The sequence below is a fragment of the Ambystoma mexicanum genome, chromosome 5q (assembly GCF_040938575.1).
Source record: "Ambystoma mexicanum isolate Mex_15411 chromosome 5q, UKY_AmexF1_1, whole genome shotgun sequence".
NCBI classification, from domain to species: domain Eukaryota; kingdom Metazoa; phylum Chordata; class Amphibia; order Caudata; family Ambystomatidae; genus Ambystoma; species Ambystoma mexicanum.
The window spans coordinates 1,101,956,242-1,102,100,420 of record NC_090933.1 but is presented as its reverse complement, the minus strand read 5'-3'; positions in this window follow the sequence as shown (position 1 = coordinate 1,102,100,420).

Here is a 144,179-nt window from a genome sequence, read left to right as displayed (position 1 = left end):
ACATTTTGCAAAAAGTTGTTCCTACACAACTACTCACCCGAATCAAACTAATCCACCTCCTAAATGACTGTCAGTCAGGGTTCCACCCAAAGTGTAGCATCAAGACAGCCACCATCCACGTGGTGGATGATGCTCTCCAAATCTTGGATAAGGGCATCTCAAGCCTCCTTGTCCTCCTTGACCTCTCGGCTGCATTCAACACCATCGACCACTGCATCCTTCTCTCCCCCCATGGGATTCTCTGGCACTGTCCTGAATTGGTTTACCTCCTATCTCTCAGGCAGACACCAGGCTGCCCAGATGAACTTGTTGCATTTTAACCATCTCTTGCTGAGTCCTCCAAGACTCCATCCTCACACCAATCCTTTTTAACCTTTACATGGAGCCTCTGGGCACTCTCCTCAAAGATCCCAATATAGCCATCCACCAATACGCAGACGATACGCAGTTGTACATGAGAGTAAATAGCACACAGGACATCATTTGTCATTACCTAGACATTATCCAGTCATGGATGCCAACTGCCTACCTCAAACTAAACCCATCCAAGACTGAATTTGTTCTCATCGGTCTGCCTGCTAAAAAACAACTTGTCCAACAATGGTTCAGTGATGTGCACCCAGAAGAATTTGATCCACAACTCTCAGACTCAGCAAAATCCTTAGGCTTCATCATTGATCACAACCTGTCCTTCCAGAAACCCGTAGCCAAGAGGGCCCAAATAGCCTGGCTCAGAATCTCTACCCATCAAACCCTTCATCCTGCCACAGGACTTCCGGACCGTAGTGCAGGCCCTTGTGTTCTCGCACCTTGATGGGGGGAATGCTCTCCTGACAGGGCTCTGAGCTTCTAACTTGGCTACCCTAAAAGCAGTCCACCACCCTGCAGCACACCTTATTACAGGAGCATGAAAATGTGGCCAAATTACCCCATCCTAAGCGAACTGCTTTGGCTTCCACTCCACGTCATCGACAAAGCAGTCATGAGTAGCACACCAGCGTACCTGACAGCTAAGCTCCACATATCTAGTGGCACACTCTCCTTGCGCAGCAAATTGACCAACCGGCTTGAATCAGGACTTGTCCGCAAAAAGAGAGGTCCTGCAAACAATCCTTCTCTTGACCTGCATCCACTCGATCCTGGCATCAGCTCAGAATACCCTCACAAGTCTCCAATTTTGCAAATCTCTCAAAACATGCTTCTTTCAACAACACCTGAACAAGGACTAATTCCAAGGATGCACATACAGATACACTGACCACACAGTACTGTGCTACTGTTAGAAGAAGCCAGCCCAAATGCCAGCAAACCCACATTGTGGACAGAGCTCTGCTGCTCTCAAGCTAGGTGTGCACTTATAAAATATTGCTACTAGCCAGCTAGGGTGGAATACCGAAGTGCTAACCATGTTCATGTTTTTTCTCAAAAAAATCATACACCCGGTGGGCATGCAGGTCCCAAGGGAAACAGTCCAAAGTGGAGCCCATCTTCGGTTTCGAAGATGTAGTAGCTGGGAGAGACATGGAATCAGAAATGGAGGCTGACAAGCATATAAGTGAGAGGATGAGATAGTAATTAAATAGTGGACCTAAATATGATATGATATGATATATGATATGATATGATATGGCATTTGTAACGCGCATATACACAAGTGTTTCAAGGAGCGACGAGGCAAGGGGGGAACAAAGGGAGGACAGACAGCGATCCTACTAGGCCAGGTGTCATTCAAATTGTGCAAATGCATGGGAAGGGGGGATAGAGGGAGGAAAGGAAAAGTGCGCAGGGGGAAGGGAGAGGGGAAAGGGCAGTACATGGGAAAGTGGAATAAATAAGATAAATAAGACAAATAAAACAGCCAGCTAGTGGCAAGTGCAAGGAAGTGCAGACATAAGTGCTGGTAGGGGGACAGAAGGGATACAGAGAAAACAGTCCCCAAGTGCAGGAGTTGCCAGGGAGGCAGTGCAGGTGGGCAATTGGCGGGGCCTGGGCCAGAGATCAGAAAGGGTGGCCAGGTAACCAGTGCAATTTCAGTCAGGAATTCAGCAAGGGAGGGGAGTATGTCCATTATGTGTTTAAAATGAAATCTTATGCATTCATGTACATTGGGGAAATTGCAAACATGCAATGTAACCCAATATTCCAAACTTTCTCATTTCAATGTCGTTATAGCTATGGAAACTCATTATCTCCACACTTCAAAGCTGTTGGGCACAATGAGAGGCTCCCCTAAAGTACCTAATCACACTATTCAATAATATTATTAAATATCAATGATTAGATCGCTGTTTCCACAATTTCTGGAAGTCAATAACTGCAAAAATCCATTTCAATCTGGCCTTAGACCATTAATGGGCACAGAATCCATCATGATATGACTCCTGGATAATTTAACACTTCTCCTGGACTGCAGAGAGGTTGGAGTGTTAATCCTCTTGGACCTCTATGCAGCATTTGATACTGCGCATCATGGCATTTTGTTGGCCCGTCTAGAGCAAGTGGTAATTACGGGGCCTTACTGGTGTGGTTTGAGTCATTTCTTGCGGAACAGAGACAGACTGTCTCCTTCTAGGCTTGCCAGTCCCCACCCTCCAGATTGATCTGCGTGTTCCCACAAGGATCAACACTGTCCCTCCTTCTGTTTAACTTGGATTTGCGTCTATTGGCAGACCTTATCTCGGAGTCTGGAGTCCTATTTTACACCTATGCCGATGAAGCTCAATTAGTGTTTCAGCTGGATTCCCTGGTAACTGAGCCTTTTACCAAACTCGGAAACTGCTTGGCCAGTATAGGTAAGTGGATGTCTGCCAATTCTTTAAAGCTAAATGGAGATAAAACAAAGTTCCTGGTGCTCGGTCCCCACTTAGGTAGCATCTCTGGAATTCCCAATATTGGCACGACTCACTTAGGGTGAGGCTTCTGGCTAGTGGTTTGAGTGAAGCATAGATTTCGGCTATCTGTAATGCAGGCTTTGACAAACTCAACATTTTGAGGAAGACTGACTTTTCTACCATCGGATATTCAAACTATGATGGTCTCGGCAACCATAATGGGATCTCTGGACGCCTGCAACAGGATTTCTCTGGGGCAACCTAAGTACCAGATACAAAGGCTTCAGGTACTCCAAAACTCGGCAGCCATATTAGCATTAAGTCTGCCTCCTCTGCAGCTCTGCTAGATCAGCTCCATTGATGGTATGGATTGAGGTTAAGAGTCTCTGGCCCTCATTACGACCCTGGCGGATTTATTCCGCCATCGACGGACTTTTCGGCCATGGCGTAAAGTCCGTTTACGCCATGGCGGATGGCGGACTTACCGCCCCATTCCGAGGTTGGCGGGGCGGTAAGTCCCCATTGACCCATTTACCCTTCCCCATTCCCATTTCGGCCCCATAGGGCTCAATGGGAGTGGGGAAGGCGTTAATTACGCCACCGTACATTACGGTGGCGTAATTAACACCAAGGTCCCATAGCGCCATGGATTTTTACGCCCGCAAAAAGCGGGCAGAAAAGTGACCATGGCGCTTTGGGAACTCGTAGTTGGCGGTAAGGGGTCGGCGCAGCTAACGCTGGCGTAAACCCCTTACCGCCAGGGTCGTAATGAGGCCCTCTGTGTCACTTTCCAGGCTCTTCGCAATGTAGGTGCAGGCTATTTGAAAAATAAGATGGAGCGTTATTTTCGAACTAGCCATTTGCGTTCTTCTTCTCAGGCACTCCTCAAAATACTGAGGTATCAGAGTGCCCGCCTGGGAGGACGCTCCTTCTCAGTATTGTCACCCACATTATGGAACATGCTTCCACTACCGTTGAGTCATTGAGGAGTATCTGCCCTTCTACAGGGTGCTTAAAACCCTTTGTTTTAACTGGTTAGTGTTTGAAATTGCAAGGGGAACATGTGACCATGAGGTCAAACACAGGCCACTGTATTGGGTGCATTAGTTCACTGAGCCACAGACCCAGCTCCATGTTGGTCATTGAAACTTATTCTAATTCCATATTCTTTGTACTACTACTACTGAATAATTCTAGTCAAATACAACTGCCTCTATTTCACTTTTATTGTTACTATCATACAATATTCTAGATACATGTAGAAATATGTCCAATGTTGATCATCCCAAAATAAAACCACAATAATCTTTTGTAATAGCAGTGCCACATAAAATGTGGTAACCCCACATAAAATGATAGCATCAGCTTTGTTTTCTTGCTTTGTTCACTAAAATGCGCTTGAATTTGTCATACCACATTGTGGTGATCAATTACAAGCGGCTGTGGCCAGACTGTGTGTACATCATTCAAAAAGGCAATGAAGAGGGCCAGTGGAAGAGGTATGGTCTAGATTTAGAAGGAATTATAATAGAAGCATGCAAGGCAATGCACAACTTTGACAATGTCGATCTATTTGAGATCAAATAGATTCCAAACACAATGGAGGTCATTACAACCCTGGCGGTAGGAGGTTAACAGGGCCGGTAGAGCTGCCGGCTCCGTTAACCCCCTACGGCCTCATTACGAGGTCCGCTCGCGGGACCCACTAAGGACGCCTGGTAGAACCAGGCGTCCTTAGCCGGTCCCACAAATGGTCCAGCATGCTAACAATGGGCCCGTCATTAACAGACCCGTTGTTAGCATGCTCCCCATTCCCATTGAGCCCTATGGGGGCTCAAATGGGAATGGGGATGCACAGGGTCTGGGTTCCCTGAACGGGGAAATACCGGGCCCTCCCAGGTTGGAATGGCCTGGTATTTCCCCATTCAGGGAACCCGGACACGGTACTCGGTATGGGGGTAGCCATGCCGCTAAAAGCGGCATGGCAACCTCCATACTCGGAATGATCCCCAATATGTTCTTTCTCCCACGGATAATGTGGGAATGTGTTACTTCAAATGGTATGCAAAAAGCCCTCCTGTCCCCCACTAGAGCACTAGGCGTCCCAATTATTATTTGTATTTTGTTTTGTATTTTGTCTATTGAGCTTTAGTATCACTTGATGCGTAAGCGCTTTACAGAGTTGTCATAACAGTACAATAAATTCACATCAAAAGCAGTACACGTTTATTGGATAGAAGGTAGAGTTCAAACGAGATTTGAAAAGAGGAAAAGAGGATATTGAGCGTAAAGACAGTGGGAGAAGATTCCAATGCTTGGGAGCTGAATTTAAGAAGGAGCGAAAACGAGAAGAAACACAACGGGGGCGAAGAGTCGACAAAAGAAAAAGGGACTGGAAGCAGAGTGCCTGAGGTGGAGAGTAAAAAGAAACCAGAGAGGATATATAGGGAGGAGCTAAACCATACAGAATTTTGAATACAAGACCAAGGAAATGAAAATGCAGACGATATTCAAAGGGTAGCCAATGCAGATAGAATAAAGCAGTACAGATGAAATCATGAGTGGTACATACAGTGCAAGCCGAAAAGTGGCAGGCGAAAGGAAGAGGGGAAAGTTGATAAGCAGGCAGAGCAAGAAGGAGGGACAAGCAAAAAAATAGCAGGAAAAGACTAAAGAAGAACTAAAGAGTTGTGAAGCCTTGAAGGTAAGAAATGGACTGGACTTACGAATATTAAAAAGATGAACACGTCAGGAACGAGCGATTGTCAAAATGTGTGTAGAAAAATGAAGAATCGAAAATGATGCCTAGATTAAAAGCGGAAGAAGAGATGGGAATAATAGTGAGGGAAAAGGATAACATTAAGGGAGGAAGGGGTATGGGAATAGTGGAAGCAGGCGAGACAAGAATCTCAGTCTTAGAGAAATTGAGGTGTTAATAGTGGTTTGACATCCAGGTGTAAATAGCAGGCAAACAAGCAGTGGGGGATGAGTACAAAAAGCCAGAGAGTGATGACAAGGAGAAAAAGATTTGAGTCGCCTGCACATAGGTGATAAGAAAAAACAAAAGAAGAGATAATGTTCATGAGAGGAGTCATGTAAAGAGAAAAAAGAAGAGGACATAAGGCACATACTTGGGGAACACCATAGGAAAGAGGATGAGTAAAAGAAGCATGACCAGCCCAAGAGACAGAGGAAGAGCAATTACAAATAGGACAGTGGAACCATTCGAGAACAGAATCGTGAAAGCTGAGTTAATGCAGAGTTGACAGAAGAATAGAATGGGTATCTGCATGTCAAGGAGAACAAGAAGAGGGGAAAGTTTAGAGTAACAAGCAGACAGAAGAGAAGCAGAGACAGCTAGGAGGGAAATCTCAGTAGAGTGTCGAGACGAAAGCCAAATTGAAAAGAAGGAAGGAGTGAGTATTAGCAGAAGTGGAATAAACAATACTTTCCAATAGTTTAGATAAGAAAGGAAGAAGAGAGATAGGGTGAAAGTTAGATGCGAAGCACGGATCAAGAGACAGCTTTTTTAGTATATGGACAATAGATGTGTAATTGAAGGAAGAAGGGGAAGTAAGAGATGACAATGAGGAAGGAAAGGTAAAAGGACAGGATAGACCCTGGGGATAGGGAGGAGGGGAAGGGGGGGCAAAAGGAGTGGCAGTAGGGCGAGCCTTAGCAATAGAAAAGGAGACATCAGTCTCAGAGAGAGCTTGAAAAGTAGTCATTACCGAGGGGTGAGAGGAAGAAAGAATAGAGGGAGATGATGAAACAGAGGGAGAAATTGAAGAGCGAAAAAGCAAGATTTTTGAAGATAAATAGTTGGCAAAGTCAGAGGCCGAGAGGGTAGAAAGTGATGCAAGTTCGGGGTGTAGAGGAAGGAATGCTGTTCAGATACTGGAATAACAGACATGGGTGAGAAGAGTTTGCCTTTACTTGCCTTTCCTATCAAGGTTACTTGCCTTTCCTATCAAGGTTACTGTGACCCGCACAGATAGTGCTTGACCCAAAATAGATTATACACGTGTGGTCTCCACTGCTCCCTTTTGACCTTTCTCTTTTATGAGTACTGGTTTTTGGTAGGCCTGTTTAGCAAAGAACTCAGATTGGAATAATGTATTGTATCATTGGGAAAATGTGTTTTTGTAAGTGTAGGCAAATAAATACAGTGCACAACCGTTATAGATTAAAAGAGAGAATGAATACAGGAAATAGGAAATGACTAAAGGCATGAGGGGAAGAGGAACACATCTGTTAATAACAACCACTGAGTCTACACATATACAAGCCGTGTGTAGCCTGTGCTTCTCCAGGTGTTTTGGACTGTGGCTTCCATGATCACTCATAGTTGACTATGCTAGCTAGGTCTGTTTTTAGTACACAAATCGAGAGAGGCAAAGGTTGCAGACCCCTGACATAGACAAATCAAGTGGAACAGATCGGTGCAGGTACAAAATGAAGGATGGAAACAACATCACTCTTCTAATATAAAAGAGAGTGGTGGATTGGGGGTCCGACCGCAGACTAGTTGTTTTGGTAGATGTCTTTGGTGATATTCTTTTGAGTAGCTGGCATGCAAGGGAATCAGACACCACTTATTTGGGAATTCTGTGAGGTCAGGATTCGACAAATATGACTTTTCCCCCACAGAGGCTTTGTCAGTTTATCATGATAGGAGGAGTTTAATGGGCGAACCTTCAAATACACGATATTACACGAATAGCCAAAGCGTCAAATAAGCGGTCCCAAGTCCTACTAGCCCTCCATGACAACACAAACCCAAACAAATATGCAAACGTGAGAAGAACATGGAACAGCAGATGCCTGTGTCTGGTTTATTGAACAGGTACTTGTTTTTTCCATTAACAGTTCCGATGTGAGTGTAATTTTTGGAACAATACACTATATGCAGGCTTTTGATAGATATAGGTTAATACGTTTTGCAAAGTTAATGGATTCTCCAATTCTCAAGTTCTTTTTAATAGATTCTACGAATATTCTGGAAATGGAAACACCAGTCTCTTTCATTCTTTACAATATTTCACTTTCATGTTCTACAGAACGTGCTTTAAGTGTAGGAATATGTGCAGGCTTATATGATTACCTATGTGGAACAGAATAAAACCAAAAGCGGAATGCAACAGCGTGCCAGTTGTTCTCGAAAGCGGATTTCAGACATCTTAGTTATTTATAATGTAGGCTTCTGTTCTTGCGTCAGCTACAAACACAGCGATTGCTAACAGCATACCAGGAGCACATGCATTTACTGATCCGAACTTAACACATGGCAAAGCTCGAAGCTGCTACTGGGAGACTAAAACTAAATAATAATCCATCGGCGGGTCTTTGCCAGTAATATAAACCTAAGAAAATGTAATCTTAGCAACAGCAGGATTTGGGATTTCTACCCAGGAGATTTTTGCAAAAAACTTTTGCTGGAATTAAATGGACGAAAGCAGCCTGTCAAAGACTCCTTTGTAGAATAGATCAACGAAGCAACTTGCTGTTGTGAGGCAGAGAAATTCACTCCCATGGCAATTCAACATAAATAATATTTTACTGAAAGCAGACGGATGAATCGTGCCAAAAAAGAAGTACACTAGTTACTAAGACAGGGCAGGGCTGCACGAGGTGTCATACTTCATAAACGCCTGTGTTCCTTATCTGAAAAATACCTTATCCAGTAACGTGTTTGCCCCATGGGTCTGTGCCAATGTAGCAGGACTAAGGTCATAATTCTGGAATGGCCGACTCAGCCCTAAGTCCTTCCACGGTCAATAAACCATTTAATTGGTTAATTAAAACATTAATACAGCAATTAGGACTCCAGTATGAATCAGTATGTAACAACCTCATACTATTAAATCAAATATGAAATTACATGGCCTGCAGCGGCAGTCGTGTAGTTATGGTTTAGTTGTTCAACTCATAGGAAGAGCATTTATTGGGTGGCTTATAACTTTGCTCCCCTGAACGAATCCTGACCCAAATTTGCTGAAAAAAGTATATGGCCTGCTCTGAATTTTTTTGGTAAGTTTGGTAAGGTTTCGTCAAGGTGGGGCAAAGTTATAGGAGGGGTCCCAAATGTGTTTTTTTCCCCATAGACTGAATGGATAAAAACTTTGCTCATGCCTACATCTCAAACCGCTGGGCGGATTTTCACCAAATTTGCAGCAGGAGCGGCGGCTTGGTCCCGAAAGCATGCTTTTGTAAATTTGGTGAAAATCCGTCCAGTTGTTTTTTTAAAACAGGCAAAATATAGGTAAACAAAAAATTAGTGAAATCTTGCTCCGTCTCTGCAGCTCCTCTTACCTATACGCTCCGCGGACCCGACTCTGATTAGCCCTGCGGTATGTGTCAAGTCTGCGGACAACCAACACACCCGCTGATTGGCTGGAGTGAAGCGTGATGTGCGTCACATTTTTCTGAAATGCCTGCCATATTTTCTCCACGGATATTTGAGGATAGTGGTACAGCGAAAACGCCTGGAAAACATGTTTTGGGGCATCTGGTGTTGGGTAGAGGGGCTGCAAAGGGTGGGGGAGTGAAAGATGGTTCATATGATGTATTTCTTTAGGTGGAAGATGACTGTGTTGTGTTTGCGGTGTCTGCGGACACAGCGGCAGTTCGAGGGTAGGTCCTCAGGCGAGCAGGTTATGTGGTGACTTCACGCAAGCTTCATTAGGGTAGGGGAGTGGAATGTAGATATGAGGATGTTTGTGTAGGTTGTATTATGTTGTGGTCATTGTGGCCAGCTACTGGAGTCTTGGGTGCATTTGTCCATTGGCTGCAAGTAGTGTAATATTATGTGTACTGAAGTGGACAGGGTGTGTGGCAGGTGCCTTGTTGGACTTCCCCAAGATTCTTGGGTGTGTGATAGTCTATGCAGTGGGAGGTAATTGTGGCCAACTACTACAGTCTTGGGTGCATGGCCGGAGGCCATACCCCCAAAGTCCCAGAGTATGTGTACAGAAGTGGACAGGGGTTGAAGTACTGTAATAATATGTGTAGAGAAGTGAACAAGGCTTCAGGCGGCTGGCTTACTGCACACAACAGTGTGCTGACTTTTTGCATGTACTGTAATAATATGTGTGCAGAAGTAGACAGGGTCTCAGGCGGTTGGCTTATGTGTGTGGGTTGTGGCCAGTGTACAGATTGTTGAATGCATGGCTGTATTATGCTGTGGTGATTGTGACCAGCTACTAGACTCTTGGGTGCATGGCAAGCCATGCACCCAAGAGTCTGCCCACTGGCTGCAAGTAGTGTAATAGTATATGTAGAAAAGTGGAGAGAGTGTGTGCAGGTGGCTTGTTGTACTGTCCTGAGATTCTTAAGTGTATAGGAGTCTATGCAGTAGGAGGTAATTGTTGCTACGTACTACAGTCTTGGGTGAAGGCCATGCACCCAAGAGTCCAAGAGTCTGCCCACTGGTTGAAGTACTCTAATAGTATATCTAGAAAAGTGCACAGGGCCTCAGGTGGCTGGCTTATTGGACCCAAGAGTATGCTGACTGGTTCTATGTACTGGAATACTATGTGTACAGAAGTGAATAGGGCCTCAGACAGCTGGCTTAGGTGTGTGGGCTGTGGCCAGTGTACAGATTTTTGGGTTCATGGCTGTATTATGCTGTGGTGATTGTGACCAGCTATTAGAGCCTTGGGTGCATGCACTCAAGAGTCTGCCCACTGGTTGCAAGTAGTGTAACGGTATGTGTACAGAAGTCGACAGGGTGTTTGTCAAGTGGCTTGTTAGACTGCCCTGAGAACCCTGGGTGTATGATACTCTATGCAGTGGGAGCTTATTGTGGCTAGTTACTACAGTCTTGGGTTCATTGCCACCCAAGAGACCAAGAGTGTGCCCACTTGTTGAAGTACTCTAATAGTATGTCTAGAAAAGTGCACAGGGCCTCAGGTGGCTGGTTTATTGGACCCGAGTGGGTGCTGACTGGTTCTATGTACTGGAATACTATGTGTACAGAAGTGAACAGGGCCTTAGGCAGCTGGCTTGGGTTGTGGCCAGTGTACAGATTGTTGGGTTCATGACTGTATTATGCTGTGGTGATTGTGACCAGCATGCACCCAACAGTCTGCCCACTGGCTGCAAGTAGTGTAATGGTATGTGTGCAGAAGTGGATAGGGTGTGTGGCAGGTGGCTTATTGGAGTGCCCCGAGGGTTGTGGCCACTGGGCAGATTATTGGGTGCATGGGTGGCTGGTTTATGGCACACAACAGCGTGCTGACTACAGGTATAACAGTAAACCCACTTGGTAGCAGTCTGTACCACCCAGATTTACCTGGTAGCTGTGGCTGAGCAGTCAGACTTCCCTCAAGAAGAGTTAGGCAGTATGCAAAGTATACACAATATGTACTCAGGCACAATAGCACAAGCAAACACTGACCAGAGCTTGGTTTCAAAAGTATATAGTTATTTATTTTTAAGAACACACAAATTGAAAACACTCTAGCAAAATATAATAAAACACTCCAAACACAGTTATATGGAAAGCAGTCCCAATCCTTATTCCTATCTAGACAACTCTAGGTTAACACCACATAATTAAAACAGAGGTGAGCGCTTAACGTTAGATGACACTCTAGTAGGTTAAAGAAGGGAGGGAAAAAGAGCAGAATTAGGATAAACACACCACTCTAAGGTCAAGAACACTTTTGGTAAGCTCAAAGAAGCACAAAGTCACAGGTGAGCAAAAGTCACTAAGCAGGGCCCACTCTTAGAGCAGACAGAGCGAAAACGTGCCCAAGATCACACAGTTGGTAGGGATTCAGAGTCTTGCAAAAGAGTTCGGAAAAGAGTTAGAGAGGCTCAGAAAGTTTAGCCAAAGTGTCCCAGGCAATCCCAGGATCGAAAGCCGAGGGCTAAAACTACCTCGTACAGTCGGTGGCAAGGGAAGCCAGGCGGAACACGGTACCTTAACGGAAAGGATCCTCCAGCGGGGGCAGTTGTTCCAGGCAGTGGCAGCAAGGCTCGACGTCGGTCAGGGGAGAAGAAGATCTCGCTGAAGAGCAGAAGAAGAAGGTCGTTGCACTGCCCGGGAAGAAACCAGCCACGGAGTCCTCCGGTTAAAGGGTTGTACCGACTTTCGCGGTTGGGGTAAAAGTGGTGGGGTTCCGGTTGCCGGGGTGCTTGGCACTGGCAAGGCGGCCACGGGATACCTCGAAGAATGGAAAGAAGATGAAAACTGGTTGTCCCCACCAGTCAAGGGAAGGAGCCACTCCGTTAAGTGTTCTCCTCGGTCGTCGGGAAAAGTGGTGAGATGGTTCAGCAGGGCTCCACCGGCGGTGTCGTCGTAGCAGATCAGCTCAGCTCGTCCCTCGTTGGGTTCTTAGGTCCTGTGGCGACTTCTGAAGTTCCAGTCCCCAAAGCCCTGCTTTTATGCAGCAAACCCCCATTCACCCAGCCTAGCTGTCACTCAACCATGCTAAGTGGTGAGCCGGCCGGCTCACCACTTGGGCCAATCAGGACGGAGTGCGACTTGAGTTACCTAGGTAACTCAGTCCAGGGTGCCTAAATCCCCCTCCACCCCTCCTAAGTACCCCAGACAGAGTGGCACCACTTTGGAGGGCTTCTGTGGAGGAGCCCGCCAAAAGTGGGACAAATGGCTCAACTTTGGGTCAGAGTTACAGAGGCGAACGCCAACGCCATTTTAGTATCAAGTTTTGGCAAAAAATCCCAACCGGAGTTATAATAATAAATATATAAACCAGAGGTATGTTTAAGGCTACCGTAAATAAATAATTAAATGTGTTAGCCTAAAACAATGGGAAATCCCATAGGAAAATATTTGCGGTCGAATATAAAAAGTAGTTTCCACTGCCACCAGCCAAAACTCGATCAGGGGGGACGGAGACGTGCCCCCTCGACTAACAGACCCTGGGGCAATCGAATTGCCCCAGCCAGTACGTCCACAATATGATGGTTTGTACTGGTTCTGTTCAGGATTTAAGACTAGTAAAGTCTTTGGTGACTTTACATGCCCTGGGAGACAGTAGTCAGTCCCAGGGTATGGAGTCTATGTTGGGGAGTCCCTAGGACACCCCTGGGGTACGGCACAGAGGGTGCTGTGTAACCCACATCCAAAAAATACATGAGGCCCTATGGAGTAAAAGACCCCATAGCCCATTCAACACAAGGTTTAACCAAGAAAACACACTTCAACATGCCCAAGAATGAGGGTAAAAGAGTCTAACTCTTGGCAGGAGAAAAAAATAAACCCCAGAAATCCAGCAAAGCTGCTGGGGGACTCACTAGGTAGGGAAATTCAGCCTAAACAGAGAATTCTCCCTAACACTCGCCCCCCCCAGACTAAGGGACAGGAGGATTTAATCCACTCCTGGATGAACCTCATACCTCTAGTCGATGATATACATCCTAGAGAGTCCATCAGCATTTTGATGGTGACACCCTGACCTATGTTTAAGGGAGAACTCAAAGGTTTTCTTTTGCAAGCTAAAGGACCTACAAACCCTTTGAGGAACATTAGTCTTTTTGGTATTATAGGGGATCTGGTTGACCAGTCCCTCAGGAGTTGGTACAACTTCTGAACCTATGTTAGGCTTTTTCAAGGGGTCCTTATAAAGGTCTAGAGGGGCCTCCAAGGTTCCTCACCACCTCTCTTGTGGGAGCAGGTTGGGTCTTAGGCCTCTTGGTTGGAGGGGTTGGGGTTAGGCAATGTACCTGCTTCCCCTTCCTCTTAGATCTACCCTTACCTATTTTAGGAGTTGAGTTGGGGTCTTCAGTAGAAGATCCAACAGTCTGAAGGTTTCTGGCCTTAGACTTTTCTTTTCTGGTTTTCCACCAGCACTGAGAATTACCAGTTCTCTCAGGTTCAGATAGGGGCCTAGGTGGTCTATCCACCTCTTCCTCAGAAGCAGGGGGAGTCAGAGACTCTGAAACTAGGGGAACAAGGGTGGAGCTTGGTTGGGGCTCCCATGTTCCTAGCATACTATCCTGAAATGTGCCTGGGTTAGAGGTCAACTTACTAAAACCAGGGCTTGTAGTGGGGTTCTCAGTAGAGGGTCCCACAGGCTTAGAAGGGTCCTTCAAGGTAGCCTTTCTAGCCAATTTGGTTAAGTTCTGCTTCTCCATACTGGGGGGCCTGGGGGTATGTGACACTACTCCTAGAGTTCTTAGGTCATTCCCCAACAGGACCTTCCCAGGTACCTCAGTCTGAACACTGACAGGGATCCTCACTGTCATGTTGTTACACTGAATGAGGGCTGGTAGAATAGGAACCAGTTGGACAGGGCCTCCAGACATCTTAGTGGGACCTTTGGGTGCTTTAGCCACATCATCAGGTCGAAAGAAGCTTTCATCCACTACGGTTCTGCTGGCCCCAGTGTCTCTCCTGGCAGGAGTATCCTGGCCATTGACAAGAACACTGTCCACATTATACACCTTAGAGTTAACAGGTAGGGAGTTATACACACCCCTATTCTGGGGACTAACCAGACCCCTAGGCTCTAAGTTTACAGTTGCTTGAAGACCCAAGGGTTCTTCAGCAAAGAGTTCAAAGTGGGCACTAGCCATCTGTACTTCATCTTCTGGAGCGAAGGCTAAGGAGGCAAGCTGGACCCCTGAAGGTTTACCCTTACATCTGGGATCTCCTTTCACATGGTCAGTAGCCTTACAAACAAAGCATGAGCCAAAGGCTCGCTGGAATGGAGGCTTGTTCTGACCTCCTTCTGGTCTGGGACCAGAAGGTACACTAGCCTGATTCGGTTTCCCTGGTGGCTTACCCTTATAGTTTTGTTTGGGGCCCTCTTTGGAATTTGTAGTATTAGAATTCTCTTTGGAGTCCTTTTTAGGCTGTTTCTCCCCATCCCTCTTCTGAGTTACCCCAGAGTCCTTGTGAGTGGCCCTGTTGGCAACCCACAAGTCAGCAGCCTTAGCTAGCCTCCGGGAATCTAATTCCTTGGAATCAGCCAAGTGTTGTCTGAGCTCAGGAGAGCAGGCATCATAAATATTCTCCAACATAAACAAATTCTTCATACCTTCATAAGTGTTCACCTTGTAACCCTTAATCCATCCCTCTAAGTCTTTCAACCCTTCACTCACCCAGGTAGCCCAAGGGGTACCATCATGCTTTTTGAGGCTCCTAAACCTCTTAAGATACTGGGAAGGGGTCTTCCCAAATCTAGCTATCAAAGCTAGCTTCACACATTCATAGTCCTTCTTATCCTCCTCCCCCATCTCCATTACCACATCAGTTGCAACAGGGGGAAGCCTAGAGAACAACCAGGTGAGTAAGTCATTTCCTGTGATGTTCTGGAGCCCATGATTATATTCAAACAGAGACAACCAATCCAACACATCCAACTTAGGCTCATACATACCAACCAATTCTTTAGGCATCCGGGGTCTTTTAGGACTGGAACTTCTAGATGAGCCAGAGAGAGAAGCATTTTCAACAGATAATTTCTTCATTTCTAAGTCATACTTGAGCTCCATTTCCCTTAGCCTTAGTTCTTTGTCAGTTTGAGCATTAAGTTTCTTATACTCCAATTCTAGTTTCATTTTCTCCAGTTCAAAGTACTGAGGACTAAATGTGGGACCTGGTAAAGGTCCAGTAGGTACAGCAGGTAGAGCAGGCAGAGGCCTAGGGGGGACAGTCACAACAGCCTCACCCTCCTCTTCTGACTCTTCCTCAGAATCATCAACATTTTGCTCCATGTTAATTTCAATACTGTCATCTACAGTTGCTGGAGTGGTAGGTTCCTCTGAACCATCACCCAGACTTTGGTTAGCTAACAATCTTTCAATCAGCTCCATTTTCTTGCCCTTAGTCAGGAGATCCTTATGTTTACAGAGCACTCTTAAACAATCAGCAGTTTTGGCTGCAAGGGACCCTTGACCATAGCTTTCTATAACTGACATGTTAGAGGATTACTTTTACAGTGCTAAGCTTTGTGGTTAGTTGCACTAAGGTATCTAGAGCACAAAAAAATGTATACTCAATACAAATCCCACCGCTGTACACCAGTGTTAGGCAGAAACCTGTGCAGTTCCCTTGGGGAACACTGCAAAAGATTTAAGACTACAGGTATAGCAGTAAACCCACTTGGTAGCAGTCTGTACCACCCAGATTTACCTGGTAGCTGTGGCTGAGCAGTCAGACTTCCCTCAAGAAGAGTTAGGCAGTATGCAAAGTATACACAATATGTACTCAGGCACAATAGCACAAGCAAACACTGACCAGAGCTTGGTTTCAAAAGTATATAGTTATTTATTTTTAAGAACACACAAATTGAAAACACTCTAGCAAAATATAATAAAACACTCCAAACACAGTTATATGGAAAGCAGTCCCAATCCTTATTCCTATCTAGACAACTCTAGGTTAACACCACATAATTAAAACAGAGGTGAGCGCTTAACGTTAGATGACACTCTAGTAGGTTAAAGAAGGGAGGGAAAAAGAGCAGAATTAGGATAAACACACCACTCTAAGGTCAAGAACACTTTTGGTAAGCTCAAAGAAGCACAAAGTCACAGGTGAGCAAAAGTCACTAAGCAGGGCCCACTCTTAGAGCAGACAGAGCGAAAACGTGCCCAAGATCACACAGTTGGTAGGGATTCAGAGTCTTGCAAAAGAGTTCGGAAAAGAGTTAGAGAGGCTCAGAAAGTTTAGCCAAAGTGTCCCAGGCAATCCCTGCAATTGTGGGGTGTATCATAGTCTGTGCAGTGTAAGAGTATGTGAAGTGAAGTGGACAGGGGTTTAGATGGATGCCTTATGTGTCTGGGTTGTGGCCACTGGGCAGATTCTTGGGTACTTCACTGTATTATGTTGCATTGGTTGTGGGCAGTCAGTAGAGTCTTGGGTGCGGAGGCCATGCACCCAAGAGTTTGTCCATTGGCTGGAAGTACTGTAACAGTATGTCAACTGAAGTGGATAGGGCTTCAGGTGGCTGTGTTATGTGTGTGGGTTGAGGTCAGTAGGCAGATGTATGCATGCATGGCTGTAATATGCTGTGGTGGTTGTGGTGAGGGCCTAGAGTCTTGGGTGCATGGCCAGAGGCCCTAGGCTGTAGACCATACACCCAGGAGGCTAGGCCCTGGCCACAACCACTGAAGCATAATACAGCCATGCACTCAACATTTTGACACTGGCATATGGATTGCATAAATATGCGTATAGAATGCAATTTGCAGATTACAAAGAAGTATGACACCAATAATTGTATACTCGCTGTATGTATTGTTGAGGCCCAGTGTACCTTTCTTGTATGCACAGCAGAATACTGTTCAAGCGGCAATAGTAGATTTGAGTATTGTGCTATGGGGAAATTCAGGAGAAATCGTTGTTTCATTGTGATAAAAGAAATCATAACATGTTAGGGTAGGTACTTCGTAATGTCTTATTGCATTGAATTGCAGACATTTGTGCACTTTGTGGACCCCAATAATTAGTACTTCACAAGTACCATGCTTTTAACAAGTGCACTGTGCAATGTGCTCAGTTCCTGTGTTTGTTCGCATAATCATTGGGTCTGTGGGAAAATAAAATCCATGCAGGATAAAAAAATAAATGCTCTACGTTCACTTGTTGTTATGTAGCACACTCTGTTTCAGTGATGTGTGCACTGCTTACAGCAATTTTTAAGGTGCATATCTATGTGGTATTCTCGTTATAACCAGTGTTGTAGGAGTGGGGAATTGAAATGGTGTATGATTTTCTTTCTGGAAGTGGTGGTACTATGGTTGCAGTTAGATACCAGTTGGCGTATTCTAACTGTTTATCTGTTTCCTTTTTAGCAGTATATGTGTATGCATTTGCTTGCTGTTGATGTTTTCTAAGTACTGTGGTATTGCACAGTAATATTGCAGGATTGTGGGGGCAGTTAGATACCTGTTGGCATATTCTAACGGTCGGTAGTTTGAAATTTGTCGAGGGTATGTTTGTAGACTGTGATTGCTGAGTGTTTATTTTGGCAGTTTGACCGATGGAAGTAATATTGTACTGGAGGTGCAGGAAGATACCAGTTGGTGTATGCTGGTTGTTTATACTTAATAAGTGTTGATGGGTTTCCTCAAAAGAACTTTCATTTTTGCTGGTGGATTTCAAATTGTGTAGTAATGGGAAGTAATATTGTAGTATTATGATTGTAGTTAGATACCAGCTGGCATGTTCTAACTCTTTACAGTTTCGAGGTTTTGGAGGGTAGGTCTTCAAGCACGTTCATTCTTGTTGGATTTACATTGCTCACTATTGTGAAGTGCCTTTGAGCACTAAGGGTCTAGTTACATGTAGTTGCATATTTCTTGCATTGGTGTGGGCATTGTTAGAAATCTGTTGCCTTATTCTACCAGTTGGTGGTTTCAGAGGTTATTAAGGACAGTTTGTAGACCCTCATACTCAGTAATTTTCTTTTTAAGTACTATATGGGAAACAATATTAATGTTTCCTTTCTACAGTTGTTTCTGTGACTATAATCATTGGGTTATTGGGGAAAAAACTGTATAGCAGCGCAACTGATGTCTTCATGGGCAGTTGCTGTATGCTAAGTTGTTCCAGTTTCACAGGGTAGAAGGTTTTTTTCCTTTTGCAATTACATATGTGATGATAGGAATTGTGCAGTAGGTTATTCTACTTTTGTAGATCAGTGAGTACATTTTGGTTTTAAGAATATTAAGTAGGCATTTGCAAGATTTGCTGGTAATCTCTGCTTCAGAGTAATGGAAGTCTCATTGCATTCAAACCATCCACATTTCTTTTTAATGTATGCAGTATAGTGACCTGCACTGGTTGTGGCGTCCATGTGGTAGACTATGCCCACTGTTGTGAAGGTTTTCTTGCCAAGTGATACTTGCCCGTGTGTGAAACTACTATGCTTGCAGTTGTTTTTGGTACCATCTCTATTGTATCGTACACCAATGGGAATGCTTTTCAAAATGTTGGCAAATTTGAGGTCTGCAGACTGGCGCATGTTTTCAGTCAGTTCTCTGTATTGGAAATGTTGCCAGAGATTTACATTTCCTATGCTGCCAAGTATCTTATGGCACAGTTTGTCCTAAGGTTTCAAAAATAGGTTCACCTTTCACTAGTGTTAATTGAAGAAAATCTCTGAAAACAATAACGTGTTTTCCTCTGAAGAGTTCTTCGTAATCTGTTTTAAGGATCTCTTGCAATCTGAGGTGAATTAAAGCCAACATTAGGTTGTAGACCATGCTCAACTCATCTATTAGGAGCATTTTCATTTGTTTCAAAACTCTGTGTAGCTCTGTAGCAGCTTCTGCTAAAAGTTTGAAGTAGTCTAATTTGTTTTGTTGTTCTACTGGAAGGAGTAGCAATCAGTGTAAAGTAACACCACCTATGTTGTATGCAGCTAAACCTGTGGGGGCAGTTACAACAGCTGAAAGCTTGTTGTTTCTCAATTGTTGGAGGAACTTGCTGATGATTTTGATAAAGAATGTTTTGCCTGAACCAGCTTGACCACTTACATAGAGGAGTACCGGTTTATAGTTTTGACAAGTACACGTTTTAGTTTCGTGCTGCACACCATGTTCAATTTCTTTAGTTAATCCTAGGTAAATGCTAAGCTGCATTGTTTAGTTGTGATTTCAGTAGAGCAAAGGTTTCTGCCAACTGCTCATACTGACACATGGTGTTTTCTACTTCAGTCCTGGCTAATTCTGCCTCATTTGCTATGAGTGGCTGTCCAAGTGGTTCTTGGCTTCTTGTAAGAGAAGGTTGACTTCTCTCAGGATTGTCTACATTTAGCTGTGCTTGAAGTTCTTTTTATTGTTGGCGTTTATTGTCCAACATGTTTTTGTACTGTGTAAAGTTTTTATCTGTTATAGTGCTATAGTGCTTTCAGTTGCATTGAAAGCATCTTCATAGGAGGCATGTGTGTTCAATAAATCTTCTTGTTTTCTCTATGGTTTAAAAAGTTGCAGTAGGGACACGTAATGCAGTTCTCCATGTTGAGGAGTTTTTAAAGATAGCTTCATATGATTAATCAGGCTGCATTTGGTAAGTTTAACCAGGCTGCCCTCACAACCTTCAACTATGTATTTACATTTTTTCTCATCTGATTTAATATTTTTTTGTATGAGAAATTTTGGGCTATGTTGTGTAGGCACATGGTTTCCAAATCAGTAGTCCTGTTTGGGTAGTATGTGTCCAATCAGTCCTGGCTTTTTGGGATTTTTTTGGCTATTGTTTCTATATCTTGATACGATTTGAGAACTCTTTTTCTGGATGCAGCAGGACCAAGGCATAGCCAGACTATGTTTTCAGATTTCCTATACAAGGCAGTGCCGGTTATACGGTCTGTGGCTTCGTAACTGCCACATACTCTATGGGAGAGCATTTTTATGCCAAAGCTGTACCATTTTTATGAAAAAATGGTATTGTCAGATGATATGTCATCCCAGAGGTCTTTCAGCTCTGTTTTCTCTGCTTTGGTTAAGTAGGCTGTGAAATATTGTGCAACTGCAGTGGAATTGTCTGCAATGTACTGCACATCTATGTTTGCATTCCATAGGAATTGGCTGTGAGATGTTTGTGCTGGTTTCCCGGGCAATCAGCAACAACAAACTGGTGCCAGGGAACATGCCCACGAAAATCACTGCCACAGGCCCTGCCACTGATAGGCTCCCTCTGGCTGCCAGCTCCTCCCTTCCTGCCTTAAATAGAGAGGGAGGAGGCCGGCAGGCAAAGCTGCTGGGAGAAGGCAGAGGGAAAAGGCCTTTCTCCCTCTCGGCAGCTCTCCGCTGCTCGACGGCGCTGGCCGGTGGTTCCTGCCGTGTCAGCCAAGGTAAGTCTCAGGATATCAGCCTTAGTAATATACCTATGAAGAGTCACTCTGCTGCGCTTATACCCTGTCTCACAACTCATGTGCCATGTCTCGTAAGGAATGTGCAGCTCCAGTCACATACCTTTCTGACCCTCCCCTCTCTTTTATTCAACGCACCTAGTCAGTCACAATCTGTGGCTAGGAGCCAGAGGCACACACCCCAAGGGTCCGGCTTACACCAAGATGGTTGTCCAGAAACCCGCTGCTAAGGCAACATTCACCATGTCACTGGCACCACTCCCTCCACCCCACACCCAAAGCACATGAAACCTGCCCCCACGTCTCTGCATTCGACTTGCCTGACTCTGTGCCTTCGATCTCAGCAACCGCTGCGCTGCAGCAACCGGTTGCAATCTAACATGCCCAGAAATGTTCCAGATGCACTGTCACTACAGCCGTCCACTTCTCACTCTCCGATGCTTGCCGAACAACTCTCTGCTCTGACAATGCCCTACTGTGAGTTCATGGCCTCTATTAAGCCCATGCCTGTTTACCATGTGAGTTACCTGCATAACTCTGACATCACAGGCTCCGTTAATCAGACCAATGCCAATCTCCATTTGCACTTAACGAATGTTTCATTTCTGCCAATGCCTGTGTCCCATGACTTTCACATGCCTCCCCCTGCCTCTGCTGCTGGACACTCTACCAGTGCCTGTGGTTCTTGCTGCGCATATGCCTCCCCATACCTCTATTGTTGATACTATGGCAATGCCTGCTGTTTATGCTGTGCCTATGTCTCCCCATGCCTCTAATGCTGATGTTTTGCCAATGCCTGTTGCCCATGATGCGCCTATGTCTCCCCATGCCTCAAATGATGATATTTTGCCAGTGCCTGTTGCCCACGATGCACCTATGTCTCCCCATGCCTCAAATGCTGATATTTTAACAGCACCTGTTGCCCACGACGCACCTATGTCTCCATATGCCTCAAATGCTAATATTTTGCAATTTCCTGTTGATCATGTTGCGCTTATGCCTTCCCATGCCTCAAATGCAGATATTTTGCCAGTGCCTGTTGCCCACGATGCACCTATGTCTCCCCATGCCTCAAATGCTGATATTTTTCCTGTGCCTGTTGCTCATGTTTCGCCTATGCCCCCATGCCTCAAATGCTGATATCTTGCCATTGACAGTCTCTCATGATTCACGTCTGCCGCCCCGTGCCTCTCTTGCTACACCCATTCTTGCTTGCCATGCCTTGCCTGCTGAGCCACGCATGCCCCTGTCCACTTTCCATGCTCTGGACATGCCCTCCATGGCTATCATGAAGGGATCCCGCATGGCAAGGTCTGCCGGCCATGCCTCACAGCGGCATAAAAAAGGTACTAATATCTCACAGTCATTCACCCCTCCAGTGACCTCCACTCAAATAAAGGTGCATACCACTGCTCTTAAGTGTTCCCTGTTCAACACCTGTTCAGTGCCAGCACAGGCTCTAGACGTCCATGAACTCATCCACAAGGCTAACATTGACCTCCTCGTCATTTCTGAAAGCTGGTTGATTGAAACAATCCCAGAAGGGTACACTATCTGCAGGCAAGATAGTCCCCTCCAGAGAGGCAGAGGAGTAGCTCTCATTGCCAAAGTAACCATCACTATTAGGAGGATTGAAGGAGAACTTTGCCACAATTGTGACTACCTTCTACTCAAAATTAATCTCTCCCCTAACTTCACCTCCACATCGTCAATCGACCTACGGGTCCTATCACATAATTCCATGAGGCCTTGATTCACTCTCTCTCAGACAATCTGAAAAAGACCTCTAAAGTCATGTTCTTGGATGATCTTAATCTAGGCCTCAACGACCCAAATGATACCCATGATGCCGCCTTGAACAAAGCCTTATCTACTGTAGGGGAGGGTAGGTCAATAGGACCCCCCCTCCCACTGCATGTCCCACCCTGGTGAAGACTCATGACTCGACGGCAGCCCACCGGCCCCCGGGCCCAGGCGGCAGGGCGGCTGCAGACCGACACGTGAGGCTGCACCACCACGTTATGTGGCAGAGCACAGACGCCATCTTGTATTAAGCCATCCCCATCTTGCTAGAAATGTGCAGATCTAACCTAGGCAGAGCAAACATGCACACTGAAAGCTGCAGAGTGACCCCCACTCGACCGCGCACACAGAGGCCCGCACTTCCCCCACCTCCCACTGCATGGCAGATCCGCTGAGGACTCGTTCTCACGAGCCACCAGACACGAGCAAACAACAAAATAAAACACTGTAGCTGTTGACCTTCCGCAGTACATCATTAGCCCAGCCATGAACGGGAACATTAGGAAGTAACTGAGACCAGCCCAAACCCTGCAGGCCCTGACCCTGCACCAAGCCCCAATGTTAGACGGCACGGCGCCTCACACCCATACCTACCCTGAAAACTCTTACAATGTGTAGAAACCATTTATGTAATGTATGTCCTGTTGACTAACGTCCGCTGCTAATGTAAAGGAGAATGAGTAAAGAGTAAATATGCAACCGATATTGTTTATAATGTAGAGATGTACAAAGACTGGCTAGCTGATAACAATATGTGATAGCATGTGTTGTCCTCTTTATACACACACCTGCCTAACACTACCTCATGTTCGTATGTCAACTATAGATGTGAATTGTTGTGCTAAAGGGTATGGTCCCTAGTTAGTATTCCTTCTAATGCAAATGCATATGAGTCCTTTCAGAAACCCCATGTGTTGTTATTCGCCCCTCACCCACGGAACAGTATACCGCCTTGTGCAAGAGGCCGCGCACAGAGCTACAAGGCCATCTCCCCCTCATCCTGCCCAGGCCCTCTAGGGATGACCCTAAGAAGGGGGGTGCCCACACGTGTACCAACAGATCGTAATACCATCCCTCACCTAAACCTCCAAGATAGGGTGGTCAAGTGACCCCTCCCATGCCCCTGACTATGCACATGAGACCAGATTTTTAAACCTAAGGTATCCTCCAAACTGATGTATTGAGACACTCCAGATCACATATCAATGTTCCTGTCCACATACTGATCTAAGGTCAGCGCTTACAAGAGTTGTAAACCAATGGAAAGCATAAAGTGTGACGAATGGGTGGGAATGTGTGGCCAAAAGGGCAAATGTTAGTTTAGTTATCAATCATCGTTACAAGGCATGTCCGGCCCGACACTCCACCCCGATGAGCCCAGCTGACCTTCCACCCCACGTGGCGCAGCACCAACATCCGCCAATCCTGGAGAAGCAACTGTATACAATGTATACCACCTAGCCATCACCACCCAATCCCTAAGACTATGTGCCCCCTATAGCTTGTGTCATGCGTGACGTAGTTCTGTAATAAGTAGGACTGTCTTTGCGATTGTCAGACAGAGCGCTCTCAGAGTTTGCAGAGTCCTTTGCATGCCCTATATTGATCTATATAAAGCTCTTTTGATCTCACTCGCACTTGGTCCTGGCCTCATTCCCCTTCTGGGGTGTGTCCTTTCTTGCCTCTCACTGAGGGGGGTGCGTTTCTGGGGACGCTAACATTCACTACTTTAGGGTTTTCTCAAGCTAGCTCCGATCCTACCCACATTAAAGGTTGTTTGTTGGACTGGGTCACCTACCATAATTGTTCGGTTCTAATTACGAAAAAAAAAACACCCCCATTCCATGGTCCGACCACCATTACATTCAATTTGACCTCAATACCCATAAAGAGCCCCCTAAGCCTGCGGTCCCACTTCCTGCGCCACTCACGAGAAGCTCACGTCAACTCACCTCGGAAAAAGATCACGCCCTTCCTTAAGGTGCCTGCTCTCCAGCCCCCTTTTTCCCAGGACCCTGACACTCTCACTAGTGCCTTTAAACTGGAAATCACCCTTGCAGTTGATGCTATTGTTCCTCTCACTCTCAGGAAAGCTAAAAAAGCTAAGCACTCTAATGCCTGGTTCTCTCAGGAGATGCTTGAATTTCATTCCAGGAAAAGAGTGACCCTCTCAACCTGGAAAACGAACCCTAACAACGCCTTTAAGATCTCCAAAGACTATAAATCAGGTATAATCAAGGCCAAAGCTGCCTCGTTTAATACAAGGATAGCTAATGCAAAATCTGTGACTAAAGACATTTTCACCATCTTTAGAGAGTTGGAAAATCCTTCCACCTCGCCTCCTACTCTCTTGAAAGATGAAAACTGGTGCAACAACATTCAATCGGCCATGCTCGATAAACTGAATACCTTGCAAACTAAAATCTTAGCTCACCAAAAGGCTCTGACTCTCCTAATAGCCAACCAGCACAGCAAACCTCTCAAGGCTACCAAAGCCCATGCATCCCAGCTCTTCGACTTCAAGGATATGAGTGAATCTGAAGTCATCACCTTCCTCAAATCCGTTAAACCGTCGAACTGCAAAGGGGATGTATGTCCGGCTCAGCTCATTAAAGATGTTGCCCCTACCATGGCACCCTTCTTGACTGCATTCATTAATGCATCCTTCCATCTGTCCATGTCCCAACTGGCCTTAAGGAAGCTTGGGTATGCCTGCTCCTAAAGAAATCCTCCCAACAGTGCCAGGGAATTATATGCCCATTACCAATGTCCCTTTTTTACTAAAAATTCTGGACAAAGCAGCCTACCTGCAAGTCCAAAAATTCCTTGAAGACAACCGTCTTCTGGGCCTTTGGCAGTCTGGCTTCCGACCATGACATGGCACCGAAATGGCTCTCCTAGACTTGAAAAATCAAATGGACGACATCAAAGACGCAGGCAAACCAGCGTTCCTTCTGCTCCTTGATTTATCTGCTGCCTTCAGCCTGGTGAATCATAACTGACTTTGCCACCATCTCTCCATAGCTGCCAACTTCTCCCCTAAGGCGTGAATCACCTCATTTCTACAGGAAAGGGCAATGTAAGTCTTAACTGACTCGGCATGTGCATCTCCAAGTCACATCAAATGTGGAGCATTGTACCTAACCTTTATAACCTGTTCATCAGGCCTCTATTCAACATTCTGGATGCACTGGGCATCTCGTACACCAACTATGCTGATGACACCCACGTGCTTATCCCCCTCACAGGTGATTATGAGGCCGACATGAACACCCTTAACTCTATCTACTCTACGATCCAAGCCTGAATGGCAGAAAACTGGTTATGCCTTAACAGGGAGAAAATCGAACTTCTGTTAATTGGGTCACCGACCATTCTGGGTAACCTGGACAAACAATACAGCTCCTTTACCATTGATAATATACCTATCTCAGTGTCCCAAACAGTCAAGACCCTGGGTGTCTATCTGGACTCCAATCTGACTATGAATGCCATTGCCTCCTCCTCGGCATACTACTCTAAATTGCTTAATGGAGCAAGACCCTTCTTATCTTATCTAGGGCAATGATCGGATCAAGATTGGACTACTGTAATGCCCTCCTTGGTGGGACCTCTGGTAAAAACACTGCCAAACTCCAATTGGTTCAAAACAATGCCCTGAGGGCCACCACAGGAATCTCCAAAAAGGACCACAACTCTGATGTAAGAAGGCAGGTCCATTGGCTTCCCGTTAAAGAGAGAATTGTCTTTAAAATCCTCTCTCTCACGCATAAATGCCTCCATGACTTAGTACCCCCTTACTTGTTTCAGAGAATAATTAAGCCAACTCCATCCAGGCCTACGAGAATGGCCTACACTAACATGATCTACACCGTTCAGACACGGATGTGAAAACAGAAAAAGAATATCGAGGCTGAGTACCCCAAAAGGAAATACACCGAACACAGGTTACAAAGGAACATACAAAGTACTTTATTGTATACTGAATTCAGTTACAAAAACAGAGCAAAATCAGATAGCTATCGGCCCTCAGTACAACACAACGAACTCCAGCGTGGTTCAGTGTGTTCAGTGAGAGACCCTGTACATTAGAATGCATTCGCTTTTTATACATTTAGTGGGCGCTTTGTCCAGCCCCACTTTGGGTTAATATTCCTTTTAATACATCACCGATCTAGGGTTCCTGCCAAGTCTCAAATAACCGCATATAACTGGTTTGCCTTTAATACATGTATCAACAAGCGTATGCAATAACTGTGTATTCTAAAGTTTTCCATGCAGGCCTTCTTAAACATTAATACAATGTAGGTAAACAGATGTTCTTCATTCAGTATTTGAATACATTGTCTCAACATACGCTCGTGGATTAGTTTTCATTATACGAATAATCCTTCTACACATAGGTCAATGAAGGACAAGGTCTCAGTTCATGACCTCAACAAGTGGCCTGCAGGCAAATTACATATTAGCTATGTACAGAGGTCAAGACGGCCATGTTGTATTCTAGAATGACATCGTCCACCATTTTAGCTCACAGGGTGACTTTTACACAACGAATCATAAAATGGCGGTTTGACCTAAAATGGCGGCTTACATGGATTTAAGGTCAGGACCTTGCAACACAGATTTCTTTCGCAAGCGACTTTTGAGCAGCTTGGCGTAGTCCAATATTAATATAGTTATTACAATAGGAGGCACGATATACTTTCTATTTGACAAACCCTCCTTTTGGCCTATGCCAAGTGCTAAAACTACTTTGGATCTCCTTGCAAATAACTCCATGCATCATTGTCCATGCACCCTGAATCACTATCAGAAATATCTATTGCCATTAGGTCTTTTGCTAAATATCCTTCAATACGTATTCTTTGGAAGTCTTATCTGGGGCATACACTTTATGTCCTATCAAACCTATCGCTTGTGTGCAACATCCCCCTAGTATCGAACACATACCAGTCATACACTGAATACAGCAACAAAGAAACAACAGTATTCCCAAAACAATCAATAAGACCGAAAGCACCTTCCAACCCCAAGATCGCAAGAAGTCCCAGAACCAAGCGCTCAGATCCCAGTTTCCCTCGGGAACATGCACTTCGGAAATAACAACGTGCAGATTCTGTATTGCCTTGAAGATAGTTGGGGAGGAATCTGGTACGAAAACACAGCAAGCGGACCCCACTAATTTGCATACTCCACCACACTCAGCTAGAATGACATCTAATCTAAGTTCTACTAATCTTGTCGCCTTTTGTTCTAACCTCATATTATAAATATGTGACTATTAAAAAACCAAATATCATTATAAGAATACAGCAATACGTTTTCGGGGCCCAGGCATTTTGTGCATTATCCCAGTTGGTCACCCCCTTATTTACAAGTCCCATACGAGCGGTAGCGGTGGCGGGCATCGTAGTCTTCAGATGGAAACCCCAATGTTTGTTGCTGGCGACCCCCCGGTCACGCGGCTTCTTAGTCCTTCCACACCCTTAGCCAACAGAATCCCCTTTCTTAAATTTGGGTAAAAAGCAAGCAAAAAGCAAGCCCTTGATGACTCTTTTCCTTCTCCGAATGTACAGCCGAACCGTGCCATAAGTCAATCTTCGTGGTCGCAGGTTATCTCATACTTTTCCTGGTACTGATTGATCCAGAAACAATATGTCGTCACTTCCTTCTGGCAGCAACGTGTCGGCGGAAAGTGAAGGGGCTGAATTTAAAACAGCGGTTTCCGGGTGCAAAATTTGTGGAGAGTGTGGAGACAAAATGGCAGCTTCCCCAAGCCTCCCGGGCTCAGGGATATTCTCCGACACACTCTCAGTGCTGTTTACTGCTTTGGGATCATTGGTTGCAGTATCAGCGAGGGGTTCAGTTTCTTCTGTAGCATGTGGCACAGAACGAGGAAGTTTCTTGATGTGCGACGCGTGGATCCAGTTCTTTCGTCCAGCTATCCACACCGCTGTCTGGGTGACCAACAGGACTTGGAATGGCCCATGCCAGTGAGGCACGAGGCAGGAGGTACGCTCAAATGATTTGATGAGCACCCACCTCCCAGGCCGTATGCCGTGGCCCGGGCCCTCGTATCACACAGGTAAAGCCTCTCGTACCTGGTGATAAATCAAATACAGGTTTTTAGTCAATTGGCTACAATAATCTGAAAGTAGTACATTTCAACATTCTTTAAAGTTCGACATTTTGGAAGGTTCCAGATATTGGCAGGTCTCTCCATTAGCACCTCAAATGGAGAGAGTCCAGTCTTAGTTTGAGGGGTTGTACGCATGGCTAGTAACACGATCGGTAAGGCGTCCGGCCATTTTAGTTTGGTGCCGGCACACGTCTTAGCGAGCTTGTTCTTGATGATACCGTTGTGTCTTTCTACTAGTCCGGCGCTCCGAGGATGTCTGGCCGAATGGAACCGTTAGTCAATTCGTAACGCTGTAGATATCTGTAGAATCACAGCAGCGACAAAATGTGGACCATTGTCCGACCAGATAACTCTTGGCAAACCGAACCCGGGGAAGTATTCCTTTAACATGGTTTTCGCAGTGGTCATGGCTGTAGCATCTTTAACAGGGAAAGCCTCAACCCATTTACTAAAGACACAAATGACCACAAGAACATACTTTAGATTGTTGCATCTTTCCATTTCAATGAAATCAAAGTGAATAACTTCGAAGGGGACAGAAGGTGGGCCAAAACTTCCCCTTGGAGTCCCCTTTCCCACATTGTGTTTTAGGCAAATCATGCAGTTGTGGACATAGCGCTGGGCAATTTTTGAAATCTTGTCATTTGCCCAAACTTTTTCTAACATTTTCGTAACCTGCTGGGCACAAACATGTGTAGGGCTGTGTGCCATGACAACCATCATCATGACATAGGCGTCAGGTAACAGCCATTTTCCTTCGACCATGTCCACCCAACACCCATCATCATCAAGTTTCCCCAAGCCTTTAGCCCACCTCTTAGACTCTTCCATTGTGGCATCAGCTTGGATATCCCGTACAGACCCAACACCCTCATACATTACATAGGCATCTACAGTCTCCCTTGAAACATACATCTCCGTGAAGAGATCTGTGGCAGTTTGTCTAGCTAACTGATCAGCGAAAGCATTCCCTTTTCCAATATCATCTACAATCTTTCGATGTGCTGCACATTTCATAACTGCTAACTGAGTAGGGAGCGCAAGCGCTGAGAGTAGTTGCACTATTAGGGAGCCATGTTGAATCTTGGTGCCATGCGAATTAGGAACCCTCTTTCTGACCAAAGTCTGACCAAAGTCTCCCAAAGTTGTGAACCACCCCAAAGGCATACTGACTATTAGTATATATATTTACTGCAAGCCCATCGGAAAGTTAACAAGCTCAGGTCAATGCTAAAATCTCTGTGGCCTGCGCAGAATTATGCGTAATTATCTTAGTTTCCACAACCGTGCTCAATGTAGTGATTGCATAAGCGGCTGTGGATGTACCATCCGGAAGTTTAAAGCAGGAGCCATCACAAAACAGCTCTCCTTGCAGATTATCCAAAGGAGTATGTTTCAAATCAATTCTACCCTTTGTTTCTTGTTCAGTCGTATACAAACAATCATGTGACTCTTCATCGCCGCAAGTCGTATCTTACAGAAAAGGTAGGAGTTCAGCCGGATTAAGGACACAACACCTCTTAATTTGAATGTGAGGAGCAAACAAGATCAATTCATATCAATTCATATCTTGTCAACCATGCAAAAGTGATGCAAAAGTGATGTGTTGCGTTTGAGTTCGGTTCAATAGGACGTCTACAGAGTGAGGCACCATCAGGGTTAGATCATGGCCTAGGACCATTCCCTCACTCTGTTTTACAGACGCAGCAACAGCAGCGACAGCGCGCAAACATCTTGGCAAAGCACATACTACAGGATCAAGGGCGGAAGAATAGTAACCGCACGGCCTATTCTTCCCTCCATGTTCCTGCGTTAATACAACCAAAGCACATCCATCACATTCATGCACAAACAACACAAAGGCCTTTTCATAGTTTGGTGTGCCCAAAACTGGTGCAGAGCATAATGCAGTCTTAAGCAAGTCAAACGACTGCTGGTGTACCGCGTTCCATGGCAATGGCAAAGAAATTCCCTTCTTTGTCAAAGCCACCATCGATTTGATCACTAGTGAGAAATTCGGGGTCCACAACCTACAGTAAGAAGCCATACCTATCAAGGCCCTAACTTCCTTCTGTGTATTTGGGACAGACATGCGAGAAATGTGTTTTATTCTTTCAGGTGTCAATCTTCTTCCCTCCTTTGACAGGAGATAGCCTAAATAGGCGACCTCCTGACAACAATATTGACATTTTTTAAGCGAAGCTTTGTGACCATACTTAGCTAGATTAATACGTAATAACACAGTGCCCACCTTACAGGCACTCTCAGAGTCAGCAGCTAGAAGCAAATCGTCAACGTACTGAAGCAAAGTACAGGTAGAGGGCAATTCAAGGGTATCAAGTTGTTCTTTCAAAGCCCTACTATAAATACTAGGACTCTCTGTGTACCCTTGAGGTGCACGAGTAAATGTAAACGAGCGTCCCCCTAAGGTGAACGCGAACAAATATCTACTATCCTTGTGTATAGGAATATTAAAGACCGCATTCTTTAAGTCCACGTCACTAAAGTAAGTAGCTTTAGCTAGAATCATGGTTAGGATTGTCGTTACATCAGGCACAATTGGAAATTGTGGTGCCACAACTTTATTAATGGCACGTAAATCAATTATAAAACGGAATGGAATTATATTATCGCCTTTCTTGTACATGGGTAAAATCGGACTATTACACAAACTTCCTGAAATTTCTTCAATCACACCGTGATGCACAAAATCGGAAACAATACATTTCAAAGCTTGCTCGCCCTCAACCGAAGTCTTATACTGGGGAATTCGTGGCACCTCAATTCCATGTTTCAAAACTATCCTAACAGGCTCAATCTGTAAAACACCGACATTATTGTCATCGACAGCCCGCAAGCTCTCTGGTACATCAATGAATTCTGGAGGCAAAGGTCTAGTCAAAAATTGCGAGGCAGAAAATTGCTGTGGTGAAATCGTCAAGCGCACTCCATCAGAAGAACAATAAATCACTGCATTTAATTCTTTTAACAAATTCAACCCCAGCAAGTTCTCTCCGCAATCCGAAGTCAACAGAAATGGACACTGGTCCGTAAAGGGACCCAAAGAAATAGGTACCGGCATAGAAACCAGACAAACAACTGGTGCACCTGAAAACCCTACAGAAACATTGGTTTGCCCTGACAGTGGAATGTTTGGAACTCGCGAATGATCAATGGAACACTCCAGTGTCTATCAAAAACTGATGTTTCCTATTTCCCACCACCATTTCAACGTCGGGACCTTTCTGATTGACGGGAATAGGTGTAGGTTCCAAACCCTGCTTCGGGCAATCCTAACGTAACAGAATATCATCAAAAGGAAGCTCTTCAGATAAATATGCAGCGGAAGGATGATCAAATATATTCCTGGTGTCCGCACTCGGAGTCTGATTGTCCTGCGAAAAAGGTTGCTGAGGGTCCTGTGTAAACGGACCTCTACCAGGACCCCCTACGCCCAGGCGACCTCTGGATTGCCTACCCATATTACCAAATGTATTATTCGACCTTTGTTGAAGGACGGGGCATTGTGATTGCCAATGACCCTCTCGACAACAATAAGTACACTGGTTAATATTCACAGGACCCAAGGGCACATTCCCCTGAGGGACATACTGACCTCTAACCTGAGAACTACCCCCTTTGGGGCCCCTTAAAATTTGCTGCAATAGCACTTTAGTTTTTAAATCGCCTTTCCATTTTCAATCCTATATTTTTCATTATTGACACGGTTCTCATAGTACTGAGCCATGTGCAGTACTTCTGATTGTGATTTCGCCTGCCAAGCGCTCTCAGAAGACATAATTTGTGACTGGATGTCAAGCAGCAATCCATGTACAAATGTGTCCACAAATAATCTTTTCCCAGACTATGTGCCCAAATCTTGTCCACTGAAATCCGAGAATACCTGTTCGAACTGATTAACGAACTTGGTAGCACCTTCAGACTTTCCTTGGACACAGGCAGTAAGCTCGTCCCAAATAATTCTCTTTTCGGGAATTATGGTTTGTAATTTAGCAATGATTCTATCAGGCAGAGTTAATATCACCCGTTGCGGTCTCTCGATAGCTGGCCTTTCACCATCGAGTCTGGTTATATTCGCCCATGTATCTCCCAACATCGTACATCGTCAATAGTTCTAACTTGTTTTCATAAATCTACGGGCAGGAGTACAGGAAACAACAAATCAATGTCACCTAAGGTGAACACTGAGGACTGCAAAACGGATTCTATCTCTTTATAGAACCCTGTCGGATTTTTCCTAATATCGAGGATAGATTGCCTAATAGTATTCACTTCCTGTCTTGAGAACGGGACGTGAACAAACTTTGATACATAATGTGCAGGAATGTTCACAGCGACTATATTATTTACAGCATCGGCCGCAACCTCAACCTTCGGGAAAAATGTGGAGGAACCTCTCTCATAGGCAACTGAGAAATAGGTGACTCCGAACGCTTACTAAGCAACAGAGCCAAGTCGAGCGCTAAGGCAATCTAAGAAGTGTCAAGTGGAAAAGCTCTCTTATAAATGCTCAATAACTCTGTGGGACAATTAATCTTCCTTTTAACACATTCATCCTGCAGGTATTCTACCATTACCTGTATCACTTTCCTCTGCATTTCTAACGTATATTGACTATATGTGTCATAAACCTCAACTGGAGTTATCGTTATGTCTGAAATCCATCTAATAGTGTCTTTCTGACAAATTCACATTTCCTCCGATATTGGTTTACGACACAGAAGGAACCGTTTCTGTACATACATATTCTCCTCTTCATCATCCTCATTCTGTAACTTTTCTAACTCCTTTCTATACCCAAATAACCTCTTGACATGCTCATTTACCTTCTCCAAAGTGTCTCTAGAAAGCGCTAGAGTATTTAGGTCCCTTAACCCTTGCGGAACATCCGCATTATTTAATCTTCCCCACATTATACATAACTGAATCCCTAAACCTTCAATAAAAACATTTTTCTCAGGAAAATTATCCGTATTACAAAGTGTGGAAAAAAGGCTAGCTTGATCATCCATCTCCATACAATGCTTAGCAATATGCAATTAACTCAGGTTTCTTCTCCGGTGGTACAGTATTGCGAGTGACAACTTTTGTTCCTGTACCTCGATCGATTACAAGTGGCTCAGGACCACTTGGAAGAGAGGGAGTAGGCAAATTCGATGGAGGTACTATAACTGGTGTGATAAAAAGAGGCAGAGGAGCAGGTGGAGGGACAAAAACTGGAGGAATATGAACAACAGGTTGAGCAGGAAGAGCAGGAATAACATCAGGAAGAGGTAAAGCAGTGGGAAGAGGAACATACAGAGATGGCAGGCCTTCGTTCATTTTATATTTTGGCAATAACCTCATCAGAAATATGAAGATCTTTAGAAGGATAGATTTTCTAAATTCCAAGTGAGAAAGCCCTATCCATATTTTTAGTCGCCTCAGACTGTTTGTTTTGGTCATATAACAATGCTTTTTCAGCGTTCGTTTTATGATGACGTGCATGTTTCTCTCTACCTTTAAGTTGTTGAAACGCTTCTTTTTTCCAATTCTGCAAAACATCAAATGCTGCAGGTCTAGCCTTTTTCTTTAACAAGACCGACTCCAAATATTCAATACAAGAGATCTCAAAACTACCATTGATTGGCCACTGAAGTTCGGAGGCATGTCTGGTTTGTCTGTGCCAAATATCATTAAATACTATACCTCCAATGCCATACTTACAGTACATAGTACATGCCGGCGACCCCTCCTGTGGTGCGGGACGGCTAAATTCCAAAGATTGTCTATCACTGCGGAATAATGCCCTAAAGCAGGTAGACAATTTCCCAGGCATATCTCAAATTCTTGGTGTTACCTGGTCAATAATTGTGTCTGCAGATACAATGCGCCAAAATTCAAACTGTCGGGGCTAAATTAAGAATCGGGTCACGACTCACCTGACCAAACCTAAGGAGGACCGATCGGTACTTCTAAGAATCTTACCTAACTAATATTACCTTGTGTATGGTGATTTCTGCAAATCTGCCCACCTCGATAAGTGGACCCTCGTCAAGATGCTGTCTCGGACCACACGCTTATCATCCAAGGATTGGGTCGTGCAGCGCTGCTGAGGTGTCGCGTCTCGTTTCAGGGGGCCCCTTATGTCACACCGTCCGATCCTGGTCCGATAGCGTGCGTCAACCTTCAACAATCCGGCATCAATCTTGAGGGTCCCTATTCGGGCGCCAACTGTGAAAACAGAAAAAAGAATATCGAGGCTGAGTACCCCAAAAGGAAATACACCGAACACGGGTTACAAAGGAACATACAAGTACTTTATGTTATACTGAATCCAGTTACAAAAACAGAGCAAAATCAGATAGCTATCGGCCCTCAGTACAACACAACGAACTCCAGCGTGGTTCAGTGTGTTCAGTGAGAGACCCTGTACATTAGAATGCATTCACCTTTTATACATTTAGTGGGCGCGTTGTCCAGCCCCACTTCGGGTTAATATTCCTTTTAATACATCACCAATCTAGGGTTTGTGCCAAGTCTCAAATAACCGCATATAACTGGTTTGCCTTTAATACATGTATCAACAAGCGTATGCAATAACTGTGTATTCTAAAGTTTTCCATGAAGGCCTTCTTAAACATTAATACAATGTAGTTAAACAGATGTTCTTCGTTCAGTATTTGAATACATTGTCTCAACATATGCTTGTGGATTAGTTTTCATTGTACGAGTAATCCTTCTACACATAGGTCAATGAAGGACAAGGTCTCAGTTCATGACCTCAAAAAGTGGCCTGCAGGCAAATTACATATTAGCTATGTACAGAGGTCAAGACGTCCATGTTGTTTTCTAGAATGACATCGTCCACCATTTTAGCTCACAGGGTGACTTTTACACAATGAATCATAAAATGGCGGTTTGACCTAAAATGGCGGCTTGGATTTAAGGTCAGGACCTTGCAACACAGATTTCTTTCGCAAGCGACTTTCGAGCAGCTTGGCGTAGGCCAATATTAATATAGTTATTACAATAGGAGGCACGATATACTTTCTATTTCGACACAGAGAGTGCGTGCAGGTGGCACCAGCTTCCCAGTTATGGCGGCATCACACTGGAATGCTTTACCTACGCACCTTAGGATGGTGACTCCCACTTAGCCTGCCGCAAAGCTATTAAAACAAGGCTATTTTGTGTGACGTGTATGAATCAGCACCTGCTCCCATTCCCCACATCTCGCCGTATTGTGGCCGAATGTTCAGCACCTTGACATTGAAACCCTCCTAAAATGTATTATTTGCTAATGAAGTAAGCTTTTCACTGTTTTCGCTACTGTTGTAACTTCATCTGTGCTATCAACTGTATTTGTAACCAAGAAACCCCACGTGTTGCCACCACCAATGTAACCATGAATCATGCCTACGTACAATTTCATGTAACAGCACCTCGATGCCTTTGGGCTGTAGTGCGCTCTACAAATATAAAAAATAAAAATAACATTTAAATAAAATTAAAATAGGAGGGCAATGATTGCATTGTAATCATTGATGTACTTTGGTGCTTCGGTTCTTTTCATGCAGTATGTGTTCTTAGGCAATTTGCCTTTCACACTGTGTCTAACAGAAGACATGACGCTGTTTACTTGTCCTTTTTCTGAAACAGGTCTAGGAAGACCAAAGCGGCATTTGGTGTAGTATTTGCCTTGGTTTTTATATTTGCATCGACAATACTTGCCACACTTGTGTGCATGTAGGTCACTATGTGTACTTTCTGAAGGGATTTCGCAAGTGACATATTTATGAATGAACTGCAAAACAGAGGCATCATTGTCCTGACCAAATTTAGGAGCATCTTTACTCCACAGAAGCATGTGGATGTGTGGTGCTCCTCTGGCTTGATATTCTTTTCTCCACTTCTATGAGAGGAGGAATTGTTTTATTACAAATCAAGTACAGCATGGAAATAAAGTGAAGATGAAAGTACCCTGTAACATTTACAGGGTCAAGAGAGCAGAGTTCTCCTGGTGTTTTTGTGTCTATCCCTGCTTTGTTTCATTTGCTATGCGTAGGATATCATGTAAGTCACAACTTAAAGTGAAAAACCATGAAGGTGGGCCAAGGTTGCATAGCATACACCGTACATCTGCATGACGTTGGAACCAGTATTCTTTCGTATCACGCATGCTTGCCAAGAGATTTGTAATACTTGACTGTAAAACTTCATCTTTCTCTTGCACCTTTTGAAATAGCTCCGTAACATAGAGTTGCCAGTTCACTTTCAAAGAGGAGGTGGAATATGTATTCCACGTTTTGTCTGAGTATGTGGTCTTCAGAATACATTTGTAAAGAGTGGAATTATGATGCTGTTATTTGTGTGTATCTTTTGTAATACCTTCGACCTTTTCCAGTAGGAAACAGTATAGGAAAGGTGCATGCTTCTGCACTTTTTTCCCACACGCTGATTGGAGATCCTTTGGCTTGCTGAATTTGATATGTGTCTATTGTGTCTTTTGAGTGCAATGGTTGAATTTTATACTGGTCTAAAATATTGGAGACTTTAGTAGGATCTAGAAGTTCAAACTAGCCAGTTGAGGAATCCTGAATTTTATTTTGGTAGTTTCTCTCAGGTTTTCTTCAATGTTTATTTCTCTGTAGTATTCATTGTTGTCTTTGAGATATTGCAGGGCTTCTCTAACTTTGTTTAAGTCGACTAGTTGCTGCCAAATTTGCTTGTCTTTTGTAGGTACACCATTCACTAGGATAATCAAAGATTGATCTATTGGCCATTGCACTCCTAGAGTGTCTACATTTTCTTTGAAATCTAATGGCAAACTAATACCTTGCGCCTTTCAGCAATGCAGAGGGAGGCAATTTCGCTGTTTTCAGTTGAAGGCTTCATATCGCTTGAAATGGGTGCACTGTTTGGATTATAATGCTCTCATACAAATAAAGCTGTTGGAGTGGTTTTGGCAGTGGGAATATGTCCAATTTATTAGTGATAGCCTGTGAAGGCATTTGGTTATTGTCAAGTTGTGCAGTGCAGTATGTGCAAACTATAGAGGGGTTAGTAATTTTGTATTTGTTTTCTGCTATAAGATAGAGAGCTAATTGAAACCATTGGGATTGCTCGTGTTGAGGGGTGCTGTGAGGGTGAGTGGAGGACAAGTTTGGAATAAAAATAGAATCACTGTGGTGAGAAGATTGTGTGGGTAATAAGAGAGGGATATATGTTAGGAAGTTGTCTCACTGTATGTACATAGTTATGGTCATGCTTGCTATTCATAGAGAGCAGGGTGTTCATTGCATATGATGTAGTATAGTTATATTTGGAATGTCACAGTGTAATATAGTTCTGAGCAGGGTGTAATAGCCTGCCTGCGGCCAGAGAAGGTTTACTCTTAATATTGCTTCTATTACTGTTTACACTAGCCAGCCTGGTGTAAGTTTGAGCTGGGGGTCTGTACTTCATGACCTGTGATATAGGTTATTTTATATCACTGGAAACTGTGTGGGACTATTCAGAAATAGTTTTTTTGTTCTTGTTTATAAGCCTCATCATTGAAATATGGTTCTGTGCTGCTTGTGTGAATCAATTCACCTTCACAGAAGTTTGGAAAGTTATCAATATTGACATTGTGCATGTTTAGAAGTACTTTTTGTAATATACTTATTAATTTAGTTAGTGGTTTCATTCTAATTAAAATTAATGTAATCAACTTTCTTTTCAGTAGAAATGCCCTGTCAATTAGATCTTCAAGGATTAGTCTTCTGCAGTAGTTTTAAAGGGTAGATTGTGATTTTTCAGCTGTCTTCATAAGATTGCGAAGCACTGTATGGTGGAATTTCTTTTGGAAAATACATGTTTTGGAATGCTTCACTGTGGCTACGTGAACATTGGTAGATCTAGTGTTAGGTTCATTAGCAGGTTTCCTTTTGTTTATCCATTTTATTTTAGTTTTAGTGTTTATAAGAAGGCCCTTACATTTTTAAGTACTCAGTGGTTCAGGTTTGTTGAGTATCATTAGTAGCAGTTTTGTTTTAATGTTTTCTATAAATTGGTTTAGAGGTGGATGACGATATGGCTTGCTTTTATTCTCATCTGCTAAGTTTTATATTTGTTTTCTATTGAGTTGCTTTTTGGTAGACATTCTGTTGTGTCTGTTGGAAATAATGAAAGTTTGGGTGTGAAAGTTGTGGAAAGTATATGGCTGTATTGTGAATGTGATGGTAGAGAGTACTGTGTGATTTTACAGTGGGATGATTGTTATGGGTGGGAAGGTTGTAGGATCAAGAGTGTGTAGAGGAATGAAGGGTTTGGGTTACTGAGTAAGAGAGTGGTGGTGTGAATGAAAAAGTAGGGACATTATGATGTTTTGAGGAGAACAGTGGGTGCTGTAATGATGGTGTTTAGATGAGAATAGAAAGAGTGTGCAAGTTGGAATATAGTGAGTAAGAGTGAAATTAATGTTGCTTTGAAAGGAATACTGTACACTAATATACAGCAAAACTATACTGTTACAATAACAGACAGATTAATACTATAGTAATGTACTTTGCAGGATGTGAAGTGTAGTCTTTTTCTGGCTGGTGGCTTTGGAAATGCTCTTCTTTCCTGTAATTGTAAAAGAAAGTTAGTGAGTATATATGATAATGGTGAAGTAATTTTAGCAAAAGAGGGCGTTATTCATGAATGCAAGAGGCATTTTTCGAAAAAAGAATTAATAAAGTTGTGTTATGGATATTCTACTAAAGTATGTTAACTATGTTGCTAGAACAATTGGAATATGAGTAGTGCTATTTGGGAGATTGAAAGGAACAGGGCAGGTGTGTAAGAAAAAGGTGCATTTGTAGATTACTTTAGTGCTGCTGATTGTATTGTAGGAAGTGATGTGTTTCTGATGCAATATATTTGTAATGTGCTGCACTGTTTTTTAAACAATAGGGAAACTGTGGCCTAGTAGTAATGCAATGGAGGATTGTTGTTGCAGCAGTGTGCGGTGTCTTACTTTAGAGGTTTGTAAAGAAGAGTACTTTATATATAAGGGGAAGTGTTGAATAAAGATACTTTGGTGGTATACATGTATATGTGAGCAGGTGGAGAATGGCGGCAGTGCAAGGGATGTAATGAGTGAGGTTGGAAAGTATGATATTTATAAGGAATGAAAAATGGAAAATGCAGAGCATTTAAAAAGGTTTCTTGTTAGGAGCATTTTCATGAAACTTAAAAAATGGATATGTGAATTTGTAGCAGCACTGTGTATAACATTTTTTAAAGAAAAGCAGAGGAAACAATGTATAGAACATTTTTAAGTGGCACTTGTGTGGAAGTTTAATATGTTGGCAGTACGTGTAAACTTGCCAATATGATGCATTCTAACATGTAAGTGCTAATAAAGTGTTAGTTTGTGTTCTTGTTCTTGTATTGTGGGAATTGTAGTTGCACTTTTTCTATTAGAAAAGTAGGACTTCAAGTCGCAGAATGCAGAGAAATAAGTAGGACTGCATAAGCACCTGCAGATTGTTATGAGTTATGTAAGAAAGTATGCATGTGTTCCCAAGTTATTACACTTGCACCCACCAAGTGGCAGTAACACAATTCTGTACACATTGTTTGTATTTTGTGTTGAAAAAAGATACACACAGTGCTGTTGTAAATGTATAAATGCATTTATTAGCTTTAATGAATAAGCTGCTAAAAAGCCATATTTTTTAAATGCACAGCATTTTCTATTTTTCATTCAATGTACATGTCATACGCATATTCTGTAAGCTTCCATGCAGTCCTGGATTTGACTTTGCATTCTGGGAGTTGTAGTCTGAGTTTTATAATGGAAGAAGTGGTATTAGAAGTGACAGCATGCAAAGAAAAAAGAAGAGTGGTTGAAAGAGAAAATATGCTTATTGAGAAGTGTATTCCAGGGTGAATAGAAGGAACCCTCTATATATATATTTGTGAAAGAGTTGCAGAAAATACTTTAAAAAATCTAAGCATACCTGTACTATGTATTGTTAGATGCAGTTGAATCTGGAAATAGAAATGTTGGAGAGTTTCACAGTAGTTTCTGATGCAGATGGGTTTGCTTAACATCGGATATGTACTCTGAGTTCAAGCCTACATCTGAAGTGTTGAACTGAGGTGACAGGGTTAGGTGTAGAGATTTGGATGTGATTGGTGGATGGATGCATGACTCTTTGAAAGCAGCCAGTGAGGGTGTGTTAAGAACATGAAATTGGAAAGGTGTAAAGACTGGAGTGGGGTTTCTGTACTCCTGCTCTCTATATGGCAGAGGAGAAGCACAGAGGACCCCAGCCAAGATTCTCTGTTTGGTAAAACGTGGACGAGCAATCAAGTCCTAAACTCTCAGTAGGTGATGCGGGCTGGTTCCTAAGTACAGTGTAGTCCCCAAGCACCCACAAAGGAATGCCCACAAACTATGTTAGTGAAAACACAGTTCTTTATAAAAATGAGGTTCACATTATGTACACAATCACAATAACACACTTTGTATTCTGGCAATACTATAATGGCACATATATACAGGTCTACGTGGTACCACTCTTAACTATCGATTCCTTTGAAATGCATCAACTGCTAACAGTTCAAATGTCATACAAATCAGATTGTAGGATGAATCAACTATAGACCACAGAAAGAAAGCAAGATAAATTAGCAATGGCAGAATATTGACTCCCAATACCTAGAGGCAGATCTGTGTGAGAATCCCCCAACCTGGGCAACCTGTAAATAAAGAGTATTGACAAGCCCAGTCCAGTTATGCTTAATAGAATCTCGATTCCTTCTAAAGGTTTCTATGACCCCAATGTACCTGGCTTCGTAGAGTTCTTCGCTGAGTTATCGACGGGCACTTCTTGAGTGAACTCCCTTTAAGGCAGGAGTTCCTCGGTGAAGAAAAGGTGAACGCTGTTGTCGAGGGAGCAGCTTTGATCCTCGCGGTGCTCGTTGATGAATGCTCATGAACGTCCCTTAAAGATGAGGCGTGCGGTGCACCTCGATGACGATAATTAATTGGCGCAAAGAGTCAATGAAGAACTTTGGCCCAGCAAGGGCATCGGGTCATCTGCGTCTTGCGTCAGCGATTGGGACGTGACCACAGCTGGCTTTCGGATCTTTGTCTGTGTCTTTGAGGACTTCGGGTGGCGGGAAACCCACAAGCGGATTCTCCTCAGTCGTCGACGACCTTGACTTTCTCAAGCCAGACAAAGTGGTCGACGATGATGAGCAAGGGGAGTCCTTGGATCAAATGTCTTAGGCAGTGGCTCTGGTCGTTGAACAGCACAACGTCAAGTTGTCCCCGCTTCTGGGCAACACACTTCGATGGGCTTTCAGCTGTAACAGCAAACCTGCAAACCCTGGTCAATGACGATGGACTTGGATGTCCAGGTTATTCACTCCAGATTCCATGGCAGTCCCCTTTTCTGGTCGGCAGCCTTTCGAGGGTCTGACTTCCAGGGAGCTTTGGCAAAGTTCAGCTGGTGCATGATGGTCCCTCGTAGCTCGGGAAGAGGTCTCCTACCCAGGTCCTCTCTTGGATCAGTTCCTTGACGGTCACGCAGCTTTCAGATTAGCGAAGGACGGCAGCAGCAATTCTTCTTCTTCTAGTGGGCCTCAAGGTTAAGCATCAAGTTTCGACTTCAGCTTCTGAACAATTTCCATCAGTGAGACGTCCACAAATATACTGTTGGTCTCCCATTCGCTCTGTTGGGTCACACTCAGGCAACCAATAATTTTGAAGGGCATTCAGGCAGGCAGGCAGCCAAACAGGCTCACAGTGAATTCAGGCCTTTCTTCTCCATCCAGACTCTCACAACACAGAATGTGGATTCGGACAAGCACCCAGCCATTCAGCACTACACACTGCCTTCATACCAGTTTCGGGCAGGGCTGTCTCAGCCTTTGTATCAGGAACCAGAAACCAGGTATCCATAACATGAAATGCATATTCGTCAAACACTCCATTCACCCAGGTCCCACCCCACGGCCGTATCCACAACATACAGTCATTGGGAAGGCTCCAGCCAGTCTGGCCTGGACTTCCCCACAATAGCATATATGGAACTTCCACCCAACATCCAGTCAGGGGAAGGGACAGAATCAGTGCATCTTGGGACTTTGGGAAAACAAGGTAACAGGTGATGGAAAGCAAGAGGCCAAGGGGGCTATCTTGTCTCCATCAGGAATCCACTGATTCCAATGACAGGGCCTGGGCATCCCAAAATGGATGATACTCAGGACACCTGTCAATTCAGCACAGAGCTGCCACCAGCCCATACCCTGCTCTGTGGGCCACACACATGTGCCCAAAAACATACACTAGGATTACCGGGTCATACTCCCACCCATGGGTGCCATAAGGGTATCCCAAGGGTCTGTTCAACAAACCAGAAAGAGGAAGAGCCGCACTGCCAGGACTCCCACACAAACTCCTGCATGGAAAACAAGACAGAACATACATGATGAAGCAATAAATGACAAGGATACAGAGGTCCTGTCCCTCTGATGCATTTCCAGCATCACAAAAGGGTAGAAGGGCTGTCTCTGTGTTACGGGGTACACAGACGGCCCATCCAAGTCTTTCAAGGTTGCCTGGCATGGAAAGGGGACTGTGGGGAATAGCCAATGAGGTGTTCTGGTTGTGGTTTAACTGAAGAGAGGGTAGTAGCTGTTTTGATTGTTATGTGCAATGAATATGGCTATGGCTATGGCTTTGAGGAATTAGAGTAGGTGGATTTTGGGAAATTCTTGAATTTAGTCATTGTAGGTGTATGCTAAAAATCATGGCATCTTTGGAAGTATTGGATTGGCAGAAGTGGAAGAAGTGGAAGATGTGTGGCATAAACTGGGCAAGCTTGTTCTCATTCTGTGAGAGTATGGCTCACTTTTAATGTAAAGACATTGTTATTGTGCATTGTGCTTTGTGGAGGGGATGGTTTGGGGTATGTGACTCACACAGCCTAATGGAACTGTGTCCTGCTGCAAAGATTATTTTTCCTGAAATGAATCAGAGGCAAACACGGAGATGTCCAAACTTTTTCAGTCCACATATGGAAGAATTGAGGCAGCTTGTCAATAAGGGTGTATCTGCTTTTTTATATGCTGCAGGAATGTCATCTTTTGAGAATTACAGTATAAGGTCTGATGGTGTGATTATTTTTTGAGAAGATGGAGTTCATTTTACAGATGTCGAAAATTTGATTTTTCTTTACAATATTAGGGATGCATTAATGAAGTTCCATTAAGAAAATTGTATGGGAAGATGTTCAGGGTACAGCACTAGTGTACCTAAAAGCATAAAAAAGCAAAAAAAAAAGGTGTTTGTTAACAAACACCAAAAACTGCAAAAACGTTTTTTTTTATAGAGCTACCACTAAGAATAAATAACTAAAATTTTGTTTAATTCCCCCCCACCCGTTTGAGTGGCCAAGACATCCACGTACATCACAGTTGATCGCGATCGGCACGTGCTACATCTCGGTCTTTGAGGGTGCCTGGAATGGAAATGGGACTGCGGCGACCACAGACAGTCGTGCTGTCCGTGTACATTGGGGGATCAGCAAATCAGGTTTCCTGGGTGTGGTGTACAGGAATAGAGGGTAGCAGAGTTTTTTTTTGCAGGAGTTTTGAGAGCAGTGAATATGTCTATGGCTATGTCTTGAGGAGGAAGAGTGTATGGATGTTGGGGGACCCTTGGATCCATTGTCTGAAGGCGTATGCTAAGCACTGTGGAGTGGCAGAAAATCTTGGATTTCATGAATTTGAAGTGTCATGGTATGGAGTGCGAGGCATGAAGTGGCCTGATTTACTCCAGTTTTGTAACAATATGGGGTTCACTTAAAACATCCAGACATTATTGTTGTTCATTGTGGAGGGAACAGTTTGGGGTACGTTACCAGGATATCATTGCAATTTGCAATGAAGGATACATTTAGAAAGTTGACATAAATGTTTCCAAATTCGAAAGTTTTCACATATTGTCCAGAGGCCAATGTGGATGCGCTCAAATTTATTTTGTCCGCACATGGAAAAACAAGGTGCAATGTCAATAAAGCTGTTGGTGCTTTTTTAAGAGATGGTGGCATGACATATTTTCATAATCAGGCCATCAAATTTGACATTGCCAACATTCTTCGGAGAGATGGCGTCCATCTAAGTGATGTGAGTAATCAGATTTTTCTGGAAAATGTTCAAATACCTTGAAGCAGTTTTTTTAACATATAAAGTATGGATTTAAGTATGTTTTAATGTAAACAAATAATATAATTTATGTAGACCTCACTGAAATAATATTTTTTTATTTTCTTACAGTACATAATTTTCATTAAGGAACCACGCCCCAGTTTAATTATGCAAAACTAAGTAATGATTTTAAATAAATTTTAGAGTATGTGTAAAATCATGTAATTAAAAATGTTCCCTACCACTGTCCTTCTTGCAACTGTCCCCCTTGTCCCCAATAGTCATCCCCATCAAATTCTGAACATTGTAATCAAAGACGATTTGATGAAACCTCACTCCCTTCCTCCCCTCATGATTATTGTACAAAAATTCCTAACTCTCCCATTTATGTTTCACACTCTGATACCAAATCCCTTTATTGAATAAATACATTTTATATTATACATTTTTTGTATGTTGTTGTGTGATCATTTAGTTTTTTAAACTCCAATTATGAGTCCGCTGACACTACGACTGTCTGGGGTGTCTGCACTCAAAATGGAGATGCCCCCGGGCAGGCGCCATGTCCTGACATGTCCAGTTTCACATTGTTAATTAGTCTGCGGACACCACGGCTGTTCTACAAACACCCAGCACATGCGCCCTGTGATTCCTGCCCGATCGGTGTACACGGACGTCATCAAGTGACTGCACCCTTTTGGCGTGACAGGGGTGTCCAGGAACAGTGTTTGTGAGCATGGACAATTTAAACATGTTTTTCCAGCCAATATAGGGTGTTTCAAGCAAGAATATTACACTTCCACAGCTCCCAGACCCATTCTTGGTTGATCTGACAACTGTTTACAACTTTTCAATGTGTTTTTGCGACTCAGTAGTCCACGGATAGCACATCTGTCCATGGATTGTTCCTCTAAAGGGGCCTTACACATTACTTTCCCTCATTCTGAATCTGGATATCTAGGAGAGAGCACCTGTTTGCTGCATTGCTGCTTTGCAAATCTGTGGAGACATGATGGCATCTGCTATGGCAACTACTGCTCCCCAACCACCCCCACCACCACCATTTCAACAACCTGGAGGGCCTGGATAGGGGAACAGGCATGGAGATACAGATGAGGAAGAAGAGGTTGAGGTGTACTAAGTCCCTATCTCCAGTACTACTGGGTGTTGCAATATTTTTCTACTGTTGGTACCGCCCCAAAGGCTTGTGCAAGCAAGGTTCAATGCACTGAGTGCAAAATTGTACTCAGTCACAGGAAACCTGGCTTGTGTTTCTATAGTACAACTTCCATGAGACACCACACCAAATCTAAACACACAATACCTTTCTCAGGTAAGAGCAGGTTGAGTTCCTCCACACCATCATCTTCATCTGCTCCTGTCACCACAAAGGATACTCCTTTGGGGCAGAGGACAGTGACAGCTTCACAGGCCATGCAGAATGCTGTTGACCCTTACCTTTCGAGGGTCACAGTGCAATGTTTGTACTGTGAAGCACCAATTTGTAGGGCAGAGCCGTTTCGGAGTGCTTTTGAGGATGCGGTCACAGAACACGAGAAACACTGAACCCCACGTTAAATTTTAGGTCAGCCAAACCTCTTCCTCTGTCCACCTGCCCCTTGGTCCCTGTGGTTGGTGCCCTTTCTCTCCCTCTCCTCCCCTCCCCTCCCCTACCTTGTCTCTCCTGAAAGAAAAAGCCCAATTACAAAACCAAAAAAACAGACAAAAATTGTTCCTTTAGGAGGCATTTGTCACTGTTAAAAAACAGAAGTGAGAAAAAAAGTCACAGGCACCTGTGGAGCCTGCAAAGTCTGCGGACAGCGCAGTAGTCCGCGGACATCTAAATATTCCAGGCGTTGGAGAATTGAAATTATTTTAATTGTTTCACGTTCAAAAATGGTGGCTCTTAAAAGAACTTTTTATGTGTTTTTGGCTTTTATATTTTTGTTTATTTTTGGTCTTACAAACTGAACTACGAAAACATTTTAATGAATTCAATTATTTCTTCTCACTTTTACAAAAACTGCTTCAAAGTATTTTGAATGTTTTCCACAATAATATGGTTACCCACATCAGTTAGATGGAGTCCATCTCTTGAAAAAAGTTGGCAATATCAAATGTAATGTTCTCATTATGAAGCAATGTCATGCCAACAACACAGCTTTATTGACGTTGTGCCTCGCTTTTTCCATTTGCAGACCAAATAAACTGGAGCGCATCCACATCTGTCTCTGGGCAATGAGTGAACATTTTTTTTTCTAATTAGGGACCATTTCCTTCAACTTTCCCAATGTCTCCTTCATTGCAAAGTGCAATTAAGTTCCAGTCACATACCCCAAACTATTCCCTCCACAATGAACAATAATGTCTGGATTTTTCAATTCAACAATATTTGCACAAAATGGGAGGAAGTCTACCCACTTAATGGTTCGCACTCCATACCAGAGCACTTCCAATTCAGGGAATTCAAGATTTTAGGCTATTCCATAGTTCTCAGCATACACCTTCAACCAATGGACACAAGAGGCTCCCAAAATCCACACACTCTGACTTCTGAAAGACATTGCCATGGCCCTTTTCAGTCTTCTCCTAAGTCCTACAATCAAAAGTCCTGCTACCCTCTCTTCCTGTACACTACACCCATGAAACCTGACTGGTTGATCCTCTGATGTCCCTTTCCATGGCAGGTGTAGTATCCACTATTCTGATAGAAGCCGCCTGACCTAGGTGGGACATGCCTGACCACATTATGGCATGCAGAATCAGAATACCTGGAGCTCAAGTGTTTACAGAGTTCTAGAAGGGAAGACTGGAATTGAATCATAACCGTCCAGATCCCTTTGCTACTAGTTGTCTCCCTCCTCCTTTTACATGTACTTTTAGATACTTATATTATTATATGTATTATACAATAAATATACTTACGGTTATAATCGCCTCCTGCCATTTGTACTTTATCGATTGCGGCTACTTCAAGTGGCGACGAGGATGGCTCCAGTTGAAATGCTGCTGCATCAAGTTGTACGGAGCTGCTCCGCTCATGCCCGAGTGTAGAAGCGGCCCCGTCTTTCTGTTCCTAAAGATAACGCTCGGCTTTCGTTTTAATTGTATCAAGCCAGCGTTGTGTTGTATTCACTTCAGTGCGGCGCATGAGGAATTTGACGAAATTTGAGGGTCTGCGCTACATACCACTGCACTGCTGTATTTACTTTACCCATTGGATTTTGCGCATGCGTTGAATGAGCTGAAGAAGGAAGACAATTTTAAAGGCGCAGTACACTGTTTTGTCCAAACGCAAGCCTGCTACTCTCATACGCTTTGTCAGAATTGAATAAACATAACAAGCCGTCATGGCATTTAGCAGTGTGCCTTCACCTGCCTTCTTTATGCCCAGCACTGACGAACCTGCTTTACCTTGGAAGAGGTGGATCAAATCTTTCGAACATTATGCGGGGGTGATTTCTGGTCCCAATTGCAGTGTAGAGAAAAGGAAGTCATTACTCTTGCACTGTTTAGGTCCTGTTGGTCAAGAAAAATATGAAACACTTCCAGAATTACCAGAAGAGGAGAGTGTGGACCTAAATGAATATCAGCTAGCTGTAAAGAAAATTGATAAACATTTTGAAAAGAAAGTGAGCATAATTCTAGAACGTTACAAGTTTGGCAAACGTACACAGGAGGAGGGAGAGAGTGTGGAGAAGTTTGTCACTGCATTAAGGAAATTAGCAAAGTCATGCAATTTCAATGAGCAACTGGATGAGAGACTCAGAGACCAATTTATGTTAGAGTGTCGCAGCAGCAAAGTGAGGGAAAGATTGTGGTCAGAAAATGATCCTTCGCTTGACACTGTTCTCCGAGTAGCAAAAGAAGTAGAACACACCGAGGAGTGTGTTAAAGAATTGGAGATTAAAATGAAACAAGTAAAAATAGGAAGCAGTAATAGTAAAATGCATGATACACCTGATGAGGAGTCAATTTCCATGATCAATAATGACACCATTAAGAGGAGATCTGTCACAAAACAAAATAATGTATGGAGAACGGACAAAAGATCAAGCAAATATGGTCAAAAGGGTTCATTATATGAAGCTTATAAGAAAAGCAGTCCAGAGAATCAATTAAGGAAAGTGAAAAATAAACGCCAAGGAAGGTGTTACAGATGCGGCAATGTGAATCATTGGGCTGATGACCCAGATTGTCCAGCATTAAAAATCATTTGCAACAAGTGCAAAGGAAAAGGTCACTTCTCTAAGTGTTGCAGATCTCGCGATAATGCCATGAACTGGATAGGGGACAAATCCGATAGTGATTGTAGTGAAAAGGATACTCAAGACGAATGTGTATGCACTATAATGGATGACGATGATGAAGAAGTGTTGGAAAGTCCCAGGGCGATGGTGTCCATTGATGGCAATGAAGTATGTATGATGATTGATACGGGTGCAAAATATACACTCCTGCCGAGACAATTTTGGAACAAGAATAAACATGAATATTTACATGAGGCGGATATCAATCCAAGAGCCCATGGAGGTGTGAAAATCAATGTCATTGGTTGGCATTGGGGAAAGTTGAAATTTAGAAACAGAGTTGCCAATGGCAAAATATATATTACAAGTGAAGGGAAAACTGCTCTACTCAGCTGGACTCACCAGAGTAAATTACGAGTAAAAGTGGACTCCACCAGTATGGAATCAGTTTTGTCTATAAGTAGCGGAGGCGCTGAATCGATTAATGGTGGTGATGTTATAAGTAAAGCTGGTTTGCTAAAGGTTTTCCGAGAAAAGATAGGATGTCTTCAAGGTTATACCCATCAGATATTACTCAAGCCAGATAAAAAACCGATAGCTCAAAAGTTAAGAAGCATTCCTTTAGCTGTACGAGAAGAAGTCAGCAAGGAAATAAAGAAGATGGAAGAAGATGGAATCATAGAAAGCATTGATGCCAGCGAATGGGTTTCTCCACTTGTGGTGATAAGAAAAAAATCAGGAAAACTTAGAATTTGTGTTGATTTACGCGAGTTGAACAAATGTGTCATACCTGATCGCCATCCTTTACCAAATATACAAGAAATTGTTTCTACCATTGGACCTTCCAAAATATTTTCGACGCTAGACTTATCATCTGCTTACCATCAGATTAAATTGCATAAAAGTTCAAGGAAACTTACTGCGTTCATAACTCCTGATGGGTTGTATCAATTTAAAAGAATGCCGTTTGGATTAGTGTCGGCAGCATCAGTCTTCCAGAAGGTAATGCATGGTATGTTCAAGAATACCAATGGAGTGATTTGTTTTCAAGACGATATATTAATTCATGCTGCCAATCAAGAATTGCACGACAAAAGATTATTACATGTATGTAAAAAATTGTATGATGCTGGCATGACTTTAAGCAAGGACAAATGTAAGATAAATTGCAAGGAAATCGAATATTTGGGACATAAAATTACAGCAGAAGGAATTTTTCCAAAACCACAATTGGTCAATACCATTGTGGGAATGCCGAGCCCGAGTAACAAAGATGAGATTCGCACATTTATTGGCATGGCTGAATATTACTCAAAATTTATCAAGGATTTTGCCATACACACCGTTCCATTACGAGAGGCACTCAAGAGGAAATTGTTTGAGTGGGACGTGGAGTGTGAAAATGAATTCAATTTTATAAAAAATGCGATAAATTCTGCTCCTGCATTAAAGAATTTTTGTACCAATGACAATATTATCATCACTACGGATGCCAGCAACATAGGCTTGGGAGCAGTGTTGTCCCAAGAGAAAGATGGTCAGGAAGCAATAATTGCTTTTGCATCAAGATTGCTTAAGGGAGCAGAGATTTCATATGCCACTATAGAGAAGGAAGCCCTAGCTATTAAGTGGGCAGCTGACAAGTTTAGAAGCTTTATATGGGGAAATCAAGTTGAGTTTCGAACTCATCACAAGCCTTTAACTCAAGTGTTCATGTCAAAGGGTCTTAATAAGGTATCCAACAGAATGAGAAGATGGGTCATGATGCTGCAAGAGTTCAACTACACTGTGATATATGCCCCAGGAATAAAGAATGTGTCTGCTGATTGTTTATCTCGTTTAACTAACATTTCTGAGATTGTCGATGAAGATGAAGACATGCAAGTTGTCTTTTGTGTGGAAACTTCTTCCATATCCAAAGATGTGTGGGATCAGGCTGAATCTAAAGATAATAACATCCAGAAATTGAAAGAATTAATTCAAAGTCATCATTGTATGAAGAAATCTAAATTTGAGGAGGCCGACTTAAGTACTTTTTGGACGGTTGCAGATGAACTGCATGTTCACGATAATTTTGTAATGAGAGGAGATAAAGTCATTCCTCCGATGGATCTGCGTTTGAAGATTATAGAACTGGGTCATGAAGGTCATCAAGGAGTGATAAAGACTAAACAAAGAATTAGAAATGACTATTGGTGGCCTGGTTGTGACCTGCAGATTGAGCGATATATTAGGGAATGTATCCTTTGTTGTGATGATGAAAAAAAATGTGTGGGTTCCAGGCAACCCATGGTTATTACTGACATTCCCAATAGTGTATGGAGGGATATAAGCATGGATATTTTAGGTCCCATATCTTGTAAAGGTGTACAGAAGTATTGCTTAGTGGTCATAGATCTTCTCACCAGATGGGCAGAGATTTTAATTACTTCTAGCGTCACGGGTAAAACTGTGGTTGAATTTTTATCAAATATATGTGAGAGGGAAGGATATCCGGGAAGTATTCTTTCCGATAATGGTACTCAATTTAAGTCTAAAGAAGTGGCAGACTTCTGTAAAAAATTTGCCATTGAGCACAAGACTAGCTCAATTTATCATCCCCAAACTAACGGTACAGTAGAACGTTTTAACAAAATCTTGAAAGAGACCATCAGAATGGCGTGGGCCAATGGGTTAAATTGGGAGGATGCTCTCAAGGAGAAAATTATTGCTCATCGCTTTACTCCACACACCAGTACAGGTTTTCTCCTTTTGAGCATAGCAGAGGAAGAAAGGCAAACACCAAACTAGCTCCCATTTGGCTTATTAAAGGGGGTAAAGAAATAGAAAAAAATCTGGGTAACGCAAAGGACAGAATTAGGGAAACACAAAAGAGAAACAAGGTGAATTATGATAAGAAGGTTCGCAGCAACAAGTATGATATGCATACAGCTGTTGGTAAGTTGGTTAAAGTGTTACTTCCTCCTGCTTTAAGAAATGGACCATGCAAATGGTCTAATCCTATTAGGGTTATAGAGGCGTTTCATAATGCTGTCAGGACAGAGGACAAAAGGATATGGAATGTAGAAAGAATTTGGGTGTGTGAAGGCAATGATTGTGACAAGAAAGAAAGGAAAAATGTAGATCAGAATATAATTAGTAATGTTAAGACATCTAGAAATTTAGGCAGTGGTGTGAAAGGTAAAAGTAACAATACTGTTGAGAAGAGATATGATGGTAATTCTGAGCGGTTTCAATTTTCCTTGCCAACCACCTCCAGACATGGAGGATGTATGTCCAGATCCGGCAGACATTATCGTTTACCGAAGAGGATGGAGGACTATGTGGAGTTCAAGTGAACCAGCTGGAACTGTTGTTACATCAGCTGCTGTATATAGTTTATGAACAATATAAGGGAATATAGTTTGTTTGGAACAATATAAAGGGAAGGAGATGTGTAGTATCCACTATTCTGATAGAAGCCGCCTGACCTAGGTGGGACATGCCTGACCACATTATGGCATGCAGAATCAGAATACCTGAAGCTCAAGTGTTTACAGAGTTCTAGAAGGGAAGACTGGAATTGAATCATAACCGTCCAGATCCCTTTGCTACTAGTTGTCTCCCTCCTTCTTTTACATGTACTTTTAGATACTTATATTATTATATGTATTATACAATAAATATACTTACGGTTATAATCGCCTCCTGCCATTTGTACTATATCGATTGCGGCTACTTCAGCAGGCCACCTTAAAAGACCTGGATGTGGCACGCAGTGTCCGCGAATGTCACAGCCACTCAAAAGGGTGGGGAAGGGGGAAATTAAACACAATTTAAGTTTTTTAATCTTTAGTGGTGGCTCTGGAAATAACCTTTTTTGGGGTTTGTTAACAAACACCTTAATCTGCTTTTTTTTTGCTTTTATTTACAGTAGTACTGTACACTCTACATCTTCCCTTGCAATTTTCTTACAGGAACTTTTTTAATGCCTAACATTCTAAAGGAAAATTGAATTTCCGACATCTTTGAAATGAACTCCATCTTGACAAAAGAAATTCACACCATCAGACCTTATATTGTCATTCTCAAACCATGATATTCCCGCAGCATATAGAAAAGCAGATGCCACTTTATTGACAAGCTGCCTTGATTCTTCCATTTGTGGACTGAAAAGGTTTGTTGGACATATCCATGTTTGCCTCCGATTTATTTCAGAACAAATAATCTTTACAGCAGGAAACAGTTCCATTAGGCTTTTAAAGAAATCCTTCAGGGCAACCTGAGAAATACACTGGAGTCACAAACCCCAAACTGTCTCCTCCACAATGCACAATTACAATGTCAGGACATTTGAAGTGAGTAAAACTCTCACAGAATAAAAACAAGCTTGCCAAGTTTAAGCAACAAACTACATGCCACAAGCCTTCCACTTCTGTCAATCCAATCCTTCTAAAGATGCCATTGTTTTCAGCATACACCTTCAATGACTGAATTGAAGAGACCCCCAAATTCCACACAGTCTATCTTCTCAAACACATATCCATAGAGTTGTTCAGTGCTCTCATAACTCCTGCAAACAAAACTACTGCTACCCTCTCTTCCTGTACATCACATCCAGCAAACCTGAATTGCTAATCCCCACAGTCCCCTTTACATGCTAGTCATCCTCAAAAGACCTGGATGTGGGACATGACATCCATGGACTACCACAGTGTCCACAGACACCGTAACACAGGGGCAACCCTCCTACCCTTTCCACTTTCATGTTCTCAACACTCACTCATTGGCTGTTTTCAAAGAGTCACACATCCATCCACCAATCACATCCAAAACCTCTACACCCAACCCTGTCATCTCAGTTCAACACTGCGGATGGATTGAACACTCAGAGTACATATCTCCTGTTAATGAAAGGCATCTGCATCACAAACTACTCTGTAACTGTCCAAGATTTCTATTTCTAGATTCAACAAGATCTGCATCTAACAAAACATAGTACAGGTATGCTTATATATTTTTTTAATGTCTTCAACTCTTTGACGTATATATATAGTGGTTTCTTGCTACTTAAGCTGTAATAAACTTCTCAATATGCATATTCTCTTTTTTATCCACTCTAGCAAATGCCATGCATTGCAGCATTCATCACCTTCTCACATGAAGCAGCAAACAATTAGAATGCTCTGCATTTCCCAAAAAATAGTTTTACAAGCATATTGATGATAGTTAAAAAATGCATACGTGCATGTACAGCAGCACTGTGTCACTTTTTCATAAAAGAAAGGAAAAGCAGATAAAATAGATCTGTAGACCATTTTTAAGTGGCACTTAGTGTCTGCCAGTTTAATATGTTGGCAGCACATGCATGCATCCCAACATCCCCCATTCCAATCAATGGGTGCTTATTAAATCTTTATGTTTTCTATTTAATTTTGTCACTTCCAATTCTACTTCTCCCGTTATAAAACTCAAACCACATGTCCCAGACTGCAAAGAAAAAACACAACTTAACTTCAAGATGTGAAATTGTCACACGTATATCAAATAAACATATAAAACATTGTGCTTTTCAAACTATATTTTGGGAATCATTTTGCTGAACGTTAAAAAATGCATTTCTACATTTATAGCAATGCTGCGTCACTTTTGCAGAAAAGAAAGTTAAAGCAGATGAAATACACTTGTACACCATTTCTAAGTGGTACTCAGTGTGTGCCAGTTTAATATAGTGACAGAACGTGTATACTTCCTAACATAAACCAATCAAATATTTAGCTGTTTATGCAGTCTTCATTTTTTCTCTACAAACTGGGACTTGTACTCCAACTTTTATGATGGGAAAAGTGGTACTACAAGTCCCAGATAGCAAACAAAAATTCTAGAACTACATAAACACCTACAGATTAGAATGTATCATGTTGACAACTATGCATCTACTCCTAACATATTAAACGTCCAACGTCCACACACCAACAGCCATTTACAAGTGTACTACAAATCTTTTCCATCGACCTTTCTTCTCTTTTACAAAACGTTACAGAACTTTGTACATATTTTTTTACTTTTAGTTTTTGCAAAAGGGGTCTTTCCTTTTTTAGTTGTGGCTGGTTTCATTTTGGTGACTGAGGTTAATAGCTCTTTTGTTTTAATGTTTTCTATAAATAGCTTTAGAGGTAGATGACTATATGGTGTTGTTTATTCTTATCTGCTCTATTTTCTCTTTCTTTTCTACAAATGCACATACGCATTTCTTAACTTTCATGAAAATGCTCCTAAAACATTTTGTATTTCACCATTTCCACATATCCCCACTAACTTTCTTTTACAATTACAGGAAAGTAGCACATTACCGAAGACAAGAACCGCAAAATGAATACCCTTCACATCCAGTAAAGTAAGTACATTAATCTACCATGTATATGTATGTAATTACAGCAGCACAGTTTCACTATATATTACCCCATACTACTCTTTTCAAACCAACATTTCTTTCACTCTAAGCCTTTATATTCCACCATTCACACTCTTCCTATTCCCATCTAAATACCACCATTGCAACACACACTATGTTCCTCAAAACAGCAAAATCTCCCTATAGATTCCATCAGACCACCACTCCCTTAGTCACTAGCCCACCACCATTGCACCTTTGCAGACTTTTACTCTCACAACATTCCCAACCACACCTAATATACCACCTCACAATCAAATGGTCTCTACTCATCTGTATGATCACACCCACAAACCCATGCACCAGACATGCATATACATTGCACAACTTCCCAACGCAAACTTTCTCTTTTCCCAGCAGACACAACAAAATACCTACTAAAAACTGACTTTGTAGAAAAGAAAGAGAAAATAGAGCAGATAAGAATAAAATGACACCATATAGTCATCTACCTCTAAAGCCAAATTACCTCCATCTGAGTTACTAAAGGGCATATGGCAAAAGTAGTATATTTGTCATTATACATGAAAGAAAATGTAGAAACTCTAGGGGTACAACGGATCAAACTTTGATTCTACTAGTTAATGGTGTGCCAACAAAAGACACACACATTTAGCATCAACTAGTTGACTTAAACAAAGTTAGACAAGCCCTACAATATCTAAAAGAAAACAATCAATACTACAAAGATATAAACTCAGAGGAAATCTTAAGAGAAACCACCCAAATAATTCAAGTCTCACCAGCAACTGGCGAAATTGAACATGTAGATCCTATTAGTGAAGCCAACATTCTAGACCAATATATAACTCACCCACTACAATACAAAGACACCATTGACGATGCCTTAGAAATATATCAAATGAATCAAGCCAAAGGATCCCCAATGAGCATATGAGAAAACAGTATAGAAGCATGTTCTTTTCCTCTACTCTCTCCTACAGGAAAAGGAGGAAGATACGATGAAAGGTCCTCACAGATTAGTGCATCAGAAAATCGCTTTTTAAGAATGTATTCTGAAAACCCCAGATTCAGACAAAATGTCAAATGCATTTTCTGCCTCCTTTTCGAAAGTGAACTAGCAACTCTATGTTATGGAGTTGCACAAACATTAAAAAAGGCTCTAACTTTTTAAACATTTCCGCTACCCAACTACTTCAAAACATAATAGACAAAGATTAAGTTTTGCTGTGAAATATCGCAAATCTCTTGGCAAACATGCATGGTACAAAATAATACTGGTTCTGACATCACGCAGATGTACGCTGTATGGTAAGGAACCTAGGCCCACCCACATAGTGTGTTACTTTAAATTGTGCAGAGTAAGCATGGGATGACTTGCACAACTTCTTGCGCACTGTAAACCAAAATAAAGACGGAATAGATATGAAAACACCAGGAGAATTCTGTTCTCTTGACCCTGTCAATTTATCAAGGTACTTTCACCATCGCTTTGTTGCTATGCTGCACTTTATCTTCAATAAAACACTTTCCACTCGGAGAAGTGCGACACTTCTTTTGAAGAAAAGAATAACAATCCAGAAGAGCAGCACACATCCATATGCTTTTGTGGATAAAAGATGCTCCTAAATGTGGCCATGATAGTGATGCCACTGTTTTACAGTTTATTGAAAAATATATTACCTGCGACATCCCTTCAGAAACCACAGATAGTGGCCTACATACCCAAATCCTACGCTTCTAAAAACATAAGTGTGGCAAATACTGCCAACATAGATGTAAAAACAAAGGCAAAGACTACACCAAATGTAGCTTTGACTTCCCTGGACCAGTTTGCAAAAAAGAGCAAGTAAATAACCTGGTGTATTCTGTTAAACACAGCGTACAAGGCAAATCACCTAAAAATACATACAACATTAAAAGGGATGAAACATCCAAGTACATCAATACTTACAATGCAATCATTGCCCTCTTGTGGAATGCAAACTTAGACATATAGTACATTGCAGACAATTCCACTGCAGTTGCAAGATATGTCACAGCATATCTCACCAAAGCTGAGAAATCAGAACTAAAAGACCTCTGGGACATATCATCTGACAAAACACTATCACAAAAATTGCACAGTTTTGGTATAAAAAATGTTCTTCCATAGAGAATGCGGGTGCTACAAAGCTGCAGACCGTTTAACAGGTGCAGTCTTATATGGAAAATCTGAACGCATTGTCTGCCTGAACCTTTGTTCATCTTTATCCTGAAAAAGAGTGCTTAAATCCTACCAATTGATATAAACCATAGCCACAAATGATCCCAGCAGCCAGGACATTTTTAAAAAACAATTTAATTGACAAATACTACCCAAACAGAAGTACTGCTTTAAAAAACATGTGTCTGTACAATATTGTCCAAACCCATGTAAAACCATATAGACAATTGGGAAATATTCAGTCTTAACTTGTGAGGGAAGCCTAGTTAAGCTCACCAAACCCAGTCTAATTAATCAAATAAAGTTATCATTTAAATCTCCACAACGTAGAGAACTGTACTGCATGGCCCTACAGCGACCTTTTAAACCTTGGCAAAAATAAAAAGAATTGTTAGGTAACTATGACTCATTTGAAGCTGCATTGATAGCAAATCAAAGCAGTATAACAAATGTCAATTTCAAACAATACAAAGAAATGTTGGACAATGAACGCCAACAAGAGGAAGAAATTGAAGATCAACTAGACAAAGAAACTCCTGAGGGCAGTCTACCTTCCCTTACAGGAAGCCAATAACCACTTGGAGAACCACTCATTCTAAATGAAGCAGAAATAGCCATGACTGAGGTAGAAAATAACATGTATCAATATAATAAATCTGAGGACTTGCCAGTGCTTGCATCACAGTCAAATGAACAACTCACCATTTATCTAAAAGTCACTCAAGAAATTGTATGTAAGTGGAGAAGCTGGTTCAGGTAAAACATTCTTAATTAAAATAAAAAGCACATTTCTATAAAACGTAACAAACAACAACCTTTCAGCTGTAGTAGCTGCCCCAGGGGTTTAGCTGCCTACAACATAAGAGGTGTAACTGCTCCTCCCAGTACAACTCCAAAACAAATTAGAATATGACAAATGATCAGCAGAAGCTGCAACTGAAGCACGCAGAATTCTGAAATAAATGAAAGTGCTCCTGATAGATGAAATAAGCATGGTTTCCACACTCATGTTGGCTTTAATTAATCTGAGAACAAGAGGTCCTAAAAACCAATTAAGAAGAACTATTTGGAGGAAAACATGTTATTGTTTTCAGAGACCTCCTACAGTTAACACCAGTGAAATGTCAACCTATTTTCAAAACATTAAGACCAAAAAAAGGCTGCAGTACCTGCAGCAGTATTTGAAATGTAAATACATGGCAACATGTTCACTAGAAAGAACTAACTCAAAACATGCATCAGTCCACAGACCTCATCGATGCTAACATTTTGTAAAGCATTAGAAATGGTCTGCTTACTAAAAATGCAAAATCTTAAATAGTAGACTAATCCATGAGCTATATGGATGAAACACATCTGCCCCTGATACCATGGAACAATTAACTCAACAAAATCTAAACTGCATGTACTTAATGCCAACCCTTGCCAGCTGTAGTCAAATCAACAAAACAATATTGAAAAAAGAAATGCAAACCATACTGCATATCATCTCCACAGACAAACTAGAAGTAAATGGCATGACACTTCCTATGTGTCAACTAAATAGCTTATAAAAATGTATCTCCAACACAGCTGGATTGGAGAAAATATTGATTTTGTGTCTAAAGTGTTATTCTAAAACGTAACCTTGACGTAGAACAAGGTTTAGTCAATGGAGCAATTGGTACAGTTGTTGGCTTCCAAACAAATACAAACAAATCCACATGACACCAACATTCAGTTTGTCAACATCCACTTTGACAAACTTGTAGAAGTTAAAGAAATTGGACGGACAATAGCAGGTTTCCTTCTTTTAAAAGACATGTACGGACGCAGAGAGTAATTTTCTCTATCTCTTGCATATGCTGTCACTATTCACAAGGTCTGGCCCTAGATCAAACACTGATTCACATTGGCAGCACAGTCTTTAAAGAAGGTATCAGTTACGTAGCACTTTCATGTCTACCTACACTCAATGGTCTCTTCCTAGTTAACTTTGATGCAAAAAAGTCAACGCTGACAATCCTTGCATCATGCAATATAACAGGCTGTGTGCACTATACACTCCATCTATAAAACCTTTAAAAGATAAGTAATAGGAACAGAATCTATAACAGATCTCCCAACAATACTGCTACAGAAACAACAACCAACTCCTTCTGCAGCAAACAATACAACCACACAACTGTCTAGTACAAAGTCAACTGTACGTCCATCAGAAAACAAAACACAAATGTCTATTCTCAAGAAACATCTGTAGGCCCATCAAACGATCCAGAAACAGAACTCTTTGGTCCATTTAAATTCAGCAACACAACTGGAGAACATTGTTATGCTAATGTAACAATGAATCTTCTCTTTCAATTGCCACCATTTGCACACAACATGCAACTTTTACTTAAATGTCTCGGACCAGCTGCGTTTGCAAATGCTCATCCTTCATAGAAATGCCACAAATAATCCTGACAAAACGTACAGTGTCTCAGGTATACGGCAATAATTGGTCAACTGTGCATGAATGGTAAAATTTACCATAAATACACAGGAAGATCCACAAGAATTCCTAATGTACTTACTACAAGTACTGGAAACCAAAAACATCCCTTTAAATGAAATATTCCAAATTGCATGCACGTGGAAACATACATGCACTCTCTGCAACCATGTTTCACCAGACCACATCCATAATGAACGATTTGTATATGTAACCATACCAAATTCTGAATCCATTGCATTTCACCAGCTTCTGCAGAATGCAAATGATGGCATATTTTGCCCTTCTTGCAGACAATCGTTCCACCATAGAAATAAATTCACATAGCCAATAGGTCATACTAATGCTTTGAAGGTACAATGCAGATGGTACCAGAAATAGCTGCAAGCTTGCAGGCTTCACACACTACCAAGTATCTCTTTTAAAGAAAACCTTCACAACAGTAGGTATAGTTTACCACACTGGTCCCACAACCACTTCAGCGCACTACACTGCATATGTCAAAAAACAAGTGGTTGGTTTTAATGTAATGATATCTGCGTTAGTCCAAAACTTAGGTTACCAGCAAATTGAGCAAATGCCTACTCAATATTTCTTCAACCCAAATTAAGTCACTAAACTGTAGTACAATTAACAGTTTGAATACACCAACAGGTATCTAAATACACCCATAATACTACAATAGTATTTTTCAAAGTCAATCTAGTTAGAATATGCCAACAGGTATCTAACTACTTGAAAAATACCCTTTATTCCAAAACACTTTAAATACGCCATCTCATTTCTTATATGACAAAATGTCTTGTAACCTCTAATATGGTTAGAATACACCAACAGGTATCTAACTATTTCAACCATTCCCTTAATCACAGCATACTTTAAACAAACATACTAACACACTTATACTCACAGAATTGTAATCAGTTTTTTTGTAATCCAGTGTGTATTTCTTGTACAATGACCCAATGATTATTTAATGTCAATACAACAGCAGTGTGTCATACACTAATGTTGTACCGAACATAGTACTTATAATGTACTATTTATGAGGGTCTAAAAAGAAAATGTATATGTAAAATTGTATACAACTAAAGCATTTAAACTATCCTGCTTAACAAATTGCACTGTTTTTTTTCCACAGAAAATGAACCAGAGATTTCAGCTTCATAACGTAACCATCCCAAATATAGTGGTGGTTGTGGCCAGTGGACATATTCTTGGGGCCATGGCCTAAGGCCATGCCCCCCAGAAACTGCCCACTGGTCACAACCACCAGAATACAATGAACCATTTAAAAAGTACATACAATAGACCGTCAAATAATAAAACTCACCCTAAACCCCCACAATCATAAAAGATGTCCACGGACACCGAAATAGGCCTCAGACTCAGCAGCATTTCCAAACTCTTTTTTCACCTTTACAAACAGCTCCATATTACCTTCATTCCACTTCCCTAACATTTCTACAACATTTTTCAGCCATCAAACAAACCCAAATGTCTTTTCCAAGCTGTCCATTCACAGCGCTGCCTGTGAACTGCTGCAGTGTCCGCGGACCACTCCAAACTTTTTTCACCTACAAAAATAGCCCCATATCATAATTTTTTTCACTCACCCCCCTTCCCAGACTGTCTGTCCTCTACCAAATAACCTTAAAATGTGTTTTCCAGACTTTTCCCCCATCACGCTGTCCGCGAACACCAGTGGCTGTCCACGGACGCAACATGGTGGGAGTTTCCAAAAATATGATGTGCCCCATCATATTTTTGGAAACGCCCAAACTTTTCACCAACTTTTCTGTGGATTGAACATGGAAATGAGTCCTCTGACCGAATCCAAATATCACTATTTCTTTTTACCTACTTTTTGGTCGTTTTAAAAAGAAACTACTGAATAAATTTACACCAAATTTACAAAAGCACGCTTTTGGGAACAAAAAGCTGCTCCTGCCACAAATTTGGTGAAAATTGCACCTGCGGTTTGGGCTGTAGGCGTGAGCATATTTTTTTCCCATTGCGTCTATGGGAAAAACCACAACTTGTGGGACCGCCCTATACTTTCCCACCCCTGCACACAACTGAACTAAACTTTGCAGAATCAGTCTGACAGGGCCATATACTTTTTTGCAAAGTTTAATGAGGATTCGCCCTGGGGGGGGGGCAAAGTTATAAGCCGCCCAAAAAGTTGTCTTTCCATGGGTTGAGCAATTTAACCATAACTACAAGGCTGCTACCGCAGGCCGTGTAATATAATAGTGTGGTGGTCGCTGCACTATAGTTAAGGTGAGTATCAAGTTCCACAGGAATCTCAAAAATGTAATTGTTAATAACCTTTACATTGCATGACAGACTTTGCTGATATTTTGCAAACAAAACTGTTGCCTCTATCCCCCACAAACCACCACAGACACTTGTGAGGAAAATATCATACTTTGCACTTTTAAATGCACATCACACTACCAGAGGTTATCCTTTGCCTTGGGAACCTCTAATCAGGAGCTCTTGTCAATCATCCAGCTTTGCAAGGATTAGCATTTTGGAGGGGTCGAGTTCTACAGCCATTCTAGGAATATCAAAACACTCCTGGTATTACATGCCCAAAGCAGGGCAGGAATACTGGACAAATCAGAGCTGTGATGCACCAGAGCAGGACCTACACCTTGGAATTTGCCCTCCCCGCACCTGCCACTTTACGGGTGACAAGTGGTCCAGATATGAAATGGTTGGGAAATGATTGCGACACATGCCACCACAGTTCCAAACCTTTCAATAAAACATGGTGCCAAATTATTAAAGTGCACAGAAGTGTACCACAACATTAGTTCTGTCAATCTCTACTCTATCAGTAGGCTTACTGTTATACTGCAAGGGTGTTAACATAGGTGGTATAAAAACCACAGTGCTCTTAGCAAGCCACACATACAACCCCTCATCATGTATTGAGTAAAGAGCTTCCCTTTATTTAAAAACAAAGGCATTGTTCCTTTTCATCATGGCTGACATGATGGACTGAGGCCGTGACTGCACCAACAGAAGAACATATCTCCTTCTCAGTCATTGTTGCACAACTACATGGTGTGCTGCTTGATAAAACCGTTTTTCTGACATCCCAACGAAGTTCCTTCAAGAACCACACTGCTAAAATCATCAGTAGGTTGTTCAGTAGTACATGTCAAGTATTCAGACAGGCCTTATGATCAGTGGTCAATGTGAGTGGGAGCGGTTGGGAGCAGTGCTCCTCTCCTTTTTTAAATGTTCACCGTTTCAATACTTTTATTATAATAAGAAACTATTCCGGAATGGTTTAATTATTTTTTATCTTTCAGCCATTACGCAGTGGTGGGTGTGGAATGAAGGAAAGGCGTGACCAATCTATGGGATTTGTATTGTTCGCCGGAGGGAGTGTGGTGATAGGGTGAGTGGGGGTGGGCCACCAGGGAACACAGTCCCACTACATATTTTCAAAAGCCTCGACCACTGCGAATAATGAAGCACTCAGGATGTCTTTTTGTTTCTCCTTATGAGGGTGCTGTGGCACCTTTGCACATGAGCATGCATTGTGATCGCTGATGCTGAGTTCGCCACCTCCCCAGTGTTTACCCCAAATACCTAAGGAACTCCAAATGAGAAACCTCACAATTCGCACGGGAAGCATTATGAGCTCAAATCTAGCTTTAAAACCTTCTTTGGCTGTAGCTATCACTGAGATAAACACACCTCAACGTTGCGTATGGCATCCTTTATTCTGTAACGTCATCTCTTGATTCTGCTGAGGCTTTTAAAGATTGGCCAACCCAATATCCGTCCTTGCTGATAAAAAAATACAGAGAGAAAGATCTCAGCTGCATTTCTCTGACTTGGGTGTGACGTGTGTATTGGGGGAGCAGATAATGTGACAACGTGTGTGACACAAATTAAACAAAGTTGTTACCTGTCAAACACGACCAAAGTACCTACACGTATCATTTGTAGTCCCATTTTCTCCACAACAAAGAGTGGGTTTTCATCAAAGTATTTATTGTTCTGCCCAGTCATCTGTCGCTCTGGCTCTGTCGCACTCTGTGACGCAGGTCCTTGCTGGGGACCCCGTGAGCCATGATAGAAGTTTGCATTGAAAATAGGGGGAAGGGCATTCATTGCCCAGACTACTGCGCGGATGGCACAATTTACATGCATGCTTTTCCAATTATTCATCGAAGACATAACAATAAACGTCACATTCTGTTCTTTACTCCCAGCGTGCTCATTGTATCCGTGCTTCGCTTGATGCATACGCAGAAGGGAATTACTTCAGTGAATGTGCCATGAATGGGAAGGGTTGAGCCGCCATCTCTCTTTCTCTTCATTATTACCCCGTGACAGCTCCTGCAAGAGAATAGCAGGCATGGCTTGGGGCTTTCCCAGCAGCTGGTCGTGTTTATGTGGCAGGGCACCGTCTGAAAGCCTACGAGGGAAGTCCCATAAATCAGCCATACTGTCGCTTTGTCTCAACTCTCTCTGTCTCGCCTGCATTCCATGTCCCAACTCCCCGATGTGGCTTCGACAACACGCGTATGACAGTCTAGGGAAAACAATGAGGAGATGGCAGAACACACTGTTGTAAAATTGGTAGTTTGGTCTTTTTATGATTATTGTGCTGCGATGTGCAGTGCATTAGTTTGAGGAGTATGGAGAGGTAAGATTAAGTACCTGATGTCAGCTGAAGGATGCCTACATGCTGCAAATGGCATGCTTTGCCATCAATGCACACAGTGGCAAACGATACCTTGAAACCTACCATACTAACAACTGTCACGTTAATGCAGGCACAATATCTGGTCTCATTTTCCTCTCATTTACATGTTCCTGTATTTGTATGTCTGAGGCAGGGCCATCTTAGGCACTTTTGGGAACAGAGGCATGGGCCCCCCTTCCACCAGATCAAAATAATTAATGGATATAGAATATCTAGTGCGACCCCCTCACGCCTGTTTCAGGATCACAACCCATTGCTTGATATGCTGCCTTGCAGAGATCAAAATAAGCATGGCAATCTCCATTTTAGTCTCCTTACCCTCTTCATTCTTGTTGTAATCAGAGTGATAAACACGCAGCATTTCAATGGGGACATTAGCAGTCTGCGAGGATGGTACTTGTGTTTTAGCATAGGTACAGGAAAAACTTCATCAATAGCTACCACTATATTGGAAATAGTACAACTGCAGGACACAGATTTTATGACAAAGGTACGCATAATTCAGAATAGTGAAACAACCCAGATTAGCTGCCTCACAGACAGCAAAAGTGCTCAAGCATGGATACAGGGGACCAATGGGAAGCGAGGAGAAAGCTACACAGACCATAGCATAGAGAGGGGATGACAATTTGAAGATACCAGGAATGTGTATCCAAACAGACTGAGATTAGAAGTGGGACCTGGTTTTCAAGCATTGTTGCCATTAGGGAGCACATAAAGAAGTGGCTGTGGCGTGCAGTATGTCAATGCTCACTACTATTATAGAGGAAGCAACACTATATATAGCCAGCAAAGCCATGAGTGTGTCTTTTTTAAAGATCATACCCTGAGAACGAAGGGCTGACAATTTTGAAAGGTTTAGGGACTTGCAATTGTGATAGGTGATGATATACAAGATTAAATGAGATACCCAGGATCACACATTGGTTAAAAGGTGGAGCTGGGATTTGTTTGGCAAATATGCAAATTACATAACCCAGTATACACATGTTTCAAAACAAACCATTATAGAAGCATGTTATACAAAATGGGAATGGTTCTAGCTTCATTGTAACCATCATCAAGGTAGTATACATGTACCAGCATACTAATTGATGTGATCTTAATGATTTCATATAGGTTTCTCTTTTGTATTGTAAAGCTTTAAATACACACCAAACACAGGACTGTGCAATGGTTGTTAAAACATGCAGAAAACCTTGTGCAATGGGATTTCAAAACGTGCAAAAAATGTAGAATTGTACAAAAAAGCAAACCATTTTGTTGTCACAAGCAGACCTTAAAATATGCATGCCAGGATCGGCCACCAGGGGGCTCAGAGATGCACTAGCACATCTGTGTCGCTCCCCTTCAGCTGGGTGCATGTTGGTGTGGAGTAGCCCCCAAAACGTTGCGCCTGTGACCCCCCCACCGGCGAGCCCACGCTCCAAGCTACCTGAGCATGAAAGAGCAGACCCAGAGGCCCTCGCCTTCGCGCTACAACATGGTGGGAGGCCTTCAGCATTGCCAGCGTCACTCCCATCCTGCACCAATGCTCCAAACGAATACTAACTGAGGTTGCTGTCCTGGAGTGGGCCCACCCCACCCCTACCACAGAGAGCAGCAGGGTGCTTGCCCACCCAGAGGAGCGGTCCTAGCAGTGAGCACCTCCACAGTGAGGGACCTGTGAAGGTGTGGACTGCCTCTTCGTCCTTGGCCACAATCTGCTTTTCGACCCAGCAAGGCAGCAGTCCAGCAGCATCTACACACGACTGCCCGCGCCAGAGTGTGGCAGGGTGCTCGGCCCCCTAAAGAAGGTGACGTGGGCAGCATCAACAAGATGATCAGTCTGAGGTGGGGGGGGCTCACCATCCCAACCAGTGCCACGGCCTGCAATAATCCGGCCTTCCCACTTTCAGCTTGCAGAGCCTGCTGGCCCAACACGGGCCTTCCCAGATGCAGGAGACAAAGGCCATGAGGGCAATTGGCCGCCCGGAATAAATAGCACACGGGGGAGCCCGGGAGCAGGCAGTGACCACCTCAGGAGAGAGGGCACATGAGTGTAAGTGCTCCAAAGCTAGCAAGAGGAGACCTGCAGGGGTGCCAGCCCCACCCCTCATACCCCACTGCAGGGATACCCAGCAGTGCAGAACTGAATGTGGGAAAACTAGTAAAACAGAAGAAGATGACACTGCACCACAACCACCAGGTGAGGCCAAAAGGGTTCAGTGGAGATGGAGGTGCCCACCACCTAATGGGTTCTGTCTTGGAAAGATGGACAACCTACGGCATCTACAAGAGAGGGACCGAACCCTCCCAGCTCCGTAGTGGAGGGTCAGCCAAACCAGGACACCGGGCAGCGTTCTAGGCCACCACTAGATACTTTGGTCAGGACAAACAGGGAGGATCCCTGGAAGGACACCCGCAGCATAAATGCCGACCCCACACTACCGCGAGAATCAAAACCCAGAGACAAAACTGGGACAAGGTGCAAGACTCCACACCCCACAACAAATTGCCACCATCAAGATACCCCTCCGCCGGGTTCCCCCAGAAAAAGTCCAGCAGGGGGTAGGGAGTACCAAGTGCCCAGCAAGCGAGAGGTCGGTGATATAATCCAAGGGAGCCCTTTAACGCCCTCATCCATGAACTGCTCCACTGCTCTCCAAAAATACAAATTTGCAGTGGACCCCAGCCCAGCATTAGAGGGGATGGCCACACCTGACCCAACCATGGTGGAAGATGTGCTTCCAATGCGGCGAGACATGGCGGCAGTATTTGAGGAACTCACGGGTTTCAGGTCTGATATCAGTCGCAGACTGGATGGCCTGGATAACATAGTGGACGGCTTGGACAATAGAATCCAGGGACTAGAGGCCACCAGTCCTCGGTGGATGTCCTAGAGACCCAACTCGATATGAAGATCTTGGAACTGGAGAGAAGAGAAGAAGAATGTACCCTAAAAATGGATGATTTTGAGAATCGCGAGGCCCGCAATAACCTCAGATTCTTTGGATTTCCATAAAATAGGGGAAGACCCAGAGAGACATTGTAGCAGCGGTCAACAAAGTCATTAGACATCTTTTCGAGGAAGGCATGACCACGGAACCAACGATAGACAGGGCACATAGAGCCAGTGCTGGAGGTAAGGGCCCACGCTCCATTCTGGCAAGGTTCCATTACTATGCGAAGAAAGCCAAGAACTTGGACAAGGCTAGGTCACTGGGTCCGTTGCAGTGGGGGTCTTCCCGCATCACCATCTACCAGGACCACTCATCATTCACTTTGTCAAGGCGACGACTCTGCACCCCACTGACAAAATGGTTGACTGTCAAGGGCACCAGACAGTGATGGGGGTTCATTCCCCTTCTCTCTAAACTTTGAATACGAAGGTTACAAACACAACTTAGTGATGGAGGAGGACATTAACAGCGTCTCCTGAGAACTGATGGGAGAAGCACCTCTATACTCAGCAGCCCGACCTGCAGAAGGGGTGCAAGGACGAACCACGAAGAATGAAAAGTCAAAGCCCAAAAGATCTACCAACAGAAGACACATTAGGGGGATCCGCAAACATAAGAAGCTTAACCCGCCCTCCCCCACTCAAACAGAAGGATTGGTCCGGAGTGCTACAGTGACAGGAAGAGAGAACCCTGCCCAGGTATCCAGCAACATCAAAGGCAGGAGAGACCGGCTGTTATTGCTCAACGCCTCAGCAGCAGGGATGATGACTGGGGTTGAACTCCCTGCGTATGAAGCTGGGCGGTAGCCCATTAAAAAGTGGTAATGGGTTGGGGGGTGCAGGTTTGAACAGGAGGGAAGGGATAATCATTAGATTGGGGGGTGGTTCTAGGGAGGATTCTTGAGGTGAATCAAGACCTGCAGAAGAAGGGTAGGTTGGTGGTCCGGCCTGATGGTGAATTACGCATTAGCAAAGGTCCAGGCGCGATCAGGGTTGAGGCAGGCAGTTCTAAAATTCATGACAGTTTGGTCTGTTTCCATGGGGAAGGTTTTCAAAAATGTTTTCATTGTTAAAAGCTACATGGGGGTTTCACAGGGCCTTCACACGCATTGTAAGGGTATACACAGGTCCCATGGCAGGACCACGAAGAGCAAGGACAGTTCTATTGTTAGCAAACAAAGGTCCAGATGGCTGACTTAAACATTGCCTTAGTCCTAGGTTGTCTCAACATCAGGAGTCTAAAATCCCTGCTCAAGAGATCCTTGTTGCTGCATGAATTCAACCGGCTGGAAGCAGACCTACTGTTTGTACAAGAGACTCATTGGCAGAGAGGCAGGGATTCATCCTGTAAGTCGAAGTTGGTGGCAATGATACCCCATGCCGCTATTAGATCCAAGAAAAAGGGAGTGGCCATTGTTATGACAAACAAGCTGGGTTTCATGACAGAGTCGACCCTGAAAGACTCAGAAGGGGACATTTTATTAGTCAAAGGGTGCATTAAGGGTCAAAAGGTAACCCTGGCTTCAGTGTATTTCCCCAATGAGGGACAAGAACAGCACTAGGATATTGCAAAGGGGAAAATCCAGACTTTTGCGGAGGGGCATCTGATTATTGGGGGTGACTTTAATATGGAAATGGAACCAGTAATGGACAGAAAAAGAGCTAAACCAGCTGAGGACTCCTGTGCCCAGCTTAGCAGATTTAGGTGCTTCTGCCAAATCAGTAAGGAGCTTGGTATGGCAGACTCACTCATATGTGAAGGAGGGGTGCCTCCCTATACATTCTATTCCTCAGTCCATGATGCACACTCTTCCATAGACTACGTCATCCTGGACACCTCCCTGATAAATAAGGTATCCAAAACCATCACCGAGCCCATTCCATGGTTGGACCATGACTTAGCTAGAGTCGAGTTGGGAAATTGGGCTGGGGGGTCCAAGAGGGGTAGATGGACATTCAATGATCTACTGTTCAAAGACAAAACAACAGCCCAGGGACAACGATAATGGGGAGGTGGGACTACCAACAGTATAGTAGGCATTCAAGGCCTCAATACAGGGAGAGCTGATGAGGCTGGCGGCGAGGAAAAAAGAGGAGAGGGAAAAGGTGGCGTCTGATCTATCAAAAATACTATGAACTCCTCTATACGAGCAAATTCAAGTGAGACAGAATGCAGATAGATAACTTCCTAAGCAATCTATCCATACAGAGCAAATCCAAGGACAGCACAGCCGCTCTTGACGCCCCAATCTCAGCAGAACATATAATTTTGATAATCGGGAATATGAATGGGGGAAAAGCATCGGGTGACGATGGATTCACAGAGCGCTTTTTCAAAGTGTTTTATTCGACCCTGGCCCCGTTCAGGGCTAAAATGTTTAATCACACCCTAGATACAGGAATTCTCTGCCCTAATAGTATTAATCCCAAAGGATGGAAGAGATCTGACTCAATGCCAAACATATCAACCTATCTCCCTGTTAAATACCGATGTGAAGATCTTTGCCAAAGAGTGGGGTTTATCTCAAGGCGCCAGGGAGCTGATAACGTCAGAAAAACAATTGATCTAATACATATGGCGCAAGAGCATAACCTGGAAGGGTACCTTATTTCCATTGACTCAGAACAAGCATTTGATCGAGTGGACTGGGCATAGATGGGGAAAGTTCTAGAGAGAATGGGACTCGGCCCCAACTTTCGGAGTTTGATCTCAGCCCTTTACAGAGACCCAACCACCAAAGTATTAGTCGACGGTCCATCTCCACCCCATTCCACCTAACCAGAGGCACCAGGCAGGGCTGCTCCATCTCTCCTCTCCTGTATGCAATTTCAATGGAAGCCCTGGCAATAGTGATCAGAACCAACCCTGACGTCCTGGGAATAAAAGACAGTCAAGTCGAATTTAAACTGTCCCTTTTTGCAGAAAACATCTTATGTTACCTAACAAATATATCCTGCTCCCTCCCTAGACTCCTAACCCTCATAGCCTCCTTTACGTGGATCGCTCCCCCACAATAGACACAGGCCCTCTAAGAGGACTGAGACTTGAAACCAGTGAGATGACCTACCTAGGGATCCGGGTGCCCAGGTACCTGGACCAGTTGACTGACATCAATTGTGGGCCTGAATTGCACAAGCTCCGCGCGTATCTTGCTCGGTGGACAACCCTGACCCTCTCATAGTATTGCAGATTGACGTCAATCAAAATGACGGTCTGCCTGCATTTTCTATACCTGTTCACAGCCATCCCCTCTCCCCTCCCAGATACCTTCTTTGGACAACTCAACTCCATGTTGTCGCGATTCATGTGGCAGGGAAAACGTCCCATAATAAAAAGGACTGCCCTAACCCTCTCCAAATACCCACTGAGCTCACTATGGGGAACACACTTAGACATGGGGAAAAAGGAATTCAAACACACTCAAACATGGTCAGATAGGGGGCTGGAAAGGGCGGGACAACTCTTCCAGGAAGGTCAGTTCAAAGATTACGAAATGCTGAGAGAATGCTGGGAGGAGATGTCTTTAGTATATTCATCCATCTGCGTCTGAAAGGTATCTATGCAAATCCCAAACTCCTCCCCAATCTGTCTCGTCCACTTATAACCTTCGAGAAAGTCATTAAAGAGGCCTCTACCAGGAAGGGGATTATACAGATGTACAGGGCAATGGTGACAGATGACCTCTCAGGAAGACACAACTTCAAACAAAATTGGACCTCACAAATAGGCAGGGACATACCCGAGGACACCAGGGGGAAAGTATATGAGATAATGTTCCTTGGCAATCTTATTACAGCCACAATAGAGCACAACTTTAAAATCCTACATGAGTGGCATCTATCCCTGCAGAGTCTGTTGAAGATGTTTTCTGGTGTGTCGCCATTCTTCTCCAGGAAGTGCGGGCATCAGGCTTCTTCGTAGCATCTTTGGTGGTCATGTCCCAAGATCCAGATGTATTAGGTGGAGGTCCTTAGTTGGATAAAGGAGGTCACTGAAGTAGCCTTAGACCTAAACTCCCTGCAAATGTGATTAAGTATCCCAGGGAAGGAAAGGGAAGAACCCTGATTACTCAGAATGTGCGAGGCCATGTTAAGAGACGGGATGGTGACAATAGCCCAAAGATGGAATAGCAACTCCGCCCCCACTAAATCGATCTGGATGAATACACTTTGGGAAATTTTTATAATAGAGAAGTTCACAGCAATAGTAAATGATGGCTTGGAGGCCTTCCACGCAGACTGGGTTATGTTCATTCTGAAGTGCGGTAGTACCAGACCAAGCCCCCAAGCTGGCGTCATTGCTAGGCAAGAGCATGAGCAAAGTAGTTCAGTAATATGTATGTTACCTAGGAGGGGTTTGAGTGGAAAGACCTTAGCACCTTATGTTGAACACCCTCGCATTTGAAATGTTGTTACTCACCTTGCATGTTTTGATTACTTGTGGGCCCTGTGATATATGCCCTATAATCCTGTGTAGTACATGTTTATTTTAGAGGGGGGTGGAGGGAGGATGGGAGGGGAGGTTGTGCATGGAACTCAAGTGAGCGTAAATGCTTTTGTATTTTGATCTGTGTTCATGCTATTTACAATATCTTTAATAAAAAAACGAATAAAAAAAAAATATATATATGCTTGCTAGAAGCCTGCAATATCTGGTCTGCTCTCTTCGGACTAGAACTCTTCCCACTCAAATGGCCTATGTAATTGGAAAGATCTGGTAAATGGCAAAAAAATTCCAACAGTATGTGAGAAGGCAAACCTTTTCATAGAAGGCAGCACAGTACTGTCAATGATATAAGAGGTGTCCAGGATCACTGTATCGTGTGCTGGCAAAGCCAGGATCCAAGCATGAATGCTTTGGTTCCAACGTCTGGAATTTGGAAACATAAACACCTCTCTGAACTGACACTTTATTGTCGTCATTTGAGGTGCCTGCCTAGGTTTTACAACTACCCATCTAAACAAACCAATTCCTAGACCTTCACCATACTGATGCTATATTAGTTTCTATAGAAACCACTATCTGGTCCAGGTACATTGGGGATGATAACACCTGGAGTGCTCAAAAACAAAGCACATATACATGCAGGCTTAACAACTTCGCTCCCCCACAATAGACACAGGCCCTCTAAGAGGACTGAGACTTGAAACCAGTGAGATGACCTACCTAGGGATCCGGGTGCCCAGGTACCTGGACCAGTTGACTGACATCAATTGTGGGCCTGAATTGCACAAGCTCCGCGCGTATCTTGCTCGGTGGACAACCCTGACCCTCTCATAGTATTGCAGATTGTCTGCCTGCATTTTCTATACCTGTTCACAGCCATCCCCTCTCCCCTCCCAGATACCTTCTTTGGACAACTTAACTCCATGTTGTCGCGATTCATGTGGCAGGGAAAACGTCCCATAATAAAAAGGACTGCCCTAACCCTCTCCAAATACCCACTGAGCTCACTATGGGGAACACACTTAGACATGGGGAAAAAGGAATTCAAACACACTCAAACATGGTCAGATAGGGGGCTGGAAAGGGCGGGACAACTCTTCCAGGAAGGTCAGTTCAAAGATTACGAAATGCTGAGAGAATGCTGGGAGGAGATGTCTTTAGTATATTCATCCATCTGCGTCTGAAAGGTATCTATGCAAATCCCAAACTCCTCCCCAATCTGTCTCGTCCACTTATAACCTTCGAGAAAGTCATTAAAGAGGCCTCTACCAGGAAGGGGATTATACAGATGTACAGGGCAATGGTGACAGATGACCTCTCAGGGAGACACAACTTCAAACAAAATTGGACCTCACAAATAGGCAGGGACATACCCGAGGACACCAGGGGGAAAGTATATGAGATAATGTTCCTTGGCAATCTTATTACAGCCACAATAGAGCACAACTTTAAAATCCTACATGAGTGGCATCTATCCCTGCAGAGACTGTTGAAGATGTTTTCTGGTGTGTCGCCATTCTTCTCCAGGAAGTGCGGGCATCAGGCTTCTTCGTAGCATCTTTGGTGGTCATGTCCCAAGATCCAGATGTATTAGGTGGAGGTCCTTAGTTGGATAAAGGAGGTCACGGAAGTAGCCTTAGACCTAAACTCCCTGCAAATGTGATTAAGTATCCCAGGGGAGGAAAGGGAAGAACCCTGATTACTCAGAATGTGCGAGGCCATGTTAAGAGACGGGATGGTGACAATAGCCCAAAGATGGAATAGCAACTCCGCCCCCACTAAATCGATCTGGATGAATACACTTTGGGAAATTTTTATAATAGAGAAGTTCACAGCAATAGTAAATGATGGCTTGGAGGCCTTCCACGCAGACTGGGTTATGTTCATTCTGAAGTGCGGTAGTACCAGACCAAGCCCCCAAGCTGGCGTCATTGCTAGGCAAGAGCATGAGCAAAGTAGTTCAGTAATATGTATGTTACCTAGGAGGGGTTTGAGTGGAAAGACCTTAGCACCTTATGTTGAACACCCTCGCATTTGAAATGTTGTTACTCACCTTGCATGTTTTGATTACTTGTGGGCCCTGTGATATATGCCCTATAATCCTGTGTAGTACATGTTTATTTTAGAGGGGGGTGGAGGGAGGATGGGAGGGGAGGTTGTGCATGGAACTCAAGTGAGCGTAAATGCTTTTGTATTTTGATCTGTGTTCATGCTATTTACAATATCTTTAATAAAAAAACGAATAAAAAAAATATATATATGCTTGCTAGAAGCCTGCAATATCTGGTCTGCTCTCTTCGGACTAGAACTCTTCCCACTCAAATGGCCTATGTAATTGGAAAGATCTGGTAAATGGCAAAAAAATTCCAACAGTATGTGAGAAGGCAAACCTTTTCATAGAAGGCAGCACAGTACTGTCAATGATATAAGAGGTGTCCAGGATCACTGTATCGTGTGCTGGCAAAGCCAGGATCCAAGCATGAATGCTTTGGTTCCAACGTCTGGAATTTGGAAACATAAACACCTCTCTGAACTGACACTTTATTGTCGTCATTTGAGGTGCCTGCCTAGGTTTTACAACTACCCATCTAAACAAACCAATTCCTAGACCTTCACCATACTGATGCTATATTAGTTTCTATAGAAACCACTATCTGGTCCAGGTACATTGGGGATGATAACACCTGGAGTGCTCAAAAACAAAGCACATATACATGCAGGCTTAACAACTTCGCACATTGGAACTCTGAGTTGGCCTTGCTGGAATTTGGTATTGTAATCTTGCATATGAACGCATATCTTTGCAATGAGTGCTTAACACACTGAGCTATACTCTGAATCATCAAGGCACTCAAATGTATCAATATCCATTTCAACTTTGGCTATTGCACATGATCAATATAATCCCGACAGAAAGGTGGGAATGCTACAAGTTTTGTGCCACACAAACTATGTATACCACAGTGACCATGGAAAGCATAACAGGATGAACTTGTGAACAGCAGACAATAGGTTTAGAGCCTCAGCAGCACACCATCAATTATCCTGTCGTGTCATATTTAATTTTGATGACTAATGGGAACTGACTTTATTTATAATAAGACTGACTGCTAGGGGCCCCTTCCAAGATGCGGGACCGGGGCAAGTGCCCCTTTTGCCCTCCCAAAAAGACATCTCTGGTCTGAGAGGAGGCCCTGGGGAGGCACAGTACTGAACATATGTTTCCGCCTCCCCCATCCTCTCTGCCATAAAAATGCAAGATGTTCATGCTGAAGTAAATTCTGTGGACTCCTGTGGAATCCACCGTCTTTTTACACCACCAAAAAGCAGGCGGATTCCATTACAAAGACTGCTTGGCATGCGTAAATGGCAGGCAGAGTTGACTTTATATGCACTGCAAAGCTCACTAACAAAGGCGTAGAGGCGATTACGCCTGCATTTACACCTTTTTGTTTCCATTTCACAGTGCAAATGACACAAAGTGAATGACAGGGCAGGGTCCTGCCTGCGCGTAAGTGCAAATGTAGGTGATCCCTTCCATGTAATTTACGGGGATCAAAAAAAATAAGCCCCATTCTATACAAGCACTCAGGCTCAGAAATTGCCATCATATGTACAAGTTAGGTACTCACACTATAACCCTGGTTGTGCTCATATGGCAGGTACGTATTTTATTTTTATTTTATTTAGATCATATATGCAGCACCACACACAGCATGGAGTCCATATCAGAGTGTTTTATACTATCGCAGCATCTTAAGGTAATCGAATCATATTTACAGATAATACCACCAAATGATTCACTTTCTCAGCCCATGTATCCACTATTCACACCATAAAGCAGGTACTCCTGCAATATGGGAGGCATTGGTATCCTATTCCGAAGCACGAACACACTCTATTCCATGTAATGGTCTCACATGTTCAGTTACTGCAACATAATGCCAGGAATGAGCAGGCACTGTAATATTGGGGCTAATTCATGGAATAAATGTGCGCCAAAATCAGAGACGCCACCTGGCTGAAAAAGCCAGTGCACGCGTGCAAATCGCACGCGTGCGATTCATGGAAGGCCCTGCGTGTGTATTTTCCGGGATGTGCGCCAAATCCGCACCTGGCGCACACCGGCGCACACGTCACTTCCACATCCCGAACGCCATGCGTGACGCATGCAGCGTCAATGCACACATCAAAAAGGGGGTGGAACATGCGGATTGGGGAACAACGTGTGAAAATAAGGGCGTAACTGGGGAAGTACCGCTGGGAAGTACACGGAACGCCCACACACACGCGAACTACACATATTCACGGAATCAAATAGGGAAAACCCGTGCACGTCAAAACACACGCACACACACAATTACGTCCACCACATGAAAGCAGGCGGAAGCGCCCCCGCGCAGCATAAAAGTGCACGCAAACAACAAACAAGCATATACAGAAACAATGAATGTCCCATTCCTCTCAGCAGTGATCATGGGACACCGCAGGAGGAGGAGAATAGCCAGGCCCCACATTGTCTTGCCCAGGACCAGCCTTTTTGGGATGCCTGATGACCAGGTCTATGGCAGGTATAGGTTTCCACCTCGTATCATTCTAGAGCTGGTCAGGGAGTGGGAGGATGAACTCACATCACCCACCTTGTGCTCCCAAGCACTGAGCCCCTTGGAGAAGGAGCTCAATGTACTGCATTTTTTGGCCACTGGGTCATTTCAGCAGACAACTGCCATAGTGGGGGGTGTCTTACAGGCCATGCAGTCACGTTGCCTACACCAGGTGTTGGCAATCATCACTGCGCGCCCCTCAGTCCGCAGGCACATATACATGCCCAGAACACCTGCAGAAAGACAGGCTGTGGTCCTGGACTTCTACAGGGTGGCACGCTTCCCCAAAGTGCTAGGTGCCATTGATTGCACCCATGTGGCTCTACGTCCTCCCAGGGCCACTGAGCACATCTATCGAAACCGCAAGCACTGGCATTCCATCAACGTGCAGGTGGTATGTGATGCCAAGGGAATCATCACCTCTGTCTATAAAACTATCCCGGGTCCACCCATGATAGTTTCATATTCAGAATGTCCACCTTGAGCCAGGCCCTGGAAGCTGGGAAGCATGGCGACATATGGCTCCTAGGTGAGTACAAATGCCTGTGCACATGCATACATGACACACACAGACAAATACACCAGCCCAACTAATGACAACCATTATCACCTTACCAGGGGACAGTGCCTACCCTCTGAGCACCTACATGGTGACGCCCATACGGAACCCCACCACTCCACCCCAGGTAAGATACAACGCAGCCGATATTGTAACCAGGGGCAAAGTGGAGCGCACATTCGGAGTGCTCAAGTCATGCTTCCGCTCCCTTGACCGCTTTGGTGGACAGCTACTATATGGACCCCCAGTAGTGTGCAGGATCATTGTGGCAGCATGTGTCCTGCACAACGTTGCAACACGGCATGGCGTACCGGCGGACATGGTGGTGCCCCCACATCCCCAACCACACACACGGCCTCTGTGCACGAGAGGGGAAAGGGCATGTGGCGAGGCAGCCCATACCCATCTTGTGGCCACATTTTTCACCTAAACTCCAACCCCTGCGGAGTGCACACAGGCCTGGCACATACAAGATCACAATCGATGATGAGAAAGGGACAGTTAACTGTCACTACCTTACCAGCCTGAGAATGTGTCCATGGAAGTGACACATTGTGTGCATCCATAGCTAATTAACACAACCAATCCCATGTGACGAAAGGGAACACATGCAAGGCATTCCCCCCCCTTGCTAAACAGGGCATGAAAGGACTGGTATGCCACCCAAACCCTCCCAACACTCCTGAACCCGACTGCCACACCATACCATGGTATGCTATGGCAAAACATCCAACCATATGCACAACACATGACATAATAGTCATGAAGTGCCATATGAGAAATGTAAATAGGCACCAGACAATTATACCTGACATGGAATCGGAAGAAAAATGCATGCCACCAGTGGTGCAACCAACAAAAGTCAGAATACCTGTTGCCATGCATATTAGACAATTGCAAATTGCCATATCAAACACCGCACACTGCACACCACAGTAAACCCTTCTGCATCATTTTAAAAAATGGCATTCAACCAAATAGTACCCTGTCATGCATGTACACGATCAATGACTTGGAATTGAACATGGATTGTCGTGACACAGCATGCTTGAGAAGGCAATCTGGGTGCACGTGTTTGCTTGGTGTCAATGTCATTGTGGGGGTGTTGCCTAAGTGTATTTGTCCGTATGGACATGCCTAGAATACATGCATGCAAAATGAAGTGAGTGCCAGTGTCCCGTACACACCACATGTGAACATAGCACCAAGGAACCTCCTGTGTGTCAAACCACACCCATCCCCTGACACCTCAAAATAAAGCACTACATTGCATCAGCCATTGACCAGTAGAACATATCATGTACAGAGTACCCCACATCGGCAATGGCAGACAGTGACCCATTACTGAATCATAGAAATCCATAATACAACCTACACACAAAGTTCATCAAAGCGCATCAATGAGGGAGGGAACAAGGGAGAAGAACAGTACATTCCTACACGTCCTTCAAACAGTCCACAGTGTGATAATGAAATGTAAAAGCAAAGTACATATTACAAGTGCCTGGAACAATAAGGGAGAGTCTAGGGAGGGAATGCTGGATGGCATAACTAGCATCAACATTCCTATGCCTGATGGCAATAGTCACAGTGCAGGAGTCACGTAAGGAGGTGGTTGAGGGGAGAGGAGGGAAGAGGTGAGGAGAGTAACAAAACAAGTGACAAACTGTGGTAGGTCTACAAAGATTCAAGATAGTGCTGGGGAGGGGGAGAAGAAAGACAGAAGGGAAAGGGGGAAGAGATGACCTGTAATCAGTGGTGGAGGGACTAATGATAAAAGTAACTGGCAAAATCATACTCAAAATGTCGATGGCGGGTGTGGAAGGACGGAAGCAGAAGGGCAAATGTCTGTAAAGAACAAGCACCTACGTATCACCATGCCTGATGGCAATTGGGGTAGTGGTTGAAAATGACAGCCAGAGTACAAGGAGGAGGGTAAAGGGTGGTGGAGAGGGAGAGGGAGGAGAGAAGGTGGGAGTGGGCCAAGGTCAAAATGACTAATGGGGAAATGGTGAAAGAAAGCACACACAGGGGACAGAGGGAAACCTGACGGTGCAGGAGAGTAGGGGATGTGATGATGAAGGGGGGGAGACAGAGGGACACTGACAGAGGGAGAGGAGACAGGGGGGCATTCAAGTGACTCAGAAGGCACGTGGACAGGTCTAGACAGGGCCACCTTCGTGGGCTTATGGTAGTGGGGGCAGGCTCAATCATCCTGGTTGGCCGGATTGTCAAAAGGGCCAAGTGCAAACAGTGGGAGGGGGAGCAGGTCCAGGACACAAACAGTAAATTCAAATCACGAACAATGCAGTCATAACTCAGATGGCAGATCCAAACACCAGCCAGGGCTGGAAAATGGCCAAAGTGGTGCTAGCAAGGAATGGATGGTTCTTGAAATGTGTGGCGACAGGGGTAACTCAGTGTGCAGCCTTCATGTGGCATATCAAAATCACTGGTGGGAAACTGTCCCAATTCAATATTCTCAGCAAATGGACCCCTCCCACCATCAGTGTGTTGTACGCAGCCAAAGGGTGCATGGTACCAGCTACAGCAGGAAGTGCATCAACATAGACAGTCAATACATGACAAACATCTCAAGCAACATGATGAAATGCACAGTCAGCATAATACTCACCAAAGTGAAGTCCAGACTTGCATTGGAGAAACCATCTGAAATACCCACTAGGGGTGTACACACAAGTAGAACTGCAGGCTGGCCACAGATATGACGGAAGCCCAATGCTCATGTGTGATATGCTGTTACACCGAGCCATCCTTGCGAGCCCATGGAAAAGGGAAGCAGGAGTAGCATATGTGTTAGGACCCCAAGCAAAACACGTACACAAGACAAGCCTGAATGGACCCAGCTGGAACACACAGTGGATGCCACAAAGCACCACACTGTCACATGTATGCACAATAGACAAAATAAAATTGGAAAAAAAAGGATTCCAAAGAAAATACAAATTAAATCAAATAAATAATTGAAATAAAAAAATGAAAGGAGTAATGAAAGAAAGAAAAACAAAATCAATAAAATTTAAGAAAACCAGAAAAATCACATAACAAATAAAAAGCAAAGTGAAATCATTGTAAAAAAACAACAAAATAAAGGAAAAAAATAAACATTAAAATAAAAAGATAACATACTTACCAACATACTTACCAAAAACCATACAATTTTGATGAAAAATCAAAAATATATTTTATTTGTAAAAAAAACTGCTGGAAAAACAAAAATTGCAGGAAAAAACAAAAATCGAAAATGGCCATATATGAACCGGTGGGTAGGAGGGCACCCATGAGGGGGGAGGTACAGGGTGCACCTCAACAACCACATGTGTAGATGTTGAGGTAAAAAACAAACTCACTGGGCTCAGCGCTTGCATGGCCAGACCTATGTGGGAGATAAGTTATCATCATCATCCTCTGGATCTAAATCAGAAAGTGGACGTGGTGCAGTTAACTCACCACGCCTAGCCGCTCCTTGCCCCTCAATGGCAGCAAGCATGCGGGTCTGGTAAGCCAGGTCCTGGCGGACAATGAGACTGAGGTCAGCATGCAATACCTCACGTGTCACATGTACTTCCACCTGCAGGTACTGACGTGTGAGACAGAGTTCTGCTTGCATGGCCTCACATGACAAACGGAGTGACTCCCGGCTTGCATGGAGTTCAGTCGAGATGGTTCTTTCAAGCCTCACCATCCTGTCTTCTGTCTACCTACTCTCATCCATCATGAGGTCAGCTAGAGTAGATCGGAGGGCTTGTTGTTCCACCCTCAGGGCCTCACGGTGTGCCTCTGCTTGAGCATTAAGTGTTTTATGCAGAGCCACCATTTCAGCCTGGCATGCCCTGTCAGACGCCGCCATGCCCAGCCTGAGTGAGCGGCACGTGGACTGCATAACCCGCTGATGGAGAACCATTTGCCTTACAGGGGGGAGGATGGAATGGGCCACACTTTCCATACCTTGAGCAATCATCTCAACTGATCCCCCCCTGTTGCTGTGCTATGGCAATCATGGAACTCTCCCACTCAGGTAACCCCGGTGGCACACGGCCACCGCATTGCCAGACACCATACCTGCTGGGCCCAAGGAACCGTGGTCCTTGCTGGGTTGGTGCCGCCCGCAGCTGCAGGACTGCATCCCTTCGTCAACCTGATGCCCCAGGAACATGGCCAACTGGTGTCGAGTGTGACTGTGCACCCGTAACCACCACAGGCGGACATTCCAACTCTGCCTGGCCCCCTACTGCAGGTGTTGCAGACAGAAGACCATCCAACACAGGATCACTTACCGGCTCTGACACGTCATGATGCAGATCCGGCACAACATAGTAGTTAGAGGATACATCAGAGCCTGACTTAGAGTCAGCTCTGGACACGATGGCCTGCAGCACCTGTGGGTTCTCGTGGGCTGCCACCCCAAGACCACCACTGTTGCCTGGTTGGTCATGTGAACTGACCAGCGTGTCTGGGATGACATCTTCATCCTCTGCCGCCATTGTGTCATCGCCTGCAACATAAAGAAAAGAAACAAGGACACGCATGTCAGTAGCACATAAAACACACATACAGTTCACAACATTGACAGCCAAATAATGAAACAGCCATGTCACAGGCAACTCAAACCCCAGCATACATCCAGTGGCATTGCAATGCAAGGACATACCAAAAGCAGAAAAGGATGCATGCAAAATGTGAATGCAACACATGTATTGCATGTTGCACATCACCTGCATCACACACAACCTCTAGAAGGCATATATCCAATGCCAAAATGAGAGATGGGAACAAATAGTCAGCACTTAGCATGAGCATGTGTGAACACACAAATAGACACAGCTAGAAATGTAACCGAACCCACCATGATACATGTAACATGCATGTTCATGTGCAGCACTCAACTACAATCAACTATGCACAGTACATGAGTCATAGGAGGCACCTACACTAGTGCATTTCCTTACTGTGAGAGGAGGGACATGGGTACATACATGTCAGGTCAACATCACACAGCACCATCATGACTGCACGTTGAAGGGCTTAACTTGGCATAGGAGTGGGTGTGTGCATTGCAGTGCATGTGTAACTTACAACATCAAGACGTACGTAGTGATGACAATATGCAAACATCATGGCAGTGTAACGGCAATTGCAGCCATCATGTGCAAAAGGCATGCACCAGGTAGCATGGTTTCCGTGAAACACCCACCCTCTGGCCAATAGCAGGGAGGCACTGCATGGCAATGACATGTTCCACACAGAACTGTGCATTGCCAGACAGTGTAGGTGTGCATCTATTGCATTTCGTCATTCAAATGTCACTACATCCGATGAGAAATGGACATGATGGAGGAGAGGTGAGGAACCATCCATAGTACATCCATGAATGTAGAAGACAACACCAGTTGAAAAGAGGCTGTGGGCCTGTAACAGGGGGAGCCATGGCCATGATACATATGTGCACAGCCTAAAGTCGTGCATGATGACACACAGACCTACAATGAGCATGACATGGCTGTCCAAATGAGATGACACTTGGATAATCCTGGACAAATACAAGAATGAGCAGGTGGTCAAGGACACCTAGGGGCGTACATGGAATGCACATGTAACATGATCCTGCACATAGGTGCATGGGGAGACACTACCATCAGCACACTCAGAGTGAGCCACACTGCACCAAGGACAAAGGATGTGTATGACATGATGTGACATCTCATGAAGCCTGCACTCGTACACAAGTGGCTCAGAGCGCAAACAAGCAAAGCTATCATACTGGGCACAGTGACATTCAGAACATGCAAGTGCATGGAGAAGGGATAACAAGTTGAAGACCCAGGAAAGGGGAGAAGGGGAACATGCCAAACAGAGGAGACCAAAGAAGGAAAATGAAGTCCAATGATAGAATGTCCATTCAAAAAGTGGTAGTGCAGCCGGCAAGTGGCAAGTGCAAGATGATTTGGACAGGGCAAATCTGATGAGTGCAGACAAAGAGTGCTGGACTGTATGGGGACACGCACTGGACCCATTCATATGGGAGGCCCGTAGGCAGTGTAGCAGGGAGGCAGGGTGAGCAGGTACCTGATCCGATGGACAGAGTGTGTGCAAGGGCACAGTGCCAACAGAGGAAACTGTTCAGCTGGGTAGAAGAGGGGCTAATGCATGAGCAAGTAGGAAGGTGTTGAGGTGCTTCCAGATGCATATATATTTCTCCTCAAGCGTCAACGTGGCCAGTTGGCTGTTCAAAAGTGAGCTCCCAGCTGTACACACAGATCTGCTCCTACCTTTTTTAGTCAATTAACGACTGAACTTGAGGGAGTGTGGGGTAGAGGAGCAAAGGACTCAAGAGGGGAGGAATTGGTAGAGGGATTGTTGAAGGTATTTTCTACCCAGTCCCAAAAAAACTTTGTGCACAATGCAGAGGTTCTAAAGTCACATCCTTGCATCCACTGCTAGCCAATGGAGGGGTCACAGAGCTGGAAAGATAAGATCCCAGGGCTTGAGGCAAAGGACAAGTCTTGCAGTCCTGTACTGGATTAGTGGTGGAGGGTGGAGTGTGGTGGCAGGTCAATTATTGAAAGAGACTGTCACAGTACCCCAACCTTGAGTAAACCAGAGCTTGGCAGACTGTGAGCATGTAGGAGAATGTTAGGAAAGGCACAGCACCCTTGAGGAGGAGGAGCAAGAAGTTAATCCATCTCAAGATACGTCACAAATGTGTGTGTAAAAGGAATGTGTTGAGTCAAAGGTGACCCTGAGGTTCTTGGCCTTGCAGGTGGAGGCAGGAGGAGGGCCAAGTGGGGCTAGCCAGAGATTGATGGCAAAGGATGGCAAAGGTGTATCGATGAGGAGGATGTCAGTCTTGCTGACATTCAGGCAGAGACCGTTGGTAGTACACCGAAAGCAAATGGCAATGAGGCTATCAGAAATAAGGGAGGGACAAGAGGCGGCCAAGGGCAGCCAGGAAATGAGTTGGTTGCCATCAGCATAGCACCGGAACTCGTACAAAAAAATGATAATGCAGTAGTCAAGAGCTGCCAGGTGCACTCCATGAATTGAGGTCAAACCCCTGGTGAACAACACAGGTGGAGAGGGAGATTGAAGATATAAAGAGCCAACTTCTAGCTGGGAGGTTCACACATGCCAAACACACATGTCATTGAGTTACACGCATCAATACTCACCAGATGATGCATCATAATCCATCCTCTTTCCCACTCCACAAATTTGTTCTTCCGGGATGAACTCTGAAGTGATCTCCTCATGTTGAGTGAGTTCATCCTCCTCTGGTGGTGGCCCACCACCAGTCACCAGAGACATGGTGTAATTGGAGGCAATCTTTTGCTTAGCACTGCGTCTGAGGTCATTCCAGCGCTTATAGCAGTCCTGAGCTGTGTGCACCTGGAATCCCATGGATGTCACACCATCCGCAACATGTTGCCAGTGGACCCAATGCTGGTGATACGTTGTATGGCACTCTGGGCACACAAGCATATCGTGTTGGTGTTCCGACACGTAGTCCACAAGGAAGTCCAGTTCCTGATTGCAGAAAGGCTTCTTCCTTGACATGCTGGAGGCCAGGGCCGTGTCTGGGGTCCCAGCCTCTTGTGCAGGAGCATGCTTCCTACTTTTGGCCGGTGGTACTGACCCTGAGGGGGCAATGTGGCCCTGATCAGTGGGAGCAGTGGCACTGGTGGACTGGACCAAGCTAGTGGGTGTTGGTATGAGGACAGAAGGTAGGCTTGGGTCTGAGTCACTGCCGGGGTAGTGTTGGCTGCATCTGCACATGCAGTTACCATCAGCCGGCTGCTTGGGGCAGCAGATGTCATAACTACCCCAGATATGTGTGCCACAGTCACAGCCACAGTGGAAGCACATGAGCCCAACCTCCGGAAAAGATGGAAATCATCCTGGGAGTACTCGTCACACAACGCAACATGCGCTGCCTGACCCAGAGCCCGGGTGGAGGTGTCCACAGCTGCACCTGCAGCTACCACCACCGGTGGGCCCATGACAGCAGATGTAAATTGCTGTTGGGTGATATGGGCGCCAGGTTGTGATGCAACAGTTGCATCACCAGGAGCCACAGCGGGTGGTGGCATGTCTGCACCAGCACGTGGCTGGGCATCCCATCCCAGAGAGGCACCCCTGCCTCTTCCCCCCATGTAGCCACCCGGGCCACCCTGGACTCCCCGTCCTCCCCAGTCTCCACGCCCACATGCCCGACCACATCCGACCCTGGGAGGACGCCCAGCTTTGCCACCCGTAGCCTTTGGTGGCCTCCCAACCATGGCACCAATGGAAAATGGGCTATAGGAGGTTCACTCAACAATTGTCCTGGGCAATTGGCTAGAAGGGGGCAGAGTACTTTATGGAATAGGTACCCCAGTGCCCCTGCAAGGCTGTCTGTGACCCCTGGGGAAAAATGACGGGTCACGCAATTCTCAGTCAGCCCCCCAAAAAAAAACATTCAAAAAATCTAAAAATCAAAAAAACAAAAAATATAAGAACAGGAAATTGGAAAAAAAAAAAATGTTGTGCACGCGACCCCGGTAGCCCACATGCGTGAATTTTACCTCCAGCAGTATGGTGTGGCACCCAGGAACACAAAAAACACATACACGTGGAACACGCAGGCTACTATGACCTCAAAACGGTATGCATGCACAGGGGGAACCACAGTGGGAAAAAAGTGTACGCGACTCACCGCCAGCCTTGCGTGAAAAAAAAAACCACACGCGCTTGTGCGCATAAGCAACACCCCACCAAAAGAAGAGGTACAGACTTCAGACGCTGTGAAGTAATCGCATGTGATTCCAGCAGAGTAAACAAATGCGTCGGTCTCCACGAACAGCATGTACAGTGTTTTGCTGACCCGCGCTCACCTTTAACCTGTGCTGAAGGCAACACCCGCGCATGTAACTTCACTTACGCGCTAAGGGCCTTTCCTCGAATTACACGCATCCACACACGGACGTGATTTTTTTGCACGTGCAGAATCACCATGCACCCGTGACAAGGGAAACGCCCATGCGTATCACGTCACATATGCGCTTAAGCGCTAAGGGCCTTTCCTCGAATTACACGCTGACGTGCTGTTTTTTCACGTGCCAAATCACTCCGTATCAAGCTGGCCACGCGACAACACACGGAAGACCACGCTCCTCACCAGAAGGCCATTTTCCTGCCCCCCATATCCCCGAGCAGACTCCCACCTGCCATCCACTGCTGCCTGCCTGTCTGCTGGCCACGTGCCCTGCCATTTGGTGCCTGCACATCAGCCATATGCAGGGGTTCAGTCGCTGTGACCACCCCTGCTGGAACAGAAGACTCCCGACTGAAGTTCCATTGTTCCACAGCCCAGCCCCAGGACCCAGTTGCCCACCCACACCTGCCTCGGGGGTTGCCATGTCGGGGGAAACACCATCAGACACCACTGGCAACCCCCAGTCAGAAAGGCAGAGGGCTACCAGCTTCAGTACCGCAGAGGTTGGTATCCTGGTGGAGCAAGTCCTGGGGCATTATGATGCCCTCTATGGAAGAAGATGCACCGACAAGGATGGACGTGAGGGGATCAGGAAGGACATCGTGGCTGCCATCAACGTGGAGGGGGTGGCAGTTCGCGACATGCAACACGTCCGGAACGCTGGGAGGACTTCGGGTCCAGGACCCTCAGGAAGGCCCGGAGCCTCTTGGCAGCAGCAGGTGTAGTGAGGCGCCAGGTCCACCTTACCACCGACAACATGAGGTTCCTGGTACGCATTAACCCTGAGCTTCACCACCAGATCCTCGAGAGGCAGAGCAGTCCAGAGTCGAGCGGTAAGTGTACATGCATACTTTTTGGACGCAGTGCATGTTGAGGTGTGTCAGGAGTGTGCAGCTTGGACATATGTCTGAAAAGGCCCATGTATGGATGTGTATGTGCAGGGACATGACCGTGCTGCATGTGAGTCCTGTCATGTGTGATGCACATCAATGGTGTATGTGTTTGAAAGTATAATGCACAACTGCATGTGGAGCTGCACACATGTTTGCATTTCTGTGTATGTACTATGGCATGGTTGGGTTTGAAATATGGATGCTGGTTCCACCTTCATGTACGTGCCCGGCATACATGTGCGTTTGTGTGTTTGACATGTGTGTAACTGTGAAACGGCATGGATGCATGTGACACAGACATGTAGAAACACAATTGGCAGATGTGACATAGTTGGCGATGATTGGACTGTGACAGGTGGTGGATATGTACAGATGCATGTCTGTCTGTTGGCGCATGTGCATGTGTTCGGCACTCCCCATGTTGCTTGTGATGTCATGCCAACGTTCGGATGTTCATGCTGTTGTGTGCTTATGGATGCTGCTGCCTGCTGCACGATTCCTGTCAAATTCTGCATGTGTGTGGGCTAAAATAATATGAGTGTTGGGGAGTGTGATGGCATCTGTGGAGTTTGACACTGCCACTCATGTGCAACTTTGACATGTGTATCCGATACAGTGCCCTGATGCCTGTGTTCTGTCTCTCCCTGTCTGCAGGGTCGACTGATGAAGAGGGCAGAGACAGTGCTGTGGAGCACAGAGACGGGGATCCCACTGCCAGCTGGAGATGAAAGGCCCAGCTCTCCTCCCACGTTGTCATCTCTTCTGGGAGTGAGGAGTCTGGTGCCGTGTCCCTGGCCGCAGCTGCCGAGGGAAGGTCCAAGAGGCGGAGGTTGGAGGTGGACTCCTCGGCAGCAGCAGGGACAGCTGAGCCCCCACAGGGGCCTATGGAGGAAGATGGCACGGAGTCATCCAGGTTGGTGGGGAGTTTGGTTGAGGAGGAGGCAGTGGAAGGCCCACGCACGGGGCCTGGAGGGAGGCATTCCACTGGTGCTAGTGGTGCAGTCCAGGGGCAGGGACAGGAGGCAGCACAGGCTGCTGCAGAGGTGCTTGTGTGTATTCCTGTCCCCGATCCTGTGACTGCATCATCCTGCACCAGCAGGGATGCCTTAGTCCAGACCCGTCTTCAGGGAGGGGATGCGCGTATAACAACTGGCCTTCCTCTCCCTGCAGACGTGGCAATCCGGGACCGGGTTGAGCCTGTGCTAGCTGGAGTGGCTTTGAGTCACCATGGTACTTGGGATGACTTGCAGGGTTCTCGTGAGAACAATGCACGTCATTTTGAATACCTTATTGACCGTGTCGGCCTACTAGGACAGGTCACCCAGGCTTGGTTCCTCCGTGTGCTGGATCTTCTAGCGACCCCCTCCTCAACTGAACCCCCTATCTGCCAGTCGTCCTCCGTGTCATCTTCCTGCCCAAGTATCACCTGGGCACCGTGTGGAGCTGCCCCTGAACCAGCAGCCATATTGGTGGAGGACACATCCCTGCCACAATCCGGAGTCGGAGGTCCAGCAGGGGTGGCCACTCCACCAACTGGACCCCAGCAAGAGAAGGACATGCAGGCATCGACCAGCAGGGCACATGCATGGCAGCAGCAGGCTCAGGGTGGGAGCCATGATGGCTCGGGCCTTCAACATCACAGTGGCAGGCATCGGCCGGAGGACCCTGGATTAGGAGTGTCTTCCGTGTAGCAGCGGTTGGCCCAGCGGATAGATGCGACGTGGCGGCGGGCAGAGGAGGCACGGCTCACTATGGTCAGGGTGGAGAACTCCATGCGCAGGGCATTGAGGTGGGCTGAGGGAGTTGGAACAGGCCATGACTGCATCCCTGTGAGACCTCGAGGTCAGGGAAGAGGCCCGCATTCGGGACATCGACATGGAGTTCAATGATGCCCTGGCCCGGAACATCAACAAGTGAGCCGTTGCCCTTGCCCACGGCCTTTGTACATAGTTCATTAGTGTTAGGCTTCCTTTGTTTTATCTTTTATTTTGGAGTTCAGCGACATTGCTCCACTTTGTGTGTATAGTTTTTTAATCATAGGACTTTTTTGTAGGTTTCCTTTTGTTTGTGGATCATGGACCATTTGGACTTCCATTGTATATGGTTGCAGATTTGTACATACTTTCTGTTTCAAGTTTTCCCATGGATCAATGGTTTTCTTTTATTTGGATTATTTTGTTCTTATTGACATTGGCAATGGACCACTTTTTTATTCAACATGACATTCATTTTTGTTTCCTTGCATTACCATTTTTTTTGGTTATATCTGTCATTATATATTTTCAAGTTTGATTTCCACTATGTTACTTCATTATGTTTTTAATAACATTTTGATAACTTCATGATTGGTGTTATATTCTATCATTTGTTTTGTGCATGTCTCAATAACATTGCCTCAGTCATGTGTTGCCACTGTGTGGCTCTGTTGTGTTTTCATGCATGCACATGGTGGTTCTTTTAAGACTGTCATGGCATGGGTAATTTGGGAGTGGTACTGTGGATGGTTGCATGCTTGTACTGGGGGTAAGGGGGATTCGGGTTGGCATTAGGGACAAGGGTCTGTTTTGTTAGGACATGTTGTTTGGTGGGACATGTGTCGGATCCTGCTGTCAGGTGCCCGTCAATGGGGGTGGGTGGGGGTGCAGGGGGCAATGTGTCGGGGCCTGCTGGCAGGTGCTCATCGATGGGGGTGGGTGGGGGAGAAGGGGGACATGTGACGGGGCCTGCTGGCAGGTGCCCGTCGATAGGGGTGGGTGGGGGTGCAGGGGGACATGAGTCGGGGACTGCAGGCAGGTGCCCGTCAATGGGGGTGGGTGAGGGTGCAGAGGGACATGAGTCGGGCCTGCTGGCAGGTGCCCATCAATGGGGGTGGGTGGGGTGCAGGGGGACATTTGTCGGGGCCTACTGGCAGGTGCCCGTCAATTGGGGTGGGCGGGGATGCAGGGGGACATGAGTTGGGGCCTGATGACAGGTGGCCATCACTGCTGGGTGGGTGGGGGACATGTGTCGTTGCTCCTGAGTGCATGGTGCCATGTGGGCTGCCCGCGGGGCATGCCCAGGGGTGTAGACTAGTCCCGTGTGGTGTGGGCTTCCTGTGGGGCATGCCCAGGGGTGTAGGCTAGTCCCCTGTGGTGTGGGCTGCCTGCAGGGCATGGGGAGGGGGGGAAGGGCACACCCGGGAGGGCCCACACTGCCAAATTGTGTGTAAAAATCCACGCGCACCCCCAGAATACACGTACCCTGCTCACATTAGGTAAAATGCATGGGAAAAGTCCCCCCTGTGGTGTGGGCTGCCTGTGGGGCATGGGGGGATGGATGGACTGCCTGCGTGTATTCCGTGGATGCGCGTGGGCTTTTACACACGTTTGCACTAGCGCGAGTGGTGTACGCGAATTCCGAGGGGTGCGCGTGGACTTTTACACGTGTTTTCGCTAGCGCGAGCGGGGTACATGTATTCCGAGGGGTGTGCATGGACTTTTACACACGTTTTCGCTAGCGCGGGTGGGGTACGTGTATTCCGAGGGGTGCACTGGGAGTTTTCCACGTATTTCATTGTGTTTGGGGGGTTGTATGCTGGTCCACTGGCCTTTGCGCCATGTAGGGAATTTGTGCAATGTTTTTGGCACACGGGGCGGGGTTGGGGGGCGTTACTGGCGCTGCTGCAGGGTCTCTGCGCCACGGGCGGTTATGGATGTTGAAATCCATGAATACACTGTGCGCTGAAATGGGATTTTGGTGCACGTGGCTGGCGCAGACTGCTGCACACACACTCTGTGCGCCAGCCGCGTGCACCACATGTGCGCCGAATTCTATGAATTACTCCCTATGTGTCTGAATACTTATCTATGGTCAGAACAGCAATTTTGATTTTATATTGTATAGAGCACTCCATCGACCCAAAGCAGGTATCGTGGCACTGGTGAATGTACAAGAATTATGGTAGGATACAAAGCAGACAAGAATAGGCAAATATGTACATGGTCATAGAAGAATAAGTTCAACTAGTCCTGAGAAGTGAGCCAATAGAAGAGTGACAGTGATCGTATTTGCTGTCCAAATCCTCGGATCATGTCGACTTCCTGGGTTGAGGACGAAAAAGCAGCTAGATCTGGTGGGGATCTCACCCCCCTGGTGCTAAGAAGCAACTGAGAGTCACAAGATTTTCTGCGTGGTAGTAACACTGGACTTTGCTGCTGGAATGAGGTGTTGATTTGAACCAGTAAATGTACTCCAACATGCCACAGTAAATGTGTCCCAGGCTTGGTAGTTCCCATTTTATCAGCTGAGGAGTATGTGAAGGAAACAAAGGAGAACACCGACAGGAGAGGCAATGGAAAGCAAGGTTGAGGATGACCCTCAAAATGCGGAAATATCTGTTAGAAGTTGCACGTTACAAAAACTGGAATGACACCCACCTAACACTGACAGTGGCAGGAACAATACCCTCTGTACTCCGTCACCCCACCCTCCACACAGTCAGTTGCCTTGCCAACAGGAACAGAAGAAGCAAACAAATCAGCACAAGTCTGCGTACAAGGCCTCTTCCGCATATGTGGATAGGGCCACAGCATCCATCCACTATCAATGCTGCCCTTTTGCAGATTTCTCCAGAATACTCCCCATCGCAGCACTGGGCTCCTGCCTGCCTTGCTCGGCATAACTCACATCTACATTGCCCCTCTTCATTCTGCTGCATGATCAATCTATGTAACGTTGCATGGCCAGCTGTTTCTCTTTGATGGAAGTATAAGGGGAAAAACAAAGACACACGGAGACTGGTGTGTTGCTTCATTTATCCAGCAAGATGCAAGTATGTACTTGCTTCCAAAAGAGTGGCACCCGATAAATGGCGTAGAGTTTGCTAAACACATATTAAATCGCAAACCAGAAGTGCTGAACATTGCAGTAAAGTAAAAATGGGTTGCAGTCATTCACAAGTGTGTCTTGTCGCACTTGAACAATGCACAGAAAGCTAAAGAAAAACAACACCAATTTCAAACCAGAAAAACATAAATGTTGAAGACAACACCACTCTATGTATTCATGAGTACTGTTATAAATCAAAATAGTGCTATGTGTTCACAATGACACCAAAATGAAGCATCACAGTGTACCATCTTCTAATGTTATTTGTAGAATTTAAATTGAAATGGATTCTTGTTTGCTACATGTTGAATATAGGAATAAAGTAATTTAAATGTTATTTAATAAGCATGGCTAACAGTTTATCATTACAATAAAAAAATCAACAAGCCCATCATGTATACAAAATCATATGAAGTTTTGAGTTGGATTAGGCAATGCTGGTTAGCTCGCCAGTGAAAAGTATTATAAACTTTCTTCACTGCATAAATGGGGAGGGGTATGTCTCCAAAGAGAGTCCTGGCTGGGCAATATTGAATGGAAAGATGCATTGTCTGTTACCACCATCGTGAGCTCCTGCTAAGGACATTTTGTTTTAAACACAGCTTCAACATTCCATGAAGGATAAAATATATAGAGTGCTAGCTGATAAGAATCAGATTTACCCTGATCACAACCAACCCTGTTCCCCTATGGCTGGGCTGCAAAGAAACCTTGTTTCATTCACTATGTCACCTTTGGCATTACTTAGAGCAATAAAACCATCCAGATGGTCAGCCTAATGGAATTTAGAGCCCCCTGTCAGCAGATCTAGAGTAATCATTAAAACAAAGGCCTGCTAGCATCACCGTTTAGCAATCCCAAGAAATAAAAATCAAAACTGAAACCTAAAGAGAAACTTAATATAATGGGCGATTGAATTAACATTACTCATGCATTCAAAATTAATTTTGCCTACACATATACAACCAAATCACTTAGAAACATGGCAAAATGTGATACAATCCTCATGACCTCCTCTATCAAACAAACGCAAACACAATATTTATAGGATTACTAAAATTATAAAATATATAAATTTATTGATACCTTTATGAAAAATGATGGCACACATTTGAGGAGCATATCCAGATGTCCCTCTAAGCCAGGATCCCAAAAATCCATATTTCATCAATGGGCCATGTTTTCACATGTATAGAAATGATAATCAACCTATGAAGATTGGGGAATGTATTATGTGGGAGATTCTGACTATCTATGAAGCATACCAACTGAAAGATTTGTCCAATTCAAAAGTGTGACATAAGCGTGGGAATGAGACCCATAATTAAAGCTGAAACACAGAGGGAACAGGCATAAGACTCTGGAATTAAACGTTGCATTGGAGGGATACCACTATTTCCAAATAGATGAGTGCTGAACCTCGACGTTACCTGGAGAACTGGGCCCTATCAATGAGGAGATTATTATCTGGAGTAGACTTGGTTGCCAAAGGAGAGGAAAGGCTGACTGGGAGTTCTTTGGAAACTCACCAGGGCTAATTCTGGCGCAGTGTTTTAAAGAATATGTTACAGTGAGTATAAAGATTCACCAAATGCAATTAAATATGCATTGCCATGCTAGGTCCGTAGGCTGTGCGGGCTTGGGGAGGTCATTTACAAATGAAATATCTTAGTAATTTTGTTTGAAATGCAACAATGCTCTCTCACTATTTTTAAAGCCAAGTGAGAATGGATTTCTTGTAGGAAACATAGCATTTTTCTGCGCACAGTTCCAAAGAACTGATAAATAATTATTACTAGAATTAAAATGTAGTATTGTAGTTTGATAGTTTGGGATATATCCTACTTATATCCTACTTTCACTGTATGAAAGCCGATGGAAATTGGATTTAAACATGAACACAAATGTTGGTGCAGTAATTTGAAAATTATAGCTGAAATAAAATGAATCCTATGGTATTCAAAGGTATAGTGTCACACTTTTGAGTGTGAATCCAGTCACCACGCTTTGTAGCCTATGCTTGATCATTTTCAAAATGTGAAAGCCATCGATGTGTGAAAAGTGAATGTGGGAATACAAGGGAGTTTACTATCGTAATTCCATTCACAAAGAAAATCAGACAAATATCTATTACATCCTCTTATCTCTCTTGACATTGCAGAGTAGGGGAAGGGCTCTGCACCTATGGGATCAGAATTTCGAAGTGAAGAGGGATGGGTGATCATCCTTGTATGAGGAAACCATAAAATAATGTTCCTATATTGGGTGGTTGAACCAAGAGTCTGTGCATTCTAAATGAATAGCACTGTTTGTCTAACCCAAACCTGCAGATTTGGATTTAACTCTTTATAGTCTACATTTAAATTCATTGCACCTGTTAGAAATTCACAACCACACATTTAGGATGTAAATAAGTATACACAAACATAATTTTTCTATGCAACTTTTCTATAATAACAACACTTGTTTTTGATATTGGAAAAAATAAAAATGTTTATCTGCTATTACTGTATTCAGCAAACATACGATCCATGCTCTTATATTCCATTGAGATATGGGGTCACAAATACATCTCTCGTTTAGTAAAATTTGAGGCGGTGTTACTCCGGAAACTCATGTGTCTCACTATGACCATATGTAGAAATCAAGACCCAGACCAGGTTTGGGTTGCTGAAATTATACTTTATTCATGTGATTTTAAACTAATGAAAATATAGTCCATGAACTCCTTGAGAGTTATTCCACTCTTAGGCAGTCTTCCAGGTACAGGATTTAAGCCCTCCTAAGTCTCCTTGTTGTCCGGATAGGCCCACCAGTTGTTCCTTCTCTCCTCGTCCTCTTCGTATGACTAGGAAAATCAACAACAAACGCTGGATTAGTTCCCGGGCTTTTATATGATGTGAGTGACTTGCTTCCCCCCCAATGGAAAGCTTCCCTGTCAATCAGACTTCTCATTGGCTGGTATTGCCATGTCCCGCCTCCTTTAAAGGCTGCCGTGGTTTCCCAGAGTGGCTGATTCTGCTGCCTGCCAGAAGAGTCCCGCTCCCAGGCAACTCCATCCCGTGAGTCCCTCCCCCCTTTTGAAGTCTCTCCCTCTCGCCATGTGTGTTTGTTTCTGTGGCCGTTCCAGAGCGGACCGCCCCGCCGAGCAAACCGTCTCTCCCTTCTCTCCCTTCCTGGTGGGGAGAGACGCTCGGCGGGCAGTGTGGGCCGGCTCTCCGTGACTGGCCATGTTTCCCGCGGGTTCGCCGTCACCAACCCGTCTCCCGGGCTGCAAGCCGCGGCGTTACCCTTGGCGGGTTCAGGTAAGGCTGGGCGGGAGGGGGCCGCTCCTTTCATGTCGCGGCCCGTTGCCGCGATCCTGTAGAGTCCCGGGGAGAACGGGTGGGACGGGGCTGCGTTTTCTGTCTCGCGGCCCATTGCCGCGATCCTGCGGAGTCCTCCACTCCGGGCTCCTTCTCACATCTCCCCATCACAAACCCTGGCCGATCGGGCAAGGGAGGATTCCGGGACAGATAGTCGGCCACCAGCTGGAAACCCGCAGGTCTGTGTAAGGTAAGGAAATCGAACGGTTGAAGAGACAGGAACCATCTGAGTACCCGCTGGTTGGTATCTTTATGTCTTGCGAGCCACTGTAAGAGGGCATGGTCGGTATGCAACGTAAAGCAGCGACCCAAGAGATAATGCCTGAGGGTCTCTACCACCCATTTGATGGCCAAACACTCCTTCTCAATAGTGGAATAGGCCTCCTCGTGAGGTACGAGCTTTCTGCTCACGAAACAGACGGGTTGAAGTTCACCCCCTTTTTCCTGTGAAAGAACTGCTCCCAGCCCCTGATTCGACGCGTCCGTCTGAAGAAAAAATTGTCTATGGAAGTCGGGGCACCGAAGTATTGGATTTGAGGTGATCCTCTGCTTTAGGACATCGATGGCTTCCAAAGCAGCAGTGTTCTTGGTCAAATCGGGAGACCCTTTGTTCCTTAAAGCGTCAGTTAGTGGAGCTGCCACCGAGGAGAAATCTGGGATAAATCTACGGTAGTAGCCTATGAAACCCAAAAAGGCACGGATCTGTTTCTTCGTGGATGGAGTAGGAATCTCGTGGATGGCCTGGATTTTCGAGAATTGCGGTCGTATCGTGCCTCCGCCTACCAAGTGTCCCAGATATTTCGTCTCATGTGCCCCTATCACTGTTTTCTTCGGATTAATGTGTAGGCCTGCTTTAAACAACTCAGACACCACCTGTTCCAAGTGGCGTACATGTTCTGTCCAGGTCGTGCTATACACGACGATGTCGTCTAAGTAAGCCGCAGCATAACTCTCATGGGGACGTAGTATGACATCCATCAGTCTCTGGAAGGTGGCTGGTGCACCGTGTAGCCCGAATGGCAAAAGGCAGTCTTTTCCCGGTCCGTGGATTTCAAGGGAATCTGCCAATAACCCTTAGTTAGGTCAAGCGTGCTTAGGAGGTTGGCAGATCCTAGCCTTTCCAACAGCTCGTCCATTCGTGGCATAGGATATGCTTCATAATTGGAGATCGTATTTAATTGTCGGTAGTCCATACAAAATCTAATAGTACCATCGGGCTTTGGTACCAACACTATCGGGGATGACCATGGGCTGGTTGAGGGTTCAATTATGTCCATACGGAGCATCTCTTCTACTTCGTTTCGGATAACCATCCTTCGTGCTTCTGGAATACGATAGGGTCTTAGTCTAACAATCTGTCCGGGATCGGTTTTGATCTCGTGTTCGATTAAATTGGTCCTCCCTGGTAAGGCCGAGAACGCTTCTCCAAAGGGAGACAGTCTGGTCAAAAGTTCTGACCTCATAGAAGGAGTCAAGATGGTTCCCCATTGCACGTCTTCTAGCTTGCCCTCTTCATGATTCACGTTTTGTTCTGAGGTATCCTCACCGGCATCCATTGTGGCTACCAATACAGGCGCGTTCCATGCTTTTAGCAGGTTCACATGGTATACCTTGTCTGGTGTGGCACGATCGGGTTGGTGGATCCGATACGTCACAGGGCTGAGTACCTCCTTAACTTCATATGGACCTCTCCATCTGGCCAATAGCTTGTTAGTACTGGTGGGTAGTAGGATTAGTACTTGGTCTCCCATTCGGAAAGTTCTCATCCGACTTCCTTTGTTATAGTTTTTCTCCTGGTTTGTCTGTGCGTGTCCCAGATTCGTCTCGGCCATCGAGCGGAGTGCTGTCAAATGTTCCTTCAACTCTTCGGTGTACTCTGTTAAAGAGATCTCATCCGAAGTCTCCCATTCTTCTTTTACAAGGTCCAAGATGGTTCGGGGTTGTCTTCCGAAAAGGAGCTCGAATGGAGAAAAACCAGTAGACAACTGTGGGGTGTCGCGTAATACCATCAAGACCAAGGGCAATATACGGTCCCAGTTCTTCCCTTCGGACCCGGTCACTCTCCGTATCATTTTCTTGATCGTTTTGTTGTACCTTTCGACAAGGCCATCGGTCTGGAGATGGTATACCGAGGTGCGTAACTGATGTATCTGCAGTCTTTCGCATACCTGCCGAAGTAAGGTGGACATAAAATTGGTCCCTTGGTCTGTGATAACTTCTGAGGGTAAGCCCACTCTTGCGAAGAAGGGAATGAGCTGGTCGCATAGTTGTCGGGCTGATGTTCCCTTCAAGGGAAAAGCCTCTGGATACCGCATAGCATAGTCATCAATGACTAGTAGATACTTGTATCCACGGGATGCGGGTTCTATTGGTCCAACAATGTCCATGCCTATCCGCTGGAAAGGAACGTTAATAAGGGGCATTTTCTGCAAAGGGGCTTTTGCTGGTAAGACGCCACTTGTTAGCTGGCAAGTGGGACACGCCTTACAGAACTGGGATACTTCACCGTATATGCCTGGCCAGTAGAACCGTCTCAGTATGTTCTGCTGCGTTTTCAGGGAGGCCATATGTCCGCCGCAGGGGTGGTTGTGTGCCAGTTGCATTATGATCATTCTATGGGGTTTTGGTAATATCAATTGTTCCTTTACAGTCCCATCGTCCGCCTTATATTTTCTGTACAATAGTCCATGACGGAACAGGAAGCCAGGTCCTTTTGTTACGTCTGGATCTTTCTCATTGGCCGCTCTCTCACGGGCTACCCGAAGGGTGGGATCAGTTAGGGTTTCCCCCCTCAGGGAGTCCTCATGATCCTCGGGTTGCCAGTTAATGGGTCGGGTCATGTAACTGGCTTGGCACCACTCTAGTCTATTCCGTCTTTTATGTCCGGGGGGATTTCTAGAGTCACCTATGTTCGAGGTTCTGTTGCTCTTCGCTCTTTCTTCATCCAGTGCTTTACTAAAGTGGGGTAGGTCAGTTCCCAGGACCACTGGGGTGGGTAGTGTAGGAAGGACGGCAGCCTTTAATTGAGTGGTTTCATGGTTCACCTCTATCTGTACCTCTCTCATCGGGTATGTTTTAATGTCCCCATTTATACACTTTATCGGTATAGAAAGGTTAGGTAAATTAGGGTTATTACTCACGGTGGGAGATATGGCTGTTTGTCGACTTCCGCTATCCAGCAGCGCCCGGGTCGGTCGTCCATCCACTCTTATATCCACGATGTATGGACCAGGGTTACGTACTTCCGGGTGTGGCTTCATGTAGCCAATTTCCATAGGTTCTGTGGTCTTCTTTCTGGGGCAAAACCGGGCAATGTGACCCCATTCACCACACTCAAAGCACTGGGGTTGTCGAACTCCCGGGATTATGGTGGCTGTCTCTCCTCGTATCCAGTCTTCCTTTCTTCTAGTTTCCTGGAGACCTCCTCCGTTTGCCTCCATCTGGTGTGTGCCACTTTTGGGCCTTTTTGTATCTGATGTTCAAAGTTCGGCGACGTCATCCTTCCTGGTATACTTGTTGAGGGGAAGCGACTGTACCCGGCCTTTTGATAAGCGAATGCAATGTCCACGGCTTCCGCCAATATAGGCCTGTGGTGTTGCCTAACCCATCTTTGCATTGGGCTCGGCAAGGCTTCTATGAACTGTTCCAGGATTATTTTATCTAGGAGGGGTTGGTTGCCTGGTGTAGGGGATTGCATCCACTTCTCCGTCAGATCTTTAATGAGGTAATATAACTGCCTGGGACTCTCCCCGTTTCTTAACTTGGTGTCCCTTAGCTGAAGGCGATAGGCCTCCTCATCCAGGCCTAGACGGTCCAGTACAGCTGCTTTAATTTCCCCATATGGAGTGTTACCATTGGGGTTCACAGCCTGATATGCACCCTGATTACCCCAGATAACAAGGGAGCCACATACTGTCCCCAGCGTTCAGGCGGCCATTGCGCATTTCTTGCAATCCTCTCAAAACTTGTGAAGAAAAAGGCTGGATCCTCTCCCTCCTTATACTTCTGGAGCAGGGTGGACGGCACCATGGGTTGGTTCCTCGTGCTGGTTACCGCATCTGTGAGCCTGATAATGTTCTCATGTTGTTTGTCCTGGGCCGTGGTCTGTAGGGTGCCCTGTAACTGGATGGCTTGCTGGAACGCCTGGCGATCAGCCACTGCCTGTTGTGTTTACAGCTGTATTAATTGCTGCAACTGCTGTTGGCCATCCGTCAGGGTTTTAATTAGGGTCTCCATCGCGTTGTCGCTGATCCCACCTTCGTCGCCAATGTAGAAATCAAGACCCGGACCAGGTTTGGGTTGCTGAAATTATACTTTATTCATGTGATTTTAAACTAATGAAAATATAGTCCATGAACTCCTTGAGAGTTACTCCACTCTTAGGCAGTCTTCCAGGTACAGGATTTAAGCCCTCCTAAGTCTCCTTGTTGTCCGAATAGGCCCACCAGTTGTTCCTTCTCTCCTCGTCCTCTTCGTATGACTAGGAAAATCAACAACAAACGCTGGATTAGTTCCCGGGCTTTTATATGATGTGAGTGACTTGCTTCCCCCCCAATGGAAAGCTTCCCTGTCAATCAGACTTCTCATTGGCTGGTATTGCCATGTCCCGCCTCCTTTAAAGGCTGCCGTGGTTTCCCAGAGTGGCTGATTCTGCTGCCTGCCAGAAGAGTCCCGCTCCCAGGCAACTCCATCCCGTGAGTCCCTCCCCCCTTTTGAAGTCTCTCCCTCTCGCCATGTGTGTTTGTTTCTGTGGCCGTTCCAGAGCGGACCGCCCCGCCGAGCAAGCCGTCTCTCCCTTCTCTCCCTTCCTGGTGGGGAGAGACGCTCGGCGGGCCGTGTGGGCCGGCTCTCCGTGACTGGCCGTGTTTTCCCGCGGGTTCGCCGTCACCAACCTGTCTCCCGGGCTGCAAGCCGCGGCGTTATCCTTGGCGGGTTCAGGTAAGGCTGGGCGGGAGGGGGCCACTCCTTTCATGTCGCGGCCCGTTGCCGCGATCCTGTAGAGTCCCGGGGAGAACGGGTGGGACGGGGCTGCGTTTTCTGTCTCGCGGCCCATTGCCGCGATCCCGCGGAGTCCCGCTACCCCTCCCGGCACCCCCTCCACTCCGGGCCCCTTCTCACACCATATCTGTGGAATATCTGTACCTGGAATTTGACATCAAGTATATACAGGCATAATACATAAGTAGATCAGTTATGAGCTATGAGAACTTGATTAAGCTAATGAATGACACCATCATATTATCCCACATTCGTGCCTTTATGACCATAGACAGAAATTCAGAAATGGGAGTACTTGGCATGTTAAAATGTATTCACGAGAAATGTTTAAATGATTACATACAGCCTTTCGGGGCAACACTGCGTGCACAATTAAAACGCTGGCTTAAAATGAAACTGGCAATGTATTATAGAGAAATTCATATTGTTGAGTTAGCCACACGTGAACATAGTGGCCATTATTGTTAGTATTACTTGAATCGTAAATATGTTCCCAAATACATCAAGGCATACCTGATTCCGATAACATTTCATCATTACTTACTAATAAAATTTAACAATATAGAGGTTCTTGAAACAAAAGGGGCAAGATGAGGTTTAAGTCATAACAATAGGAATTGTCGTCGGTGTGGATGTGAAGTGATTGAGTCACTCTATCATATAATGTTGGTCTGTGAAAGCCTCCAAGGGCTATGCACAATATTTCTCAAATCATATAACAACCAGGTTGATGGTTGTAATATTACAATGTGATGTGAAACGTTTATGGATGGTGACAATTGCAATTCTATTTATTTTATGGTGTCTTATTACCTGCAAGTCATTGACATTTTTAATGGTTTGAACTATGACTTAGTGTTTTGATGATAATGATGAAAATGATTCATAATGTAATTGTGTGCATTTATCATGTTTGTATAATTGTATATACAAAGCCGAAAGGCTATTTGGTATAGTAAATAAATAAATAATCTGCTATTGATCACCAGCGGGTAATTTTGTTTGTATCATAGTAGTATCCTCACTGAAAACTTGAAAATTGGCATGGCTGCCATAGAATTGTCATTGTTGCTGAGAAGTGGCCATATATTATTTAGGATTAGAAATGTTAGAAATATATTTCATTTACATGGAGTGACTGCAGATGTGTACTGTCTCAGTGAGATCGTCATAGGCGGCCCAATTAAAATTGTTTTAACAAATGATCATAGTTTATGTATTTAATTGTGGTGACATTCCCTCCAAAAATAAGGGCACCACCTTTGATTTAGTTTGTTTAAATGCATTCAAGCACAAATAGCCTGTTCATTGTCCCAGAATTGTGGGGTGGGACTGTATATTAGGGGATGCTAGATAAACGGTTGCAGTTTAGTGACAATAATGGTACATCAATGCATATGCAGACATGGGGATTCGGTTCTGGGGCATCAATTATTTGTCATCACTGATTTTGATGCATCCATGCAGTGAGTAACACAAAATGTGCCCAATGTCACAGGTGTGTGTGAAATTGCATTAGTGTCTCGAATTAGATGGTCCTGTTGTGTAGTCTCATTAGAGGAGAAAGGTTCTTCTTCCTAGAACACTGCAAATATAAATGAGAAGCAGAATTTAATTGTGTGAAATTGTACTTTGAAAACATTTGATATTGAGAGAGAAGTCAAAAACGTTAATGTATGCTCTTGATGACGCGATGTCACCGATTGTGCACCCGAAGAAAGAGTTAGCTAGCTGGTAGTCTATACTGTAAGAGTCAGAAGAAGAAATGAATACTATCAGAAAGAAAAAGATTAGTTGCAAAGGAAGTTACAAAACTCAAAAGAACAAATGGTTTCCAAAACAATATCATTTTTCACTTGCCAGACTAGTATGATTCAATCTAGGTAACAGCTAAACAACGTAGTAGACGATAATTGAAATGGACCAATTGTTACGAGTGCCTGCAAAGAGGAATAGGAGCTATCACAAGTATGCTTAAAGCTGCATATAGTTATATATCTTTGCCCACATGGTCATGTGTGTCATGAGTATATAGTTGCCATGTTATAGTGTATATAGTTACCAGGCTGTAAGGTCAGGTGCCTGAGTGGAACTTGGAGCCTGGTGTTTGAGAGTTGGTTCTGATTCCATGGGAGTCAGTTGGAAGGAGCCTTCCTGGCTGGGGGTCGTTACATATAAGAGGCTTAATGTTGTTCCTGCTATCTTGTCAATAAAAGGAGAAAGCTGTGTGACTCCTAACGTGCTAGGTTGAGACAAGAAATCAAAGATATTCAGTTGAGTTCATAATCACAATTTAACACTTGTAGACAGATACGTTTCATGGAAAAAGGGAGATTGTGTCCAATTCCAGAGATTTCCTTTCCAGTGTCATACTGGTGGCCATGAAGCATGTTGTCATAGTCAGGATATAAGCTCTGCCAGGCATACCTTTTTCCCAACTCACTCAGATACACATAAAGATGTGATTTTCCTTACAGAAACAGAGCAATAAAGAGAAACTCAGGTGAGAGGAGGGGGGAGTGGCACACATATGCCATGAGTGGACAGGAAAGGAAATGACAAATGACAACATTCCGAAATAGAGAATTAGTGCATCAAGATATGAACATAAGTTAAGGGAACAGGAATTATAACATATGATACAACAGAGACCATTCAGTCCTTTTGTTGATATTGAGAGACAGAAAATGCAATGTAAAAGGGCATTTTAAAGACCCTTGCCCATATCAACGATGTTACCCTAGGGAAGACAGGGGTAACAGAAAAGGGTATGTTCCGTCATCCCTCTGATTGATTCTTCCAGGTACCACTGCAGGGCTTCCAGAGTTCACTGAGGCTCCAATCATCTGTCTTTGGTTTGGGTGATAGGAGCAAGGGTAGCAGGTGCAGAGGTCACTTTTCAGGTCTGGAGCTGTTTGCGGTTCTCACTGGACTGGTGCAGGCACCTTCCTGAACAAGACCCCCAAACGAAGAAAGGATGTAGACCTCGGAAATCCAGACCCTTCAGGATACCTCACGGAATTGGATAAGGATGGATCCATTGGAGGTTATTACAGTCAGGTGGCTACAGGTAATCTTCTATTGGTCAACACAGAAGCAGCCCCCAGCTCAGCTACCATTATTGGCTTGTATTACTTAGGATTAGAAATGTTATCAATATATTTCATAGATATGTTGTGACTGCAGATGTGTCCTACCTCATAGTGAGATTGTCATATGCAGTCCAATTATAATTGTGTAAATAAAACATCAAAGCTTATGTATTCTGTTGTGGTGACTTTCCTGCATAAGTTAACATTGTTAACAAATAGCCTCTTTATTGTCCCCAAATTGTGGAGTGGGACTGTGTACTAAGGGATTTTAGATTAGCGATTGCCACTTAGTTAAAAGAATGACATATCAATCGTATATTTACAGTAGGTTGTCCCATGTGGCAACCATATTGGAGTCAGCTACGGGGACTAAACCAACCTTGTCTACATTTGTCACTGACTCTTAACATGTTGCATCAAATAGAAAGTTGTATTGACGGAGCAGTCAATCAGATTTCTGAGACTGCGGGAATTACCAACTCCCTTTTTACCTCCCTCATGGCCCACCATGTTATCTCCGCCCGTCACTGCCACCATGGAAATGGTCACACACAGTGAACATCTATAATTAGCATGGCAGATATCTTTGATGTCTTCGATGTATGTTTGTGTTTGAAAAACCAGGGATTGGGTGGTAGGCACAGCCCATTCTTTTTTAAACATCACCCTTAGCACCCACAAATATTGTGCTTGTGTGCTAAAAGCCATGCTAACGAGATTAGTGGACATACCAGGTAGTGCTCACCACCTGTGTTAAAGGCCCTCAGTGCTCATGAATCTATTAACCTGGGCAGAATGCTGTTACTGCCCAATAAGCTTTCCAAGCTTGTCATTATGACTTAATCATATGCTAGAATGTCATAACCTAATGGTCAAATATTATTTAAACGTCATGTATGGCACTCTCTTGCCAAATTTCATGTGCACCAGGCCCACTCCACCAAGCGTCCCGATTGGCCTACAACTTCAGCAAAGGTCACTGCATCCATCCGCCGGCTGGCCGAGCTGGCGTCATTACAAGGCCAGGAAGGCCTCCCACACCGCCCGCAAGAGAAACATAGAAGATATGTGCCGAAAAATGCCTTTACTTATACGCCAACTTGCTTCTCCCTAAACTTCTTCCACACGACTCTGCAATCCCACGACTCCCTTCCTCCCTTCTGCTCTCCTCCACACACAACCAACCTCACGCTAGCTCCCTTGCCCTCAGCCCTGACCCCACTAATGTAAACCCCGGCCCACAGGTAGTTATCACCCATGCACCCTACCTAGGTATCATTAGGCTATCTCGCTTTACAGCGCGCTGAACATCCCTGTACACTCCAAATGTCAGACCCTCTACACTGCTGTTCAGAGACAATTGCCTGCAGTAAAGCACAAGCCCACCAAGCATACTCAGGTGTATCGTCAACCACCTACGTAACATCACCATTCCACAGAGCCTGGCTGTCTTGAAGCCTACATCTGATTATGCTCTAGCAGCCCATCAACTGTTCTGTGTCCCTAGCAGCATGCCATCTAGCCACACACTGAGCACCTCTTCCAGAACCAGCCACCTTAACCTCGCAAGCCCACAACGGAATTGCGCTACCACACCTACCTCTGCTTTCACCGCCTTACCAGCCATTTCCATGCTGCCGGCCTCCAGCCTCTCCCCATCCAGCATAGCCCACATCCGTCCACACAACCATCATGCCTCACCATGGAACAGCTCGCAGGACTGCGCTTCCAATGACACACTGACCACCCCTGCCTAGGCCAACATGCTTAACCTACCTGGCTCACAACTGAACTGTGCCTCCAACTTAAACCCCCCTATCTATGCCTCCCAAGCCCACTCATTGAGCTACACCTATACACAGCCCACACATTCCACCAGCCACTCCTCTGGACTGCACCTTACTGAATGCTATGTCTATTCCAGCACAACCCCTGAACATCCTAGACATGATCACCGTTATTAATATAGACCTCCTAGCTATCTTATAAACCCGGTTACACACCACCTCTATTCCAGCTCTGTCCATTGCCATCCCACCAGTTCATGCCATCTTCTGCAAAGTAAGACAGGATTCCTGAGGCGGGGGGTGAGGGGCGTAGCACTAATCATGTGTGAGTCCCTCCAAATCAGCGACATCTGCACTTCCACCGTACCTAATGGTGAATTACTTTCTACCAAATTATCCCTCTCCCATAACATCAACTTACACATTATCTATCGCACAACAGGCCCACTACTATCCTTCAAAGAAGACCTCCTGCAGGTTCGCACAACCAACATGAAGCCCACATCCAAGACTTTACTCCTTGGTGCCCTCACTCTAGGATTCAATGATGATGAAGACACAAATGCCTCCTTCAAGGCCTTAGGATTCACACAGTGTATACTGAGTCCCACTCATACCAAAGTGTACATGTTGGACTGGGTAGATGACCACAATTGCCATGTCTCTATTAGCTCCAACTTGTCCTACCCAGGGACCAACCACCATGTTATCTCTTTTGCCATTCCTATTACTATCCACATCCACCACCCTACTCCTGCCCCCTACGCTAGCCAGCAGACCTCGCAAATTAACCAAAGACCATACCCTGCCGCTGCTGGGTGAGCTTCAATTAACACAGCCCCAAAATTCCAATCCAGCCAGCCTAGCTGACATATTAAACAAAACCATCACTCACACAGTTGACGCTATTGCTCTCCTTGTCCAATGTAAGTGTAAAAGCACCAAGCACCTACATTCATGGTACATTCCAGACATCCGCTCCCTCTGCTCTAAAAACATTGAGGCTGAAATTATATAGAGGAAAACTATGTCTGACTCCAACAAATCCTTATTATCCACCATAGCAAAAGAATACAAACAGGCGACATTAACAGCTAAATGCACCAAAGACAACACAAGAATAACCATTACTAAATCAAACACGTGTGAGCTTTTCCTGATCCTGCAATAGCTGGACCCCCATGCCATCCCCCACCAACACCACCAAAGATGCCACCTGGTGCATAAACATCCAAAATTATTTCCAAGATAAAATCATCAATCTACAGAAAAAAATCAAACTAAAAACAATGGTATCAGCGTTACTGCACAACCCTCCCTCAACATCCCTCACCTAGCTACCCTTCGAGACCAACCACAATTTCACTATACATTGGTATCAGGAGCTGATGGCACCCACATCTTGAAAGGCCTAAAACATTCCCACTGCAAAGGAGATGTGTGCCTCACCTCTGTCATTAGGGACTTCTCTCACACCCTCATAACCAATCATCACTACCCTCATCAACGGCTCCTTTAACACATACTTGGTTCCCACCAGCCTCAAGGAAGCTCGAGTCCTCCCTCTTCTCAAAAAAGGCACTATAGACACTTCCCATACCATGAACTTCTGCCAAATCACAACCATCCCTTTTCTCCTGAAGATCCTGGATCGTGCAGCATATATCCAAATCAAGCAATACCTTGAAGCCAAAAGCATCTTTGGAATTCACCAATCTGGCTTCTGACCTGCCCACGGTATGGGAAGGAATGCAGGAAAATTAGCACTACTACTACTGCTAGACCTCTCTGCAGCATTTGACTCGGTAGATCAAAAGACCCTTTGCCAGCACCTCACCTCGTTGGTCAACTTCCGGCCCGAATCTACTAGATGGATCACATCAGTCCTGGCCGACTGAATAAGAGTCTTCACAGAAAATGCCACTGGTCTCCCTTTGCCAGTAACCTGTGGCATACCCCAAGGCTCCTGCGTATGCCCGACCCGCTACAACATTTTAACTAAACCTTTCTTTTACCTCCTAGATGACCTGGGTATCTCCTACACCAACTATGTAGATGATACACAGATCCTCCTCCCCCTCATTCTCACCCTGCCCCTGAGACTACACCTCAGATTCCACCACTCTGCACTATGTCTACCAGTCTGCCCAGTCCTGGATGGCCTCCCACCTACTCAGCCTCAATGATGAATAAACTGAAAACCTTCTCGCTGTATCTCAAGCCCTGCTCAATAATCTAAATGATTCTTACAGTACCTTCACCATTGATGCCATCACAATGCTCATCTAAAGACCCTGGGTGTACATCTAGATGCCGCTCTCGCACTAACATGGCAGATCAATGCCATTACATCCTCAGCTGCCCATACCACAAAACTAATCAATGCCAGCACAACATTCCTGTCTACCAACAGCAGTCTCACCATCACCCCTGCCCATATTGGTTCCAGACTCAAATACTGCAATGCCATATTTGCAGTCACCTCTATGCATAAGATCAACAAACTACAAGTCATTCAGAAAAACGCACTTCAAGCCGCACTTAACATTCCAAGGCGAGAGAGCATATCAGCTGACAGAAGAAACGTCCACTGGCTCCCAATACGTGAGCTCATCACATTAAAAATATTGTCTACTATCCACAAATGCCTATCTAACTCTCCCCCATGCTTTCACAAAAATTCAAAAAAGCTGAATCATCAAGACCGACTTGCTCCACACACTCTCACTGTCTTATCACTGCATGATTTAGGCTAGCTAGAGCAGGGATGCTGTGTTTCCTGGTCATCGCTGTGAAGCACTGGAACACCCTACCACTGAGATCTGAGCAATCATACTGGACCTTTCGCAAACATCTGTAGACACTGCTGTTCACTTAGGTGACCTCCCCCGCTGATCACCTCCACCATTACCTGTTTATAACACCTGTGCTGTATCCCACCTACCTGGCTACCAGTGCATTGATGCCCACAGGCTTAGAGAGCTTTACAAATAAAACCAAACAGTAAGAAAAAGGGAAATGTATTGAAAGAGCTCCCCACCTTTCCTTTGTTACAAGCATTAGTTTCCTATCAGTGGAGGTGAAGGACTGCTACAGCCAAACCTACAAACTTTGAATGTGTTTGAGTTCAAAAGAAAGAAGAAAAGAGTTTCTAACAAATAATTTCTTTTGACCTTAAACATGAGGGATGAGAGTTGGATGAGCAGAACGACTACTAAATGGTTATTTATTTATTTTATATATAACAGTGTTTTTACCAGCATGTGAAGTAGAAACAAAGTAAAGACAACAAGCAAGAGCACACTGGAGAAAAATCATGAGCCAAAGGTTGCAGTCTGAGCGAGATGACAGTAATGCAACCGGACTGGAGAAGTCAGTCATATTTGTCAAATAGCCAGGTTTTTAGTAGTCTGTTGAATGTAACATAGAAAGGTTCACTACTAATGATCAGTGATAGGGAGTTCAAAAGGGTAGACACAGTGACACTGAAGCTCACGTCACCTGCTCTGACAAGTTCGAAAAGAGGAGTGGCCATCAAGATACGGCTGGATGATCGAAGGAGCCGCGTCAGTTGTTTCCCTGTGATAGTGTTGTTCAGGTAGAGGGGGACTTCATTATCGATATAATGGTGGGCAATGGAGATGGCCTTAAAGTTAATACAGGCGTTGATGGGCAGCCAGCGGGACTCATGGCATGCTGCTGTGATGTGGTTCGAACGATGGATCCCCATGGTTGTGTGCAGTACTTTATTTTGCAGGAGTTAGAGATTACAGAGATTGGATGCTGACGTGCCTTTGAGCAGTGTGTTGCAGTAATCAAGTTTACTGAGTATAAGCGCTGTCTAGAGAAAGAGAGAGAGAGAGGGAGAGAGAGAGAGAGAAAGACAGTTGTTGGTGGAGAGAAACTTTCTGCTCAGGGATATGATCTTGGACGTGTAAGCTGTTTAGGAGGCAATGGCGTTGATGTGCTTCATTGTCATGATGCCTACCTCCAAGGAGCCAGGCCCAGCCCAGCAACCCCAGAGGCAGACATCATTTTCCCCAAGGACGTCTCAGCAGGCCCAAGTTGGGGCCTTTTGGACGCAGTCCTGGCGCCTTTGGCGCCAGGCTCATTCTGGACCCCAGTCCTGGCGCCTTAGGCGCCAGGCTCATAAAGCAAGACATGTGTGTAAGTGTTTTAATGTGCACTTACCTGAAGCAGACCGTGCTGCTACATCCAGGCCCTCTTGAGGACTGAATGGGACTACTTTATCTTTTGGACTACTTTATCACTCGGGTGTGGTCTGAGGAAGAATACATATCTGAGTGGAAGGATACATACCTGGAACTACTTTACAGGCTATTTAAACCACACCCGAAGAGCAGCACATGCTTCACGCTGTTCTGCATCTAGCAGCTGGACGCTCACCGTGTTTGCTCCTGCATTCGGACTTCTGCCACGCCTGCCAGCATCCTGATCACCTACAAAGGAAGAGAAAGAGAGAATAGGAGAAGGAAAAGACTTTACCTGCAAGATCTGCATTCCAGAGTCAGCTCGCCGACGATCCTGCAAAGGAAGACACTTAATTTAAAAGCACATCGCATCGACCGCCGCAGCGCCGCATTCTACTCACCTTCACAGGGCGCCTCCATGTTCAGCAGCGATCACCCGGATTCGCAGCCATGCTTCCATGCCTAGGGAGAAAAAGACAAGAGCAAAGGTGAGAGAGAGAAGGGAATGAGGAAACCTAAACCTCCATGTTAAGACTTACCTGTTGGGTCATTGCCTTTTCATTTCGGGTCCGCGCCGCATCCAGGCGTTTCCGGACCCCGGCCCCTATGGGGAAAAAGACATTAGCGTCAATGAGCGAATGAAAAGACATTACCCAAAAACGCTCATCAAGACTTACCTGATTTCTACAGGGATTGCACCTCGCATCTCGGGTCGGTGCCTTTTCCCCGGCATTCCGTACCCCGGCCTCTATGGGGAAAAAGACATTGACATTAGCATATTGATGCAAGGACAAAAGGGGAACCTTTCAAGGAACTTACCTGGAAGCCAAGCAAGTTTGGTTCTCATAAAACCAAGAATCCAGTGAAGTAACTGGATACCAACGCGCCCCTGCATCAGAAGCAGGAAGGAGAGCTCGCCCTTCAAGACCCTAAGGTGAGACGCCACGGGAAGCACAGAAGGGTTTCGAGGAGGGTGAGAGGGGAAAGGGGGAGGCTGGTAGCATTCCCCGCAGACAGTTAATCCCTTATTCTCGCCTACAGAAGGATACTTTTGCAAGCCGGACAAGCAGGAGTTGGGAGTCCGGTCCAGTCCATCTTCTGAGCCCCGCGCAACACCTTAGAAGAGGTCACAGCAGCACGATCCTGGCCAGCGCCTCCGTGGGAGTCAGGTGAGCGTAACATTCATCATGGTGTGTTCTGCATCAAGGTATAGCCCAAGGGCACTGGATAGGGTCAGTGGCAGTGTTGTCAATGGAGACTCTTGAGGTGCGTTCACAGAGGAAAGATTTAACCCAGTTGGTGGCTTCCATGGAGAAGTGAAAGTCAGAGCTGAGGTGCTGACAGCGGTCGTCGTGGTCTACCGTATCAAAGGCTGCAGAGAGGTCATGAAGGAGGAATAGTGCTGGGAGACCAGCATCACAAATCCTGTACAACTGTATTTTGAGGTCGAGTAGTGCCATTTTGGTGTTGTGCTTGGGGCAAAAGCCAGACTGTCTGGCGCCAAGTAGGAGATGATGCTCTAAGAATTTTTGCACTTGTGCATAGGCAATGCAGTCTAGTATCTTGAACAGGAAGGACACAGTAGTGATGGGGTGGTAGTTGGTAGGCAAAGCAGGGTCCAGAAAGGGTTTTTTAAGGAGTGTCATGACCCAGGCTGATTTGATACTGCAGGGGACAGGGCATGCTTTGAAGGAAGCTTTGACAAAGTCTGTAATAATAGGGTTCATGGTGGCGGCACAGAGGTTGATGATATGCGTGGGACAGGCATCGCCCTTGCAATTGGAGGGTTTTAGAGATTTGGATGGTCTCCAAGACTGTAATTTGAGACCCTTGGGTGAATAAGAAAGGTGGCAGAGATACATTAGTTACTGGGGTAGCTGGGGCTAATCCTCCAAGGGTGGCCAGTGTTATGTGTTTTGCTGCAAGTTGAGTTTTTTTTTTAGATTGATTTTATTGCAAAGCAGGTTAATTTCATTGGCGAGGGCATTTTGAATAGTAGTGCACCAATTTTTGTCAGCCCTAGAGTGGGTGATAGATATTCTATTGTCATAGGAGGTGGCTTTGTTGGCAAGAACTGCTTTCTTATAGGTTTAATGAGTTACCAGGAGATGGGTGTCTCTTGGATAGATACTCTAGAGCTCGCTTGGCTTTACGGGGGGTGATAAGCTCATCTGAAAACCAGTTGTTATTAGACTTGTGGGGTTTGGGTGTTTTCCGGTTTGGTGGAGCATATAGGTCAATGGTGATGCAGAGGCAGTGGTGGTAGTGGTTTGCTATGCCTTCTGGCTCACTGGAGCTTGAGTTTCTTGGTGCTTTTGACCATGATCTGGTTGAGTGTCGGCATTCCGGGGTGCATTTTCAGTGCAGGAGATTGAATTCTATTAAGTGGTGGTCTTACCAGGGCACTGGGTTAATCGACGAGATATGGATATTGGAATTGGTAGAGAGTATCCAGTCGAAGATGCAAACTTTGATGTGCGTGGCAGCTGAGGCCACTTCAGAGAAGCTCATGTCTGTGAATGCCTGTCCTAAGGCTGTAGTTTTGTGATCCGTAGGATCATTGTAACCCAAATGAATGTCAACTAAGATGATACATTTGGTTAGGGGTTTGAGTAGGGGGGTGATCAGCAGGGTAATGTCGGATTGTGGTGCATTAGGGGATTTAGGATGGCGGTAGATGAGGAGTATATTATAGGTAGTCTATTGGTTGGTGGCTAGTTTTAGTAGAAGCATTTCATAGCTCATAATGGCCATTGTTGATCAGTGGATGGAGATGGAGGATTTAGCAATGAGGGCTAAACGTCCTCCAACAATGTTGGTGCGATCTGCTCAGAAGATGGTATAGTCAGGGGGAATGGCACAAGCAAAGGGTTGGATGTGCTGTGTAGCCAGGATACAGAGGTGGCAAGCAGGTCCAAGTCCATATCTAAGATAAGGTCATGGATTTCTATGGCATGTGCTCCCAGGGAGCGTACATTGATGAGTGCACACTTGAGAGAGACATTCTGCGCAACTCGGTTAAGGAGTGCTGGGCAGGAGATGGGGATGCTAGTGGGAATGGTTATAGACAGTGATGGAGGGGAGCTGGTGGGGAAGCAAGTCTTAGCCTTCTAGGTTCACCTGCGATGGGGTAAGAGAAACGTAGCATGGGTGAGTTATGTGTGCTCGCTCTGCAGTGTAATTCGCTTAAATTTTAAGTGCCTAGTTGCGGCAGAGAGAGGTAAGTGGGGTGTCCCTGATGGGATTTGCACTCTATCAGTAGGTAGGCAGTATCATGGGACTGAGTGATTTGGTGGGTAAGAGCACAAGTATTTGTATTTGTATTTAGTTTATTTGTAAAGCGCACCAAGCCCTGAGGCATCTGGACGCATTTCTTAATGTTACGCAGTTAAGTTACATACATACATTTCTTACATGTTACATAGGCTATTCATTAAGCATAGATAGATCGTTCCATAGATATAAGGAACAACAGCATTAGTGGTGTGCATAGTTGCTGGCCTAGAGTGGGCGGACTATCGCTCTTGCACTAAGAGCTAGTTTTTTACTTTGTTTCTGAAAAGAGTGGTAGGAAGGTTCTGTTCTTAGTGAAGTAGGTAGTGTGTTCCAAAGTTTTGTGGCAAGCACAAGGAAGCTGCGACCTTCCGCCTTCTGAAGATTGAACCTCAGGATCTTAAGGCAGCATGCTTGAGCAGCTCTAGCGGGGTGATCAGAAGTGTCGTGTGAGAATGGATTGGTCAGGTATCTTGGTGCGAGGTTCGCGAGGCACTTATGTGTGAGTGACAGTGATTTAAAGGCAATGTTTTGGTTTATCGATAGCCAGTTTAGGCTCCATCTGAATTCTGAGATATTTTGAGCTCTGGGGATATTCATTGCTGCCCTGATGGTGTTGTTTTGTAGGACTTGCATCTTTTTTGTATTCTGTTGACTAGTCCCTAGATATAGCGCATTGCAATAATCTATTTAGATAAGACTCATGCTCTGGCTATGGAAGTGCAATTGTTTGTGGTTAGGCAGGTCTACATGCAGTAATTAATTTGCATGTGTAGGCCGGTGCGGAGTTTATTGCATTGATTTGACTAGATAAGGTTAGGGTGGAGTCAATATGGATGCCAAGGGTTTGCACATCCTTAGAGACCCTAAGAGTATTACCATCTATAATGAAGAAGTCAAACTTGGCTTCTAACCTGTTGAGTTTGAATTGAGATACTAGGAGGAGTAGCTCTGTTTTATCATTGTTAAGACAGAGCCTGTGTTTCCCCATCCAGGCCTGTATGACAGGTAGATGTCATTGAGTACTTTGGCATCTACTTTATGGTCTCCAGTGATGGGGATGAGTTTTTGGGTGTCATCCGCATAGTTAGTGTAAGTCACACCCAAATGGTCAAGGTCATCAAAGAGAGGCTTTGTGAAAATATTATATAGAGTTGGAGACACGCAGGAGCCTTGGGGGACTCCACACATGACTGGTACAGGTTTGCCAGAGGCTGATGGGGCAAAAACCCTCATTGATCGATTCTCTAGAAATTACTCGATTCAGGTAGTAGCTTTGTCTGAGAAGTGTGCTGCAGAGATTAGGTGGTTACATAGTACTTTGTGGTTTCCCAAGTAAAATGCCACCGATAGATCTAGCAGTAAAAGGAGGGTGACTTTTCCATTGTCTTTTAGTTCTTCCATTTGTGTTTTGCAGTCAATCACGGCCGTCTCCATACCGTGTCTCGGTCTAAAGCCTGATTGCCTGAGGCTGAGGAGGTTGTTTGTTTCTAGATGCTTCTGGATCTGCAGGTAGGCTGCTCTAGCCAGGATTTTAAATAGAAAGGGGACCGTAGTGATGGGTCTATGATTGGTGGGGATTTTAGGGTCTAGTGATGGTTTCTTAAGTAGCGGGAGAACCCAGGCGTCTTTTAGGTTATTGGGGACTATACTTGTATTGAATGAGGCGTTGATTATGGAGGTGATAAAAGGAGACATTCCTTAGTTGACTCCTTGGTGATGGGGCCGGCCAGATGTCTCCCAGTCATTTTGATGGTATCAGCTTTTGGATTATGTCTTCTACATCTTTGGTAGAGAGTGGAGAGAACTTAAATAACTGGCGGGTATTCCGGTTTGGAGCTAGAGGGTGTGATGTGGTGTGGCAATGGAGATACTCGTTTTTTTGGATTCTTTTTTGTCTTGAAGCATAGTTATTTTATCTAGAAGCACTTTCTGGATGTTGGAGCACCAAGTGATTTCTTTGGTGCAGGTGTCAGGAGGAGCTGACAGGGATTCTAGGTCTCTGATTATATTGAAGAGTTCTTTGGTACTCGATTTGGCTTGGCTGATCCGGTTGTTATACGTGTCTTTTTTGTCTGTAGTATCGCCTCTTTGTAGTTGAGGGATGCTGTGAGGAAGTTATCCTTGTTAGATGCTATGGGGAGGTTCTTCCAAAAGGCCTCTGCATTTCTTTTAGTCTTGGTAGGGATCTGAGTTACGGCATAAACCAAGAGTTTAGGTGCACGCAAAGTAGTGGCTACCATGTCTTTGTTGCGGGTGGAAGGGCCGATGGAGTAATGCAGTGAGGGGGTGAGAAGGGGAGGTGCAATATTGTGGTTAAGTGGAGTGGGAATGGGTGCCTCTTGATATATAGGAAACATGTGAACTACCGGTAAGGCACAGATTGGTGCTGTGCTCGGCAGTGCTGGAGGCAGGAAAGGAGTGGGCATACGAAGCAGGTAGGGCCAAAGCTGGGTATGCAGGTGGAACATGATGAGGTGCAGCCTCACTGGCATCTCAGCATTAGGGATGCCTCAATTGACGTTGTTGGGCACATCTGCAACATTGGTGGTCCCTGATAGTGGTGTGGCTGGAGGCAGAAATGAGGTTGGTGATCATGGAGGAATGGGCTTGGGCTTGGAATAAAGTCATCAAGGTCAAACGAGCAGGATGGTGACATATTACAGGTTAAAGGTATTTATACCGTGCACGGTCACCAATGGAATTGGTCCCCAGGTACTCAGGTGGATTTGTAAAACAAGAAGGCTGGTGGGTTAGGTTAGTCGGGTGAAGAGGGAGTAGGAAAGTGAGAGAAGTGGTGTGCTGTTGGCGGCTTCAGTTCGGTTTTCACTGTGAGCTGAGCTATGGTGTAAGTATCGGACCGATGCAAGACCTTGTGTGCTGTTGGTGCGGTTTACGTGTTGTTTGTTTGTTGTTGTTGCAGTGTGGTGAAGTGTGTGTGGTTTGCTGGGCGAGAAATGGTTGTGTGGATTTTTGGGTGAATTAGGCATGCGGAGATTTGAGCTTGGGTTAGTAGGTTATATATCCTAGTCCTTGCAGATCTTGTTCTACTTATCTAGCATACCTATAGGTAAGCTTAAGTGCCACTTTCCTTTCTTGTCCATCTAATTGTTGTGAATGAGGCTTGGTGCATTTCTGGTTGTGTTGTATTGAGCTTAGTGAAATGGGGTGGGGTGTGTCTAATCCCTCCCTCAGGTATTGGTGCTGTAGATTAGCAGTTCCCTACTCCCTTGCTATCTATTCCATCAGTGGTCTGTTGGTGCTTGTGTGTAAATGGAGGGCAGGGTGCTATTGATAAATCATCCTTGTCCTTCCGTCCTGGTCTAGCTGCGTATTCAATCTTGAGTTTCATCCTGTCGCAGCTATATCTCAGTTGGTAGGTTTGGTATATCATAGAATGTCTTCCTTAGGTTCTGTTTGTAGTAGGTTGTTTAGTGGGATCCGGGATCGGTTTCTTCACTCATCATTGTTTCAGCTATGTGTATATCCCAGTGGGACATGTGTAAGAGGAGGCACATTCCAATCCTGGTGCTCAGGCAAGTAACTCAGGTATATATTTCTCATTAGTGCAAGGCACGGTGCGGCTGTGAGCAGGTGCATAAGGTGCGTGTTGGGTGTGCTTGGAACCCAGGATGTTGCTGTGATTTTCAGCACACGGCCCCAGGATGTTTGTGCGGGTGGACGATATAGTTCAGGCTCCTGTGTTTGTAATCACTCCCTCTTCTAATGCTATTTTCACCAAACTTCTTCTGCACTCATTTTGCTTCATCACTCACTCTGTCTTCTACTTTTTTCCTGTCCTTACCCTGTTTCAACCTACAAAAATGAACAATATTCAATCATATTTCAGGCCATACTTTCATCTCAATCCCTACCACCCTTTGCAATTTGGCTTCCCCGTTATCAGGATGACCTTTGCATACAATTTGATGAAGCACAGGAATATGTTTTTCCCATCCTTCTCTTATTTCTAAGAGCCACTTTTCTTTCATCTCCTCAATTACTGTGTAGGGTCCTCATCTGGTTTTATTTTCCATGTCATTATGCCACTCCACTCATGTCGAATGTATCTGGGTACATTACACGTAATGCCCTCCACATGTCTGCCCTACAATTATTAAATGGTGGTCCATCGTGCTAATTACTGATTGGTTTTACCCCAGCGTTTCCTGCCCTTTTCCACAAGTCTTCTGCATGGTCTCCCATTATTGAAGCAAATAAACTCTTGATATCCCCCACAGCTAAAGCTGTTCCTGTCGTTATCTTTTCCAGTTCATTAATCCACTTGCCGACTCCTGCTGCAAGGGACGGCAAATTAGCTCTTATATTTTCCTTATCTGTCTGGAGCCACAGGATGCACTGAGCCAATCCAGTCCCCTTCTGTAACAAGGGAAGCTGTGTACTCTGCTTCATGCATGTGGGTACATACTTCATGTTTTACCCTGTTGCCACAGCCATAAGACCTGGCAGGCATCCAAGCCTATCTCTGTACAAAGATTCTCTTCTTATATTTATCAGGAGCTGGTCGTCACCCTGAACATCACCAAATTCATCTTCATTATCCTCTCATTCCGCTTTCTTGCCCACATGCACTGAATTATAATCAATACTGTGAGGTTGTCCCGTGATCAGAGCAATCTCTCTGGTCCTTATTTGTTCACTCACTCGATCCGGCATGTTCAGCTGCTCCCCCCTCTGCACATTAACTTCTGCTGGCAGTCTCACTTGGGGGTCCTCAACAGCTCTACTGTCTACCTTGAACTTTATTTTCCCTACTCTCAAATTATCTGCAGCAGTCCCTTTTCCTTGTGCCTCTCTTTTTGTTTGCATTTCTCCCTCTCTCTAGTTTCTCCCTTGCTTCTCACACCTGCTCTTCTAAATGCTGTTACGTATCATTCAATAACAGGAACACAAGATAGTTTTGTGTGTCCGCTTTTATCTGTCACTATCACTGTTTTCATCAGGGGGTATAAACCATGAATTGGTATATCCCACAGTTGGCGGTGACAGCAATTGTTTGGGCATGGGTGATGCTGGAAAGCATTGCAGAGGAGGAGGAGCAGTTGGAAGCATGCGTATTTCGGCACTCTTCACATTACTACAATTGAACTTGCTTTCCTTCTCTTCCTCAGACATCTTCCACAGTTCGAGAATGCTTAATCTATTTGTTTTTACTCCTTTGCCTTATATGTAGTCGTTAATGTGTGTACATGTGCTCTAATACTTCCGTTGTGTGTGTTCCCTCCCTTGGCCATGGCCTAAACATTTTACCCATTGTCGCCTGTACCCACATGTGTGCCAGCGGGGAATCCATCATACACAATAATATACTCTACTTACCATTTGTATTAATCAACGCTGTTCCAACAGCGTTCATCACCTCATTCCCTTTCTCCCCCTTAATCAAATCACCCTCCCACCATGTATTATATACCCCAAAAAACATTTTAAACTAAATTCCAATCCAACTCAAACCCTTTCATACACATTAATTCTACTCAACACAAAAATCCTACCCTTGCAAATACAGCAACCAATAACTTTACAAAAAACACAACTGCTAGATAACTAGGTCCTCTCCTTGTATATGGGACGTTCCTACATTACATAGCATTCCCTTCCCTCTCAGGGAATATTCTCTTTTTTTCACAATACTTAAACTATGCACTGGGTAATAACGAGGCACACCAGAGGTAAATTGACTTCTCTATTCGATCAACCTGATCCCAGCGGACTCCACCTCCATCATCATCCTCCAACTGCCTCCTTAGATTCCCCACACATAAGTCAACAAGAATGGAACAAGAGAGTGTGGAATTCTACTGCGGTAGAATTCCACACATATACATAGCCTAGAATACAACACACTGCTGTCTTCTCTTAATACAACAGGAATATCCGCTTCTTCAATATATCCTTATCATATCTACTTCTAGAACCATGTAGTCTCTCTGGGCCACATCAATGTGATATTACTCCCTAGTTCACCAGAATATCTCTTTGTCCTCTACTTCTTGGCCTTAACACTTAAACAACAAATCATACATAGTTACACAGCTATCATTCTTCATGCACAGGCCTACTTGCATTCTGAGATATCAGAGGTCCTCCAATATCAAAACTCCCTCAACTACTTGCACTTCCCCCTGCCCATTGTGCTGCCCATGAGATCAGGCAGGACTCTCGTAGAACTGAGCACCTGCTACCTCCTCATTTTGCAGGCATATTACGATCGTGACGGGTCAACACCACTGCCCAACGGATGCGTCTAGTAGCCGTTTACCTCTTGAGAATGCTAGCGATCTCGCTCGGGACTCCACTTTGTAAACAAGATCCCAATCATCCACACCCACCAAAATAATGGAGCCAAACAAGGTGCACATTGAAACCAGCTTTATTGATACATTCTGCCGGTAGAAAGTCCACAGACATTCTCAAATTACTTCCTGCCAAACCAGGAGTTACAAACTAATACAAATGACATCATCATATTCATAAATAACAATATTCAGAAACTACCATTGGTTATAAAAATAAAATGATCTATATTGGTCTGTACATTGATTCTTTCGACTGAATAATCATTATCTTTGAGCCTGCCCAGGGTCTCTCGTACTGTGAAAAATGTCATGACTTGAGCATCATTGGACCATGCTCTAATTGGTTGACACCAGAACATGCTGACATTGTAACAATAATGCTTCCTGTTACTAATGTGGCATTGGGTGTTACACTTACCCACAACAGTCCAATTAACTTTGGTGGGAAAGGAAAAATTGAAACGTTGCCTTGGCCAAAAATACTCAGGTGGATCTGTAAAACAAGAAAGCTGGTGGGTTAGGTTAGTCGGGTGAAGAGGGAGTAGGAAAGTGAGAGAAGTGGTGTGCTGTTGGTGGCTTCAGTTCGGTTTGCACTGTGAGCTGAGCTATGGTGTGAATATCGGACTGATGCAAGACCTTGTGTGCTGTTGGTGCGGTTATGTCTGCACCCTTCCTGTCTGCACCCTCAGCCCACTCTCCCCCAGGGCAGGAGCCCTGTAAGATCCAGAAGCAGCTGTGCCGAGCTGCATCAACCGCCGTCAAAGCCGTCTTGCTGCAGGGTCAGCTAGACTTTGCAGCATCCTGTGCCTGGTGTGCACACGACGCTCTACGCAGACCCGGAATGATCCGACCCACCTACAAAGCTTTGGGGCATTCCATTGAGCCTCAATACCCTCTCCACAAGCTGTGTGTGAGGCCCCATCCACCATTTGCCACGACGAGCAGCTGATCTGCTCAACGCGATCGTAAAATGGCCGCCGCCCGTAACTTCCACATTTTGTTTATTATGGTTGCCTAGCAACCTTCCTCTGTGGAACTCATAGGCCAGGAGGTGAGCCGGAGGCGGAAGCCGGCCCACCACGCCTAAGGCCCACGCAGCACAAGGCCCTTCCTATCTGCACCCTCAGCCCACTCTCCCCCAGGGCAGGAGCCCTGCAAGATCCAGAAGCAGCTGTGCCGAGCTGCATCAACCGCCGTCGAAGCCGTCTTGCTGCAGGGTCAGCTAGACTTTGCAGCATCCTGTGTCCGGTGTGCACACAGCGCTCTACGCAGACCCGGAACGATCTGACCCACCACGCCTAAGGCCCATGCAGCACAAGGCCCTTCCTGTCTGCACCCTGTCCGCACCTAGCGGCACGGCACGGGACACTGCTCCGCTCCTCATAGTGCGACTTTTGAGGCACATTTGATGCCTTCCAGACAATGTACACGTGCTGCCCATCGCCAAGCAGGCTCTGACTGGCTGGAACTATCCCCGGTATCACCCCGGTAAGACTTGTGCCCTTTATTCTTGCACTTACATAAAGCCTCACTTGTGCCTTTGCATACTGTATATTACACCCGCATGGCAAATCCACCGCTCACATGTTGTGCACTCAGCTCGCGTAGCGTGCTCAACTCCGCTGTTGTCTACGTATCATTTCTCAGCCAACACTTATTACTGCCGCCCTTGTACCATGACGGTCGGGTGTCTTATAACACTGGACAGACCACATATCACTAATCCACGCATCTAAGGTCAATGTTGTGCCTTGTGGTCGTCTACAGACCTCCCTCTCTATTGTACCTTATGGTTGCTACAGACCACACTCAGCATTGTGTTGTACCTTTTGGTCTCTTTCAGACCACTCTGACTATTGCTCCTCATGATCACCTACTGACCTCAGTGTCCACTGTGCTGTGCCTTTTGGTCGCCTACTAGACCACATTTACCATTGTGTTGTGCCTTTGGTCGCCTACAAGACCACATTTACCATTGTGTTGTCCCTTTTGGTCGCCTATAAGACCACATTTACCAGTTGTTGTGCCTTTTGGTTGCCTACCAGACCACATTTACCATTGCGTTGTGCCTTTGGTCGCCTACTAGACCACATTTACCATTGTGTTGTGCCTTTGGTCGCCTACTAGACCACATTTACCATTGTGTTGTGCCTTTTTGGTCGCCAACCAGACCACATTTATCATTGTGTTGTGCCTCTGGTCGCCTACTAAACCACATTTACCATTGTGCTGTGCCTTTTGGTCGCCTACCAGACCACATTTACCATTGTGGTGTGCCTTTTGGTCGCCTACAGGACCACATTTACCATTGTGTTGTGCCTTTTGGTCACCTACCAGACCACATTTACCAGTTGTTGTGCCTTTTGGTCGCCTGGTCGCCCACAGACCATATTGATTGTTATGATGCTCTGCATAGCTACCTCTTGACCTCACTGAATCAATCTATGTTGTGCCTCTGTTCGCTAATAGACCACCCCAGTCACCCTGTGTACCAGTAACACCTTACACATCATGTATTGGTGCCTATCAACGCTCATCCACCTACTGTATACTTACAGTAGTTATTGGTCTAGTCAGCCCAACCCACACTCTAAACTGTACACCTCCACTAGCTTAGGTATGGCACCTACCACCTCCTCTCTGGGGCCCAGTACCATAACACCTACAAATCCGTACTTGGATGATCCAGCACTCTGGATACGCCACTTTGCCACCAAACCAATACCTAACCAACCCTGTACTATCACCATCAGAAATTCTAGACTGAACTCTAGAACTAGACTACCCACCTATCTAGGCTTGTTCCACCCTAGCACACTGAATAGAAATACTAGACTGAACTTCCGAACTAGTCCTCCTACCTCCCCGTACTCTCACCACCCTAGCATCTTAAGCAGAAACTCCAGACTAAGGGCCCGTACTACGAAACACTCGCATATTGTCCATAATCATGTTGCTCCCCCCATTGACGTCGACAATCTAGCCCATAATCCACCGTTACCATTTGAAAAAAAAAACAAAAAAGATAAACTCATCAAAACAGCTTTGGTGAATGCTAGGTCTCTTCAAGCCCATGCTCTCGACATTTCTGACTTTATAACCTATGAAAACCTTGATGTCCTCGCAGTCACTGAAACCTGGCTTAATGCCGCATCCGGCCCATCTCTGGCCCTCGCCATACCTAATGACTATGCCATTATAAAATCTGACAGTAACACCACTCAAACAACGGGAGGCGAACTTGCCTTCATATATAGAAATACCTTCGACATCAAAATCATCCAAGACGCGCAAATCCGGTCTGCCGAATCCTTGTCAATTAAACTACCCCTTTCACCCAACCACACGGCCACCGTGCACCTTATTTATCGACCACCAGGACCCATCTCCTCTTTCATAGAGGACATTGCATCACTTATAACCATAAACACCAAACCGAACTCGCAAACCATCCTACGTGGGGAGTTTAACCTTGGTTTCAACGATCCTAAAGACACCAACGCCCTTGACTTAGCCAACACATTATCTGATTTGGGTCACACGCACATTATCCACGAACCCACCCATATCAAAGGTAGAACTCTAGATTGGCTCTCAGACATCAATTGCTCTATTGACCTCCTATCCAATGACCCATGCATCTGGTCAGACCATCACAAATTAACCTTTACTATCAAACCTAACACTCCTCATTTGGTGCCTATCATCGCGCCTGCCATCCGCACGAGAAACAAGAAAGATATTACTCCTGACAAACTCCTACCTATACTACTCCCTATATTGAATAATATTGATTCAGATGCTGACCCTACAGCTCTAGTGGACACTTACAACCAGGCTATACTCAAAGCTTTGGACTCCATTGCCCCTCTAAAACTGCGGAAACCGAAACCACAGCATCACCTCAACACTTGGTTCACGCCACAGTTAAGAGAATTACGTAAAACCAAAAGAACCGCTGAGGCACTTTGGAAAAAACACCCCACAGCTCCTAACAAATCTGAACTAACCCTAGTATCCTCTAGCTACAAAGAAGCCATATTTCTTGCCAAAAAAGACACTTATAATAATAGGATTACACAAGCGGAATCCAACACTAAAGAACTTTTCAAAATGCTCAAAGAATTAGAATCCCCCATTGCCCCTACTGACAAATGTATTACCGACGCACTATGGTAATATCCAGAAACCTTATTAGATAAAATAGCTTGCCTACAATCCAAAATCAACACAAAAAAAGTCCTTGCTATCTGCGGACCCTAACCACAAACAACTACCTAACATATCTCCAACTCTCCAGACAACTTGTAAACCTTTCAGCTTCTCACCCCTCTCAACTTGGGAAGTAGAAAACATCAGGAAACTAAAAACTTCAAACTGCCAAGGTGATGCCTGCCCTGCCCCGATTGTTAAAGCAGCTGCACACGATCTGGCGCCATTCATCACCAACCTCATCAATGCCTCCTTCAAATCTGGAATAGTTCCTGACAACCTTACAGACGCTTGGGTCATTCCACTCCTCAAAAAACCCACGCTTGACCCAGCCAACCCGTCTAATTACAGACCAATAACGACTGTACCGTTCTTATTAAAAATACTGGATAGAGCAGCCTACCTACAAATACAGGCTTATCTAGAAGCTAATAATCTCCTAGGTCTTAGGCAATCAGGCTTCCAACCGAGACACGGTACGAAAACTGCAATAATTTACCTTACCACCCAGATCCAAACCCTGAAAGACCATGGCAAACTTGCACTCCTTTTGTTGCTTGACCTGTCAGCAGCGTTTGATCTGGTTAACCATCAAACACTCTGTCACCACTTGAAATTTGCAGCCCACTTTTCAGATGCGGCTACGGCTTGGATCAGCTCCTTCCTGGCGAAGAGAGCTATGAGGGTCTTCTCTCCCATAGATTCCGCTGAGCCTGCCCCAGTACCTTGTGGTGTCCCGCAAGGCTCATGCGTGTCCCCGACACTTTATAATATATTCACGAAACCCCTCTTCGATATCCTAGACTATCTGGGTGTCACGTATACCAACTATGTGGACGACACCCAGATACTCATTCCTATCACGGGTGACTACAAAACAGATAGCACTACCCTCAATGAAATCTACTCTGTTATACAAGCATGGATGGCACACCATGGCTTGTGTCTCAATGACGATAAAACCGAGCTGATCATCTTGGGCACTCATGCCAAACTTAAAAACCTTAATCCCTCATTTAAATCCTTTACCATAGATGGCAATCTTATTTCAGTCTCAAATAACACTAAAACTCTTGGTATTTACATCGATGCTACCTTATCCTTCTCTAAACAAACTAACACAGTAGCGTCATCAGCTGCATACACTTGTAAGCTAATCACTGCTTGCAGACCATTCATCTCCGCACCCAATTGTATCACTCTCACAAGAGCATTAGTCCTTTCCAAAATAGACTACTGCAATGCCTCTACTTGGGCACTAGTCACAAAAATATGAATAAACTACAAGTAGTCCAAAACAATGCAATCAGAGCTGCCCTTAACATCCCCAAAAAAGCACACATATCTGAGACCAGACGTAATCTACGCTGGCTCCCTGTCAAGCAGAGAATATCCCTGAAAATGCTGGCCCTCACACACAAAGCTAGGGCTAACCTTGCTCCAGCATACCTCACTAACCACCTCATACCACACTCCTCCTCGAGGCCTTTTAGAGCAGCACAAACTAATACCATGACCATACCGAGATATAAACCTCACAACTCGGGTGGAGCTAGCTTCCCGGTACAAGCATCCAAACTATGGAACACCATCCCCGCGCATTTACGTGCAGAACCTTCATTTAACCGGTTCAAACATAGCACAAAGTGTTGGCTCCATAACATGGACTCCATGACAGCCTAACCATAGCCTTATGGACAGTGGCCAATCACCTGTAATTAATATACCTGTGTATGCACTTTCTTATTATGCCTGTTCCTACTTGTAACTATCACGGAACTTTTCGGCTGACTGTTTTGTTTTGATTGTACCTTCCTGTAACTGTAACGTAACTCTGATTAACTGCTCCTTTGTAACCAGCTCTACCTTACACGCCCATATGCCCCTGGGCCTGGCAGCGCTTTATAAATAAAATAAAATAAATTCAAATGTGTTGTTTGTTTGTTGTAATTGCAGTGTGGTGAAGTGTGTGCGGTTTGCTAGGCGAGAAATGGTTGTGTGGATTTTCGGGTGAATTAGGTATGAAGAGATTTGAGCTTGGGTTAGTAGGTTATATATCCTAGTCCTTGCAGATCTTGTTCTACTTATCTAGCATACCTATAGGTAAGCTTAAGTGCCACTTTCCTTTCTTGTCCATCTAATTGTTGTGAATGAGGCTTGGTGCATTTCCGGTTGTGTTGCATTGAACTTAGTGAAATGGGGTTGGGTGTGTATAATCCCTCCCTCGGGTATTGGTGCTGTAGATTAGCAGTTCCCTACTCACTTGCTACCTATTCTGTCAGTGGTCTGTTGGTGCTTGTGTGTAAATGGAGGGCAGGCTGCTATTGATAAATCATCCCTGTCCTTCCGTCCTGGTATAGCTGTGTATTCAAACTTGAGGTTCATCCTGTCGAAGCTATCTCTCAGTTGGTAGGTTTGGTATATTGTAGAATATCTTCCTTAGGTTATGTTTGTAGTAGGTTGTTTAGTGGGATCCGAGATCTGTATCTTCACTCATCATTGTTACAGCCATGTGCATATGCCTGTGGGACATGTGTAAGAGGAGGCAAATTCCAATCCTGGTGCGCAGGCAAGTAACCCAGGTATACATTTCCCATTAGTGCAAGGCAGGGTGCGGCTGTGAGCAGGTGCATAAGGCGCTGTTGGGTGTGCTTGGAACCCAGGATGTTGCTGTGACTTTCAGCACACATCCACAGGATGTTTGTGCGGGTGGACGATATAGTTCGGGCTCCTGTGTTTGTAATCACTCCCTCTTCTACTGCTATTTACGCCAAACTTCTTCTGCACTCATTTTGCTTCATCACTCATTCTGTCTTCTACTTTTTTCCTGTCCTTTTCCTGTTTCAACCTACAAAAATGAACAATATTCAATTGTATTTCAGGCCATATTTTCATCTCGATCCCTACCACCTTTTGCAATTTGGTTTGCACACTATCAGGATGACCTTGGCATACAATCTGATGAAGCACAGGAATATGTTTTTCCCATCCTTCTCATTTCTAAGAGCCACTTTTCTTTCATCTCCTCAATTACTGTGTGGGGTCCTCATCTGGTTTTATTTTCCGTGTCATTATGCCACTCATGTCGAATGTATCTGGGTACATTACACGTAATGCCTTCCACATGTCTGCCCTACAATTATTAAATGGTGATCCATCATGCTTATTACTAATTGGTTTTACCCCTGCATTTCCTGCCCTTTTTCACAAGTCTTCTGCCTGGTCTCCCATTATTGAAGCAAATAAACTCTTGATATCCCCCATAGCTAAAGCTGTTCCTGTCGTTATCTTTTCCAGTTCATGAATCCACTTGCCCGCTCCTGCTACAAGGGATGGCAACGTAGCTCTTACATTTTCCTTATCTGTACTGAGCCAATCCAGTCCCCTTCTGTAACAAGGGAAGCTGTGCACACTGCTTCATGCATGTGGGTACATACTTTATGTTTTTCCCTGTTGCCACAGCCATAAGACCTGGCAGGCATCCAAGCCTATCTCTACTTACATTTATCGGGAGCGTGGTAAACAGAGGCCTTGGTAGCCCTTCCTCTCCCGCTTGCTGGTTGTCGCCCTGAACATCATCAAATTCATCTTCATTATCCTCTCATTCCGCTTTCTTGTCCACATGTGCTGAATTATAATCAATACTGTGAGGTTGTCCCATGATCAGAGCAATCTCTCTAGTCCTTATTTGTTCACTCACTCTATACGGCATGTTCGGCTGATCCCCCTCTGCACATTAACTTCTGCTGGCAGTCTGACTTGGGGGTCCTCAACAGCTCTACTGTCTACCTTGAACTTTATTTGTCCTGCTCTCAAATTATCTGGAGCAGTCCCTTTTCCTTGTCCCTCTCTTTTTGTTTGCATTTCTCCCTCTCTCTACTTTCTCCATTGTTTCTCACTCCTGGTCTTCTAAATGCTGTTACGTATCATTCTATACCAGGAACACAAGATAGTTTTGTGTGTCCTCTTTTATCTGTCACTGTCACTGTCTTCATCAGGGGGTTTAAACCAGGAATTGGTATATCCCACAGTTGGCTGTGACAGCAATTGTTTGGGCATGGGCGATGCTGGAAAGCATTGCGGAGGAGTAGTTGGCAGCATGCGTAGTTCAGCACTCTTCACATTACTACAATTGAACTTGTTTTCCTTCTCTTCCTCAGACATCTTCCACAGTTCGATAATGTTTAATCTGTTTTTTTAACTTCTTTCCCTTATATGTAGCCATCAAATGTGTGTACATGTGCTGTAATAATTCCGTTGTGTGTGTTCCCTCCCTTGGCCATGGCCTAAACATTTTACCCACTGTCGCCTGTACCAATATGTGTGCCACCGGGGAATCCATCATACACAATAATATACTCGACTTACCTTTTTTATTAATCAACGCTGTTCCAACAGCGTTCATCACCTTATTCCCTTTCTCCCCCTTAATCAAATCACCCTCCCACCATGTATTATATACCCCAAAAAGCATTTTTAACTAAATTCCAATCCAACTCACACCCTTTCATACACATCAATTCTACTCAACACAAAAATCCTACCCTTCCAAAATACAGCAACCAATAACTTTACAAAAAACACAACTGCTAGATAACTAGGTCCTCTCCTTGTATATGGGACGTTTCTACATTACACAGCATTCCCTTCCCTCTCAGGGAATATTCTCTTTTTTTCACAATACTAAAACTATGCACTGCTGTCTTCTCTAAATACAACAGGTATATCCACTTCTTCAATATATCCTTATCATATCTACTTCTACAACCATGTGGTCTCTCTGGGCCACATCAATGGGATATTACTCCCTAGTTCACCAGAAATATCTCTTTGTCCTCTACTTCTTGGACTTAACACTTAAACAAACAACAAATCATACATATATGCACAGGCCTACTCACGTTCTGAGATATCAGAGGTCCTCCAACATCAAAACTCCCTCAACTGCTTGCACTTCCCCCTGCCCAGCGTGCTGCCCATGAGATCAGGCAGGACTCTCGTAGAACTCAGCACCTGCTACCTCCTCATTATGCATGCATATTACGGTCTCGACAAGCCAACACCACTGACCAACGGGTGCGTCTAGTAGCCTTTTACCTCTTGAAGATGCTGGAGATCTCGCTCGGGACTCCACTTTGTAAACAAGCTCCCAACAACCACACCCACCAAAATAAGGGAGCCAAACAAGGTGCACATTGAAACCAGCTTTATTGATACAGTCGGCCGGTAGAAGGTCCACAGACATTCTCAAATTACTTCCTGTCAAACCAGGAGTTACAAAGTAATACAAATTACATCATCATATTCATAAATAACAATATTCAGAAACTACCATTGGTTATAAAAATAAAATTACCTATATTGGTCTGTACATTGATTCTTTCGACTGAATAATCATTATCTTTGAGCCTGCCCAGGGTCCCTCGTACTGTGCAAAATGTCATACCGTAAGCATCATTGGACCATGCTCTAATTGGTTGACACCAGAACATCCTGACATTGTAACAATAATGCTTCCTGTTACTAATGTGGCATTGGGTGGTACACTTACCCACAACGTTCCAATTAACTTTGGTGGGAAAGGAAAAATTGAAACGTTGCCTTGGCCAATAACTATCAAACTCACTCCCATCCCATCGTTCCACGCCGGGCCCCAAACTCTCAACCAGTTTGCTCAACCTGTACTCCATTCTGACGCCTACAGCTGCTTTTAGGTGTTTGATCAAATTGGGTCATGACATACATACATTGTGAGGCCAGTGTATGAGAGCTTTTGCCATCAATGTATTCAACCTGTTAATGTGTTCTTCATGCCTGCTGTGAACTGCTTTCACCATTGGGGCACTGTGGGTGTATCTTTCTAGTGTGCTATTGGCAGCATTACTGTTTGCACCTGGAAATTTAAACATGTGTATTTATGTATGCTAGCAACAACATTAACTTAATTTTCTTACCTAGACTGGGGCCATTTTATGCAGTTTCAGCTATTCATGGAGTTTCAGCTATATTCCCTTTCTCTCAGCCATGGCACTTTCAGTTGTCTGGACACAATCATGAAAGCAAAAATCCCTATTAAGCTTATTTAAACCACAATGCTGTGATTTGTAACCATGTGCTGTGTGGGGCCTTCCAAAGGGAAAGATTGTGCTTCGCTTGCCATTCATAATGCTGCTTTACATATATGCTCTACCCAACTGTGCATACAACCATTTACTATGTTCATTCTCTGTGTATTCAGCAAACTAACCCTCCCTGCAATGTGGCATACTAGCTCCATACAGTGTGGCAAAACTAACTATATCCTGCTTGTGTTACGTTCTACTTGACGGTGGCATACACAAAATAACACCTTATTCTAGTTTTCTTATTCTGTATGATATGATATTTTATTTATATCACGCTCATACACAGGTTTTTCAGAGCACGACAGGGAACATGTAGGTGCATGGCCTTACGTGTCACTGTTCTTATCTGCACCATCACAAGGACATGCTACAAACCTGAGAGCCTAACTCTATAATTTTCATGGGAACAAATCAAAGCAGCAGAGGTTTCTTCCTTCTTGGAGGGGAAATGTTGGTAAATGATAACACAACTTCAAAGGATAATCTGACAGAGGAAGGCTGGGTACTGTGACTAATCCAAAAATGCCATCCCTTCTCCCATAGGAAGGGACCATTCCCATGGGGCCAGGGCGGTGTGGCCACAGTCCAATAGTCCCGGTAGGGGTGGTGCATCATAGGAGGATCGCATGGGCAGGAGCACCTCTTATGAGATAAGAGAGCAAATCTTAGGGTGAGCACTTTACCAACCACCCCTTTACCACCTCCCTCTCCGTATCACACTGAAAAGGGTAACATAGTCCCCATACCTCTATCCATCTTGGTAAGGCAGACTATTCTGTCTGGCTACCTTATACTGAGAAAAGGAAGAGTAGGGACTATCCATGTGAATACCATTGCACAACTGGTACCAATAAGACCATCTCTAATGCAGTGGAGATTGATCTTAATTTTACTGAGATGAGGAAGAGGAGCAGAGTGCTAAGGAACACTCTGTGGAACCAGAATGAACAGACTAGACAATCTGGTACAGCCAACTTCAACTATGAAATAAGAAAGCGAAGAAGGACTTTGTATTGAAGCTAATCTGCGAGAAAGAACCATGAGTGCATGTTCCCATGCAGAATGGAGATGGACGGAGAATGGGATGCCGCAAAGGTAGCTGGGAGATACAAAGTCGGTCTGAAACAGAAGGACCAAAAGGGAAGCTGGCAGATAGAGGCTCTAAGTGTCCCTAAAGCCTGGAGAACACAAGGAAAAGAGGTTGTGCTGCCAGGGAGAGAGTGTGGGCTGCAGAGCCACTACAGTCCGGAGGAAGCCCTTGAGAGCCACTGTAGTCCCCCAGCTGACGGCAAGCACCCTGGAGAAGTCGCAGCCTAGATGGACCAATCTCTAAGGTACAAGGTTTCTGGACAGGGGCTGGGGAGCAGAGAGGGCAGTGGCAAGATAAAAGGGGCATGAAAATCTAACGTTTGAGACCCTGAAAGATGTAAAGAAGCGTTATGATACTCTTTGCAAAAGGGGGGTTAGTACTTCCCAGGAGTGTAAACCAAGTCTATCAAGAAGCAGGAGAAAACCAGAAATAGGAAGAGGAATTGGAAGTCTGGGTCCAGCATTCGCAAAGGAGAAAATGATCATCATTGATCTTCACAGTCACAGTACCTGGCAGGATAGTGAACCAGTTTGGCTGTGTGAGAAAGTCTAGGGGAGGGAATCATACTCCCTGGTGTGTTTGTGAACATGGTGAAATGCTGAGACAAGGGAGGCCTTCTCTTTGCAGTACAAAGAGCTGGAAAAGAAACAGGGGAAGGTGATCATAACCCCTGGGCTGTTTGTGAACATTGTGAGAAGCCAAGATAGGGGGAGTCATTCTCTTTGCATTGTGAGAAGCTTGAGAGAGAAAAAGAGGAAGGGAGTCATATTCCCTGGTGTGTTTGTGAATACTGTAAAAAGCCAAGAGAAGGGAGGCCTTCGTTTGGCATTTTGAGAAGCCTAAGAAGAACAGGGGAGGGAGTACTTCCTGCTTGTATTTGTGAACATTGTAAAGAGCCTGATGACGACTGAGAGAGAGGAGCCATTATCTTGGTATCAAGGTTTATACAACTTGGAACTTGGTTGGAACTTTGTTTATTTTTCCTAAGAGGAGAATTGCAACTAGTGGAAGGGAGACAGACATTCCTCCTGCTTGTGAACTGTGTTGGTCCAGAAGAAGGGAGTCCTTTTTCTGGACTCAGAAGAGACTGATCCAGTTTAGTTCAATTATAATTGTAAGGGATAGAAATAGGATTTTGACGCAGGATGGTGTACTTTTTAATTACGGACATTCTGACATTTCCTTTGTTTTTGTTTTGGTAGAGAAACCCCTCTTAGATTAGGGATAGTTAGATTTACTGATTTCATTTTTCAATAAAAATGTCTAGCAATCAACATGCAACCCTTGTGTCAATCTTTTACTTTTGCACCATTACAGAACATATAAACCAGATGAAAACCTGCCATCCCCCTCAACTCTCGGACAAGAAGAGGAATCATCTGAGGTTGACTTTGAATACTACTGGAAACTGCATTATAAAGTTAAGTAAGGATGCTTCAACAAAATGATGAATGATTGTATTAAACTATTAACATTTTAGAGTTAAAATGTGTAAATGAATAAACGCGTGAAATTAAAAGTGGAAGCACAAATATCATCTGTTTTCATGCCCTATACAAAGCCAGCCTTTCTAACCATCGCCAATGAAACAAAAATGCCCCATTCTTCCAGTCTTGTGAGTGGATTGCTTGGTATGGAAGGTGGTTTAAAAACCCCATTCACATAGAATCTACAATCCCAGAGTGTGACAAGGGACAGTAAGAAGAATCTATATACAAGAAGAAGAAATAAAGAGAGACTAGGTCAAAATAATCCTACAGAGGAAGAAGAAATAAAGAGAAACTAGGTCAAAATAATCCTACAGAGACATAATGTTCATTGGCTTACATCGAAATATCATGTAATGAATGTTTAATATAAGAAAGCCAAATGTATTAATGACAAGCAAAATTAGCTAGTGTAAATGAACCTCTGTATTTATGTTTTCATGATAAAAGGAAATACAATAAAACATGAAACCTGTGCTTTATTATCCTGCAAGGAAGTGATAGGCTGAATGTTATTTGCAATTCACAAGGGATGTTTGTTATATTTATGAACAGAACAATGTATTATTCAAGTGACAGTTGAATAAAGACAATAGGCCTCATTATAACCTTGCTGGTCTGGCTTACCGGCACCTTTGCTTCCGGACCGACAAAGTACAACTCTGCCAGGCGAGATCCCTCCACCCAGCTGGTCTGACCTGCCGGGTGGACTGGCACCCACCCACTGAGTTTCACAGAAGCACCAGCACTGCTATTACCGGTGCTGTTGTTTCCGTTGTTAACATTTCTATTGAGTCCTATGGGACTCAATGAGAATGGGGACTTACAGAATTACCGGCGCCTGACTTTCCAGATGCCAGGGTTGCAATACCCTGGTGTTACCAGCAGGTCAGGCGCTGGTAACTGTTTACGGGTCCAGTGGCTACCTACCGGTTTTACTGGCACGGTTACTGCCAGACCCTTAATGAGACCCAATGTAAATACCTAATTTCTGTTACATGGGACAAAAGATATCTCATGTTGCCTTTATATACTTTATGTAAGCTGTGAACTTTTGTTCACCTACACTGTAGGTGTATTCATGGGTCACCCTTCTTAAAAGCAGAAATTTACAGATACATATCTATCACGGTTATGAAGAAATTAAAAAGACAAATGACACGGTTACCCAGGACAATGACCTGTTTTCACAATACAAACAAACAATCTAAAACGAATTCCAAGAGCAGGACTTGCCAACTATTTGGAAGGGCACCCTGGTAAGAGATTGAAGAATACCTTGTCAGTCATTAATCCCAACTTCAAGTAAGCAGATGTCTACACAAACTCTGACCTCCAACATGGTACAGGAATAAGGCACCATGAAGAACGTATGTCTGTTCAATTAAAGTAGCCTATTAAAACGGTCCTTTGTGTTAAAGAAATCAGATGTCGCTGTTCATATGGGTAGATGACATGCTACAGAAATTCAAGTTAATGAATAAATATAACAAAGACCTAATATGTGCTGCACCAAATAATGTATTTAAAATAAAATTAAGAAAGGCATTTTCTGCTATAACTTGGGAACCATTAATCTGAATGAATGAAAAATCATAGATAGATCTGAATTCAGCAGAACACCACCAATCATATGTATATCAGAGGGATATTTTAAAATGTATGCATTATCAATACATTTACATATTTTAATAACTATGCAACGAATACTGTTGAAAAAAACAAAAATGATTTCTTAAGGTGCAGAATATTCTTGTGAACTGAATATGTAATTCACACTAGTATCGTAGGCGCATACAAGGGATTACCTGGAAAAGAAATGCTACAGTCTGATTTTGATTTTCCATTTCCTATGGAATGGCCTTTCTCATAGCTTACACATCCTCTTATGACGAAGAGAATTTTTTTTTTTTTTTATTTACTTGTGTATAATCACAGCGAATGATTTTTACAAGAAGGCGTCATTTGAAGAGAGTACAGATTAAAGTTTATAGAGCCTGAGTCAGGGCGTGTCGAACGCAAAAGTTATCTCAAAGTTTATCTGTGGCGAAATCATCTATTGTTAGATGCATGAACATTGAAGTTCGATGGCCAGAGAGGCGTCTAGGTTGCAACGTTGATTTTGATAAAGGCTGCTTCCATTATTTTGGCCGTGACGGCAGCCCAGCGGGATTTTTCGCCAGATATCAAGCGATACCACCATGTTTGCTCATCGATCAGAACTGAGTCGAGCCATAGAGGAGTGAGAAAAGCTGTGCGAACTTGAGTTAAGGCGGGGCAGTTTAGGAGAAGGTGGCGAATGGTCTCAATAGAGTCCGGAGTTTTGCACAGTCTGCACGTGGTGACGGTGGACAGCCTTCTCATCACTAAGATTTCTCGAGTATGGAGCAAGTTTAGGCGCGCTCTTAGAAATGTTGAACGTAGTTTTTTATCCAGGAATCTCAGACAGTACGCCATGGGGAGTTTCAATTTATTGTAAGTCGGTGGAAGATGGTTTAGGAACTTGGTTGCTACCGCTTTGTCGATAGTGCTAATCCAGTCTTGAAGTTTCAGTTTTTCGCTGACTCTTTGCGGGTTCATGATCAGGTCGTTTAGTGTGCATTGCAGATCCTCCAGTTTGGTTTTTTGGAGGTGTACCCATTTTTGAGCAGCCTTGCAGTTCGTTGATTCGAGTTCCTGTCCAATGATGTTGAGAATTGGCAAGCCGTCTTTGATTAGGGTCTTCCTGAAGAGGGCAAGTGAGGCCCAGCTGACGGTGGCGCTTAACGATAGAAGGCCCAGCTTTCTTCTGATGGCTTCGATTGGAATGGTGGTGGGTAGGCCTAGGAGGGATTTCCAGATGTAGCCCTCCAGTGTCCTCCATAGTTGGGACGGTACAGTAAACATGGCGTCCATGCCGTAAGTCAGAGCTGGAACCATTTTTCCCTTATAGAAATTAATGGCCGGCGCTAGCGAGAATTTGCCGTACTTTCTATCAAGCGCTCTTAGTTGGGAAGTCAGTTCTTTGGTTTTGGCCCACAGATGTTGTTGCATTTTAAGTTCCTGCGAAGTCCCGTCGATGATCATTCCTAGATATTTGAAGTGAGGGACCACTTCGATGTTGGTTTTACACACTGACCAGGACCAGGTTTTTTTCTGGGAGCGGCCAGATCTAGAGAAGATCATGATTTTGGTTTTTGTCTGATTGATCTGGAGATTGTTGGTGCTCATATAGACTGCCAGGTTATCCAGCTGCCGCTGGAGGCAGATCGGAGTTTGATCAAAGAAGATCATGTCGTCAGCGTAGAGAAGACGGGAGAGGGTGCAATTACCAAACTTCGGCGGAAAGCTGCAGACCCGGGCTTCCGAGTCTTTGTAGTCCCCCAAAAAAGCCACGAAGAGAATTTAAAGGATGAATTGAAGCAAAGAAGGGGGATCTTATTTGGTCTGAGTAATTGAAGAGAACCTAGCACAGGCTCTGTACAGTCCACCAATATCATGCCAAATGATTCTGCATTGGTGGAGCTTGCTGGGCATTTAAACACATACACATGGAAAGAAGAGAGTGTTTTGGGAAAACAGAAAGTAAAAAGACGCTGTCCAACTGGAAAAAAAGGTCATTGGGAATTAAAGTGGGTGTAGCTGATAGAAAATGTCACTAAAAAGTTTTTTTCGTGGTGGGGATGATTGCAGAGGCCTTTCACAAGACAGAAACAGATTACATGAGAGGAACTCTGGGAGCAGGTGGACAGGCTAAAGGGAAGAACCCATTTGGTTTTGATGCTAGAAGCTGGTGGATGTCCATACCTGTTCTGGGCCTTTGAAAGATAAACCAGAAGGGAGTTCTATAAACTCAGAGGATTACACAACCTTCCAAAAATTAATAAAATCCGAGATAGCAATTAAATGTATTTTTCGGTAACCCTGTTTACAAGCTATGTCACTAAAACAGGAAAATAGTACAAAGCACTTGTAAATAAAAATGTATCCCTGGGTAGTTTGTCTGTGATAAAGCTTTTCTCCCGCAATGTGGAATCTCTGGAGTTCGTAACCATCACAAATGTGGAATGGCAAGCCTTTGTGATCTGAGATTGCCATAGTCAAAAAGGTCCTTGAAATCTATTACTTAAGGAATACATTTAACTTGAGTGTCATGTGGCTGAAGCCAATTCCCAAAGACAGTGAAAGAGTTCATTGCTGCTGCCACCATATTCCAAAAACAAACAGAATGTATGAACTCAAGAATGTAACTAAAACAAAGTTTTGCAACCAATTGAACACCAAAAAGTTATCCAATTGTATCTGTGCCCATGTAAGGAATAACTAGTGTGTCACAATGTGTGTCCCTAATTTTACAATTAAATCAGTCCCAGAAAAATATGGGATCTTTTTAATCCAAAAATAAATCTCAATTTACATCTATACCCTGGGATTTTAGAGGATCCCATTTTGTTTAGAATAGTTGCCTACACTGGATTCTGCATATCTTATAGTGCGGCAGTGCCGCACTATAGTTAAGTTGAGTATCAAGTTACATAGGTAACCCGAAAATTGAATTGCAAATAGCTTTTGACTTGCATGGCCGATTTGGCTGATATTTTGCAAACAAAATGTTTGTCCCGTCCTCCCTCCCCATTCCCCTAGACTGGACATTTTGGGAAAGATTTGTTAAAAAATGAAACAGTTATTAAGAATGCACCAAAAGAGTGCAGGACAGAACTGGAACAGGCATGAAACAACTTGGGAACGAATCCTTGAATTGATTTCCGGGAGGGGTTTGAGGTTACTCCGACCAGTAGTTTATTTATTTATTTGCATTTATAAAGCGCACAGAACTGCCCTGGGGCATCGTGGCGCTGTTACAGCAGACTTAGTCATGAACACAAGCATAGGAATGTGTTTACAGATGTAAACCGAGTTACCGAGTACATTTCACATTGGTAATAAACATTGAGCTTAGAGGTTATGCTATGCTGTGGTTACAATGCAAGCATGAGAGTGCATGTGGAAGACTTTAGCGGAATAGGAGGGTTTTGAGGTTTTTACGGAAGGTATGGTATGATTTTTCGTTCCTTAGTGAGGTAGGTAAGGAGTTCCAGTTTTTAGGTGCGAGGTGTTGGAAGCTGGTTCCTCCCGCCCTGGATCTTTGAAACGTGGGGACATCAATCATGTTGGTGCGGTGAGCTCTGGTGGGTCTGATGGAGGCTTTCGGTGTGATTCTTTCTGCGAGATAGGGTGGGGCATCCAGGGATAGGCATCTATGTGTGATGGTCATGGCTTTGAAAAGTATGCGTTCCTTCACGGGTAGCCAGTGGGCATCTTTCCTTGCTTGCGAGATGAGTTGTTCAAATATTTGATGAGGAAGAGGGTGCTCCCAAAATTAAAACTATATATGTGTCCCATAATGCACCAGCGAGGCTTTTCAGAAATAAAAATGCCGCCATTTATCTTTGGTTGCATGCGAGAGATAACAGCAGTTGTAACGGGTGTAATCGGGGTTGGCCAAAAACAAAAAGTGGAAAAAATGCCATTTGGAGGACGAAAACGCATGAAATGGCATCAGGAAAGAGGTGGGGAGGGGGAAAGAGGATCTCATGTGAAATTGGGTGGGGGTTGGGGAGCAGGTTGAGAGCTCAAAAGTTTTCGCATAACCACAGTTATCCCATAGGATAACAACAGGTATGATAGACCAGGTGGACAGCAGCCCAGCCTGCAACTTCCACGCTGCCAGAGAAATAAGAAAACACACGTCAGCACCCGAGCGTGCATCCGGGTAAAATGTGCTTTTTTTAAATCACATTGCTCACTTTAGCCCCACCATCCTGCAAGCATATTCAGCCGTTTTTTGGGCTTGAAAGGTGCTTTTGTAACCTTCTACACTCTAACAACTATGCCAGAGACACGAAGAGAAGGAAGAGCCATTGGACAATGGCGGCTGGACCATTTGTTGTCCCCATCACCTAGCAACAGCAGTCTTGCTGTGCATTGGGCCATCCGCTCTGTTTCCTGCGTTAGGCTGCACTGGAAGGCGTCAGCCGGCCTGCCCACAGAGACACAGGCCTGTCTGGGCCTGTCCATGTATGGCCATCTGCCATCGCTCAGTTAGGCTGCCCGCCTGACCCTCCTAAGTCACCCCTCACGTACAACAAACCAACCCATCCCCCTTCTTCACTACAGCTGCTTCCTGCATCGACTTAGCCCCCCACGCTACCGAACCCTGCTGCAGCCCCTGGACTTAATGTCAACGAACAATTCATGCATGTAAGTTAAAATGTTCAGATCTTTAATGATCCCTTAACCTACTGCTAAAGTTACTTGCTAACGCTTTCACTATATGTTAAGTTAAAGTAGGCATTGTGAGGTATCTCCCAATGCATGTTGTTTTCTGAAAATAGCTTTGCATGTGTATTCTGCAACTTTAACCACTCTCTATGCACATACTCTAATAAGCTGGGGCATGGTTACACACATGCCATAAGTAACTTGTCCTTGATTACAGTATCATACACAGTTAGAACATATTAACAAGTGCACTGTGTACCAGTGTGCTAAACATCTAAGTGTACTGTGCTAGTGTCCTAAACATCTTAATAAGTGTACTGTGCCAGTATGCTAAACATCTTAATAAGTGTACTGTGCTAGTGTGCTAAACAGCGTGATAAGTGTACTGTGCTAGTGTGATAAATATCTTAATAAGTGTACTGTGCTAGTGTGCTAAACAGCCTATCCACCGTACTTGTTTTTGTACCCACCACATCTGTTTTCCTATTACGCGTGTGTGCAATTGTGATTACCACTGTTTCAGTTCTTTATATCATCAGCTCCAAATTAACCTTTAAATGTTTAACATTAAACTACAGCCCTAGACTGTCCAGCAGAAAACTAATTTAAGCGTTACTGCACCAGGCTACTGCACTAGATACGTGGAAGCTCAACCTTTACAGAGGGTGCTCCCCCACATCAGCCACTCTGCTCTACTCCCTAACATGTTGCCAAATCTGCCCTGCTCTCATCTGATCCCACCCACACCCTTCCTCCCTGCTCTTCTTATAGGCACACCAATCCCAAATAGCGATTGCCACCTTAGCCCATATCTCCTCACCGATCCTAATCGCTATCTCACCAAAGCCGCCACCAGGAGCACAGGCCCCCACGCACCCAATTCCCCTCCACATAAGAAACCAACGGCTAATAATCACGCTCCATGTCGGCACACACCACAGAGATTCATGACCTGATCCCAGACCTGGATCTTGACGCCTAACCATTACAGAAACTTGGTTACACGAAGCTTCTAGACCAGCCATCTGCCAAACCTTACCACCAGGCTACACAATGTTCCATCAAGATAGAGCCTCCAACAAGGGAGGTGGTGTCCCCCTCATTGTCACGGAAGCTCTAAATTCTAGACAAATAAAATCTGCTACTGCAGATAACTTTGATGCCCTCTCAGTTAAAATATCCTTCTCACCAAATGACACTTTACCACTATATGTAGTCTACTGCCCTCCAGGCCCCATTCTTGATTTCCAAGCTAATCTCATACACCTCCTAGGTGACAATCTAAAAACCAATACAAGAGCCATTCTCTTAGGGATTTTAATCTTGGATTCAAAGATCCTAAAGATAAGAAAGACAAAGGGCCTCATTACACGGATGGCGGTAAGGGTTTACCGGTACCGGTATTTTACCGGTACCAGTAAATCTTTACCACCTTACTACGAGGTCCCTTTGCGGGTTGGGGAATTTAACGCCTGCTTTTTGCAGGCGTTAAAAACCAACCCGCAAAGGGACCCAGGGAGCTAATTACGGCACCGCAATTTGCGGTACCATAATTAGCGCCTTCCCCATTCCCATTATGCCCTATGGGGCAAAAATGGGAATGGGGAAGGTCAATGGTGGAAGGGGGAATTACCGCCCTGCTAACCTTCGAATGGGGCGGTAATTCCCCTTTCCGCCAAGGTGGTGCCGGTATTTTACCGGCATGAACCATGGCGCTAATAGCGCCATGGTTCTCCGCCATCCGTGTAATGAGGCCCAAAGCCTTTACCAAAGCTCTCCCAGACTTGGGCTTTATACAAAAAGTGGACAACCCGACCCAAACTAAAGGTTGCATATTAGATTGGATAGCTGATCACAATTGTGCTGCTGATATCAGCTCCAACACCCCACACCACTGGGCCGATCACCATCTTCTGCATTTCCATATACCATTCAGAATAACAGCTAAACATAGCCCACCTATGCCTGCTGCTATGGCTAGGTAAAAAAAACTACTCAGTAAAGACAGAATTCTCCCCTTCCTAGAAGCTTCAGCTCTAGTACAACCACTCTCTAACAACCCTACAGAACTGGTAGAGGTCTACAACACCACTCTTAAAGAAGCAGTAGACGCCGTTGCTCCACTAGAGAAAAAAAGAGCTAAGCTTATCAAACATGCTAACTTATGGTACACCAGAGAATTACTTGACGTAAGAGCCCTCAAACGGACAGCACTGACTGAATGGCAATCAGGTCCCTCTGTCTCAATACGAGACACCTACATGACAATTCAAAAAGGCTATCTCTGTAGCCAAAGCATCTGCATACAACCTCAGAATTGACAAAGCAAAATCTCAGTCCAAAAAGTTGATTGCCATCTTTAATGAACTGGTTGATCCCCCCACCACTACACAACAAACCGTGAAAGATGAAACATTGTATAATAACATTCAACATGCCATGTTAGATAAAATCAACTCACTTCAGGAAAAAATTAAGTCTCACTTCAACAAGCTGCGTAAGGTCGCGTCCCCTCACTCAACACCCACTGACACTGGGCCAGTTCTGGGTGACTCATATGTTACTAAAAACCAAAACCCTTTGCCTTTAAGGATGTAACCATACCAGAAGTCCTACTGATTGTGAAGCATATCAAACGATCGCTTTGTAAGGATGACATCTGCCCAGCTAGCTTAATCAAAGACTGTGCAGTATCACTAGCTCCTTTCGTCACAGCCTATATCAATGTCTCTTTCGCCTTGGGCATCGTCCCATCTTCCCTCAAGGAAGCCTGGGTTTGGCCTCTGCTAAAAAAAACTACCCTTGACCCAGGCTCTCCCAACAATTACAGACCAATTACTAGTGTTCTGTTTTTGTTGAAAATGCTGGACAAAGCTGCATATCTGCAGATCCAATCCTACTTGGAATTAGGCAACATCCTGGCGAAGAGGCAATCTAGCTTTCACCCTCAGCATGGCACAGAGTCAGCTTTGCTAGACCTGAACAATCAGCTACTTGAAACTATGAAGAAGGTAAGTCTGTGCTTCTTCTTCTCTTCGATTTGTCGGCCGCCTTCGACTTGGTCGACCACAAGATCCTATGCAAACACCTTACGGATGCCGCTCACTTTTACCAAGAAGCTACTACCTGGATAACGTCCTTCTTGGAGGGCCGAGCCATGAGGGTCTTTTCTGACCAGGCATCAGCCACTCCATCCCCCATTAGTTGTGGAGTCCCACAAGGGTTATGCACAACCCCTACCTCTATAATCTCTTCTTTTTACCCCTTAATGACTTAGAAGAGTTCGGCTTAGCATTCACCAACTATGCTGATGATACACAAATTCTTCTCCTGCTATCTGGTGACTATGATCAAGATCTCAAAACTCTTCAGAAGACATATGCACTCATCCAGGCTTGGATGGAGGCTATCGGCCTTTGTCTCAATGGGGAAAAACAGAAATCCTATTGGTAGGCCCTAAGAGACCCTGAACAAACTAGATAGCAAATACAGCACCTTCAGCATTGGGAACAATGCAATCACAGTCTCTGCTGCAGTAAAAACCTTGGGCATATACCTGGATTCCACCTTGTCAATGGAAAGGCAAGTCAGTGACATTTCATCATCAGCAGCGCTCACAATGAAAATGATGAATGCAGTAAAACCTCACCTATCAGCCAAAAACTGTCTCAACATTGCTAGAGCCACCATTGGTGCAAAGTTGGATTACTGTAACGTCCTCCTCCTAGGTATATCATCCAAAAACCTTAACAAACTGCAAATCATGCAAAATAATGCACTCAGAGCGGCTCTAAGTATCCCTAGGAGAGAGCATATCTCTCAGTCTATACGAGACGCCCACTGGCTCCCGATCAAATAGCACAAACCCTTGAAATTCAGCAGATGTGGGAAGTCATGACCATCTTAACTCAGCACGCTCCTGTTGATGTGCCCCATAAAGCATTGTTTACTCGCATCTGTCCCTACTACTGAAGTCCTGTTAAAACAAGCATTGGCTAAACAGTTTTTGCTTGCGTATGGAAATAAAATAGGCATTTGCTAGGCACTGCTATCATATGCCAAGATACTCATAAGTTCCAGCTGTCGCCATCTTATGGCCAGGTACTAACATTGTGGCATTGTCTGCCTGGTGAATGCCTATCACTTGACTACACAAAAAGCCAAAATTGTTGACTTTGCCAAAGCTTTTTGAAAATGGATTCTTGCTATATATGGGTAGCCTTGTGATCAATTTCAAGAAGATCTGATGAGTTTGATGTGTAGGGACAATGTGATATTGGCTGGGTGTTTACATTGCCTGCTAATGGCATGTAAATGAATGCTGTGTGGCCATTCATTTCTGAATGCAGATATAGCTCCACAATACTCTTTCATGTTGGTGTTACTGGATTGCTACTGATAATTATGTATGAACTGTGTGTTGCCATCTTGGGGCATCATTACAAGTGTGACAGTCCAGAAACAATGCGCCGGTAACACTGATTGGCACGTTGTCTGGTCCGGTGAAGTATGAGTCACAATGCCGGAAACACTGTTGGCAGAAACATTGGGCACAGTGCGACCGTCAGCGAAAGCACCATCAATGGAAACAGCGGCAACGCCATAGGGCGTTCTGCAAACAATGGGTCAACGGTAGCTAGGCAGCATCACAACTGCTGCCCACATGGAAACACTGGCACCAAAATGCCGATACCACAGTGAAAACCGCTGGCAGCTCCGGGCAAGCAGTAAGCCAGCTCAGTTGTATATTTAAAGCCCATAGGTGGGCCTAATCAGCCCAGCTGCACACTATGAGCACTGTGGCTGCTGAAAAGGACCACACCCACACCTCACACACTATGCAACACAACCATGCTGCCACTTGTAGCTGCAGCCATGGAGATGGAAGTGCTCGATGCAGGAGTGTATCAACATGCACAGGACGCTGATAACCAGCAACAGGCTCACAGGCAATGGCGGAGGAGGAGGAGGAGGCAAATTGACATTGTGAGGAACAATGGCAGCAAGCCGTGCTACGTAGCCGGCTACCGATACCCCGGACAAGGACCACACCATGGAACCTGACGGACGGACACCCAAATCCATACCCTCTACCACTTGAACAGAGACGCCATACTGACATTAGTACAGCTAATCCATGATGACATCCGTAGCACCTTAGGGATCCACACTGCCATACCTCCCCCCCTGCCGAAGGTGTTATCTGTGCTTCATTTTCTGGCACAAAGTGGGTGAGTTACATGGAATTTCACAGCCTGCATTCTCAAAGGTGCTGGGTCAGGTCCTCAATGCCCTCCTCTGCCATGTCTCACAGCACATTGCCCTGCCAATGACGCAAGCCCAGGTCAATGCCACATAAATCCAGTTCCGTGTACTTGCAGGCATGCCCAACGTGATTGGTGCCCTTGACTGCACACACCTCGAGCTAGTGGCAGGGCATGCGACTGAGGAGGTCTACCACAACCGCAAAATGTACCACTCGCTGAATGTGCAGGTGGTATGTGACGCTGATATGACAATCAAACATTGCTGTGCAAGGTTTCCTGGCTCCACTCATGACTCAATGGTCCTGCGCAACAGCACGTTGCCCCACTACATGATGTGTTATGCCGGTCAGCAGACCTGGCTATTGGGTGAGTATAAACAGTGACAGCAACCACATTGCATGTTTTGTGAATGGGGGGGGCGAATGTACACAGCCAGGACTGCATGTCATGCAGGCACCAAGCAAAGGTAGTGACCCACTCGCATGCTAGAGTGACAGCCCATGCCAGGCATGCACAACTGTGGTGGGCTGAGGGACACAACGGCACAAACAGGGCCCTAATGTACAGGC